Source organism: Myotis nattereri (assembly GCF_964212035.1).
Source record: "Myotis nattereri genome assembly, chromosome: 2".
NCBI classification, from domain to species: domain Eukaryota; kingdom Metazoa; phylum Chordata; class Mammalia; order Chiroptera; family Vespertilionidae; genus Myotis; species Myotis nattereri.
Genome location: NC_138076.1, coordinates 203850528 through 203980947, shown reverse-complemented (window position 1 = coordinate 203980947; position 130420 = coordinate 203850528). Strand labels below are relative to the sequence as shown.

Genomic DNA, 130420 nt, shown 5'->3' with positions numbered 1-130420 from the left:
AAAAGTCTGCCCCCCGGAGGTGTCAGAGCTTCAAGACAGTCTTGGAAACTAGATGCAGCCCCAAAAGGCAATGTCCAGCCATTACCAGAAGAGGGCAGTGTAGTGCAGAGGACAGAGAAGGGTCTAGTAGTCCCCGAAGCTGCAGGTTCTAGTCCAGACTATTGGAATTAGCTGTGCTCTGTAAAATCAGTTTGGCCCCGTTTTTCCTGATGGCCCCTTCTAGCTCTAAGGTTCTGCTATCCTGTCAGGAGAGAATTTGAATGAATTAGCCAAGAACTCCAAATAAGCTCATGTAAAGAAGAAACCAGACTTGGCGGAGGGGGTGGGCGCGGAGGGGAATGAGGGATGGGAGTGTGTGGGCAGCTGGGAAGTTTCCTTTGTGGGGACTCAAATCTCTCTAAGTGAACCCAGCATTGGGAAAAGGCCTTAAAACATTTGTTAGGGTCACGTGCTCGGGGCGGGCAGCGTGTCAAACCACCTCAAGTAGCTTGGAATCCACCATTATAGTCTGCCCCTGCCCTTGTTGGGGTGAATGCTGAATCCCAAAGAAACAATTAAAGTTACAAACACCACACACTGGTGGTTTGCTCATCTCTGCGTTTTGTAACAGCAAAGCCCATTATTTTTTTTTCTGGGTGGAAATTCCTTCCAGAAATGGCTGGATGCAGAGTCTGTGGTGGCCTCGGGGTGCCCCTTGGCAGAGATAAAGAGTGAAGTCAGCAGGCAAAACCCTCTCTGGCTCCCCCAGCGGCACAGAGCACGGAGCCTGCCTCGGCCTTATGCTTTAGAAACCCTGTCGGAGCCCTGGGGTCCCCCAGTGACTTTGGGAAGAGTCTTTCTCCATTGGAGACCTTTGAATGGGGGCCCTGGAACTCAAGGACAACGAGATGATCTCTTAGGAGGCCACTAAGGGTCTAGCTCAGGGGTGGGCAAACTTTTTGACTCGAGGGCCACAATGGGTTCTTAAACTGGACCGGAGGGCCGGAACAAAAGCATGGATGGAGTGTTTGTGTGAACTAATATAAATTCAAAGTAAACATCATTACATAAAAGGGTACGGTCCTTTTTTTTTTAAGTTTTATTCATTTCAAACCGGCCGGATCCAGCCCGCGGGCCGTAGTTTGCCCACGGCTGGTCTAGCTTGTCAGGAAGAGACGAATGGGTGTTTTGGGTGGTTTGGCGTATATGCATCTCCACTGGCCTCTAATGCTTCCAGATTCACGCAAAAGCCAGCCCCGGAAGGATGCACTCTGGTCAGGTGAGCCCTGCTTAGGAGCCTCCTAGCCCACTTCCCATTTTCCAGTCTGTTCCTGCACCCGTTGGCTGTGGACCGCTTCCCTCACTTTCTGTTATCACCCTTGGATTTCTTGGAATTCGTGAGGGCAAGAGAGCCTAGTGGCAGGCTCTGGATCCGGGTTGTCTGGCTGTGTGACTCAGGTGAAATGGCTTCTTACTGCCTCAGTTCCTCAGCTGTAAGTGGGGTGACTATCACAGTCCCTCACAGAGCTATTTGTGAGAATTAAAGTGCTTAGTGCATTAAAGTAGGTACCTAATAAAGATTTGTTGAAAATATACATGCATGTCTACATTATAGAGGCTAATGAAGACAGAGAAAAAGAAATCCCAGAAAAAAATACATAAAAAAAAATCACTATTTCTACTTCTGTGTCTGGCTACGGTGGAGGATGGGGAGAGGGGGACTGTATTTACACACCTGTCTGAAATCAGTAAATACGAAGCACGTAACAAGCGCTTCTTAAAGGTTTGCCGGTGTTATTGTTTTCATGCTTTAACTCATTTATTCCTCACAAGGATGGGAAGTATGTTATATTATTGGTCTCATTTTACAGCTGAGAAAATTGAGGCTCAAAGAGTTTATAGGACTTGATCAAGGTCACTCAGCTAGTCAGCGGCAGAATCAAGATTCAAACATCCCAGAGGCTGTGTTCTGGGCCATTGTGCTATCCTGCCCGAGCCTGTAGGTAAGTGTCCAATATTATTTGTCAAACGAATGACCGAACCATCCAGAATAACCCAATCTCATCTCTCCTGGCTCCTTCCAGTCCAGTCTTGAACGTGTTCATCTCTTGTCCATTCCAAAAAACAACAACAAAAAACCAAAACAAACGCCCAGCACCCACCCCACCTCATGCCTCCACCCACAGGCAAACTGCCCAAGGAGTCACCCACGTGGTCCTTTTCTTCCCTCTTCAATCCCTCAATCGGAGTGGTTTCTGCTGAAGTCACCAGAGGTTTCCAAGATCCAGCTCTTCCCGCCCTCCTCTCCCGGACCCCACAGCTGCGCTCACTACAGGTGCCCCTCTCCGCCCTTGGCGTCACCTGCCCTCACGCTTCTGGTTTTCTCCTGGCTCCCGTGGCCACGCCCTCTCGGGACCTGGGTGGGCGTCTCTTCCTCCATCAGACCTAAGGAGCCGGTCACGGGCAGTCCTCATCCTTCCTCTTCCCCGTCTCCTGGACGATGCCCTCTGTTCCCGGGCTCAGCGTGCCACCTCCACAGGCTGAGGACACCAAGGCCAGACATCTCCCGCCCCGACTTCTCTTCTGAGTTCTGGACCAGCTCCGGTTACATGCACAGTTGGCATCTCTCCCTGGATGTCTGAAGACCTCACAGCGGACTGCCCGTCACGGGAACGCCCTTTCTTCTGGTTCTCAGCCCGTCACAGACTCTCCGCCTAGAGCTTTAAGGTGCAGAGGTAATCAGGTTTTTACTGACGATGTCCAGGGGTGAGGTGTAACTGTCCCGGATGGTACTGGCCCTGGCAGCATCCACAACCGACTGATTCCACAGGAAGTTTGCTTCCCTCTTGTCTGAATATTTTCAGGGACTGTGTCTCGGGCCTTCTGATGAACCAGTGAGCTGCCGGACATCCTTCCATACCAGGGCTTTTTTTGTGTCGAGGGCAGCCAAGATCCATGAAAGGTACAAGCTTATTCAATTCATTGTGCCCCAATGAGCTCCTTATCTCCCTTCCTCCCTCCTCCCTCTTTCCATTCTTTCTTTCCTCCCACTCTCTCTCTCTCTCCCCCACTCCTCTTTTTCCTTCTTCACCCACTTTCACCAACGCACCCTTCCTGTTCTTTATTCTCACTATTTCTTGGTCTGTGTTTTCAAAGCACATGGTTTTAAAAAGGGCCCAGCTGACTGGAGGGCTCCCCTGCCAGGCAGTTTGCAACAGGTGGATCCCATTAAGTCCAGGGCTCCCCCAGCCCTGGCCCCCTGGCTCACATTTCTGCCCTGCCCACCTGCACGGCCCACTTTCTCTCTCGGCCCACCCCCAGCCTTGAGGGCTGCCTTCAGCAGGTGTGCCCCTGGCCACCCATCTGGCTGCCAAATACAACGCTCCCGGTGCCAGGCGAGGGCTCTTGCATGGGTGAATGTTTATGGGCCTGCTCCTCAGAAAAATCTGGAGTCTAGCGGTTTTAACCATGGGGAGGGATCCTGAAAACTCCCCCCCCTTTTTTTTTTCCATTTTCTCCAAAGAATTATCTTAAAAGTAATGGCAAATTACACTGTTTATGGAGAAAAAGAAAGTAAAACACATGAAACCAACAATAACAGGGTAATTACAGAGGATGAGAGCTGTAGGGGATCGCTGTTGTTTTTCTCCTTCACACTTTTCATGTCGGATGCCAAGTAGCCACGGCTATGCTGAATTCCTACCGATGGTCCCGTTTTATCTGCCAGGATAGATCTGGTTGGGGTGAATTCTTTTGGTTCTGAGTAAGGGCTGAAATCTTTTGGTTCTGAGTAAGGGTGGAAAGCATAATAAGTGTTTGTTGGAAAGATAATCCCTTGACCTTCCCCAGGCTCTGGGTGTCCTGGGGAGCTGTGATTCTGAAGCTCCGGTTCAGTTTCGGTGACATCTGGCTCTGGTCTAATGAAGGTGCAGCGACCCTTGGCCCCTGGGTAATAAAACCCTGTGTTTATGCTTCTCCCCTCTGCCAGAGCTCCAGCCACCTGCTGACCTGCCAAGTCACTCACCTTAAATGTTAGCAGTGGCCAGAGGGAGGGGCATGAAAGAAGGCAGGCAGAGAGCAGCTTTTAAAAAAATATATTTCAAAAATTTGATTTTAGGGAGGAAGGGAGAGGGAGAGAGAGAGATAGAAGCATCAATGATGGGAGAAAATCATTGATCATCTGCCTCTTGCATGCCCCCTACTGGGGATTGAGCCCCAAATCCAGGAATTTAACCATGACCTCCTGGTTCATAGGTCAATGCTCAATCACTGAGCAGCACTGGCCAGGCGAGAGCAGCTTTTAAAGAACTCACACTCAGGAGCCTTGTATTGATTGCCTGTGGCTCCTATTGCAAATGACCGCAAATATAGTGTCTTCAAACAACACACATTTATTCTCTTACAGTTCTGGAAGCCACAGTCCAAAATTGGTTTTACTAGGCTAACATCAAGGTCTTGGCAGGGCTGGTTTCTTCTGGAGGCTCTAGAGGAGAAACTGCTTCCTTGACTTTTCCAACTTTTGGAGGCTGCCCACATTCCTTGGCTCATGGCCCCTTCCTTCACCTTCAAAGCAGCAACATAGCATCTACAGATGCTCTGCTTTCTGCATTGCATTCCTGCTCTGACTCTTTTCAGGACCCCTGTGATCACATAGGACTCACCTAGATTATCCAGAATCATCTCCCCATCTACCCAGAAGTCTTTAACTTAATCACTTTTGCCAAGTTCCTTTTTACTGTGGAAGGTCCCATAGTCACAGGCTTCAGGGATTAGGATGTAGGCATCTTTGGGAGACCCTTGTTTTGTCCACCACAGGCCTCTTTGAAAAGCAGTTGCCGTAAACCATGCCGTGAGACCCAGAGGACAGAGGGGACTTGCTTTACGTTGGGAAGCCAGCCATTGGCTGAGATGGAATTTGAATCCTAGTTTAGGACCCCTGTCTTTTCATGACATCAGGATTGGAGGGTGAACTTTTGAGGGTGGCTGGGGATCCTTGTACTACAAATCTTAGCCTTCTTACAGAGGAAGTAATGAGGTGGCTGAGCCGAGATGGTATTGGAAAGATGGATAAAAAGAATTATAGAAACTATACAGCGAGCTTTGATTTGAGCAAAGACTATGGTAAGCGATCAAACACCTTCACAAAATCATTCTCCAACACTGCAGTGTGGACATTTAGTAGCTCCATTCTACAACTAAGACAACCAAGGCTAAGAGAGATTAAATAATCTGTTCAGGAAAGCAATGAAGACAAGATACAACACCAGGTCTGTGGTATCAAGGAGGACTCATAAAACACTTTGCTGGTGGGAGAAAATTTTGCTGGTTCTTCTCTTTCACCTGCAAGGCTGAATCAATTCAATATCACTCAGAGGATAGGACAGAAATATATGGAGACATTTTAGGCACAGAGAAGTTAAGTAACTTGGCTAATGCCACACAGCCAGGGAGAGGCAAGGACAAGAATAGATGTCTGGAGCAAGCCTACCTTTGGGAACTCTCTGTCAGGGTTATTTATGGTAAGAGATGGATACCAGAAGTGGCTGGGTTATCCCCAATCTTCTCCAGAGGCTGGAGAAGAACACACAGACAGCTGTCACCTGCACTGAACATGGTAGGCTAAAGTCCTACACCCTCCCCATGGCCAGCAGAGCCCTCCACGTTGACCTGGCCCCTGCCTTCTAAGCACATCTCCTGTCTTTCTCCCTGGCTTGCTAGCCCCTCCCCCCCACACTGACCTTCTTCAGTTATGCCAACACCCCAAGTTCCTTCCTGCCTCAGGGCCTTTGCACTTGTGATTGCTCATCCTAGAACCTGCTGCCTCAGTGCTTACATGTCTGACAGAGAACCTCCTGTCATTCCGACCAGTCACCTCGAATATCACCTCCTCACAGCCCTCCCTGACCACCCAATCAAAATTGTCTTCCCACCTAATCACCACTGTCTGTCATGTAACACGGTTATCTTTTTGGCATCACTGCATTTACTACTATTTGATTTTCTTACTCATTTACAGACAGTCCTCGGGTTACGTCGGACTTGATGTACGTCGTTTCGTGGTTACATCGCCATCTCCCACTTATTTATAAAAAAAAAAGTTCCGTCATTTCGACATATGTACATATGTGCTTTATGGTTTTTTTTTTATTATTTATTTGCCACAAGTAAAGGTCAGGAATTGTTACTTTTCTTCCAAATTTTTTTTTTTTACTGTTTCACTTCATTACTGCTGTGTATGTGCTCCATGTGAGTGACGTAGGTGCTTATGTAGGTGCGTTCCGACTTACGGCGAAAATCACGTTATGTCGCGCCGCAGGAACGGATCTCTGACCTACTGTACTTTGTTATTACTGGTCTCTCCCCCTAATAATCTTCACTGAGTGCAAGAGGGGTTGGTCTGATTATTTACAGCTGTGTCCCGGTGCCTGGCGCATGGTACGCCCTGGGTGAATATTTGCTGAATGAATGAATGAGAGTTGATCAGGTGAACAAAGATGAAGGGGAGGCATAGGAGGACTCTGGGTGGGGAGAACGGCATTCGCAGAGGCATAGGGCTTTGAGAGGACAAGGGGCAGTGGGGGTGTTCAGCCATATGCTGTGGCTGGAGCATCAGCGATGAGATGGAGAGTGGAGGGGATGAGTTGTCCCAATGGGCAGGGCCAGCTCACACACACACACAAGGTCTTGTCTGCCAACCCAGAGAGCTTGCCGTTTATCCTGACACAGATGGAAAACCACTGAAGGATTCTGGGCAGGGATGTGTCACTGTCAGATTCTCATGTTTTATAGACCACTTTGGTGGAGTATGAGGAATGGATCAGATCAGGGTGAGTGAGGCTGGAGGCAGCATAACAGGTAGGAGGGGGTTGCATAGTCCCGATCAGGAGGTAAGCCTGGATAATTTGTTTAGTCTGGAGAGGTTGCCAATGGATTTTGGGTGGTTCTGTAATTTATACTTCTATACATATATATGTTGTTTCTTCAGCCTCCTTGCTGTTTGCAGTGGATGTTTGTGTCTTGCCCACAGCCCCTGTCCCTCCCCATCCCATTTCAGGCCTGAGGCACCCTGGCAGGGACAAGACAGACAGCTCTGGGAGCAGCCTCAGTCAATAGCCAGTGTTGGCAGATCAACGCCGCAGGGGAACAGCTCTGAGACCTCCCAGATGTCCCCAGGGGGACTGAGCTCCTGGGTAACCACTCATGAAAGACCCTCCCTATAATGTCTTCTCCCCTTCCCTGTCTCACCCCCTCAACCCCTTCTCAGTGTTTCTGGGATTTGCTGCCAAATAAATTCCTTCCATTCAAATCTTTGTCTCGAGGTCTGCTTCTGAGGCATTTCATCCTCAAACACCTCATACACTTCTGTTTTAAGGTCTTGTAGTATGTTGCCCCTGGCTTGCTCTCCCGCCAGGTTTCCAGAAGGCTCCCTCCTGTCTCCTCAGATCTCTCATGAGATATCATCTTCATTAGCAGTCAGGATGGGCTCGATATGCTGAGGTAACAAACAAGGTCCTCATCTCAGTGGCTTCACCAACAACGATTTATTAGTCCACATGCCATATGCCCACTGGACGTTAGCTGGGCTTTGCTCATTAGAGTCCCTTGGGGCCCAGGCTGATGGACACTCCATGGCAATGAGGATTCCACCATCAGCACTGCATGATGGGGGTCATGGAGAAGTGATGCTCACTGCTTTCGCTCAGGTATCATAGGCCAGGGCAAATGAATGCTGCCCCTAATGGGGAGCGGAGAATTGCAATCTTGCCTCATGTCCAGGAGGCAGAGAGCTGGAAATATTTGGTCAACAGCTCCAGGGAGCCCCCCATCTCAGGGAAGTTGGCTGTGACATGGAACCCACAGGTGCTGGGCATGCTCTGTGTCTTGAGCTGGATGCTGCTTTCATGTCTACATGCACTCTGAGAAAATCGGTCGAGCCAAACACTTAGGATTGGCTCACGTTTCCTTATGCGCATGACACTTCACTGAAAAGTTCGAAAACCGCTCTCCTGCACTGGCTGAGCCTGTCTTACGCTTTCTCCATGGCACTTACCCCCATCTCACCGACTGCGGATCAGGCTACTTTATTTGTCTCTCCCGTTGGAATGTAAGCTCCATAAACAGAGAGGGCATTTTCAACTTCCTTTCTCATCCAGTCTTACGCTGCTGTTTGACCAGGTTCTGGCGTATAGTAGACACCCCATGTATACGTATTAGATAAATGAATATTTGCCCCCAGATGTAATATTCCAACCACATCATAACTAGAAGGCAGAGGCATGGCCCAGTTGAGATGGAGACTTACCATAAACAGCCAGTCCAGTGTTACTGGGCATACTGGCTGAATATTAGTCCCGACTGGGACGCTGAACACAGCATTTAAAAATCTCTACTCACCTGTTAGCAGTGGATTAGGCCCGAGCTGGGAACAGCCATTGCCAGGCAGATGTGTCTGTGATTAGCAGAGCGAAGGGGAACTCACACCTACTTGGCATTTAATCTTGTGCCAGGTCCTGGGCTGGGCCTTTTATAGTTAGTATTTAATTTAACTTCATGGCCTGTGTTGTTTTATTTCAAAAGAATCCCAAATTGCATACCCCAATTTTCCCCTCCTCTGGGCCTCTCCTTCCCTCTCCCTGTGCCCACTTTAGAAACGCACCTGGCAGGTAAAGGTGCTCCTGGGACCTCGGTGGGTGATTAAAACCAGGTTAGGAAAAGCGGGCCCCCTTGCCGGTCTGGTTGGGACCACCACCCCCGGCAAAACTGCCAAGCACTGCTGTCGTGAGAGCTAAATGAGTCTCTTTTTCTCTCTGTATCACACCTCATCTTTCCCTGCCGCCTGGGACACCTGGGAGGTTTTCCACTGAAGCTGCCTGGCCGGGCCAGGGGTTTGTAAATAAATGGCGTAGAACTAGTTATTCTTTCAACGCGTGATTATTGTTGTTGTTTTATTGAAGTAGTGGTGGAGAATATGAAGTCTGCTCTTTATGAATGTTGGCTTGCTTCAAGACCAGACCTCTGGGTCTGGCTCGGAATGTAACTCTAGCCCGAAGCTTCACAGACGGCACACTCCATTCCTCCTTGACTTGCTCCCTGGACTGCTCAGTCTCCGGGAAGCCAGTGTAAGAACGTGGCAGGGTTTTTGGGTTCTGCTAGGCTTTGAAAAGTGCTTGTTGGTGGTGATGGCCCCAGAAAAGAGTCAGGACTTCAGAATCAAGAGTTGTGACCACTCTTACCTGAGAGGCTCATTTGATGTCTGTATTCCTGCCCCACCACCACAGGGCACCAGAAACATATTCAGTCATTCGATTCATTAACAAATATTAATAGGCATCTTCTCATGCACCAGGCGCAGGACCTGGAGTAGGAGGATGGAAAAAATAGACATGATATGTGTATCCATCATTCATTCAGGGATTATTTACTGAGCGCACACGAGGGTGAGAAGAGGTATAAAGAGCCGTAGGCATGATCTCTGCCTTAGAACCCAGTCAGACAGACATAGGTTCAAATCCCAGGTCTGCCTTCTAGTAGCTGGGTATTCTTGGGCAAGTTGACCCAACTCTCTGTGTTCTAGTTTCCATGTCTGTAAAATAAAAGTAATAGTAGTGCCTATATCATGGGGCTGTTGCTATTAAATACCTAAATGTTAGATCTTTGGACTAGTATCTAGTAGGTGTTCAGTGAATGTTAGCTAATAACAATAATTAATAATAATAATAATTCTATTCTTAAGCCAGTCAGAAAGACAAACAGGCCAAATTTTGCAATGTGATAAAATATATAATGAATAAAGGGTTATGGAAATATAGAGCACAATAAATTATTTTGATGGAACAACAAAAGGCTTATATGAAAGGGATTTTCGGGAGTGGAGTGAGGGGTAGGAGGAACTGGGGAAGGAAAACCAGCGAAGGGAACAACATGAGCAGACACTGATGTTTGGGAACTCAAGATGTGTGAAGAAGACCACAAGCCTTGGTAAGGAGAACCAGCAGGTAAGGCTAGACCAACTTCCTGGAGCCAGACAGCCCTGAGTTTGAATCCTGGTTTGACCACTTCCCACCTCAATGTCTTCTGTTAAGTTGTTGAACCTCATTTGGTCCCTGCAAAAAGGTCATTATTTTGCCGATGTCATAGAACCCATGTTTTCCAAGCCGTTCCAAACTGTCCTAAAGCCTGTCTCTCTACTCTTTCCTCCTTGCTCAGAGTTATTTCCGACTGTTTCTGAAGAGCCCCCCACCCACATCCAGCCTGTGTTCACAGCGTCCTTCCAGCTGCCCGGAGGTGTTGCCATGGCCTCCTCTTCTCTCTGGCTCTTGCTGAGCTGTCTGCTTCTGTTTGTGCTGCTGTATCAATGCCACTTTGGACTCTCAAGGTTTTACCGTTATTTCAGTAAAACAGCCATTTTGACTACTGTCAATGCAGACCCCTTTGTTTCTGGGGCTCAGGCATGAGTCATAGACAGTTTGGAAATAGAATCTCATGATCAGAATTATCTTTCTTTCCATAACACCGGCCCATTGCTTCGCTCTCTCTCCCAGTGTTCTGTGTGTGCATGTGTGTGTGGTGTGCGTGCGCGCGCGCGCGCGCGTGTGTGTGTGTGTACACAGTTTTGAAAAGCCTATAAATCCCTTATTAGTGTCAAAGTCATAGGTGCAGCCAATATGAGTGAGGTTTGCTGCCTACACTCTAAATAAAAGAAATGCTATATTTCAGTTACAGGTTAGTAAAAATCAAGATGTAACTTCCCCCCCTCCAAACTTATAGACTCCCTGAATTCTATCTATAGGTACTTTGGGATATGTGGATCCTACACATGTCAGATATATCTTACGTTGCATCATAAACCACCTCAAAACTTAGTGGCTTAAAGCAACATTTTATTATATCTCACACATTTATACACAGGAATCCAGGCAGGGCTCTGCAGGGCGATTCTGATGCTCTACTTGGTATTAACTAGAATCACCTGGTGGCATTTGTCTGCTGGGTGGTCTGATCTGGAGGCTCCAAGAGACCAAAGAAGAAGTTGTGAGTCTTCTTCAAAGGCTAGACCCAGAATTATCATAGTGTCACTTTCACTGTATTCTATTTGTCAAAAACAGTCACAGGCCAGCCCGGATTCAGGGGAGGTGAAATAGAGCCTACCTTTCAATGTGTGGAGTGTCGAAGACTTTATGTCCTCTTTAATTGGCCATCTTTAATCGGTCATCTTTAATGTTAAAAATCTTACTCCCTTAAGGTGGCTTGTTTCCTAGGGGGCTCCCTGGTCCCTCATATAAGTAGCCTTCGCTCAGGCTCGCCCCATCGATCTGCTGGACAAGCCACACGTCAAAATATTAGGATGAAAAAGACTTAAATGCTTAATCTGCCACACACTTACAGGACTGTGCAAAGATCAGATGTGATCACACATGTCAAGTATCCAGTATACTGACTCCTGCTCAGATAAAGTCAAATCTGTTCTCATTCTCTTTCTGTTTTTTGGTGTTTTTTTTTTTTGCAAAAACAATGGCAGATGCTCTCAGAATTCAGAGAAGAAAGGACTCATTTTACGTGGGACATCAGGAAAGCTTTTGAGGGGCTTGGCAATAAGAATTAATGTTTACTTGGTGTCTTCGTTATGCCAGGCCCTGTACTTTGTGCCTTAGAGGCACATCTCATTTGATTGAGTCTTCTCTCACGCGTAGGAAGCAGGTATTGTTGTTTCCTCATTTTTCAGAGGAGGAAACTGAGGCTCAGAGACATTAAGTAATTTGTCTAAGATCACACAGCAATGAGTGATAAGATGTGAACCCAGGCACTGTGATTCCAGAGTCCATGCATTTAGCCGTTATATCAGTTATCTATTGCTATGTCACAGATTACCCCAACACGTATGGTCTTAAAACAACAACGAGTGTTTATTATCTCACACGGTTTCCATGAGTAAGGAATTCTGTAGCTGCTTACCTTGGGTGCTTGGGATCTTTCATCTCATGAGGTTAAGGTCAAAGTGTCAGCTGGGGCTACAGCCAGCTGAAAGCTGTCTTGAAGCTGGAGGATCCAGTTCTCAGTGGCTCATGCACATGGCTGACAAGCCAGCAAGAGGCCTCAGCTCCCTACCACGTGTACCTCTCCCAAAGGCTGCTTGAGCATCCTCACAACATGGCGGCTGGCTTTCTACTGAGTTCATGTTCAAAGAGAGAGCAAGGTGGAAATTGCAGTTTTTATATTTCAATGGCCTAGCCTCAGAAGTCAGACAGCATTATTTCCACAACATTCTTTGAGTAACATGGGCCAGGCCTATTCAGTGTGAAAGTAGACTGCACAAAGGTATGAATACCAGCAGGTGAGGATTAGTGGGGGCTCTCTTGTAGGCTGGCTGCTACAATGTACTATTTAGATGTAGAGGTACTCAATACAGTATTTCAAGTCTCTGGAATGGTATTGAAGGAAGTGATAGATTTTTGAGTTGGATCTAGAAGGCTGGGCTGTGTATTAATAATTAGAAAAGATAGGGAGGTGTCGGCCAATCATTTCTCTCTGCTTCTTCACCCCTAATCACTATCAGCATTGCTAACTGACATGATCACTGTCGTCCATCATCAGCATCGTTGTCGTCAGCATCATCATTCTAGAGATGTCTTAGACCCCTTCATAGGAGTTTGCAATCTATGATTTTATTTTATTATTTTTTTAAAATATGTTTTTATTGATTTCAGAGAGGAAAGGAGAGGGAGAGAGAGAAAGATAGAAATATCAATGATGAGAGAGAATCATTGATTGGCTGCCTCCTGCAGGCCCCACACTGGGGATCGAGCCTGCAACCCGGTCATATGCCCTGACTGGGAATTGAACCATGTCCTCCTGGTTCATAGGTTGACGCTCAACCACTGAGCCATGCCAGCTGGACTACAGTCTATGCTTTTAAAGATAGGAACAGAAGTATATAGAGGCCACTCGTGGATAAAGTTAAATATATACTATACATTGCAAAGCAGTGGCTGTTTGGAAGGATTGGGATGGGTGAGTTGTGAGTGACAGCAAAAGCTACTCATTTGCCCTCTGGAAAGCCAGTGTCTACTGATGCCTAGAGAAGGAGGGACTTGGTACCTCACCTGAGAGCTGTGAGGGAAAAGATCTTAGTAACTAAAGTGGGCTGGCCCCAGGCACCCTTGCTATATGTTTCCTTGGCTCTCTGGATTTGTAATTTCTCCTGTAACAGGATGTTATATTTGACTTTTGCTGTTTTGGCAAGGTACCCAAGGGTTGAGAACATCTGTGTAATACATGCTAAGAGATTGTGAAATCGGTTTTTATTTAAAAAATTCTTAGCTCATCACCCACATGGAGGACATACAATGGGGCGTGAGAACCCATTGAGATTGGAGAGCGAGTAGTCAGAGTGGGGGGAGGGAGAGCATGCTTCTCTCCCCTTCCTCTAAGCCAAATGAGGAGGACTTCTGAGAATCATCTGGAAAAACCCCTGGCACTGAAGGGCCTTAGTGACTGGTGCACAACTCATGCCTGAAGGGTCTAACGAGAGAGGCCTCCTGGAGCTGCCCTGATGAGAAAGGGAGGAATAAGGTTTATGCCGGGGTGAACAGTCCTCCCAGTAGCAGTGGGACCTGGATTTGGTTCTAGGAAGGGAAAACCAGACTTGAGTCAGTTTGAGAGGGGTCCCCATCCCTTATGAGGTACAAGGTGATCCCAACAGACAGTGTCTGAATAGGATACATTCAGAGGAGCCTAAATACTAGTAAGCCCAGTGAGCTGGAGAGAAGGGCAAGAACTAGCAAAGGAGATCACGCTATCCCCTTCTCCATGGAAGCTCCTGAGTCTGAGCGAGTCCCAAGCCGAGGGTGGGGAAGAGCTTTCTAACTGGATGAGGGATTGCAGCTTTGCCATTGGGCCAAATGGGACTTTCCAAAAGACCTGAAACACAAGGCTATTCTTTAACACTCACGAGTGGCCAGAATACCTATAGGATCCATCTAAGACACCTAAGATTATCAGGGAGTAGGAAGATGGAACAGGTTTGAAGGGGTAGTGATAAGAAAATAAAATTGCTTTCTGCTGATTCCAGTTCATTCAGGAAGCTGGAGATATATATATATATATATATATATATATATATATATATATATATATATATATCTTTATTGATTTCAGAGAGGAAGGGAGAGGGAGAGAGAGAGAAACATCAATGATGAGAATCATTGATTGATCGGCTGCCTCCTGCACGCCCCCTATTGGGGATTGAGCCCACAATACAACCTGGGCATGTGCCCTTGGCTGGAATCGAACTTGGGACCCTTAAGTCTGCAGGCCAATGCTCTATCCACTGAACCAAACCAGTTAGGGCTGGTTATATATTTTTAAGTTGTTCTTTTCTGCTGCACTGTAGGCTCTCTGAGGGCCAGGGCTCGTGACAGTCTTGATCACCACGGGGTTGCTAGCACCAAGGACAGTGTGTAGCTCATAGTAGGTGCTCAGCCAAACTTTGTTTAATTGCACTGAGTTCAGTTAAAGGGTTTGGGTGAGAGTTGGGTGAGCCAAATGACAAGTCTAGTGATTTCGTGGGAGAGAAAGAAACCACCTTCCCCCCATGTGAAGAATGAGTGATATCATGGCAAGAGCATCATATTACAAGCTCTGAGTTCTGGTCTTGGCTCGGCTCCCAGCAGGCTGGTTACGTGGGGCATGTCACTGGGACTCTCTGGGCTTCGGTTTTCTGGTCTGGAAAACAAAGAGGTCAGTTGGATTGGAAGTGGATTCCAAACAAGGTTGAATGTGAGAATCCTGTGGGTGCTCTGTCAAAGTGGCTCTTTAGTCAATTATCGATCGCCTTTCTGATTGGGGTGTGGTGCCTAGAATAAGGCCCCAGATTCTGTAGGGTTTCTAAGATAATTCTGTTGTACAAGTCAGTCTAGAAACTATTGGTTAAGATAAATTTTTAAGGTCTGGTTCAAGCTGTAAAATCACTTTCCTTATCTGAAAAATGGGAATAATCTTAGTACCTGCCCCGTAGGTTGGTGTGAGGAGTAGATGCAATCATACATGCAAAGGGCTGAGAGCAGTTTCTGGCACACGCTACCTACTCAGTAAATAATATCTCATAAATTCTAAGAGTAGACATTTTCCAGGAGAGTAGAATTGTCAACTCTAAAATTGGTTTAAAACCCACAAATATAATGCCAAATCTTTTCTTGTTTTCATTTCATTTTCTTACACTCTCCTAGCCTGGGCCATGCCCTTTCTCCCTCTCATGTGTTTGCAATTATTTTCTCTTTAAAATGTTTTCTTACCCCATTCCACCCACATCCCACGCTTGCAGTTGTATTTCCCTCACACTGAAATCATGGACATTTTTCACGAATTTTCTAGTTCTCAGGCAATCGTCCACAAGTTCCTCCACCCTAGTGTCCCTGCAATGAAATGTCTTAGAAAGTCCCTGGCATGCAAGGCAGGCTTTCTGTAAGTGGTGGAGCAAGTTGAACAAGGACTTGGGGCAGTGGATAATTTAGCTTCATGGTCAAGGCCTGATGGACAGATGGGTTGCTATTGTCCTGGTGAATGTTGATCTTGGTCATGCTCAGCTTCCCGGCTGGTTTTCATTGCATCCTGACTTGGCCAAAGCCAAACAGTTTGTGCTGGGCCAGTAATTGTGAGATCCGCAGCAGATCCAGTGTTATTGTATGTCTATTTTTAGATGCTGTGTCCTCGGGCCACAGAGAATGGGGGTTCTGTGGCATTTCGCTGCCTCTCTCGGGCCTTGCTGTCAGGGAGCTGACCTCATTTTCCACTCACCATCAGTAATTGACTGCAGAGCCATCTCTGGACTCCTCCAGAACCACCTCAGACTTTCTCCCCGCACCCTCCCATCACTGAGCTGCAAGTACACTGCCTGGCTTCTTGGGCGGAAATTGATTCTGGCCTAAGGCACTGCTCCAATTCATTTTTCTATAGCTGCAAAGGATAGGCCAAGGCCAGTATATCCTAAATCCCTGCAGGTCTCTGTTTTTGATGAGCTGTTAAGTAAGGGAATGATTAGAATTGGAGAGAGTGGGGCTGGGTAGGCTTGTTCTAAGGCTTTTCAAACCCAGTACAAGGCAAATGGTAGAACATGTGGCTCTCATGCTCTCTGTTCTCAATCGACCCCTTTACTTACCAACCACTATTGTAGACTTAGCAAATTGCACTGTTAGTTGCATGTGAACTTGTCTACATTTGCTAGTAGTTTATAAACGACTGTGGCCCAGGCCATACAGACATTATTTGTTGAGTGAATTTTGAATAAGCTACACGAGGACAGGGTCTTGTGCACCATTTAGTTCCAGTTTCACACAGGACTTGCAGGAGGTAGGTGCTTTACCGTATTTGTGAAAGAATGGATTTCAACATCAATGGCTTTGGGGTCTGGCAGAGATGGTGTCAGATGCTGGCTTCGTAATCAGATGACCAAAATCGACCCCTTTCCTTTCTGAGTCTCACATTCCTCATCTGCATAAGGGAGATAATAGTATCTATAACACAGAGCTTGTTTTGAGGGTTGGATGAGTTAACATACTAGTTAATAAAGAAACTTAGCAAAGAGAGACCCCCAGAGAGCTGATGGTGACGTTGGCCAGCCAGGGTATAGAATCCATTCATTTCCCTTAATTAGTAACCATTGGTAGTGGCCTAGTCTACCTTCTCTTTCTGAATCAGTAACTTAGAGGTCCAGGTAAGGAGACGAGAATGTTCCTACTTGGTTGCAATATTCAGCTTGGGGTCCATGGACCCTCCCCTGACTCCACTGGGGGAGTCTCTGTAGGAAGTGGTCCTAGGACTGGAGGCAGGGCACTGGGTCCCGTAGAATCCCAGGAGACTGGGGGATTGAGTCCAAACCCAAATGCTCAGATCTGGAAGGTCAGTCCTAGTTCCACTGATGTGCGTGGGTTTTTCAGACTGTGACTTCTCCAAAAATTTTTAGTGACTATAACCAGTTTATATACTTAGTGCCCAAAATATGTCATATAGAGCATTGCTCCTCAAAAGTCTAGGTAGCAGATCGTGTGAGTTATTTTTTGTAGTCTCAGGAGTGCTAGAAAAAGGGGTAGAGAAGGGAGAGAAACATGTCACTTGAGAAACATTTAAAAAAAATTCCCAGTTACCCAGGAAAATTCATGTAATAAATGAATACATATGAAATCTATCAGTATCTGACACCTTCTGGATATTGAATAACCATTACTTTTTGTTCTCTTTTGCAGGATTAAAAGCTGGTAAAAATCAGAATAAAAGGAAGAAGCCTCAAATCCCCAATTTCAAATCTAAGTCTGTATGTTCAAAAATGTTGCAGAATCATAATTTCTTGTGCTTGTTTCCAAGGCGCTGGCCGATCACCCCAAATCAACTTTCTGTTGTCACTGGATGCCTGGGAGAAACAAGCTCAAATAATGATTCTGGAGAGTTCTCTCTTTTGCTCTACCATCCAGCTCTCTGTGCTGGGAAACGCACCATGTGAGCCAATGGGAGAGGACAGAGGACCCTGAGCAACCTCTCTTTGCTTGTCTAAGTGGATCTGTAGGGGAGCAGCCGGGGTGCAGGGAAGAGCTCTGGAAGGGGAACCAGGAGACCTGGGTCCTCACCCTTTGTCTGCCACTGTGACCCATGTGACTGTGAGCAACTTACTTCATTAACCAGGGCCTCAGTTTCCCCATCTGTAAAATGAGGCACTTGAACCAAATCATTTCCAAAGTCTTGGCTGTGGACCCTATTATTGTTCCAACTAGTCACTCCCTCTCTCATAAGAGGACTCTACATCCCTGCCCGTTGCCACACAGCTCTCCGTGCTTCCTTTGGCTTGACTTGCTTTGGCCAATGGAATGTGGGCAAATGTGACAGAGCCACCACTGAGCAGAAGCTTTGAGAGTCATCATGTGGTTCTGCCGGTGGTCTTAATCCAGCATCTAGAAGGGTTCAGAAATCTGGAGAAGGCGCTGTGCATAAATTAAATAAGAGTCCAGAGACGAAACATAATTTTGAAAGGCATTATGGGGAGTCAGAGGAGCTCAGCTAAAGGAACTAAGTTCTCCTTGTCTCAGGAGCCCTTGCTTTTTATTAACATAGTTTGTCCTAAGGCAAGGTGGAGACATACACATCAAAGGGTAGGGTTTGTATACACAGTCCATTGCCAGATTGGGGAATTGCCTATGGCTGTTCAGGTGTTTGGCCAGTAGGAGGCAATAGCATGTAGATTAAGATGCCCTCAGCTGTCTGGCAGCAAGCAATCATTTAATGCATCTTTTTCAGGTTTGGGGAAATGCCCTCAGCCATCTCTAGATGATTCAGCCCTGATGACATGCTGGAATTGGCTTCCAGCAGGTTCAGTTACCATTTTTTGTTTTGTTTTGTTTTTTGTTACTTTTGGCCATGAGACTATGATAGGAGCTGCCCCCTCCTCCAACCTGGATACTGGAATGGGGAGGACATTTAGAATGAAGCCACGGAGCCAGAGTTAGCAATGAGAACGAAAGGAAGGAACTCCAAACCCCAAGTCCAAATCCGTTGCAGCCAATAAACAATGTGAGTGAGAAGTGGTGGGCCCTTGGCAGTTTGGGGCTGTCTGTTAGTGCAGCCTTGCCTGGGGAAAGTGGACAAGCACAGTCTCCAACTTGGACGTTCTGGGTCTCCCTTTCTCCCCCTCAGGACCCCCTTGGTCATTCCTCTCCCAGCAGATGGCATGCCTGTTCTAAAACCAGCTCTTTTGTTGAGGCCAACTCAACAGGCACAAAAGGTTATTAGTTTATTTAACGGAAAAGTCCAGGATAGATTTGGCCCAGGTTTACCCAGAGGTGCAGTATTATCATCAGGACTCCATCTCTCTCCATCTCTTGACTCTGCTTTCCCATTTTTGGCTTTGTTCTTAGGCTTTGCATGCTAGCAAGATAGCGACCTTAGCTTCTTTCTTTAGGGTTAAACCCTAAAAAAATAAGACCCCTTTTCACCAATAGTATTTACACAGATCCCAAGATTCACTCTGATTGGACCAACTTGGAAGAGGACCCACCCCTGAAACAATCCCTATGAAGGCACAAGGATGGAATTATTGTGATAGGCTTACCTCTAAACCAATCATTACGGGTTGGAGAAGTCTGTGCTCTGATTGGCCAAGTCTGGGTCACATGTCCTTCCCCCTACCTCTAAGAGTTATAGGTAGGTGGTTTGAAATCTGAGCTATTGTTGCCAGGAGAAAGAAGATAGATGTTGAAAGGGAAATCAGCAAATGAACATTATATAGATCCTGTCACTTGCATGACATTAAAAAAAAGAAACTTTCAAAGAAACAAATCCCAGGAACAAATCTCAACTGTTTGATCTGGCCCGTGTTTACTTTGCTGACCTCATCTGCTTCCCTACCTCCAGGAAATCCTTCTCTCTTGGCCAGCTTCACCCCCTTAAGAGAGGTGCCTTGAAAGAAAAATAAAGACATGTCAAAATAGGGCTAGGAATATTGAGGTATCTATAATAATGAAAGCGTAATATGCAAATCGACCAAACAGCAGAACAGTAGCCCTTTGGATAACCTTCCGGACGAAGCCACAGCTGCGAGGGCTGAGGCAGCAGGGGCTGCGAAGGCCTACTCTTGCAGGAATTCGTGCACTGGGCCTCTAGTATTTTAAATGTTTTGGTTAAGTAACACTTTCAACACATGCATCAAAAACTCAATGGCAATACCATCTCCTTTGATGATTAGGGCCAGAAGCCTGAATTTGGAGCCCTCTGCAGCCTCACCAAACAGTTACAGTGTCTGAAGAGCATGTGCTTTTCCAAGTGGTGTTCCCTAGACCAATATGCCTTTCCCCTGCCCCTGTCCTTTGCCCGCTTTAATTCATGCCTTTTAAAGTCAAACAATCAGTCCTTCAAACCACCGTGCCCGCATCCCCTAGTCTTGGGGTCATTAATCTTTGTATGCCTTGGACCCCATGGAAAAAAATAACTTAGTGACATGGTAATATAATGTACTTCTTTATTAAAGCATTAAATAACAATATACAGCAGCAAGTCTCATAACTACCATGGTTTTGATGTAATGATGTCCATACATGTTCTTTCAAGGTTTCTGTCACAAAAAGAAATGTGATATGAGAATATCTGTGAGTACCGTTGGTGGCAAAGTCATAGGTACTGCTAATACCATTGTGGTTTGTTGCCTCCACTCATAATAGAAAGACATGCTTCATTTTAGTTAGAGGTTAATAAAAATCAAGATACATTTTTTTTCTTGTCCATGTTCAAGGAGATGTTGATCTACAGAATGCAGGATGGAAACTCTGTCATAGTTAGATTTAGATGCCCTTGACTTAAGATCAGGAAGCATTTTGTGTGTCTCTGTATTGTGTGACTCTTACCTGCTCTCAAAGCTGGACTGAGATGTACGGTCTCCATAAGTCAATCCATAGCCTGCCCTTCCATCAGCTACTTGGGGTGAGGTGATGGGGGAAGATGGGAAGGAGGTTGGACTTCTGCTGGCAGCCTGCAGCCTCAGCTCCAATCTCCAGCTCGATCATGTCAGCACAAACTGACACGCTTCACCCAGTAAAATTCCCACCCATCTTAGAGAGCAATCTGGTGTTTCTAAATCGATGTTTCCTCGGCTTGACCCTTGGAGGAAGTGCTAGAAGCTTCTTTCTTCAGAGGTGGTTTCCACTTCTCCAGTATTCATAAAATCTTCCCTAAAGAACTCAGTGCCCACCTTTTCTTTCTGATTCGGGGACTGGATGGGGACGGAGGGGCTTAATAAGATGCTAAAGCCAGTCAGATTTTTCTTTATTCTCTTTGCTACAAATGTTTGACCACCTAGAACAAGTGCTTAGCTGGGTCTGTTCCTAAATCTGGTGGAACAGTAGTCACCGCCTGGTTAACTGAGGACAGGGCCCAGGGCTCTGTATCCCAGTTCCTACAATACTTTAGATATTCAATATTTTTGGAAGAAGAACTTCTATGAAAAAACAATAGTTAATGAAGATTAAGCTCTCAAGAATGAGAACCTAAAATACCCGATTCTTGCTCAGGCCTAAGTCTTTCATTCAAGCGTTTTTATTCATCAAACCCATCTTTCCTCTTTATATCTTCTCTTTCTTCCACCCAATACCATGGCATAATAAAATGGTTTTGTTTTATAATCTGGCACCAGGGGATGACAAGAACCACAGACCTCCCAAATGAACACCTGCTCCCTATATTCTGTGGGGGAAAGAATTGGCGGACGCTGTGGAGGGGCTGAGAATACATTCATTTAACAACCCCTGAGCGAAGAGAATAGTGGTTTTTATATATTTTCTTTTTACTACCAACAGGTTACCAAATAAAAAGGCTGTGCAGCTTGTGCTTTTATCATGGGGCCCTTTCTCAGGCCCTGAGGGCCTCTAGCCATTTGTGTGTGTGGCAATTTGGTTCAGATTTAATTTGTCGACTCTTTTGATGTCTCACTTTTGTTGTTGGCAATCTATTGAGTTCTTCCTGGAGCCACCTGGCTCGCCAGGTGATGTGGCTTTAGTTACAAACTTTGGTTTATTGAGGTTTGGGGATCTGCAGATTATGGGGTAGACCAGAAGTTCTAGCAGGTGGCTGGTTTGTCCCTCACAATATTTAAAAATTTGGAAATAAAAAGCTAGGAGATTTTATATGAAAAAAAAACCCCTCAATTTCCAGACTCTTTTGGAAGATTGGAAGGCCCGGTAATATTGGGTCCACTGTCCCAATTTCCAGTGCCTGGCTGGTGTGGAGGGTGGCGGCCACCACCTTCAGATGGCTGTGATTCCCCATTGCCCACAGACACGTTCCGCCCTCTCCGTTTAAAACCTTTCAGGCTTCTCATTGCTTTTAAGACACAGACCAACATTCTTTCCACGACCACAAGGCCCGCACAGCCTGCCTCTCCCATCTAGTTCCAGGAATAGTAACAGCAGACACACGACAGAGCTGAACCTGTGCCAGGCTCTTTCAGTCCTCAGGCCAGCTCTGGGAGAGAGGTCCTATCATTATCCTCACGTTACAGGTGAGGAAAATGAGGCACAGAGAAGTCAAGTAACTGGTCCAATAACACACAGCTAGCAAGCGTTGGGGCTGGGATTCAAATCCCCTTGCTCTTAACCACTCCCTCTCCTTGCGTTCCAGTCGCCTGGGTCCCTCCCACCACAGGCCTTCCAGTGTGCTTTCCTGCCCTTCCCCAACTGGGTTTCTCTCCACCACGGACTGGGTTTTCCCTCATCCTTCAGTTCCAGCTCAAATGCCACTTCCTCAGGGAAGCCTCTTAGTGTCTGGACCTCCAGAGCTCATAGTTCTGGTTCCTTTTCTCTGAAGCAATCCTCCAATAGAAGATTCCGTGATGATGGAAATGGCCTATGTTTGTGCTGAGCAGCAAGGTAGCCACAGGCCACATTGGTTGTTAGGCACTTGGCTCATGTGATTGAAGAACTAAATGACCCATTTTGTTGGATTTTAGTAAATTAAAAGTTGAATTAAAATAGCCTCGTGTGGCCAGTGGCTACCGTATTGGATGGCACACTTTATAGCATTTGTCTCACGTTGGAATGAGGCCCCCTCGCTCCTGCTGATTTGATCTCTGTGTCTCAGTCATAGACCATGAGCCCCAAGAGGGCAGACATGGCGTCTTCCCACTGTATCCCTGACCGTGAGTCAGTGCCTGCCATATCCCAGATACTGGCCGAATGGACAAACTTTATAACTTCTGTCTCCATCAGAAGAGAGACAGGAATGTGCTAGAGACCGGGAGTCTGAAACCCCAGGGCAGGGCTGACATTGTAACCGTGTGGACATTGGGGGCAGAGCTGCATTTGAGCCCAGGCTCCAACTTACCAAGCTCTGTGAGCCTCAGAGAAGTGGACATGGTAACAATTTCTATCTCAGAGGACTGTTCTGAGAAATAGAAGAATAATAGTGGATAATAATAATAAGGATTTATTGTGAGTTTACCATGTCTTCTAAGAGTTTTCCATGTATTATTTCATTCGACCCTCTCAGTGAGCTGAGGCATGGAGGGGCTCGGTGACATGGGGACATGCTGGGTGGCACAGTGGTGTGGTCATATTTGAGCTCACCTGTTTCCCTTCTCATTGTGTGGAGAGTGCGGCTCATGGCACAAATCCTAGCATGTTTAACTATTGCCCTCACTCCTAACTTTGCTCGCTCTTCCCCCTGTGTCAGGTCCTGCCGGGGTCCAGATGCAGCAATAAAACCCTGTTGTGTGAGCCCTTTTTGGAGGCGGCTCTGTGTAGCCAGGGCTTTTGTGGGGATTAATAGATATTACTTGATAAAAGTTTCTGTGACCAGATAAGTTTAGGAAATGCTTAGTTAAGCAAGGGACACAGATTTCTTTCTGCAGGACTTCTCAGTGCCTTTAGTTGATTTCTAATCCAACTTCATCTCCAGTCATGTTTCTTAGGATTACCAATTCTGATTTTTTTTTAAAGAATAGTTTATTGATTTTTAGAGAGAGAAGAGGGGAGAGGAGAGAAATAGCCATGTGAGAGTGTTACGTCATTTGGCTGCCTCCTGCATGCTTCCCACCAGGGATCGAGCCTGCAACCTGGGCATGTGCCCTGACCGGGACTCGAACCAGCAACCTTTTGGTGCATGGAACAACACACAACCAACTGAGCCACACCGACCAGGGCCCAATTCTGACTTATTTAAAAAGGGAAAACTACTTTTCTATTTGTTTTTTCATAACTATGTCCCCTTTGTGTCCTTCAAGTCTTAAAGTATCTGGAATCTTTTGTGGTACTTCGAATGTTAACTAGCCGAGTATCCTGAGCCACATGATATGTGTGTCACACAAGGTGTCCTGCGGGATAAATCCAGCATTTATGGATTGAATGCTTACTATATGCTGGTGACTCTCAGAGAGCTCAGGTATTCAAGGCTACCAAGGTAGTGAGGGCTCTTTTTGGGCTTAACACCCAATTTCAGGCTGACTCCCAAATCCACACCTTGAAGTGGTGGGATGCGCATGAGCTTTAAGGATGTTAGAAAAGGACAAGTAACCAAGCAGAGAAATGAGCAGCAACTTGGGCAATAAAATGAAAATCAAGGGCCACAGGCTTACCTCTGGCTGGAGTGCCAGGGCTGGGGAGATAACTGAATAAATGAAGAGCAGGGTTACATTTTTTAAAACTTGACAAGCCAATAAAATGACAGTCTTCATCTAGATGAGAGGATGGAAAACGGGGGTAATTGGAAGAAACGGGCTATTTCTGCCTCCTTTGGCTGAGCCCCGGCAGGCCTTACATGTGTTCCGTTTGGATCCATTGTGATTTTCCTAGTTCTAGTCTTTGTATCCCCCCCCTCCCCCCCCCCCCCCAATTTCTGAAAAAGGACTTTGAAGCCAGTTTCTGAGAAATGACTTTTTCTTTTATATGGGGTTGCTTATTGTCATTTGCAGCAATTCCTTGAATATTAGAAATAAGATCTTTAGGGGACAAAAAAGCTGCCTCTCTCTCATTTGGGACTAACGATTCTTTTGCATAAAAGAATGACATGGAACTTGGGAGCACCAAGCGTAAAGAGGGAAAAGTGGAAAGTGGGCTTGAAGTCAAAGCATTTGGGTTCCAGTTTTAGTAGAATTAGGACCAGAGGCAGCACCCAGCTGGGTGACCTTGGGCAAGTTTCTTAACTTCTCTGCATATCAATTTCCCCATTTGTCAAATGAGGGATTTGAACCAGGTCGTCTCTCAGATGTCTTCTGACTAATATTTCATAACTGTGAGCCTATTGTGTGGGCACAGGGTAAATAAATGTACAATAAAAAATAGGAGATCAGGCTTGGGGTGCTGGTCTTGGGAAGCATTGAGGGGGGTCTTTGGGCAGGCTAGATCTCCTTCATGATATCAACCTTGAGGATTAGAGGGGCTCCCCCAAACCCTGGGTCCTATGCCATAGCTGGCAAAGTGGTTATAGGAAGGTTTTCATCTCAGCCTGGCCACTTGGCTAGCTCAGGGGCCTGGCCAAATGACATTACCATACTTTAAAAAGTGTCCCGAGTTTGTAATACACTCTTGGTTCTGGAAATCTCTGGTATCAATCAACTCACAGGTGTTTTCCACCTCTAAAATGGTTTCAAAGCAGTTATTTTCTTGACCTGTAAAACTGAAATAATATAATGTACAGACTCACAACAAGGGTTCAGTGACATCATATGCGAATAGTGCCTGAACATAGAAAACAGTAAGTAGGTGCTCAATAAATGCCTGTCTGCTGACTCCGTGTGTGGTATTGTGGCTGCCCGCTCCTGTCTAATCCTAGGCCCTTTCTGCACCCCCTGTCCCTAAAACAGCCTTCTCCCTTGCAGATGTCCTTGTCCACCCTGCTTTCTCCTTTGAGCCTTTGTTCCAGAGTAGCTGTCCCTTTCCCTGCCACCTGCCTGATGGGCTGGCCATTTGACAGAGTTTGTTTTCCAGTTTTCCCTGCATATTCCTGTTCCATGTCCCCCTTTCCTGAGGCTGTAATTCTGAAAGTCAAGGTTTCTTTTAAATACAACAAAGTGTTTCCTTTTTTAAAGAATTTTAAGTGATCCATACTTATAACTACAAATCTGAAAAAGAGGGGAAGGAAAAAATTAAACTCATAGTAATCTAAAACTAACAGCCAAATTACAGTAGTGTAAGCTCTTGGGTCATATTTTCTTTAAAAAAATTTTTTTTAATTGATTTCAGAGAGGAAGGGAGTGGGAAAGAGAGATAGAATCATCAATCATGAGAATCATTGATTGGCCGCCTCCAGCACGCCCCCTAGTGGGGATCAAGCCAGCAACTCAGGCATGTGCCCTGACTGGGAATCGAACCGTGACCTCCTGATTCATAGATAGACGCTCAACCATGGAGCCACACCAATGGGGCAGGTCATATTTTCTTGCATTCTTTTTGTTCAGATGTAATGTACTTGAACATAATTGCAATCCTATAATATATATAATTGTGCCCTTGGAATTTTCCTATAACATTATATATAGCAAACACTTAAGATATTATCACAAACTCTTCTTAAGTGTACTTAGTGAAGGGCATTTAATACCCCATCAAGTCAGGTAGCCCATCATTTCTTTAACTATTACCTTTTGTTCATCTGAAATATGTTAGTTGAGGGCCCTGGCTGGGTCAGGCGTTATGTGAACCATTGGACACTTAAGTAAGCTCTGTCCATTTTTCTAATAGAGTACATAGTCCCAGGTCAAATAATTTTCTATATAACAACATTTTTTCCCAAGTTTGAGATTATCTTCTTAGGCTAGGTTCCCAGAAGTTGGAGGCAGTTGACAATGGTTAGTGGAAAAACCATAGGTCTCTGAGTTAGACAACCAGCTCCACCATTCTGTAGTGGGAAGACCCTGGACAAGTCACACTCCCTCTCACCTTTGCTGTCTTATCTCTAAATGTAGGTTCAGAAGCCTCCTTCCAGAGCAGTGGCTGGCAAACTCATTAGTCAACAGAGCCAAATATCAACAGTACAACGATTGAAATTTCTTTTGAGAGCCAAATTTTTTAAACTTAAACTATATAGGTAGGTACATTGTTATTAACTTAATTAGGGTACTCCTAAGCTGGCCTTTGCTAAAATCATCCTCAATTTGATTGAGGTATGTTCGCTGAGGTCGACGGACCCCTTCCAACTCTCCCATCCACACTCAACTCATTGCTAGCACCTCCCCCCCCCGCCCCCCCCCCCCCCGCCCCGTGCTGCGTATCCCACGGCCTGCCTGCGCTGCGTCTTCTGTCGCCCGACCGACACCCCCCACTTCTTCTAATGCCACTTCTTCAAAATAGACTTGCCCAGGCCGAAAAACGACTTCTGTGCAATGGGCCACGAAGTTTCAATCGCACTGTACATGTGCGCCCGCACGTGGTATTTTGTGGAAGAGCCACACTCAAGGGGCCAAAGAGCCGCATGTGGCTCGCGAGCCTTGGTTTGCTGACCACTGTCCCAGGGTTTTGGTAAGGCTTCCGTGGTAAGTGCTGGAATGAGGCCTGGCACATAGCCGTGAACAGCCACCACCACAACAATGTATATTATTGCATCTGAGTGTATGAACACTTCGGACAGTCTAGAGCAGCGGTTCTCAACCTGTGGGTCACGACCCCTTTGCAGGTCGAACGACCCTTTCACAGGGGTCGCCTAAGACCATCCTGCATATCAGATATTTACATTACGATTCATAACAGTAGCGACATTACAGTGATGAAGTAGCAACGAAAATAATTTTATGGTTGGGGGTCACCACAGCATGAAGAACTGTATTAAAGGGTTGAGGCATTAGGAAGGTTGAGAAGCACTGGTCTACAGGCTTTTTCTTGATCATAGGTCGATGCATGTCTTGATTACCCTTCTCAGCTTCCATCTCATTTTAGCTCCCTGAGGGTCTCAGAAAGCCTCAACTAGCCTCTTCTCTCTCTTCATTTACCCAGGAACCTCTCCAGGAGGCCACAGGGAAAGGAGTGGGCCGGGAGGTATAAAGAGAGCCAATGATCCGCCCTCCTAAACTGCCTCCCGACTGGCTTTGGTCCCCAATATCTTCATCATGAGGGGGACTTCTCTGGCCTGGACAGGAGCTCTGGACTTGTTATCGGAGGGTGCAGTTTGAAATCTGTCTCTGCCCTGCAAGACCCTGGCATGGAACCTTTCTGACTCCAGGCTCCTCCACCTGGTGGAGCCAGTATGCCCTTCCCTGCAAAGCTGAGATCATTTAAAGGGGCATGTGCCTGATCGGTGTGGTGCCGGAAGCCAATTCCAGCATGGCAGCAGGGCCTAATCTGGGAATGGCTGATGGCATTTCCCCAAATCTGAATAGGATACATTAAATGGATTGCTGCCAGACAGCTCAGGGCATCTTAATCTACATGTTATTGCCTCCTACTGGCCAAACACCTGGACAGCCATAGGCTAATTCCCCCATTCTGACAATGGACTCTGTATCAAACCCTGACCCTTTGAAGTGTATATCTCTGCCTGCCTCAGGACAATTTGTGTTAATAAAAAGCATGGGGTCCTGAGACAAGGAGATCTTAGTTTCCTTTAAACTAGGCTCCTCTGATCTCCAAATGCCTTTCATAATTATATTTCGTCACTGGACTCCTATTTAATCTATGCACAGCCTTCTTCAGATTCCAGAACCTTCCTAATGCTGGAACAAGAACCCCAACAGTGTGGCTCAGAGGTTGAGCATCCACCTATGAACCAGGAGTGCATGGTTCAATTCCCAGTCAGGGCACATGCTCAGGTTGCAGGCTCAACTCCCAGTGACAGGAGGGCATGCAGGAGGCAGCCGATCAATGATTCTCTCTCATCATTGATACTTCTATCTCTCTCTCCCTCTCCATTCTTCTTTGAAATAAGTACAAATATATTAAAACAAACAAACAACCAAAGGGGCATATGATGGCCCCAGCCTACATGGTGTCAGTTGAAATTGATGAAGTTTGGCAGTGGGGCCCCTTCACCTTATACTTTCTCCTCTGCTCAGGCACACAGCCCTCCACGAGGTTCAGCTGATTTTCTCCTATGGAACTCGTCCCCAGTGTTGCCAGATCTAATGATTTTTGAAAGATAAGCCACCTCATCTGGATTTAAAAAACACAAAGTAATCTCCCAAGTTTTAAATGTTAGCAAACTCTCACTTTTCCTTTCAGACTTTTTCCAGCCATCACCTTTTCTGGGGAGTTGTCCCTGCTCTCCCCCTCCTCCCCCCCAATCTCTTTGGTGCCCCCCACACCTCACCTTCTGCTTTTCCCTATCATCGCACCTCATCACTTTGCATAACCTCTCATGGCTGCTTACCTGTTCATCTCTCCCACTTGCCCCTCAGTTATTTGAGGGTGGTCACCTGGCCCAAGGCATGTACCTCACACAGGGCCCGGTACATAAGGGTGCTCAACAGACATCTGGAACGAATGGATAAATCACTGACTGATGAGCTAAAGCAGGAAGACGTTATGTTATGATGCAGAACTTGCAAACTCAAGGACCAGACTGTTGAAAAAGAGCATCCCTCAAGCTGGCCGTATTTGAGATAACAGGTGCCAGACTGCTTGTAATGCGAACATCTAGTTTCTGCCCCTACGCCCGGCAAAACACCGCTGGGGCTGGTACGCTGCCACCCTTGCATATCCCGAAATGGGGATGGATCACACCCTTACTCTGGAAAATAGCTATGCTCATGTGTAAACACAAGAAAAAGAAACAGGATGTCAATGACATCAATTGTTAGGATAGCAGGATATGGGGAAGTTCTTTCCATTCAACATTTTATTATGGTTATAATGAATAATTTGCTCAATTGGAAATCATTTTGATAGTGCAAAATGCAGAAAGGTACAAAGAATACCATAACAAACATCCCTGTACCCACCAGTTTGAATTGCTGCTAACATTTTATCTTATGTCCCTCAAATATCTTTATATGAATGGAAATTTAAAATTACAGATAAAGTTGAAATTCTCTTTTTCATTCTTACTCAGTCCATTTCCCCCTACCACCTTCTTCTCTCCATGTTACCCACCTCACACGCTACAGGCACTGGTGTCCTGTGTTGAGTGGGGTTCCTTCCCATCTTTCTTTTACACTTGGCAATGTTTTTTGAGCATAAAAATGAGAAAACAAAACAAAATTATCTTTCTATATACAATCCCTATTTTTTAGATATCAAAATGAGAGGCCTAACATCTCAGTTGGGGGACTAGAATATTTAAGCAGGCAACATTAGGAAGAGAGTACATCTAAGACAGTGGTTCTCAACCTTCCTAATGCCATGGCCCTTTAATACAGTTCCTCATGTTGTGGTGACCCCCAATTTCATTGTTACAAATTGAACATAATTAAAGCATAGTGATTAATCACAAAAACAATATGTAATTATATATGTGTTTTCCGATGGTCTTAGGCAACCCCTGTGAAAGGGTCGTTCGAGCCCCAAAGGGGTGGAGACTCACAGGTTGAGAACCGCCGATCTAAGACCAAGATGCTGCTTTAACAGGGCCGTGTTATATGTTCAATAGGATCAGATGTGTCCAGTGCAACCAGAGAAATGACACTGTATCTAAAGTTTACAGAATGGTGGATACTTAAAATATACAACCTCATTTAAGCTTTCCAGAAGTATATGAGGAAAATATTTTGTCCCCATTTTACAGATGAGGGAACTGAGCTCTATAAAGGTGATGAGATATCCCAGGCTATTCAGATAAGAGTTATGGCTGGATTTGAACCCAGGTCTGTCTGACTTCAATGCTCATGCAGATGAGAGACAGCTGAGTGACAGCAGCTGCAAATGGATTGAGGCCTAACGGCCAGGGTTCTTGTCCTCATGAATAGGGCTTCTACTGAACGTTCTGTTTTGTTGGTTTGTTTTTTTTCACTAACTCATAATTTTTCTGAAAATTTCTCTCCTAAGGGCAACATTTTTCCATCACCAAAGGTGATTTGTTTTGGAAAAGTTTGAGTAAAAACAGCTCTATATTTCTTGCTTTCCAGAGAATGGAAAAACACGTGCTGTTCAGTTGTGTTTTTAATAGCTCCTTTAAGACGCAACACACAGGCACGCTCATAAATTATTTCTTATTTGTTCATCATTTCAAATGCCATCCACTGTTTTTTAAAAATAGTTGGGAACGTGAGTTAAGAAATTGAGTAATTTTTTTTATTTTTGTATTTTTTTATCTTATATATTTTATTTATTTATTTTTTAAAAATCTTTATTGTTGAAAGTATTACATAGGTTCTATTCCCTCCCCCACCCCCCCCGGAAATTGAGTAACTTTTAAAAACATATTTACTTTCCTTATAAAGCTTATACCCTCTGCTTTAGAGAAGTGAATGTGCCTGTGGTCTCTCAACTTGGAGGTATTTAACATTTTCCAAGGACCAGCAGACTTCCAGGTGCTTTTTGAGCATTCAAGGAAACTCGGTCCCTTTCTATGGGATTTTCACCTGAAAAATCTCATAAGATGAACAAAGATATATAAATGAATAATGGCTAGTATTTGGACAGTGTTTTACAATTAAAAGGTGTGTCCACATAGAGAATTTTATCGATGACCCTGGAGGGTAGGGGAAGAGACATTGTTATTCCCATTTTACAGAATAGGCAAGTGGAGGCACTCAAGCAATTCAGTGACTGGACTAAGTGGCTGGTGAACGGCAGAACTACCCCTCCCTCTAAGGCAGTGGTTCTCAACCTTCCTAATGCCGCGACCCTTTAATACAGTTCCTCATGTTGTGGTGACCCCCAACCATAAAATTATTTTTGTTGCTACTTCATAACTGTAATTTTGCTGCTGTTATGAATCATAATGTAAATATCTGATATGCAGGATGTATTTTCATTGTTACAAATTGGACATAATTAAAGCATAGTGATTAATCACAAAAACAATATGTAATTATATATGCGTTTTCCGATGGTCTTAGGCGACCCCTGTGAAAGGGTCGTTCCACCCCCAAAGGGGTCGCGGCCCACAGGTTGGTGACCCACAGGTTGAGAACCAATGCTCTAAGGCCTTCTGGCTCCTGGGTCCATGCTCATTCCTCAGGGAGACAGATTCTGACTCTGAGTTCTGACTCTGGGGCTTACCAGATGTGTGCCCTTGATGAGACACTCAACTTCTCCAAACTTCATATCTTCATCTGTCAAAGGAGGAACCGGGATACATACGACTGAGGGACAGGAGAGGAATCAGTGAGCTGAAGAGACACCTGAAAGAGCAATGTCTTAGATCAGGCTCACTGAGTAATTTCAGGAAAAACCAGGATGCAATGGAAGGATCCTGAGGTTTCCTTTAATTTTTTTACATTGGCTCTTTTAATTTTACTTACAAATTTTTTCAATTACAGTTTACAATCAATGTTATTTTGTATAATTTCAGGAGTACAGCATAGTGGTTAGATAATTATATACTTTATAAAGTGATCTCCCTGATATTTCTAGTACCTAATTGACATCATACACAGTTATTATAATACTAGAGGCCCATTGCACGAATTCGTGCACAGGTGGGGTCCCTTGGACTGACCGGTGATTGGGGCTGATTGGGCTGTCTTGCCCCATCTGGGGGGAGGGACCATGGGAGGTTGGCTGGCCAGGGGAGGTTGGCTGTGGAAGCACACTGACCCCCAAGGGGCAGCTCCTGCATTGAGCGTCTGCCCCCTGCTGGTCAGTGCACATCATAGTGACTGGTCGGTCTGCCATTTAGTCAATTTGCATATTAGCCTTTTATTATATAGGACTCCCTATGCTATACTGTACATGCCCATGACTTCTCACCTCTCCTTCCCACTCTGCCTGTCTATTTCTTCTTTCCTTCCTTCTGCAGACTTCTATGCTTCTCTGGATATAGGACATAATGGCCACCTCAGCTCTTACCTGTCAACTGTGTTCAAGCACCAACAGAGAAGAAACAGAACTTCTGAGTATTAATTACACCTTTTATTTACTTATTTTTTTAAAGAAATCATTTATTTATTTATTTATTTTTATTTTTTTTTATTTTTGTTGTTAATCCTCACCCAAGGATATTTTCCCATTGATTTTTAGGGAGCATGGAAGAGAGAAGGAAAGATAGAAAGAAACGCTGATCTGAGAGAAACACATCAATTGGTTGTCTCCTGCATGTGCCCAGACCAGGGCCCAGGCTGGGGAGGAGCCTGCAACCAAAGTAAGTGCCCTTGACCGGAATCAAACCCGGGACCCTTTGGTCTGCAGGCTGATGCTCTATCCACTGAGCCAAACCGGCTAGGGCTAACGACCCACTTCAGAAAGAGTTCAGAAGTCCAAGTTCCTTCTGAGGGCTGTGGGGAGGGTCTCCCATGCCTGTCTCCTCCCTTCTGGTGGCTTGCTGGCAATCTGTGGCATTCCTTGGCTTGCAGTGTCACCCATTCTATGCCTTCATGGCATTCTCTGTGTGCGTTTCCAGGCCAAATTTGTCCTTTGCATAAGGCCACCAATCACATTGGATTAGGGTCCCACCCTACTCCAGTATGACCTCATCTAAATATAACTAATTATATCTGCGACTATCATCCTATTTTCAAATAAGGTCACATTCTGAGGTACTGGGGGTTAGAACTTCCACCTGTGAATTTGCGGGGAAGACACAATTCAACCCCTGACAGCCTGATAGTGGATGCTGAGCTGTCCCGCTCAGATTACTTTTCAGGACCAAAGGATTTCTGCCCACAGCCCTCAGCCAAAGGCCCTTGCTGAGAATTGCTCTCAGTTGAAGAGAGTTTTCTAGTCCAAGGTCACACCCTTTCCCGGGGGCAGCCAATATCCAATGACCAGTCTCTCCGGGTGTGTATAAGGCCTCCCCTCAACTTGGACAACTCTGAAAGGCCAGGACAGCTTCAGGGCTCCCTTAGGGGATGGCTGAGGCGTTGTCTGTGACCACATCACAGCCCAACTCCTCCCTGTGCTCAATCCAGCAGGGACCCACCCTTTTCCATAGGTGTGGACTCTGCAAGCTAACCTCCATCTCAGAGTCTGCCTTCTGGGAGGCCCAACCTGCAATTCACCCTAAAGAACCCAGAGCAGAGAGGAGTCCTGTGACCCCGATCCCAAGGAGCTTCCCTCTCAGCCCTGGACCCTTTACCCCCGGAGGTGATATGAGGAAGAAATAGACTGCCCTTCATTCAAGGTACTACTATTTGTGGCCTCTCTCATTACAGCAGGACCTGTATCCCAAGCCCCCGGGGAGGCTCAGAGCGGTGGTTTGCACTGAGCAGGTGATGATGCGCGATGAGCTCAGGTGGTCCTTCTGGCCTGGAGTTCCGAGGACTCCCAGACACTGTGAACGCAGCGTAGTGGGTAGTGGCCGCCAAGCGTGTGCATCACTAGGGAAACTAACAAACACTTGTTTGGGGTTCCATCCAAGACGTCTAACCTCACTGTAGCGGTTGTGATGGTTTTGACGGCTGTGAGGCAGCTGGCTGGGCAGGATCTGCAGATGGTGTTTGCGACGCCCTGGTCTGGGGGTGCGGGACCTCGCTGAACTCTGCTTAGGGGATTTAGTTCCAGTCCCGAATGTCTCTCTTCCCACCACTGCTGTTTAACAGGGCTAAGTTATTTGAACGCTCCTTGCTCCTCCTACTTCAGAAAGTTGCACAGGGCCAAATTGAGCCCAGATGAAGGGCTTTGAAAGGTCAGCGGCACTGTCTAAATACGCGAGGTGCGATTATCATGATTGGTATTGACATTAAAAGGCTGTTTTGGTCACAGGTTGTGCGAAGCGATGCTTGACAGATGGTATTCCCATAATGCTCCCAGCGGCCTTGTTACTGGGGGATTTTCCAGTGAATGCAGTTCTCTTTCAAAGTTTTGTTTTGAAACCCGAGAGCCAGTGAGGAACCTTCCTTAATCCTGGATGCTGGCTGAGCAACTTGACCAGCTGAGCCTGGGGCAGGCCTTTTATCTAGACCTGGACCTTTCCTTGACCTGGAAAGAAAAGCTCTTTCAGTCCCGAAGACAGCCGGCCACGGCTGACCAAACGTGAGCTCCAGGCCTATTGCAGTTCCCAGAAGTCTCTGGACACGGAGTTGAGCCAGGCTCTCTGCCTTTGTCTTGATATGCATTCTTTGGGGGAGGGTATGTGTGTGTGTGAGGGAGTGGGAGAAGGGGAGGGGGAGGAAGAGGGAAAGGGGAGGGGATCATAGCTTACTGGAGCTGGAGGGAACCTTAGAGCCATCTAATCCAGTCTCTTCATATGGCCAGTCAGGACACAAGGCTCAGAGAGGTTTAGCATCTTGCCTAACATCACACAGTAAATTAGGAGACAGCTGGGTGCAGAGCACAGGATTTTTTAAACTTCTAGGCCAGGGGCTGTTCTTCCTCCCCGCCTCCCCTCCTCTCCCCCCAATAGAGGCTGTTGACTGAAGCTATCTCACAGACCAAGCACAGCTGGGAAGGGGGTGGAAGGATTGGACGCATTTGCTTGGACCCAATTTCACTTCTGAATAACTGGTTCCTCCCTCTGGTGTTGCTAGATCCTTGTTAGACTACTAGCCGCTGCTCCAAAGCAGCCAAGGGCACTGACCCCGCTAACCCTGGTTGACCCTCCTTTGAAAGGCAGTAGCAAGTTGATTGTGGTCTGATGGAAGGGCCACACCACACCCTCTGCTTCTCAACAGACTTGAGCCAACCACTGCTGGAATCCCTCCATTCAAGGCCCTCTTGGGGTTGCCTCTCTATGATCCCTCCATTTGAGATGTAAATACCCTGGGAGCGGACACACTTTTCCATCTGACCTGCTATTGTTGCCCGAGCGTGGCTGGGTCTCAGAGCAGGTCCTGAGAGAGAACTGGACCGAGCCCATGTGGAGTGGGGTGGGTGGCGGGGAGAGTGTAGAGTAAGGCCTGGGTCGTGGGAAACACTTCTTTCTCATGCACAACTGCAGTGAGGGCTGGTGGGCGCTGTGGGCCCAGCCCCTGCCTGGGTGAGGGGCATTTGACCTTCTTGCCTGATTATCTTGACCTGATCCTAACTTCATATAGGCCGTCTGGGAAGTCCAGGCTGTCCTCAGACGTGGCTCCTCCCACATGGGGGGGGGGGGTAGTGCTTCACACCTGAGAACAGAGGCTACTGGGGGACTAGCTGACACTTTTGGCCATTTGTGGGGCATGGAAGGACCTGTCTGATGTGCAGGGCCTCAAGGTGGCCTTGGTGAGAGAGCTGCAGGCAGGCTCAGTGCTCAGTGATGGCCAGGGAGGGCTTGGGCAGGGGCCTATGTGAAGGCTGGGGAGGCTCCTCTCTCCCTGCTATGATCTCAGGGGAAAGGAGAGGAACCTTCCTGCCTCTAAATATATCCTCTCCCACACATCCCTATTGGCTCTGCCTTCTCGCCAAGGGATCACCATTTCTTTGGGGGGCGGGGAGAACATTACAAAAACAAAGTCATAGAAAATATAGAAACACATAAAGAAAAGAACAAAACAATCACCTATAATCCTATTGCCCAGAGAAACTCACTGTGGGCATTGTGGTTTGTGCTCTCCCAGTATTTGGTGTGTGTGTGTGTGTGCGTGTGTGCATGTGTGTATATATTGTATATATGTATACATGTGCATGTGTACATATGCACAAGCACACACATGTGCATGTGTGCACATATACAAGCATCTGCATGTATATGCACGTACACGTTTACATGTGCATATACAAGTGTACATGTATGTGCATGTATATAAGCATGTGCATATGTATATACAATGTACACACTTGTATCTATGTACGCACATTTATGTATATGTGTGCATGCAGGCGTATATGTGTGTGCATGTGCATAGCATATATTTGTATGTGTATATGTGTATTTGTGTGTGTGTGGGTGTGTATGTGTGTGTGTGTGTAGGGTCCAACAAAAACAGCGCTGTTCCCATCTGATGTCTGAACCTCTTGAGAGAGTTTGCAGAGCCGGCAGGGAAGATCTAAAGGAAGAGAAGGGAGCATTACAGAGTGTGGCAGGGTTAAGGAACAAACATGCGATGGTGTGGCACTAAGGCTAGCTAGCTAGCGATGGTGTGGCACTAGGACCTACCTCCCTAAGGATGCCAGGGAGGCGGAGGTCTTCAATTTGGAGAAACTGTACCCATGGAGGGGGCCACAGGGCAGGGCCCATGACCAGGGAAGGGTGGGTCAGAAACTGCCAGTAGTAGGACACTTCTCACCTCCTGACCCTGGCTGCTGCCACCATTGCAAGCCAAAGGTCAAGGGGGCCCTGGTGTGGCCCAGAGGGGTCAGCCGCCCTGAGCCAGAGAAAGAAGAGAATGCATTGATGTTGCGGGTAGGGAAAGGGCAAACAGACAACGGAAACTTCTTTCCCTGGGGAGGAGCGAGTGAGGAGCCGGAGAGAGGCTGATTTTGATGGTGGCACTACTCCACAAGGAAGCAAAATCAGGCAGGATGGAGAAAAAGCCCCTCTCCTGCCTTCCCCCATCTAGTAGCTTATCTATGTATTATCTATGTATCATCTATATCTATCATCTATGTATCTATCTATCATCTATCTATCATCTTTCTATCTACTAGTATCTATCACATATCCCTGTCTCTAACTTCTCCCAGGAGAAAATCGGAGGCAGTATGTAGTAGCAGCAAAGTCAGGCTCTGGAACGGACTCTTTGAGTTGGACTGCTGGCTGGACCACTTAACAGAGGTGGGAGTTATTTCACCTCTGGGAGGAATCAGTTTTTCATCTCTCAGTGGAACCCAAGGTGGTTGGAAGATTAGATGAGTGAATACCTATGTGTAAAGTGTTTCGAACAGTCCCTGGCACATAGTAGTTGCTCAGTTACTTTATAGCTCTGCCAACAGCTCATTGCTGTAGGAACTGGGGAATAGTTGGCTAACACTTTCTGGTCACCAGGTCATGGGGGTGGGGCTGGCTTGCCCTCCCCCTTCTCTGATCTGTTCACCTCAGGTTAGAGTGAGTTTTCGCAGTCAGGGCCCCAGGGGTGACCTTCCAGAAGATCTTTCTGGCACCTTTCTTCTACTTCATGCCTTTGCAAATGAAAATCCTCCTGGGGAGGGAGCCATTCTCACTGAGGTGCTAAGAATTTATCAGATTTTGGCAGGCAGGGAAGAGACATTTAGTGGCTCAGACCTGAAAGGAGAGAAGAGAAAAGGGAAGGAAGAAAGAGGAGAAGCCAAGTGTTGCAAAAGGCACCAATGGAATGTGTGAGACACCAAGACCAGCTCCTCCCCACCCCCACAGGTATGCACTCCTGGCTGTCTTCCCTCAGGTCTCTGCCTCCTGAAATGCCATGAGGCCAGTGAGGTCAGCCAGGCTGGCCTCAGACACCTCTGGGCCCTTCCTAGGTTGCAAGTCATGAGAGGAGCCTCAGTTTCCTCACCTGTAAAATGGGAATAAGAATCTCTCCATTCAGGGGATTAAATGCAATACAATAATGTATCTGTGGAGCTTGCTAGAGTGCCTGGCACAAAACATTAAAGCAGCATATGGTCACGAAAACAAACCCAAGGGACCTGAATAGATGTTCCTCCAAAGAAAACCTATAAGTGGCCAATAAACACATGTGAAGATGATTAACATCACTGATCACTAGGAAAATGCGAATCAAAACCTCAATATCACCACAGACCCATTAGGATGGCTATTATTAAACAAAAAAACACACCAGAAAATAATAAGTGTTAGTGAGAATGTGGAGAAAATGGATCCCTTGTGCATTGCTAATGGGAATGTAAAATGGTGCAGCCACTGTGGAAAACAGAATGACAGTTCCTAAAAAATTTAAACATAAAAATTAGCATGTGATCTAGCAATTCCATTTCTGGGTACAGACCGAAAAGAAATGAAAAGCAGAAACATGAAGAGAAATTTGCACACTCATGCTCACAGTAGCATTACTCACGGTAGCCAAAAGGCGGAAGCAGCCAGGTACCCACCGATGGGTGATGGATCAGCACAATGTGGTACATACACATCATAGGACATTATTAAGTCCTACAGAGGAGTGCTATTCTGACAAAAGCTATAATAGGGATGAACCTTGAAGACATTATGCAAATGAAATAAGCCAGTCAAAATCATAAAAGTAGAATGGAGGTTGGCAGGGGGGCTTTGGAGAGTGGGGGGTTAGTGTTTAATGGATACAGAGTTTCAGTTGGAGAAGATGGAAAATTTCTGGAGTTTGGTTGCAGAACAATGCGAGGGCACTTTAATGCCCATTGAACTGAACACTTAAAAATGATTCAAATGGTACATGTTATATTCTGTATATTCAGTCACACAAACGTAACAAAACAAAATGCAACCAAGGAAGCTATTATTGACCATATTATTATTTATCAAAATACTATTGTGTTTATTTTCTTAATACTCTTTTTTGCTCAAGCCCAGGCTCTCAATACATGAAGGCGTCAAACAAAACAAACCAAAAATCACTAACTGGAGAAACAAAACCCATGCTAGTCATAGGATCTCCTCATCTCTGTCTTCCTTTTCCATTTCCTTCTCCCTCTGGAAGGCAGGTCCTGTATCTTCTCACCATTTTATTTCCAGGACCCAGCACAGTGCCAGCTTACTAGATTCCCCGCCCCCCCCCCCCCCCCACGACTAAATGACAAAGGCTATTCCTAGGAAAAGCTTGTCTCTGACCTCCTACTCACTCTCCTAGAAATGCATCTTGAGGCTTTGATTTGGGTTATATTAACTCAGCAGAGCAATTAAGAAGCTAATTGAAAAGACAGCTCCTCTCTCCCAGGGGCATTGGAGCCATCGTCCTTTATTGAGATAGAGCCCATTAGGCGAAAATTGAAAATTGAAAATCGAAAATGGACAGCTTTGGGGCCGAGGAGCCAGGACCTGGTGAGAGAGCAGCAGGTTCTCACCCCTTCCTAGAAATGCTGAGTCCTTCTTCACTAACCAGAAAAACAGACCAGTGTCCTCTCCGAGATCCAAGTCACCTCCAAAGGGACTGATTTCATTTCCTTTGAGTTACATAAGAGGCTTTCCTGGCACTTTGTTTTGTTCATCGAACATTCCTTTGAAATGTTCTAATTCTGGGATACACAATAGTCACTTCTCGATAGAGCAAGATTTATGTCAGGGTTTGAGGGTTGGTGTGTTAAAGCCCTTGGGGACTGGGGTGAAGGACCTGCTTGCCCGTTTGGCTGATTTTCAGAGTCTTTGGAACCACCGTGGTTCTTTCTCACTTTGCAGACCAGCTGACTTGTCTTGGGAGTGAGAGCCAAAAGGAAGAGGTGCAGCTTCTGTCTTTGGCCTAATTGACCAGGGCAGCAGGTGGGCTGGTTGTTGCCGACCTTCATCCTTAAGAGGGTCTGTGCACAGTCACTGCAACTCTCACCAGCTCTCACTGCCATCCCGTGCACACCAGGACTGCCAATCGTATGAGTTAGCTTTCGCTGTGTGACAAAGGACTCCAGAAATCGGTGGATTAAAATAACAGCCATTTTGTTGTTGTTGTTGATCCTCACCCGAGGATATCTTTCCATTGATTTTTAGAGAGAGTAGAGGGGAAGAGACAGAGAGAGAGAAACACCAATGCCACATTGATTGGTTGCCTGCACAGGGATCAAGCCTGAAACCAAGGTACGGGCCCTAGACTGGAATCAAACCCAGGACCCTTCAGTCAGAGGGCTGACGCTTTATCCACTGAGTCAAACTGGATATGGCAACAACAATCATTTATTTAGCTCTTAAGACTCAGTGTAACTGGCTATTTCTCTTCTCTGAGCTAGGTGGGACTTTGGCTGTTGGGTTCATACATTTGTAGTCAGCTGCTAGGGGAGAGAGAGAGAGAAAGAGAGAGGGAGGGAGAGAGAAGAAGAGAAGAATTGAACAATTTTAAGAATATACTTTATTGATTTTTTTAAAGAGAGGAAGGGAGAGGGATAGAGAGTTAGAAACATCAATGAAAGAGAAACATCAATCAGCTGCCTCCTGCTCACTCCCTACTGGGTATGTGCCTGCAACCAAGGTACATGCCCTTGACCAGAATTAAACCTGGGACCCTTGAGACCGCAGGCCAATGCTCTATCCACTGAGCCAAACCAGTTAGGGCTGAACAAGGTCTTTTGAGGTCCAGGCTTGGAACTGGTCAGACATCACTTCCATTGCATTTTATTGGCCAAGCAAGTCATAAAGCCAGCCCAGATTCAAGGAGTGAGGTAGCTGATTCAGGAGGGGTAAGACTCACATTGCTCATCTGTAAATTGGACAAAATAATGCAATAGCATGACTCTTCTAGACATTATCAGACAGCTTTTGCACTTGTCAGTTCATTCATTCACTTACTAAGTCACCATTAGCAAGTGATTCTTAGCTGTTCTGACCTGAGGGATAAAGGGCTACCAAAATGCCAAAGGAGAAATTGCTGCCCCAACAGTAAAAAATAACAAGATCCCCTTTTAATTGAGCCCTTGTATGTGTCGGACACAGGCTACCTTAATATAACCCGCACCAAATTATATTTGTTAGGTATTGTTTCCATTTTGTAGATGCAGAAACTGAGGCCCAGAGAAATTTAGCAATTTGCACAAATGTTACATAGCTAGCAATGGATGGGGTGGGGATTTGACCCAGAACAGGCTTCAGAGCTTCCCTTCTCAATACCCATGGCCTCACCTATATTGGACTTCCTCTGTGCTTTATTCCATTCAGCTTTGGCTGGGCTTGTTCTGGGCAGATGCAGCCGATGCTAAGGAACCGCAAAGTCAAATAGAGACCTGAGACAGCAGGTAGGCCCATGACCCAAGCAATATGGTGAGAGCTCCTGGGAGATTTTAGGTAAAAGAATTGGGGGCCTAAACTCCGTGGATAATGGCTGTGTCTTGCTGTGGCCGCAGGTGGGCAGCGTGGGCTGACCGTTGTCTCCGCCTCAGCAGCAGATCCTTGTCTCTCTTCAGGGACTGCCTGGGTGACTGTCCCGGGCCATTCTTTGTCAGTGTAGGGATCTTGTCCCTCTGGCCGGAACCCACTCATCACCTGTGGTCTGCCAGATGGTAACCTGAGAAGGCCAGAGGTGAGAAGCAGAGAGCAAGGCTGGGAGGGGATGGCTGGCTGGAAATACCCCAAGAACACATTAATTTCCCTAACTGTCCTTCTGGCATAACGAAGGCGCCCAGAATCCAACCCGCTGCCCTGTGAGAGGACATGGGAGTGGCTGCTCTTTCTGAAAGAGCAGGAGGCCAAGCCGAAGCCAGGCTGGGGTTCTTTGTCCTGTTGTTTTTCTGGCTCTTTGTTTTGGCTCGAAGGACTCTTCTAATCTGGAGGCTGAAAACCCTATGCATTCCATTGTGAAAAGGGGACCCTATAACTAACAACGTCCAAAGATTTTATAAGTGGCGTTCACATACATAACATTATTATTATTATTATTATTATTATTATTATTATTTTAAAGTCTATTTTTATTGATTTCAGAGAGGAAGGGAGAGGGAGAGAGAGAGAAACATCAATGACGAGAAAGAATCATTGATCATCTGCCTCCTGCACATCCCCTACTGGGGATGGAGCCTGCAAACCAGGCATATGCCTTGACCGGATCGGGAATCCAACCGTGACCTCCTGGTTCATGGGTCAATGCTCAACCACTGAGACACACTGGCCAGGCACATACATACCCTTTTAAAAATTTATTTTGACAATATCCCTATGATGAAGGGTATTATTTCCATTTTATAGATGGGAAAACCAAAGCCCAGATAGACTGTATGATGGGGGTGGGGGACTGTGCAGTATGAGGGGTTGGGAGATCAGGACCCTAACATCCATTTTCCCCTCTATAAAAAGGGAAGGGTTGGGATGGGAGTGGGGCTGGGGGACTGAGTGACAAAGATGAAGGGATTGAGAAGGACAGATTGCTACAGAATAGTTCAGGGATGTAAAATACAGCATAGGGGATATAGTCAATGACACTTCGATAACGATGTATGGTGCCAGGTGGGCCCTGGAAATGTGTCTAACCACAATGCTGCACACCGGAAACTAATATAAAATAATAGTGATGCCAAAACCGGTTTGGCTCAGTGGATAGAGCGTCAGCCTGCAGACTGAAAGGTCCCAGGTTCGATTCCAGTCAAGGGCATGTACCTGGGTTGCGGGCATATCCCCAGTAGGAGATGTGCAGGAGGCAGCTGATCGATGTTTCTCTTTCATCGATGTTTCTAACTCTCTATCTCTCTCCCTTCCTCTCTGTAAAAAATCAATAAAATATATTTTTAAAAAATAAAAAAAATAATAGTGAATGTAAACTGTAATTGAAATAAAAAAAATTTTTTTAAGGTAAGGATTGGCCAGTTGTAACCCTGATAGTCAATACATTTCTGCCAAATTGCTTCTTGATAAACAGATTTGGCTGCTTGCCTTCTGCCTGTCCACACCTCCTCAATCTCCCCTAAATTTCTCCACCCCACCTCCGCTTTGCCAAGTTCCTTTTCCTGGTATTTTGTGCCTTGGCTCGCCCTGAAGCGAGCTGGACTTCTCTGGACTGTTTCCTGGCGTCTTTAGCGGGCAGACACTCAGCCGCTTGGTGGCGCTGTGGGAAGATGTTTGTTCTCATCAAGACACCTGGAAGTTTCTCCCGGAGAATTCTGCTTTAAAGGCAGTGACACCAGAAATGGTGCTGGGGTGGGGGAGACACGGGGGACGCAGTGTGCTTCATACCTGTGCGTGTGTTTCCAGCATTTGTCCACATCCTGTTAATATGGGCAGTTGGGCCTCTGAGTTAGTTCAGCGGTTCCGGGAATCCCGAGTGAGGTGCTGGTATTGGAGGGGCCAGGGAAAGACAGATCTGGCCAGGCATCCCATTCATCCAACTTCCTGGGAGTTTCTGTCCTGCTGGGAGAGTCAGTCTCTCTCCTCCCCAGGTATAACACACAGATTTTTTTTTTTTTTGAGGCATTAGGTAGACAGTCAAATGGCCTTTATCTTTCAGAGAGCTGACTTCCTGTGACTTTTAAAGGGCAGCTGTTTGTGAGATGTGGTGTCGCTTTGATATAAGCTCTGGTGTAGCTGAAAAACCCGAGTTTGAGTCCTGGCTCCCTACTTGTGAGCTACAGGACCTCAGGTAAGGCACCCAGTCTCTTAGCACATCAAGCGAAAAGTGGGGAACACACAAGTATCTAATCTCAAGTGAGATATCAGCGAGAATTAAAAGGGACTACTCCTGTGAAAGTGTTTTGTAAACTGTCGAGCATGATACCCATGGAAGGTGCTGGAAACTGCCACAGTCCTTGCACAATAGCTGCTTCTCACAGATGCTCGGGTGACACTGGTGGGAGGAATGAATGAACAGGTGGATGCAGAGGTCGGTAAAGTGAAGGGCAGATTGAAAATGTGCCTGTTCAATGAAGGGTTTCAAAGGGTAAGGCTGGAGAGGGAGCAGGAGAAGCAGGCCCTGGAGAGGAATGCGGGGCACGTGCCTCATCTGCCAGGAAGGCAGCTCACTGTCCCGCACCAGCTGGCTGCCTGGGCAGCCTGGCTCCGTTTGTGCCCAGCTGCCAGGCCCCGGGCCGCTCAAGGCCCATGTGACTGTTCCAGAGGAGGCGGGCCAAGAGCTTCTGCCGTCAGGGACAGGCTGCTCAGGGACAGGCTGGTGACGCGCCTGGAATGCTCACCCTCTCGTGCCTGCTTTCAGAGCCCAAATCCCTGGTGACAGTAAACATTGGGGAGGAGGGGCCCGTATCCCATGGTTAGAGATACAAATAAAAGCAGGACAGGTAAATATAGGCAATTATGTAGGAAATTTAGATCTCAAGACTAGTTTTCCCTGACCTAGCTTTCTTGTTTGGGACAGTATAACAAGGGAAATTGTATTTGCTTTGTATGGTTACTTGTATGGTACCGAGGACTCAGGAGTGAATGATATAGATATTGTTTATGTGTTATAGACCTGATAGATTAAATCAAATAGTATTATTATTTAGAAAGTAATAATAGCAGCTACCAGTGTGTCAGTGCTCACCACATGCCTGAGGAGGTACTACGCTAAACACTTCTTAGCCATTATCTTATTTAGTGCTAGAAGGTAAGCATTAACCCTGTAGGGTCATATCATGCAACTCTATAAGGTAAGTATGGTACCCATTTTATAGATGAAGAAACTGAGGCCTAATCTTTAATTACTTACTGGGGTTTTAGAGTTAGTAGATAAAAGAGCTGGAACTCAAACTGTTCATTCACCCATTTATTCATTCACGAGTAATTATCGAGAATCTATTATATACCAGGTACTGAGGACTCATGAGTGAATGATATAGATAAAAACCTCTGCTTTGTCCAGACAAATACAACAAATTAGTAGATTATATAATATATTACATGCTGGTGAATGCTACAGTAAAGAATAAGGCAGGAAGCCCAGCCAGTGTGGCTCAGTGGTTGAGCGTCGACCCATGAACCAGGAGGTCATGGTTTGATTCAGGGCACATGCCTGGGCTGCAGGCTCAGTCCCCAGTGTGGGGTGTGCAGGAGGCAGCCGATCAATGATTCTCTCTCATCATTGATGTTTCTATCTCTCTCCCTCTCCCTTTCCCTTTCTCTCTCTGAAATCAATAAAAACATATATATATATATATTTTTTTTTAAAGAAAAGAATAAGGCAGGGTAAGGGGGTTAGGAGCACCAGCAGCGAGAACAGGGAGGAGAAGGAGGGCTGCTACGTTAAACCGGATGGCCAGGAAAGACCCGCTGACAAGGTAACTTCTGCACAGAGAGCTGATGGTGCTGGGCTGCTGAGCTGCCTGGGTTAGAGAGTAGAACTTTGCTGCATTTGAACTTTTCCCAGTGGGGCAAATTGGAGAATTAGGAGGACAAGGAGAATTTCTAGGGATTCACCTTTCCCTTTAGTTTATTCTCTCTTTCCTGGACTATGCAAATCCTGAGTAAGAAATAAGAAAGCAAACTAAGGAGGAAGTAAAGGTAGTAAAACTCATGCTTTGAGCATTACATGCAGGGAAAGGGGAGTGAGCATTACTTAGTAAGAGAAAGTCACATTTGCTGGGTGCCTGTGTGCCAGCCCCTAAGCCCAATGCTTTTCATCCATCCATTCATCCATCCACCCTCCATCATCCATCCATCCACCCTCCATCATCCATCCATCCATCCATCCATCCATCCACTTAATGTTTATATGGCACCCATTACAAACCAGATCTATACTTTCCTTAGAGAAAAGAATAAGATCTAGACCTGTACTATTGGATACAGTAGTCACTATTGAGCACTTAAAATGTGACGGGTATTAAAATTTTAATTTTATGCAGTTAACTAAAATTTAAATTAAGAAACCGTGGAGCAATGCAAAATATTTTTCTTTAACTACAACTTTACTGTTTTACTAGGGTTACATTTAAGTTTAACCAGGAAAATCTTAACTCTGGATTGAGATTTATTTTAAGGATAAAATACACAACAGATGTTGAAAACTACAAAAGAAGAATGTAAAATATCTCTTCAATTGATTTTTATATGGATTAATATTTATTGCATATTGAAATGGTAATATTTTGGATATACTAGGTTAAACAAAATACATTATTAAAATTAATTTATGTTTTATTCTTGTTCTAATGTGGCTGCTAGAAAAGTTAAAGTGATATGTGTAGCTCACATTATATTTTTATGGGACAGCTTTGTTCTAGACATGACCATTCTGGAGCTCTCGAGCAACGGGGAGGAGCTGGGCACATGGTGGAATAATTGTAATACCATGAGGCAAGTGCTATAATAGACCCAGGAACTGGGTGCGCCGGGGACAGAGAACTGAGCCTTCAGCTCTGAGATTAGAGGAGAGGTGACATCTTAAGCTAGGTCTCCACAATGAGTAGGAGTTTGTCATCTGGAGGACAGGAAGTGGGGCATACCAGGCATAGGGCACAGTGCGTGCAAAGGCTGAGAGGCATGAAACAGTGAGAAGTGACCCTGGAACGCAGGGTCTTGGTGGGAGGAGGTGGTATGGACATGAGTCAGGAGTACTGTCAGGGTCCCACCACACAGGGAAAGGGCCATGGGCATTACTCAGCAAGAGAAAGTCACATTCGTTGGGCACCTGTGTGCCAGCCACTATGCCTGATACTTTCTCCTACATTAGCTCGTTCATTGTTGAGCTCCACACATACTTGTTGCGTGCCTACTATGTGCTAGGCATTGTTTTGGGTGCTGAATATGCAGCGGAGAACAAGACAAAGTCCCTGTCCTCCTGGAGCTGACAAGTAGGTCAGGACAAGTAGGAGAGAACAGACCTAGGTCTAAGGTCCAGTGATTTGGGCAAAGTCACCCAGCTGGTGAAGGGTCTGGGCAGGCCTCAAATCGGGTCTTTCTAATGCTAAAGTCAATGCTCTCATCACCCTGTCAAGCTGTGTCAGGCTAAGGGGTTGGGACTTTATCCTAAAGGCCACGGAAAATCAGCAGAATCTTGGAGGCAGGAGACACAGGGTGGGATGTGTGTTTCAGGAACAAACTATGGTGACTGCATGAAGAAAGGAAGGCACTGAGGAGACGGACCAAAGTGCTGTGGTTCTTGCTTTATAGTTCCTGTAGGTGTCTCTCTGTAGCATTTGTCACAGCCCCTCCTCCAGCCCCCAAATCACATCCCTCTCTCCCCAAGTCAATTTTCAATACAGTGGCTAGAGGGAGACTTCAAACTCAAGTCTGATTACGTCACTGCTCTAATCAGAATTGGCCAGTGGCTCCTGCCTGACTCAAAATAAAACCCAAAGTTCTTACACCATTGCACATAGCCCTGCAGGATTTGGTCTTTCGTTAACTCTGCCTTCCACTCCTGCTACTCTTATTTCACGCCACTCTTTTATTATGAGCTCCTCACTGTTTCAGGAACATGCCAAGGACATTCCTGCCTCAGGGCCTTTGCACTTACTGTGTCCGGTGCCTGGTAGGCTCTTTCCCAGGTTTCCATTCTGTCCCCCGGATATCCAGATTGTACACTCCCTTGCTTCCTTGTGGACCTCTGCACAAGTGTCACCTTGTCATCAGAAAGTCTTCTCTTTCCCCATCATCATTCCCTACCTCTTTAACCCTAACTTGGTCTTCCTACCAGCCCTTACCATTATCTAATATTTAAAGATATATTTTTATTGATTTCAGAGAGGAAGGGATAGGGAGAACGAGATTGAAACATCGATGAGAGAGAATCATTGATCAGCTTCCTCCTGCATGCCCCACACTGAGGATTGAACCTGCAACCTGGGCATGTGCCCTGGTTCATAGGTGGATGTTCAACCACTGAGCCGTGCCAGCCTGACATTTAATACATGTATTTGTCCAGCTGTAAATTGTCTACCCTTACACCTAATGAAGCCAGAGACTTCGTTCTTGTTCACTTGTGTCCCCGGTACCTGGGTTCATGATGGGCCCATGGTAAAGCTGAGTGCTTTATGGTTGAATGCATCTGCCCATTCGGGTAGCAAATGTAGAGCTGATCTCTCTATATGTCCCCAGCCGGCCCAGAACCCCTCATTTAACCTCAGTGGAACCCTGAAGGCTCTCCCATTGTCGCCCATCAGAGGTATTTCCCCCACCTACTCCAGCACATTCCTGCATGTGACACATTTGCTTTCTGGTGGCTGCTCTTCCCAGGGTAGCACAGTGTTGCTTTCTGCTTCTGGAATGCTTTCCCTGTTGGCGGGGAATTTCTCACATTTCAGTTTCTGTTCTCTATAGTAGAACCTTCCAACGAATCCTGCTGGTTTTTTCCCCTCAGGAAGAAGCTATCTTATTTTTCAGTGTAAAGTTCAGGACAGAGAAAACAAAGCCAATGGAACTGTTGCCAACTGTCCTCTTGCCCCATCCTCTGCACTCGGGCACAGAGGAGGGAGAAAAATAAGGAATGTGCGAGAAACGTAAAACCGAAATCTGCAAAAGGGCCCAAATGGTCAGCACAGCAGTCATCGTAACTCATCTCACCTGATGACGTCATTCCACAGAGAGGCAGAGACTCCTGCCTGAGGTGGCACCACTGCGTGCAGCAGGGGTAGACGCCCTGGCCTTGTCCCCATACGATGGTGGCTACTCAAACTGGTGCTCTCCCCAAACAGGAGCCTTCTGCTCTCTTCATCACCACGTGGATGAGAAAAACGAAAAGTAAGATCTCAGTCTGGATTGTTTCAGTTGAATCCTTGTAACATCCGCTGGGTTCTATTAATAATTCTGTTTCCTGATGTCATCTGTCCACTCCCATGAAGAGGCCTCCTCTTGTATCCTTTTAAACACAAAATATAATACCCGTGGGAAGGTGGCAAATAATATTAATGGCAACATACATCTCATGCTGTTTTTAGTACTTTTTTTTTTTTTTTGGCATTAACTCAATTGGTCCTCAACAAAAACCCTTTGAGCCAGGTATTATTAATGTCCCCATTTTAAAGATGAGGAAAAAAAGAGGAAGTTGTCCAAGGTTGTTCAGCTTAAAAGTGGGCATGTCAGGGTTTGAATTCAGTGGTTTTGATTCTGGATTCTATGCTCTTAACCACCATTCTTACTGCTTCTTTAGTCACCTAGCAGGGGAAGAAAACATAGCTTTCTATTTTTTTAAAAAATATTTTTTTATTGATTTCAGAGGAAGTGAGAGGGAGAGAGACGTGAAACATCAATGATGAGAGAGAATCATTGATCAACTGCCTCCTGCACGCCCCACACAGGGGATCAAGCCTGCAACCCGGCATGTGCCCTAACCTCCTGGTTCGTAGGTTGACACTCAACCACTGAGCCACACTGGCTGGGCAACATAGCTTTCTGTTCTGATTTGTGAGTAAATTTTAGTTTTTATTTTAGGTATCTATTTCACATTTAAATAGACTTGGTGCTCCCAAGAAATCTGGTGGCCAGAGGTCAGTTGACTGCTGTAAATTATGTTTAATACCCACAGACTGGAAGCTTCATGAAGATGAGACCATTCCTGTATTGTCCAGGACATCCTCAGCCCCAGATGCTTGGCATGCGGTAAGAAAATAAGATATATAGTCGAATGAGTAAATTTATTGCTTATTGTCTTATGACCACTCTATACTCCTCTTTGGTTTCTGATACATGTAACTGAGGGGAAAAAATTAAAGGAAAAACTGGCTCCATATACTCTGCTTTCTCCTTCCATCGTACTGTAAGTAGACAGGAAATAAAGAAGTGGGATTTTTGGTTTCACCTATTCAGATGGTTGTTATAATCTTCAATTTTGGTTTTTTACATGTAAATATGACTTAGTATAAGCTGTATGTATTAGTGAGGGCAATACTTGCTGCTAAAACAAAAACACCCTCTAATTTCTGGGGCTTAACAGAATACAAGTTTATTTCCTACTCATGTACCAGTTCAATGTCCTGACCAGAGGGTAGCTTCATTCCTCAAGGTGATGCAGGGACCCAGGCTCCTTTTCTCTAGTGAGTCCACCATCTCCTGGAGCCTCGGAATCCTTTGCTTCCAGCAAGGTAAAGTGGGGAAGGCACACCCCATTTTTAAACATCCTGGCCTCACCATTATGTAATGACCATTATTTTTGCTCATATTCCATTAGAGAGAACTAGTCATGTGACCATGCTTGGCTGCAAGGGAAGCTGGGAAATATAGCCCCAGCTGAGCAGCAGTTCATCAGCTCCCCTATAAAAGGAGAAGCATAAATTTTTGGCGGGCAGCTAGCCATCTCTGCCACAGTGAAGAATGAGCATCTTCTTAGATTGCTCTTTAATGCAAGACGTCTACCAGATAACATACTGAAGTTGGAAACGTCACAATCTTCGGTAACTTTCCAAAACCTCATCTAGAAAACTGGAAGACTAGTGTCAACCAAAGCACAGCTATTCACTGATGTGAGCTGGGATGTCAGGCAGCTTGGAATAGGGGCCTGGGCAAAATCTTAGAGTCAGAGACTTGGGTTCAAACCCGGATTCAGGTAGTTACCAGCTGTCCGATCACAAGCAACTTAACTTCTTTGAGACTCAGTGCTCTCAACAGCCAAATGGGGATCGTAACAGCCAAATGGCAGCTTTACGGTGATTAGAAGTAATACATATAAAGGTCCATTTTCTGAACAAAGATTTCTCAAGAAAGCACACATACCTTCTTTCAAGTGGTTTGGAAAGAAAGTGTAATAAAAAACAAGCAATGAGCCTTATGAAATCTAAGTTATAGGACCGTGTGGATGTAATGCTTCCAACTACAGATGTTACAACTGTCCTGTATCCGGGATGATCCCAGAAATCAGCCTATACAAGCAGTAGGATTAAATTGCTTGGAATTGTCTGAATTCTAGTAGGAGCTGCAGAAGATGAAAAATAAGTATATTAATAGCCATGATTTATTGAATGTATATATTATATCCCTTAATCCCTACACCAACCCCATGGGACATATTATTGTTACCACCGACAATATCACCTATGTTATTAGCATCCCCATTTTGCAGATGAGAGAACCGAGGCATAGAGAGGGCAAAGAGTTGCCCAAGATTGTCAATTGCTAGTGGTGGGACAGGGATTTGAACCCAGGCAGTCTGACTCCAGAATGCAAGCTCTGCCTAAATCCAGGAGGGGGGGCAGGGGAGGTCTTGTTGGAGGAAAAGCTTTATCTATGGAAAACACGGAATACAATGCGTGATAACATTGTGCTGAAGTGTGGTTCCAATTATAAATGCTATAGGAATTCAGTCTGGAGAGGAACTCCCAGTGCTTGGGTAGGACTGTGTGCCAGGCATTGTACCGGGCGTTTCCATCCTTCCCATTTAAGGAAAGGTAGCACAGCACATGTGGAAGAGGAAGAGTATAAGGTTTGGGACTGGACAGGTAGGGTTGAAATCCAGGTGCTGCTATTTACAACCTGTGTAATCTCAGGCAAATGACTTAAGTTTTCTGATATGGTTTCCTCAATGGAAAATATGGATTACAACAACCACCCTAAAGGGTTACTGTCATGAAATGGTACCAGCCTATGGTAGGAGCTAGTCACTCAACAAATACCAATGACGTCCCAGGCACTTGTGAGCACACTATCAGCCAGAATAAGTTGGGTTATGCTGCTGTAACACCCCTCCAGCCCCCGAAATCTCGCTCACACTTACTTTTCCAGTGCAGGTTACCTGGGACCGCTTGGCCATCTTTACAGAGACCCAGGCTGGCTGGGGGAGGCTCTATCTCGGTACCTCCATGGTTGTCAGGATAGGATCGCCAAGACTGTACTTTCAGAATGGTCAAGACATGAGGATTTGCCCATTGGAGCTGAAAAGTTTCTACATGAAAACAGTGCTCTCATTCCATTGCCCTAAAAGCAGGGCATATGGCCCACGGCTCATTTCAAGAGGTTGGGGTCGTGGATTCCTACCACATCCCCAGGAAGGGAAAGAACCAGAAAAGAGCTGGTCAACAGTCTTAATTACCACTACAGACGTAGTCTGTTTACCTGTAAAACAGATGGGTAATCCGTATTTTAAGAAGAGGAAAGTGAAGCCTTGAGAGGTTAAGTCATTTGACCAAGGTCACCCGTCCTATTCCCCGGGGAGCCTGGCCCAACCCTTCACGGTACTCACGCTGACGCTTTATTCTACATGCACAACTGTCTACAGACTTTGTCTCAAAGCAGAATACAGTTTCAGGATGGGGACGAGGAGGCACTGCAAGGGCGGAGGACAGAATAGGGATTAAGTAAACATGGCCTTTGTGCTTGTCTTATGCAATAACTAGTGTGCGCCTGGGGAAGGCAGGAAGGGGCAGAGGGGTCATGTGGAGCCTGGCTAGAAGAGAAGTGTGGACAGATAATGCCAAGCCCTGGACGGGGCAGAGGGGCAGGCCTGGCGGATGGGAAGACTGCCTCGTTTGTAGGCCATTACTCTGGCAGCAGCGAGGGGGCTCGCGGAGAGGTCATGCTATTGCAGGAGTCCAAGCTAAGGCCATAGGGGTAGACGGGTGTGAGGACAGCAGGAATGCAGGAAGGATGAACCCGAGAGCTGCCAGGAAGGTCGAGCCCCGGCTCACTGGTGAAAAAAGTACAGAACCACCCGGCGCTCTGCAGATCGCACCAGACATACCTCACCCTTCCCATCCCCATCTGGTGCACTGCACCATTTTTAAACATGTCCCTAAACATTTCTCTCTTGCCGGCTTCCTTATTTTTCTTTGCCTCTTAAAGAAGGGGGCTGGGGGAGGTTGCGGCGGAGGCCTTCCCTGCCTGACTCCCAGCTTGGGGTGTAAAGTCGCTGTTACCACCTCCAGGATCTGGTCCTTCCAGTTTAAGGATAAATTCCAAGGCCGAAAGGGGCCAAGAGGCCTGCAAGTGGCCTCCCGCCCAGCAGGCCCCGGGCCCTGCTCCATCCGAGGTGCCGGGCTTGCCCACCTCCGAAGAGAGGCCTCGGAGGCCTCGGCGGGAAGGGTGGGCGCCCAGCTCCGCACAGACGCCTCGAGCACCCCGTCTCTTCCACGTCCCCACCTCTCCTCCTCTCCCGGGCCTGGATGGCGACGGAGGACCCGCAGGCCGGCGGCAGGCCCCAGGTTCCGCCTCCGAGTCTCCCTTCCTCCGTCCTTCGGGGCGGGCCCCCGGGTCAAAGCGCTCTTTTTGGGGTTCCCAGGGTCGCGCACGGCCCCCGGCGGGCAGCCATCCCCCAGGCCCGCGGGGCGGGAGGGGTGCGCATGCGGCGGGAGCGGGCCGTGACTCACCGCCTGCAACCCAACACCCGCCGGCTCCCCTCCCCCAGCCTCTCCCCCAGCTCCGGCTGGGCGGCCGCCGCGACACCTAAAAGAATGAAGGGGCGCCCGGGCCCGCGGCGCCCCCGGCCGGATCGCGAGCGGGTCCCGGCGGCCCCCGGCGCGGAGCGCTCTCGGTGGCTCGGGCCCTGGGCTCGGCGAGCAGCCGCCGCCGCCGGGGCGCGAGCCAGAAGGGAGGCCCGGAGGCCGGAGCAGGAGGCGGCGGCGGCGGTGGAGGGCCCGGGCCCGCGGTAGCTGCGGCGAGCGATCCGGGGCGGGGGCGCCCGGGCTGGGAACCCCCCCGGCCCCCGGCCCGGCCGAGCGAGGACAAAGCCCCCGGCCCCGGCTGCGGCCTGCGCCGCGCGGCACAAAGGGCGAGTGGCGACAGGCTCCCATCCCCCTCCGGCGGGGGCGGCCCGGCCGGGGGGCGGCGGGGAGGTGGGGAAGCCCCGGCCGCCCCGCCCCTCGCCCCCCTCCCCCGGGACCCGCCAGCGCGCCGCCCCGCCCCCGCCCGTCTGCCCGTCCTCCCGGGGAGGGCTCGGGGGGCGCGGCGCCCACATAACACTCCCCTCCTGCGCTCGGAGCCACCCCCTCTCCCCTCCCTCCTGCAAACACCACCGCCTCTCCTGCCGCCGCCGCCACCTCGCCCGCCGCTCCTCAGTGCGCGCGGCCGGTGGGCGGTGCGCGGACCGTGCGCGCCGGGGGCGCCAGATGTGCAGTCCCCGCCGCCGCCAGTGACCCAGCCGCAGCCCCAGTTGGATCCGGCCGCCTCCTCCATGCTGCGGGGGCGACGTTGAGCGCGCACCCCGACTTCCCTCGGCGGGGACCCCGACACCCCGAGTGCCGTGTGCCGGGTCCTGCCCTGTCCATCCCACTCGTCCCGAGTTTGGCCATGGAGGGGGCCGCTGCGCCCGCGGCCCGGGACGGCCCCGACTTGGGGCCGGGGGCGCCGGGTTCTCCCCCGGAGGCGGTGGCGGGGGCGACCGCAGCCCCCGCAGCGGCGGCCCCGGAGCCCAGGAAGCCGCACGGGGTGAAGCGGCATCACCACAAGCACAACTTGAAGCACCGCTACGAGCTGCAGGAGACGCTGGGCAAAGGCACCTACGGCAAAGTCAAGAGGGCCACCGAGAGGTTCTCGGGCCGAGTGGTGAGTGCGGGAAGCCCCGGGGGGCGCGGGCCCGACGCACTGGGGACCGAGGGCGCCAGGGGCGGGGGTCTCGGGTGCTGCGTCTCTCTGGTCTGAGAGGGGGCTTTCCGGGAACCCCTAGACAGCTCCACTCTGCCCCCAGCTCCCCGGGACTCAGGCGTGTTTCTCTCCTGAAACACTTGTTACATCCTGTCTGCGCATATTTTGGGGGGTTTTTATCCCAGCAGCAAAGTAGTGTTTATGATTCGCAAACACTTTGCAAGGTTGGGACCGTCGGGGTCTCCCTCTAGGGCGCGCGTTCAGACCGTGCCCTGGAAAGCCTTATTGCTCCAACTCCAAACCAGGTCCAAGCTCTCAGCTCAGAGCTGGTCCTCCAAATCCCGTGTCCTGCAGATGAATGCGACCCCCCTGCCCCCCACCCTCCCACTCATCCTCCCTACCACCTGGATGCTGCTGTCGCTGCAAGGGAGGGCGCACTCCTGCCTGTTTTTCAGAGAGAAGGTTAGGGAGCAAAAAGTAAAGGCTGCTGCAGGCGTGAGGGCTGTGACAGTTTGGCCTGGCTTCTGGGAGGACTGAGTTGCCCAGGGCATGAGTAGCCACACAGATGCTGAATTGCAGCCGACTCAATTACACTTCAGGTCCTGGCTGCAAGGGCTACCAAATTGCTTTAGGAGTCTGGCCCAGCCGCCCCCCTCTCTGTGACAGCTGAAACCCCGCCAGCATCCGGGCATCATTTGCACAGCCCCAAAGAGCTCCTCGAGTGCCTTGGGGTCTCTAGATGGTCGCCAACTTGGTTTGTTGTCATTTTCCTTTCTGCAGAACAGGCCCCAGTAATCCACACTGCTTGTGGCTAGAGGATTGGGTTCAAAGTGACTGACGGCTGCAGAAGGATTTTGTGTGGTGTGTGGCAGAAAATTAACAGGGTACTTTGATTTGAAGCATATCTGATGCATTTTCATCAATTTAGCGCCAGACTAATTTTGAGACTCCTTGTGTGCACATTTTGGGGTGTTTCATGACCCAGGGTTGGTTATAAACTTAACAAGTGAGGGGGGGGGCGGAGACAGGGGGAAAGCAAAATGAATCGTTGAATGAATTGGTAGGTTGATGTTGGTATTTTTCTTTTGCATAAGTGCAGAGATTGTTCTGTGAAAAGGGGGGCACCAATCAGAAAGTTCAGCCCCTCCCCTCCTTCTCAAATATTTGGATTCCTGGATAACTCCCTCATTCTAAGCGTCACTGTTTGGGTTGATATAACTTTATCCTATAGCTTAAAAAAAAAAGTCTGTTGTAGGTTAATTGGAAATTTGAGACATTGTACATTATGTATTTTAGGCTGTCTCCAATGTAAAAATTCTATAGCAAGCAAAAGTAGTGGAGAATTCACTCTGGGCAGGTGCCATTTCTGAAGGCTGAAAATATTTAAAGAGGACATGGTTGTAACGATGCCCTTTGGGGAACACCTTTCCAGGTTTGTGGAAGAAGAGGCTGAGAAACGTGCGCTTCATTCATGCTTTTCTTCTGAGGTGATATTCCCCAGGCTGGATGTTGAATAAGCAAAAACTAAGCTTAGCTCCTTGCCCGTGCTGTCTTAATAGCTGTTGAAGAATCGCGCTGGGAAGTTGGAAAGTGGGATAATGAAAAACAGACGCGGTTGGAGCTGCAGGTTGAGGATGTGGGCTTGTGAGGGGTTGAGTGGTAAGGGTGTGTCTGGGGGGATCTATGAGGGGACACAGAAGCCTGAATTCTGGGGAGCTGCTGCAAACTGAGAGAATGAAACTTGGTGTTATGGCAGATACCTTTCTGAGTTTTACTGGAGCTTCCTGCCGGGCATTCCTCTCACTGTCGGATCCACAGAGTAAGTCAGAGTGGAAGGGACTGCATCAGTAGAGGGGAGCCTGCCCTTTTCTTTCTGTGGGTGTCTCCCTGTCTTTGCAGAAACTCTGAGCATTCCGTCGGGATTTAATTGAATGCCCACTAGGGGGCGCCCTGAGAACGGAAGAGGCTCATTTCTCAGCCGCAAGACTTCAGCCCTGGATGTTATTGTCCAGCCCTAGTTCAGTTTCCCATTGTGCTGTTTATTTCAGCCCCATCTCTTGTTTTACTCAAAAATTAATGCAGAGATTTTGAATCTGGTAGCAGATCCAGCCCCAGAAACCGACAATCTCCAAACTGCTTTCAACTGGATAGATGCGCTTACAATGTCAGCAAAATCATCTGGTGAAAACCTCGCATTAAAGGGGTGGGAAAACTAGTGGGTGAGGTGGGGTGAATGGGAGGCCTCCTTGGCCTTGAGTCCTCCCCCTGCTGAGCACACTGCTCACAGGCGGTGTAAGGACTTAACTGAGAAGCAGGAATTGTCAGGTGGAAAATTCCCTGTGCCTGGCTGAACAGAAAATAAAACAAACATAAAAAAAATTTGGTCAATGAGTTGTTCTTGCCATACAGCGCTTGGTGACTCAGAATCTGTCAAGAGCAGCAAGACATTTTCATTTAAACTGGCAGTTTTCTTCTGGTTCCAAGGATGCACTACACGGCGACAATTTACTTGTAAGATACCATTGAGGTGACTTGACAAGCGCTGTCTCCGTGCTGCCTTTTCACTCTTCAGGGAGAATTCCGCAGTGATTTATTTTCATTTGTAGCCTCGCCTTCTAGAGCACTTCTCGTGAGGTGTGGTGGTTTTAAGCGACTTTGCCAATGCGAGTGGCTGGAGTCCGGTGTTGGGTGTCAGGCTGCATGAGATGCTGTGCAATCAGTACTCCTGAGACAGAGAAGTGTTTAAAAACAAGAATGTTGTGGCTTTTAATTGCATATCTGGAGGGCCTTCCGAATCAAACAAAACACCACACAGCATCATCTTCTGTGAAAGGCAGTTCCAAAAAATGTTGCAGAATCAGGAAATTGGATCAGCTAGTCCAGCCCTCCGCATGGTCCAGGCATCTTCCGGCATCTTCCCCTCTTCAATCCCAAATGTGGTCTTGAGGCCACTGCCTGAGCCTGTCCACAAGACAGGGACTTCCAGAAATTAACAAGCCCAACAACGAGGTACTCTTGCAGAAGGGCTAAGAGCCCTGGCTGACATTCAAATCCTGACCCATTCCTTGCTAGCCTTGTGACCTTGTGCAAGCTATGCAGTGGTTTGAAACCTGTTTTCTCATCTGTAAAATGGGCAAATAATGGTACTAAGTTCACGGGCTTATTGTGAGAATTGAGTAAAATTATCTATAGAAAGCCTCAAATGGGGAAATATTAGTAAGCCCATTTCAGTTGCCTCTTTTAGCAAGTTCTCCCCTTCCCCCTCATTTTACTTGGACTTCCATTTAGATTTTAAGACCATCAGAAAGGCATGATGCTCTGGACAGCCTTGTATCATTCAGAGAGAAAGAGAGAGAAGAAATAATCAACCTTTCAGGTTAATTAGGGAATGCTAGGGAAGTGTGCCCATAGGAAGCCAAGGCAGCCATATTCCAGTAGGCTCTGGAAGTGTTTCTGAAGCCTTGCATTTAGGCTTTGTTTATTGCAGAATTCTTGTTTTGCTACAATTTTGGCCACGCTGTCGAGTGAGCCCCTGTGTCGAAACACGGCATGCATTTTCTTTGAGCCAAACTCCCTAGACCTTCAGGCAGCACAAAATATTGACAAAACATACCAAAACCAAGAACAACATTTTGGGGATAGGTGTCATGTGATCACCTCACTGCCAAGAGCCAAATTCAACTTTCCCTGGGCACCAGGTTATCTCTGGTACGTGGTGTTGTATAAGCAGGAGGAAAGGTTTGTGGGAGGGGTCTGGCATGGGAGTGGCAGGACTGGTGGGCAGACTGTGCCCCCAGGTCCTAGAGCTCTAGTTAGAGTGATGGGCCATCCTCACTTGGCAAAGCTACTGATTTGACCCAAAATGGGTGTTTTCAGCATGGGCCCTGCTATTCATAGCCTGGTGCTGGAATATTTGCAGATCAAGGGAGTGAATTAGCAGGCTGGCCTACTGAGCCAGGGCAGGGCGTGTGTGGCTGTCATATGCACATGTCGGAGGTGCCATGTTGCAGCTAAGACCCGACTCCAGTTTCAGGGATCAAGGGACCTCGGCAAACATGTGGTCCAAACTTCTTATCCTGGAGGTGGGAAAAGTAGGGCACAGAAGCGTTAGGTGACTTTTCTGAGGTTGCACAGCTCCTAAATGACTGGGCTGGGTCTAAGAAACCTGATTCTTGGTTTGGTATTTTTCCATCACTCATTTCATAAATCTTTCCTTGAGCAAGACATGATCCTCACTCTTAAAGAGCTTATAATCTGGTAGCAAAGATGAAGTGTACTTACAAATACTGAACTAATTCAGCTCAGTTCAACAAAGATTTATTACCATCTGCCATATGCTTCTTGCCATGTTAAATGCTGGGACATAGACAAAGAACTTACCGTCTGGAGGGAGAGATAGAATTAAGCAGTGGATAGGCCATGGGTTCCTCTTCTATGCAGGACTTGATGATTTCAGGTGATTTTCAAGTCAGAATGTAGTTCGTTGAAGCTTAGTTCAATGACTTTGATCCTGGAGAGGAGCGCCCCTTCCCAGTATTAGCCCTGCTGTTATTATTACTACCAGCTGATATCTTGGGGAGCCTGGGGTGTGTCTACTTTACAGACATTTTCTCTGAGCCTCTCGTCAGTGCTAAGGGGCATGTGCTCTAGTTAGACCCATTTAATAGATAGGGACAGTGAGGCTTTAGGGAGATTTGGTAACTTGCCCAGGGTTTATACAGTTAGACAGTGTCAAATACATCGATCTGTTTTGAAACCTGTTGCTTTTATTCTTTTTTATTTATTTATTTTTTTAAAATATATTTTATTGATTTTTTACAGAGAGGAAGGGAGAGAGATAGAGAGTTAGAAACATCGATGAGAGAGAAACATCGATCAGCTGCCTCCTGCACATCTCCCACTGGGGATGTGCCCGCAACCCAGGTACATGCCCTTGACCGGAATCGAACCTGGGACCCTTCAGTCCGCAAGCCGACGCTCTATCCACTGAGCCAAACCGGTTTTGGCTGAAACCTGTTGCTTTTAAAGAAATGGAGAACCTTCCTTATGTAGTCCAGCTGGTCACTTCTGGATTTGGGCGTGGTTGCTCCGCTTCTGGTGCCAGAAGACCAGCCATGGGGTGATTATTTTCCTGGGGGGTTTCTCGCTGTTGTTCAGCAGGGCATCTAGAGAAGAGGCCATGGAATATTGTACGATTAGGGACAACAAGTGCTGTTGAAGATGACCTTTGATTTGAGTTTCAGAAGACTGAAATATGGGGGGAGGGGCGGTTTTAGCTAGGGGGCAGAGTCTAGTGTGAGCTGGGACCCAGAGGGAGGCAAGATGGGTAAAATAGGATGGGGGTAATACTAATATATAATAACAACAGCTAATACTTCTTGAGTGATTATAACATGCCAGGCACATATAAACTGATTTAATCCTCCTAATAATTCTGTAGTGACCTCATTTTCCAGATGAAGAAACTGAGTCACAGAGAGGTTCACTAGCCTGCCAAGGTCACAGGTCGTGTGAATGCAGAGACCTTGGCCATCTCCCCTCCTCTAGGGGGCTGGGCCAGGTTCTGATCACAGTGGGGCCCTGAACCCTTCTGACTGGTGGGCTGGCTCGGAGCAGGGAGGCCGGCCCGGAGGTTTTCGCAAGAGTTAAGGTATGAGAAGATAAGAATCGGACTGCGTTGGGAGAGAAAGATATGTCTGCTGGCAAACTATCTGCTCACTGAGCCACAAGTATGTTTTAATGAATCAGGTCAAAGAGCTCTCTACCTGGACACACACTGAGTTTTTTGTTGCCTAAGAATCCTCAGATTCTAGAAGCCCTAGGGGGCCTCGGGAGGTCAGCCCGTTCGCTTCTTTGCTTGGAGACTGAAATGCACACACACCACGCACAGGTCTTCATGGCATCATTTCCTCCTGGGAAGCATCAGCAGATAAGGGTTGAGTCAGGTATCTGGTCTGTTTTGTTGGTAAGCCCTGTCTGACTGTCTTGAACTCACTGTGCATCATGCCAAGCACATAGTAGGTCTTCAACAAAGGCTTATAGAATGGAACAGAAAGGAATACATTGAGCCGGGGGAATATTTTAGGAGGTGTAGAGGTTGGAGGTCATCATCTCTGACCTCACGGAGCTTTTTGATGTGTTGGGGAGAAAAGACAATGGCTGGAAATGAATGGCCGATTACGTAGCAAAGTTTGCAAAGCCAGGCAGACCCTCCCCTGCACAAATTCCCTTTCTGTTACATGTGTTCATGCACTCGTTGGGGGGGGGTGGGGGGGGGAAGAGAGAGAGAGAGAGAGAGAGAGAGAGAGAGAGCGAGCTGTCTATCCAGGGCTTGTCAGCTTCCTGGCCTCGGCTTCCTGTCCTCAGTGGCTCCGGAGTCAGACAGCCTAAGTCTCATTTGTCTTTCCCACATGAAAGTCCCGGAGCATCTGTAAGTTATGATTTGCGAAGTATCTGCTTTAAAGCAGAATGCGTTTATCATCACGCTGGCCCAGACAACACTGTGCAGTGCAGGAATGAGAAGATCCCAGGCCCCAGAACAGGAGGGGCCAGGCCAGATGACCCACCCATGAGCGGTGTCTGGCTGTATTGATAAAATTCTCTGGAAATGGCCCAGAAGCAGCCAGATGTTGACTTCACGGCGAAGCTCTTCAGTAAACTTTCAACTGCATGTTAAACCCGGGCTGGGCAAGTTCCACTCCTAGGTCTGCCCAGGAGAAGTGCAAACACATGTCCACACAGAAACTTGCACATAAATGTTCACAGCAGCATTATTCCTAAGAGCCCCAAAGTAGAAGCAACCCAGATAGTCACCGGCTGATGGATGGATCAAACAGGGGATGTTCATTTTATTTATGAACATTATTTATGATCAATTCCATTCTTTTATTTATGGAGGACCTCTGGAATAGTATTCAGGAATAAAATGAAGCGTGGATACATAGGTGAACTTGAAAACATGATGCTAAGTGAAAGAAGCCAGTCACAAAAGATCATGTGTAATGTATGGTTCTGTTTCTCTGAAGTATCTGAAGTAGTCAGATCCATGGAGACAGAAAATGGATTAGTGGTTGCCTAGGGCTGGGAGTGGCTGCTAATGGGCATGGGGTTTCTTTTGGGGAATGAAAGTGTTGGAAAGTTGGTCGTGATGAGGATTGCACCACTCTGAATATACTAAAAGCTATGACATACACGTTTTAAATGGGTGAATTGATGGTATGTGAATTAGATCTCAATGCATCTGTTATAAAGAACAACTGTAGTTCGGGGAGGAGATTGGGGCGTGGGATTGGGGGGTAGAGGCTCCTATGAGGCCCGCAAGACTCCAACCTGCGGGTCCAGGGAGCGCGCATGTGCATTTTGTGTTAAGTGGGAAGCGTCGTCCTGTGTGCCATGGTCAAGGGAGAGTGCTCCGTCGTGTGACCGTGGGCTCCTCCCCAATCTCCTTTAAACCTGTTTTCCAGCTGCTCCTAATAGGTCTTATTTTATGGAGTGTTGAGAGGATTCAGGTGCTGTGGCTCCAAGCTCTGTGCTAAGTAGTAGGCGGGCAATCAGATCATATGTTATGTACGATAGTCTCAAAGGCACATCTGTATGAAGTAGAAACAGGCCTTTCTCTGGGTGGATGAGTGGAAACGCTCCTTTCCTGACTACCTGAAGCTGCCCCAGACGGGTGGCTGCGTGAGAACAGTGTGGGCTGGGTGCCTGTCACTTGCCCCTCCAAGTGGCTTTCATCATGGTTCTGATCAGCTACTGTGCGTCACTCCTCTGTGGCCGAAGATTCCCCGTGATGAAGACTCAACATGCTTTGGGGGCTGACACACCTTTTCCTGTCACTCTAGCAATAAACCCGATGCATTTAACGAGCACTTACTAAAGGGCCCAGGACTGTGGGATATTTCAGGGAATGTGACGAGCCTTGCCGACAAGATACCGAGAAGTTAGTTGGGATGTGAAAGGAACACATCTGGAATCATCTGAGAGCAATGCAAGGTAGTATATCAATGAGGGGCGGAGGAAGAAGTCACGGCTGTGGAATCAGGCAGACTCGAGTTCAGATTCCTCCCCGCTACCGGGAAGCTGGACGATCTGGGCAAGCTGCCCGTTCCCTCAGAGCTTCTGCATTCTCATTTAGAAAAAGGCGGCTACCAAGTGGGATTCATGAGAAATGGGGTTTGGAGCCTGGTGCACAATAGGCTCTTGAAAACTAGAGCCAGCATTGTTATTTTGATGAGAAGTACTAGCATTGAGTACCTGGTGACCTTCTCATCTTAGATGGTCACCTTCTAAAAACCCTCTCCTGATCGCAAGGGGACTAAACTCTGAATTTTCTATGTCCTTTGAGGTTCCTTCCTGGGTATCTGAACCCTCACATCCTTATTCCTCTGTCTTGGACCCGTATCCATTCCCTTCAGAGCACGTAAACCGTATGGTTTTGGTGATTTGTGTGTATACATGCTGACCTTGTTGCCCATTAGAAGGTAAACTGCATCCTGGTCGGTAGCCTGGTGCCAGGCGTATAATAGGTGCTCAGTAAATATAAATGAATGAATGAATGAATAAATGAACAAGTGGATGAAGAGTACACCAGCAATTCTGAGACAGGGGAGTTCTGTGAATGTGGCAGGCAGTGGAGTGGGGAAGGCACGATGGGACCTTCCTCCTCATTTCCTGGGTCACCCCTCTCCTCATCACTGTGAGGACATCTGTGGACAGCCCAGCATTGCCAGGTGCCTCTTGACTGCACTGTGGTCCCGGAGAGGCAGAGCGAACCTGTTCCTCACCCTTGCAGGCTGCTCCCCAAAGCGCTGCTTTCTTGGGTTGCTTTCATACTTCCCGAGACTCCAGCCTCCCATCTGAGACACCCCGGCAATCAGCTCTGCAGAGTAGGCAGGCTTTAGATGCAAAGTGCATTTGCGAGGCTTTCAAAACATTGTATCCCGGTTGTAAATCAAGTACTTAAAGAACTGTAAACTGGCTGGAGTGCAGAGGTAATGTATGTCTGCAAGAAACACCATGGCGATTTGCCCTTTAAACTGGAGAAAAGAATTCCACTTGTTTACTTTCATTAGAGATATTCAGAGGCAGACCGAGGTTTCTAGTGGGAAGGTGCTAAGAGGCCTCTGTGGTAGGTTCCCCTCCTTCCCTGGAAGGGGTGGGGACTGGTGGTGTTCAAGTGGCTTTGGGGTGTGCAGCTTGAATCTCTTTCTCCCCAGGGCAGTTTCACAGTAAAAAATGGGGGCTGCTTCTCTTGAGTATTTTCCAATGACCATTCCCTCCCCATCCCTTCCAGCTGATTCAAAAGCCACAAAGGCATCCATCAATCAGATCTCTGCAGATTAGAAGGTTTCCTCCCCTCGCTGTTATTTCCCCTGTGACTCACCCCAAGGACACTCAGATCCCAGTCTTGTACAGTTGTGGTGGAAGGGAAGTGGACCATTCAACCTAAAAGGGTGCATGGCCGTGACCTGGACCCAGGCTGCCTGGGTTTGAGAGTCTCCCTCAAACCTCCTGTGTAACCTTGAGATGGTGAGCTTGACTCAGTTTCCTCATCTGTGAAATGGGAATGCTGGGAGGAGAAATGAGTTGTATGTCCAGTTCTCCGAAAAGTGTGTGGTCGCAGTGACTGTTCTCTCTATGTGTTCTTCTTGGGAGGCAGGACAGGGTCTCAGCCGTCTGTACCTTGAAAGCCCTGGGCACAGTGCATCGCACATAGCAGGTGCCCCGGTGTTGAACCCCCTTTCTTCACCTTTAAATTGCGGGGCTGGGACAAAATGTTCCCCAGAGCCCCTGCCAGGTCCTAGGAAGAGAATCCTGTGTTCACTGAAAGGAATTGGGGAGATGTAGACTTCATTTCCGGGGGGCCTGGTTTTTGGCAGAAGGACTCTGTGTACGGGGAGGGGGCGTATGTTCAGCTCCCAAACCTTTTTGAGATGGTTTGGTGCAGGCTCTGTCAGGTGTGAGGCAAGTCTCCCACGGGGAGTGTCAGCCTGTGCTGGGGAGGACTTCTCACCCTCCCTGTTCTCTGGCCCTTTAGGGTCCCTTTCAGCTCTAGGCAGGCACTGCTTTTAAAAAAATATATTTTTATTGATTTCAGAGAGGAAGGAAGAGGGAGAGAGAGATAGAAGCATCAATGATGAGAGAATCATTGACTTGCTGTCTCCTGCATGCCCCGTACTGGGGATTGAGCCTGCAACCCAGGCATGTACCCTGCCTGGGAATCAAGCTGTGACCTCCTGGTTCATGGGTCGATGCTCAACCACTGAGCAACACTGTCCGGGCAGTCCCTACTTTTTAAGCATGTCTGTGAGGTGGGTTCTGAACTAGGCTCTTTGTGAATTAGAAAATTCTCGCTTTCAAAGAACCTATCCATTTTCTCATCTGCCCAGGGGGGTGATAATAGCGGAGCCTGCCTCATGTGTTGTCCTCAGGATGCAGGGAGGGTGCTGGGAACAGTGCCTGATGTGTAGCAGGTCTCGATACATGCTAACTGTTATTATTTGGGGATCAGAGGGGGGCCGGCTCACATTCTGCTGGGTTGCTTGGAAGGCTCTTTGCTCATTCCTTGGAAGCTTAGAATTTCAGAGGCTTTGCTTTTGGTCCCGATGAAGCCAGAGCCCTGGCTGCCTCTGCTCTCAGTTGTGCCTTTGGGTCTCCCCGGAGACACCACTTTTCTCCCCGTGGCTTTAGCAGTGAGGGGGGGGGGCATTCAGCATCCATTCAGCTTGGGTCCTTCATCCTGGTGACTGGGGGGCTGGAGGCAAGACCCGGAGGATGAGGGAAAGACTAAGGAGGGGCCCTGTCCCCCAGGCAAGAGATGTTTTTGGCAGCCTCAGTAAAAAGGAAGAATTGACTCCCTAACATGTTTTGATGTCTGTTGCAACCCAGCCTGTGAGAGAGATGCTATTGCCATCCCCGCTTGACCACAGCGGGTCTGAGGATGGCAGGAATGAAGCCCACGTCTGCCTGAGTTCTCAGCGGTGTCCCTAAGCAGCTTCCTAAGGAGGAGTAGAACTATCTTTGTCATTTTTTCTTGTGGCAGGTGTTCCTTCTGTTTCTCCCAGGCAGCACATTTAAAAATATGTATGTCTTCAGGTATTTGTTGAGCTCCTCCTCAGTGCCAGGGACTGTGTAGGCATGGGGTGGGGTGGGGGACAATAAGGGACAAGATATGACCTCTGCCCCAAAGGAGCTCATCACCGCTTGGTTGTAGAAGGTGTACCTACCGGTCATTTCTAGATCCCCACCTTGTGGTCCACACTTACCCTTCCTTGCTAGTCTATTCAAGGAAACCGATTCCCTTGGGTTAGGTTTTTTTTTTTATTTTTAATCTCTCAGAATTCCTTCCTTTGCTTCAAGCACATCCATTATACAGCCTTGATTTTCACAGAATCAATTAAAAAAGATGCCAACAAACTTGGAGAAGCTCTTTGCAGTCCATCGCATAATTGTGGTGAGTGGTTCTGGGTAGATTGCAAAGTGAACTCTTCTCTAAGCCGCGGAAGCAGTGGGAGGGAAGAAGCTGACAGTCTGTCCATCTGCTGAGCGCAGAGCCCAGCATGGGTGTGGATGGAAAGGCAGGGCCAGGGCAGTGATGCTCTCACGCCAGGGAGAAGTCCCCTTTGCCTCTTCCTCAAGGTTAATTGATAACTTTTCTGGGGCAGAGTCAAATGGAATGCTCAAGGAGGGACCCAGTGTGTGGGCGTGGAAGCAGCTGGTAGCAGGAATCCTGGAGAGGGGAGGAATTAAGTGGAAATCTCTACTAATCGTATCCACCTTGAATGTGTAGGAAGGTCCAGAGCGAGTGTGTGTGTGTGTGTGTGTGTGTGTGTGTTCCTTTCCCTAACAGCCCTAATAGCAAGAAAGATTTAGTGAGTGATGAGTGTGTGCCAGGCACTGTTCTAAGTACTTTACATGCCTTCTATCCTCTGAGCCTGTGTTATTAGTGCATTCATTTTGCAGACGAGGAAGGAGAGACTTAAAGAGATCAAGTGACTCGCCCAAAGTAGCAGAGCGGGATTTAGGGCTGGGCTGTCGAACATTAGGATCATGGTTGTAACCACCGGGCCACAGGGCCTCTCATGGGTATGGAGCCCTGTGAGCCTCTGCTTTGGTTCGTTGAACCCAGACATAGAGCTCAGAGAAAGTTGTCTCCAGGCTGTGAGACAGTAATTTGAGGAACTTGGTTCCATAATCTTGATTTTTCCGTGTCTTACTCATGTTTCTCCTCCTAGTGTTAGTTCAGTGCCTGGCACACGAGAAGAATGCAATAAAAATTTGTTGAATGGCTGTGGCGTGTCCTGAGTCTGGGGATGTCGTCAGGAGACTTGGGAGCCGGTCCCAGCATTGCCACATCTTCAGCTGCGTGACCTTGGGCAAGAGATGTCCCTTCTGTGACTTCAACCAGCTTATCTGCGAGAGGAGTGCTCTGGGCCTGAGTTTTGTTTTAGGATTCATTATTCAGTCAACAAATATTTGTTGAATGCCTGCTATGTGTCCAACACGATTCTGCTCTGGGCGACGGGGAGAGAGCGACAATGACAATGAGACAGATTCCTGCTCTCTCACTCAGAGCTTACATTCCAGCCTCTTTCAGATTGTGCCTTTGGTGAACTTCATGTCTCATCCCCAAATTGCTTCAAAGCGGAGGGCGCCGAATCCCCTCGTTTGCTTTTCTTCACTGGAAGGCGTGTCCCACCAGGGCAGGATGTCCATCGGTTCTACTGACTGATACATCCCAAGTGCCTAGCACAGTGCCTGGCAAGTAAATATTGGTGATATGTGGCAGGCACGCCTGAATGAATGATTGCAGTGCCTCTCTTGCTAACAGAATCTCAGATATAAAAATTCTGCGCTTAAAGCGCAAGAAGAACATTATGGCTCCAAAGTGCCATTTTCCAGGAAAAACACTTTTTTTAACTTTTTTTTTTAAGGCAAGATGCAGCTGAGAGTGGGAAGGTTTGTTACCTCTCTAGCTGAGGGATTAGCAAATCGGACAGGATTCCTCGATTATTTTCATCTGGCGATGCCTTTTGCAAACCAGAGAAAAAAACAAAAACTCGTCCTTTCCCCTCCACCCCCTTTGCTTTGAGCCAGAAAAAGCACTTGCTTCTTAAAATACAGCTCATGAAGGGAAAAATTATAACAAATATTTTGCATTTCTCTGGTGGCGGCACAGTCTGAATTCCTCTCAGCCCCACAACGAGTTCTAATTTTATGAAATGTTTGGATTAGCCCCCAATTTTCCGGTGGAATTTGGGAGGCTTGTGTTTGTACTCAAGCTGGAAGTGAAGAAATCTCATAAAATCCGTGCAGTGTCTCGGGCCCAGTGGGACGTTCTAGCCAAGGACAAAATGACCATCAACGGAATGACAGGGAAGAGAGAGAGAGAGAGCTCTCTGACAGCTGTGGGCAGGCCTTTCAGACGGTGGTGTGTTCTTGAACCACAGTCTCTGGGGCTTGGCTGGGCTGCATACCACTTCCAACTGATCATGGGCTATAAAAATTCCAGCCCAAGCACAGTACCTTGTACCTGACCTTGTTTCTTCAGATCCCGGAGCCTGAGAACATTAGGGCATCTGGTAATTGGGTGAGAGGCGTTTGATAACACATGGTGCTCTGTTCCCGCACTCCCCGCATGCCGTCCCTGGCACGTATTGCCTTGTGTTATAATTTCCAGTTTACTTATCTGTCTCTGCCTCTAACCCTGCACTGTCTTCGATGGACACACGTGGCTGTTAAAATGAAAATTAACTACAATTAAATAAAATGAAAATTTCAGTGCCTTGGTCATCCTAGCCACTTTTTAAGTGCTTAATAACCCTTTGTGGCTAGTGGTTACCATTGGACAGAGCAGAAAACGTAATTCCTGTCATCATGGAAAGTTATGAAGGGCAGACCTGCTCTGGATGCTGGGTGTAATCATTGCTGTGACACACTCTGCCCCTTGTTTTGCTTGATCAGCTCCATACGTAGCCCTTGTCACCATCTGTAAATGATCTCTAAGCAACCTCATGCGTCATCTTTTCTGTGCCTTCAGTGTCTAGGACAGTGCCTGGTATGTAGTGAGCGCCCAGTAAAGACGTTTAGAATGAATGAATGAAGCTGTCTGATTCAGCATTGCTTGGCATGTGCCTCGCACACAGTGGGCCTTCAGAAAATTGAACGAATTCTTCTGGAGTTGAGCACAAATTATGTGTCCGGCTCTGGAGATACAATGATGAGCAAACAGACACGATTCTCTAGTAAAGGAGCTTTTCCAATCCAATTGTTCTTAAATTTTTGGCGACGTGTGAATCTCCTGGGTGTGCCTGTTAAAATGCACCCTCCTCAGCACCCACCCCAGAGAATCTGATCCAGCAGGTCTGGGGTGGGACTCAGGGTGACCTGAGACCCTGAAATGCTTTAACCAGGCAACCCAAGTGAGTGTGAGGAGTTGGTCCATAGTCTGTACTTGGAGAAATATAGCAGTGGGAAGCTAGTTGTTGTATTCATCTGGGGATATACCACCACCCCGTTTTCTTTAGCCCACCCCTTCACTTGTGATAATCAGAAGACCCTGCATCCTTACATTGGATCTGAAGCTTGAGGTCTCTTTGCTATTATCCTTCCATGGAGTAATAATAATAATAACACAAATAAACAGTTGCATGCAGTAATAGTGCCAGGCGAGAATCCAAGCACGTTAAATCATTGACCTAACTTCATCCTCAAGGTACTCTTAAAAGGTACGTACCATTATTATCCCCATTTTACAGTGGATAAACTGAGGCCCAGAAATTTAAGTCATTTGCCCATGAAGTGCTACTCACGGTCGCTGGGCTTTGATTAGCTGCCTTCCAAATGCCAAATGGGCCTTTATCTCCTTTTCTGCAAGTTGCTCAGAATCTAAGCGCAAGTATATTTCTGAATTGCCTGTTTAGGGGGTTAACACATTTGGTCATTATGAGCTCTGTTGATCTACAAATGCTCATCACTGACCTCAAGAAGCATAATTCATTCATTCCGCGAACATTCCCTTGGTCCTACTGTGCACCAGGCCTGTGCGGTTCTTAGATCTGGCCTAAAAGGGGGACAGAGGCATACGCAGGGACCTCCTGAGAAAGGGTCACACCCAAGATGGGTCTACCATCTAGACAGGAAAAGCAAAGCAGACCTTAAAAACTAGGAGTTCCTTCATTTTGCTGCTTGTGACTCAGTTTTTACAGTTTTGCTATAGAATGTGCCTGTTTCACCCAGTAGGGGTTCGTTGTGGGTGTATTTTGTGTATGTGGAGGGGGGTCCAACGCAAGGAAGGATGTGTCTGCCTTCCACCCTTTTTTAACCCCTTAGCAAGGCAGGAAACCCCGTAGAGTGGGGCATGCCCAGCACTCCTGACCCACTTGGAAGAACCTGGACAGAGGAGAGTGAAAGGGAGAGGAGTGAATGTCTATGGAACACAGTGTGTCTTCTGCAAGACACTGAACGAGGCAGTACACATGCGTCCCCTCGTTTCACCGCAACTCTGTGACATGTAGTGACTCTCATCCCCACTTTGCAGTTAAGGAAGTTGATGCTCAGAAAGAGTAACCGATCTGCTCCAGTAATCACAGTAGGTCAAAACTCAGGTCCTTCTGGGGCTCCTCCCGCTATCCCACTGGTTCTCAGTCGCAGCTGAACTTTAAAAAAGCTCTCTGGGGATGGGGCGCAAGCATTGGGGGTTTTAAACTGTCCCCTAGGTTGCTGTAATGCACTGCTGGAGTTGAGAGCCTCTGGCTGAAGCACGCTGACTGTGGAGGTCCAAGGATCCGTACTCCTGAAGGTGTCCCCATCCATGTCTGGTCACGCTGGGGCCTGGCCCATAGGAAGGTGGATCCCCGCCCCCACTCTTGCCCCCAGTATGCGTTCTTCAGTGGGGACGGGTGTGTCGGAAGCCATCCCGCGGGGCCTGGGCCGGGACCTTCGGCTCTGTTGCATCAGAGGCTGCCCATAAATCGGCAGCCGGCTTGTTTTCTTATTAGGCCCCAGCTGTCGCGACCTTTGTGTGTCTGTTTATTTCAGGGAAATAATTCCATCCTGCAAACTTGATTCCCTAGGGGCTACAGAAGTACATTCGGAGGGATTTCTTCTAGTGGGGTGACCTGAAGTGTCCTCTTAAAAGAGGCTACAGCTGTCCCCTTCCTCCCAACCCCTGTCTCACTTTGCCCTCTGACATCGCCCCCTCAGGCTCATATTTTGAGGCTCTCACTGTAGTGTTCTTACTTACACACACCTCTGCATACGGTTTATTTGTTAATAATAGTTATTCAGAAAGCAGTTTTGGAGACTCTGCTGTATGATGGGCACACTCCTGGGCATTTTCTATATGTTATCTCATTGCATGTTGCCTTTTCATGGCAGTCAGGAGAGTAAGCACAAGTCTGAACTCTGGGGATGATCCTTAGAATGGAGGAAGTTACAGTCGGGCCACAATTTACTGGCCTTGTTGGAGAAGGAGATGCCCCATGGACTGTCGAGGCCGCCATATTGGAGCCGTTGGTTTGGCTGGGATGGCGGTGGGAGGTTGGCTGATTGGACCGAAGGGTCTGGGAAAGGCAGAGAGGAGCCCAGGAACCAGTACTGTTCAACCTGCATGAGCCTCGGTCGAGGAAATGGAGAATACTGGTTAATACGACTCCTGGTTAAGTGGAGAGATTATGTAATAATACAGAGCTCTAAATATATTTTTCCAGGTAACTGAAGCTCACTAAAAAGATTGTATCCATTTATTATGGAAATCTTTCTAGGTACATGCACACTTTCTTGCTCCTTAAAACAAAGTACCTTGAAGGGAGGTTATCCTTGTCTTGATGTCTTTGGGGAACTTCTAAATAGTCCTCAGTACTGTGTTTTGGAATTCTCATGTCTGCTATTTATAGTTTGCCTATCTTCTCCCTCATCAACTTTCATTTCTTTTTGTGACCTTTTTAAACAGTGAAATTCTTCTTTTTCCCTACAGCAAAAAGAATGCATGCTCAATACTGAAAACTCATAGGACAGTGGTTCTCAACCTTCCTAATGCCGCGACCCTTTAATACAGTTCCTCATGTTGTGGTGACCCCCAACCATACAGTTATTTTCGTTGCTACTTCATAACTGTGATTTTGCTACTGTTATGAATCATAATGTAAATATCTGATATGCAGGATGTACTTTCATTGTTACAAATTGAACATAATTAAAGCATAGTGATTAATCACAAAAACAATATGTAATTATATATGTGTTTTCCAATGGTCTTAGGCGACCCCTGTGAAAGGGTCGTTCGACCCCCAAAGGGGTCGCGTCCCACAGGTTGAGAACCATTGTCATAGGACAAGATTAAAGGTGAAGTTAGTTGTCCTGTCTTGATTCTGTCAGTGAGGTTGTCTCTAGCGACTTTCTAGTTCTATTTCCACACTTGCCCACAGATCGGCCGTGACGAAGCTTGTTAGAACTGTTAGTAGGAAAACTACGGTTGATCATCTGTGGGGACTCAGTGCATGAATTTGATGACATTTCTTGGCTTTTCTAAGGTTTTGTTGCTCTTATGTGTATAGTGTTCACAGCTGAACAGTCCCTGACAAGGAGCCTATTGAAGTATTTTCTTCTAATGTAATAGGCTGAGCCACTGTGGGGGAGTTGGGCTGGCCAGGGTCACCCAGTTAGTATGTGGCCAAGCTGGATCCCTTGACTGGAGTTCCAATGCGTTTCTCATTTCACCATCTCTTCTTTTTTAATTGCATTTGTTGGGGTTACATTGTTTAATAAAATTATGTAGGTTTCAAGTGTACAATTCTATAGTCCATCATCTGTATGTTGTATTGTGCATTCACCATCCAGAGTTTGGTTTCCTTCCCTCACCATTTATCCTTCGTTTACCCTCTTCTACCTCCTTCCACTCCTCTTTCCCTCTGGCATCCACCATACTGTTGTCTGTATCTATGAGATTTTTGAAAAAATCCCTTCACCTTTCTCACCCAGCTCCCACTCCTCCCTCCCCTCTTAACAGCTGTCAGCCTGTTCTTTGTATCTATGATTTTTTTTCTATTTTGTTTATTTTGTTCATTAGATTTCACATATAAGTGAAATCATATGGTATTTGTTTTTCTCTGACTGGCTTATTTCACTTCGCATAAGGCCTCTAGGTCCATACTTGCTGTTGCGAAATGTAGGATTTTCTTCTTTTTTATAGCTGAGTACTATTCCATTGTGTAAATGTACCACAGCTTTTTTATCCACTCGTCTACTGATGGGCACTTCCAAATCTTTTGCCACCTCTTACCTGTGTTCTCGATTGTGGGTGAAGAGATAAGGGGCTTTGGAATAAAGGAACTGTTGCTGTGTTTGGATAACTAACTTCAGGAGAAACCTCCCTTTACCTCAATCATCTACATTGCTCAAGTGACAGATTTTTTTAACTCCTTTTTCTGAGGGAGTAGAGAGAGCATGTCGCCTCCTCTTCAGCATGTCAGACCACTCTCTGTTTGAACATCAGTCTTAGATTAACAAGGAAATGGATTCAGAAACACACTTGAAAGCAACATGCATTGCTCTCCGTACATAGCTTACATTTTATGACCTGCTTAAAAGATGCAGGCAGCATAAATCTTGGGGAGGTTTGTCTTATTTACTTGTTTGTCTTTTCTGCAGATGGGATGCTTGCATCAGAGCCGGGCTGGCTTCAGATGTCTGCTCCAGGATATTTTAGCTGAACTGTATGAGTCCATTAAACAAATGTAAGAGTTTTTGGGAAAGAAGGGCTGTGTCTCAAACCAAATGTTTTACATGGAGAACATCTGGGGAATATTGGTATCTGTGTGTACAGTACATCAGAAAGCCGCTTGGCGGGGTTCAGCTGGGATGTTTCTGGCCTGTGGTTGCTGGATTTGACAGTTTTGTTGTAAGAGAACGGTTCTTATGAAGTGTTGCCATAAAGACAATGCTGGATCCAGGAAGGGGTGTCCTTGTTTCGCCGCACTCCCAAGTTGTTCTGATTAGCTCCCTGGCCAGGTCGCCCACAACATTTGAACAGTTCGAAATCTGAGTTAGTTTTCCCCAAGGCTTAAGCTCCAGTAAAAGGAAGCATCGCAACGCCAGGACTCAGAATATTTCTTCTTTACCCCACGTTTCCGTCGATTTGACGAAATGTGGAAACAGCTGTGGTTCAGCGGAAGCAGCATTGGCTACAGAATCCAAGTACCTGGGTTGAAACTTGGGTGTTGACTTTATGACCTGTGGGGACTTGGGGAGTTCTTTCCCTCAGTTACTGTTTCCCTCCTGCCTGTGTCATGGGGTGGGGGAGTAAAATTAAGTGGGGTGGCCATGTGTACATAGGAGTTGGTCATTTACCCCATGGTATTGCACAAGTACAGGGGTTTGTGGTCTTACCCACAAGTACAGGAGCAGTGTGGAAGCGTGGACCAGAGTGGAATCTGGGATATCATGTGGGTAGGTTGTCTGACTTCAGCAACTTGTAGACACTGGGCCAGGTTGGTACTAGTGGGTGGATGGGTGAGAAAGGAATCATCCTTATGAAAATTAAGACTTGCTATTTATCATGTTTGATTCAACTCAACTCAATAAACATTTATTGGATGTCTGCTATGGTGCCAGACTCTTTCCTAGATATTGGGGACACAGGGGTGAACAAAGCAGTTAGGGCTGCTGTTCTGCATTCTCTGCTTGCTATGCCTGGTATTGACCATGGATGGCCCTCCCTTTTGTTAGTTTACATGTTGACTGGGTTTTAGGTAGAATGGATAATGACTAGTATATTAGTCTGCTCATACTCCTAGCAGAATAACACAGACTGAGTGGCTTAAATAACAGAAAGTTATTTTTTTTTTACAATTCTGGAGATTAGAGGCCCACTATCAAGATGCCAGAAGGATTGGTTTCTGGTGAGGCCTCTCTCCATGGCTTGTAGACAGCCACCTTCTTGCTGTGTCCTCACATGTCCTTTCCTTGGTGTGCATATGCTCCTGGTGACTTTTTCTGCTCTTAAAAGGACACCGACCCTTTTAGATCAGGACCCTACTCTATGACCTCATTTAACCTTAATTACCTCCCTAAAGGTCCTATCTCTAAGGATTAGGGTTTCAATAAATGTGTGTGTGCACGTGTGTGTATGTATACACACACACACACAATTCAGTCAATAACAACTGGTAAATATTTTATTGGTGTGAACATTATTTGGGAGAAAATATGTCTAGACTTCCTACACCTTTCTGCAAGATGGGGTCTAAGTGATCCTTACTGAACCCCCAGTCAGCATATCCTACAGACCAAACTGGGAAAAGAAAGACAAGAACTAAGGAAGCCCCGTGGAACTAGGTAGGAGAAAGTACTAGCAGATGTTCTCTTCTAACATTGCTGGGATGAATGCCCCAGCTGCTTTCAAACCATTGAAAATTCAATTCTGGGGAAAGAGCTTCTCCTTAGTCAAACTCTAGGATCATGGATCCACCCATTGGCATGACTTATCTTGACTGACAGTTTCTTTAAAACTGCATCCAATGGGGTAGGGCTGGTCCCCTGAGTAAAGCCAGGGAGTGTCTACTAGTAGAAGGGTGAATGGTTACTGGACAGGGAGGAGCCCCCGTGTCCACTGCCCTTTCCAGTTGGATTGTAAGCAACGTAAAGGATAGGTCTGGGTCATATTTTACAGCATCTGGGTGAATGCCTTATTCAGAGTAGAGTTCCCAAAATTGCTTGCTTGGAGAATTGACTCATTATTGCATCACTTTAGGAACACACCTCCCAGACCCTGCTGTCTGATTCTGCCAACTGCATTGGCTGGCCTCACAGAGAGCAGCAAGGAACACCAGTGGGTGTGCTTTTGAAGATGGAAGTGGTTTAAATTTTAGCTTAAAAAAAAAAAAGACTTAGGGTGGGGATAAGGCCATGTGGCTTTGGTGGGGCCTTCATCTCCAGAGACTGATGGAGCTCATTTTCATCAGACACTGGCCATGTGCCAGGATGGTGCGGTGCTTTGTCAGTGGTTCAGAGGTTAAGAATATAGTTTTTGGGTTTTTTGTTTTGTTTGTTTGTTTGTTTGTTTTTTTTTTTTTTGCAGGACTCAGCTTTCCTACTTACTAGTTGTGTGCCCCAGGGCACGTTACTTAACCTCCCCCAGACTCAGTTTACATTCATTAAGAAAGCATAAACAATGCTGTTTCTGTAAGAATTTAATGAATGAGAGGTTGAGGGATTCAACGGGATGGTGCCCAGTGCCTGGCCTAATCGAAGGGCTTGACAGGTGGTGATTATGATTGATTTTAGCTATTGTTGTGAATTATCTCCCAGCCTGGCTCCATTTTAAAGACCAGCAAGTTCAGGCTAAGTGATTTCAGGACAAGGACGGATTGGATTCAATGTTTGAGCGATTAGTAAGTAAAAGAAGACTCAGTGACAGGTGCATGTGGAAGAAGATGTCCTGCTATGGTTTTATGGCTTTTTAAGGGTCCTTTCCCCTATCTTTATTTGCATATAACTTATGTGAGCTTAAGGTGTACAAGGTGATGATTTGATATGTATGTATGTATGTGGCAAAATGATGATCACAATAAGGTTAGTTAATACCTCCATCCCCTCACATAACGTATCACTTTTCTAATTTGTATGTGTGTTGTGTGATAACATTTAAGATCTACTCTCTTAAAACTTTCCAGTATATAATACAGTGTTGTTAACTATACTCACCATGCTGTATATTAGATCCCAGGAATTTATTCATCTTATAGCTGAAAGTTTGTACCCTTTGACCAACATCCCCCCATTATGCTCGGCCCCCCATCCCCACAAGCTCCTGGCAATGACTCATCTACTCTCTCTGTCTGTGAGTTTGGGTCTTTTATATTCCACATGTAAGTGAAATCATACAGTATCTGTCTTTTTCTGTCTGACTTCACTTAGCATAATATGAAGAGTCCTTTTTAAATAGTTGGGGTTCATTTCAGCAACAGCTTTTTGGCGTTTATTATACACCAGGCACCTGCTAGGCACTTTAGTTGTACGGTCTCTGTGCCACTGAAACCCACCAGTAAGGGTGAGCGAGGTTGTGAAAAGCGACCTGCTCGAACTTTATGGGATTCGTTGCAGGGGATGGATGGATGTGGAGGAGACGGTCAGCTGAAGAAGTTAGTTATTGAGGACAGGGATCCTGGCAGAGATCCTGAAATGCCTTCCTGGAACTGAGCATGCTCCTTGGGGGTCGGGCTGTCATCGCCTGGGGGGCTGAGCTTTTGTAGCCGGAGGTGCTGCCATGACAAGCATCCTGGGCAGGTTTGCAGAGGTAATTAGCGGGCTGATAAGCATCCAGATGGATTTGGCAGTGGGGCTGTGGAGCAGGAACCAGCCTGTTAACTCTCGGGGTGGATGGACAAGGAGAGCTTCCCTTGGAAGGCAAAAAGCTTCTTCTTGTGAGGGGATGATGAATGAGGGCCCCGGGGGGACAGGCTGCAGCCGGGCTATTGTTCCTTCCTTGTCTGATATGTCTTTGCTCACTCTAATGGTCATAAATCAATTTTTCGACTAAGAGGGAGTCTGTCGGGATAAAAATAACTTCTGAAGAATCTTCTCTTTCACTTAGCTATAAAATTACCCATGGTTAAAGTATAAAATAAAATTTAAAGCCACCCCCTCCCTTTTTTTTTTTGCATGTCTTATGTATTTTTTCATTGTAAGAAATTAAAAACTTCTTCTTTGTACTCCTCACCTGGATGAGCTAAATTCAGTGGACTCATTTCTTTTTCCTTTGGAAAACTAATTTTGTTTCTTAGGTCTTTTGTGTTCCTTGTTCATTGCTCCCGAGGTCAGTGATTCTGTAGCCGCCCGAGGTTAATATTTAAAAGCAGTGTTTTCAGTGAATTAAGAAATAATGGGGTGAAAACCTCCCAAGTATGCCTATCCATGTGTGATATCCAATCAGCCTTAAGAAACTGGAACAATGATTGGGCTGAATTGGACTGAAAACGGTGTCCCCGGAGTGTCTGAGTTAGGTGGAGCCGAAATAATGCATCGTGCTGTGAAACGGGTCATCCCTGGCCAGCATCCTTAGGAGTGTTTGTCACTCCTTATCTCGGTGCATTAATAATGCAGCTCTTCTGGGGACTTCGCCGTGCAAGAGCCCGCCTCCCAGGTCCATGTTGAACCTTTCTGTGGCAGTTCCTGCACTGCTGCTGGCCGTGGCTGGGAATTTAGGATTCCTTGCCCAGAGTAATAATCCAGGACCGGAGTGAGACTCAGGACTCTTGCTGCTGTTAGCATGGGAGCCTGTGCTTTAGCCTCACTGGGGCTCAGTTTCCTCATCTGTAAAATGAGGGGAGGGGAGGCGGCAGAGAGCATTCCGAGGTCCTTGCAACTCTGACATCTGCTGATCATGCTGATGATCATGGTGCTCATTGTGCCTCTGCTATAGTGACTCCTGGCCTCTGCCCTCCATCATATGCACAAGCCGATTTGATTCCTGCATATACCAATTTGTGGGTACCCTTGTCCTCCTCATTGCAGACGAGGAAGCTGAGCCTGTGACATGCTTTCCTGAGGACCCCTCTGTGCAGGGGGCCAAGTGGCTGTGCTTGATGACAAGGCACAGGCGCTGATGCCTGGTTTCCTAGCATTTCTGGCTGGAGCTCTGCTGGGCTTGGAGGCTGATATATAAAAGTTGCACGACTCTACGCTTATCCAAGCCGTGTTATAAACAGAGTCAGAGTGATCGGACGCTACCAGTTGAGGCTGTCCAACTTGTGAATAGCCTCAGCCCTCGAGCCCCGCCCAGCCTCTGCGTCCCCCGGGCAGTCGCAACTTGAAAGAAGAGCAGTGGCCTGTGTGAATTCGAGTGGCTGTTGCACTTGGCTTTTGCTGACACGGGAGTCCATAAACAGCTGCTTGGCCACTGGAGTCCCAGCTACACAGACTGCATTTTCAGGCCTTCTGTGACCCCAGTTGCTGGTGTAGCATCTCTTGTGCTGCTGGAGGCCTTTTCACACAGGCGGCCATGGGGGTGTTTATTAGAGCAGAGCCCCGAGAGACGTCCAGGAGATCCTGGTAAGAGAAGGCTCCTCCCGGCAGCCAGCAGGCAGGACGTCAGGCTCCGGGGCTCACTTTCTCTCTCCTCCTCTGGACACATCTATTTTGACCAGGCGTGGGAGCCCCCGGTTGTATGCTGAGCATGAAGTCACCTCTCAGCAGCCAGCTTCCTGCCCTTACAGTGGCCACAGGCCCGCCTCGGGCGAGGACGAGAGAAAGCAGCCTTCCTTGTGCCAGGGGTAAATTAATTGGGGTCACTGAGTCCCCCCAGGAAGCAGCTTGTTTGTAATCCCCTCTCTATTGATGGGCAGCTCATCAATTTTCACTAGTCACCTAATGTTTAGTATTTAAGGTACAGAATAATAAGGGCCATCCTGGCCACATTCACTCTGGTTTAAGATGGCATTTCTTAAACTTCAGAATGCAGCAGAATCACCAGGGAAGCACATAAAAAAAATGCTGACAGGAGCTGACCCCACCCTGAAAATTCAGTAGATCCGGATGGGCCATGGAATCTGCATTTTGACCATTTTCCTCTTTGCCCCCCAGCCAGGGGGTCTGGTGCAGGGGGTGTGCTCACCACCCTTTTGCACACTGTTTCCTCTGAGACTCTAACTGCACTCCAAGCTGGTTTGTTGCTTGCTTTTGGCATTGCTACTGGTGTTAACTTTCCCTTGGCCTTCTTTTCGCTGCTCGGTCAGCCATGGCCACTATCTCGTGTTTACAAACCCCAGCGCCGGCCATGCAGGGAGTGTAAATCCGCCTGAGATTGCTTAGTCATTAATTCGACTTCCCTGGTGGCATCACCACGTGCAATGATGACAGTCTCAGCTCAGTCTTTGAAGGGAGGGCGATGGAGATCAAGGTCTGACTGTACATGTAGAAAAAAGACCCCAGGCCTCTCTGAGGTGCTCCCAAGCAGGCCCTGGCACCGTCAAATAAAAATCTGATTTGCTGCTTAAGTTCTGAAAATAGAACACGTTTTTCATAGCAGGAGAAAAAGCAGTATCATCCCAGGAAACAGCATCCCTGATGGGGAGTTTTGGGAAATAGAGGATTGAGAACCGAGTTACAGAGGGTTATATTTTTAGAGCCTCCTACAAGATTAAAGGGCTGGTGGTGGCGAATGGCGGGATGCCATTCTTTGAAGGAGAAGCTCTTTTTCACACACGCCGTGCTCCCTGGCATCAGGGTGCCTCTCCTCAGAGCCTGTTGATACAACTCTTGGCTTCCAGTCTGCTTCTGTCTGAGAAAACATCCATGTAACGACATGAATCAGCAGGCCCGAGAGGAAGAGGCCTGTGGGTCCCACGGCGGAGCTGGCTTGGGTCCCTGTGGGGCCGGTTGCATCATTGCAACTTGCTGGAGTGTGTTCCTGAGTTGGCCAGGCTGCTCACGAAGAGCTGGAGGTCATTTAATTAATTAGGGGCTTTGGCTGCAAGATGGTCTCCTGGGTGGCATCTTTGGGGTGATGGTTGACTTTCTGAGTGAAAGCTAATGGGTGATCCTGTGGAGCTTGGGACCCGTGTGGCCTGGTGGAGCTCTGCCTTGCCGGAACTCTGAGCATCCACCAGACAGGAGCGGGAGCATGCAATGGCCTCCAGCTTGGCTGCCTGGAGGCCACTTGCGTTGGGCCCCTGTTAAGAAAAGGTCCTTGAGCTGCCTCTGACTCAATGCCCTGCAGCTCCCTGGGGAAGGTGGAACATGGAACGTGGAACATGGAACGTGGCTGGTGGAATGTGGCTGGGCGTGAGATCACGCCTTGTGAATGGAGGGGAAGCTGCCAGCTCCTGCTGCCAGATAACTATAGCCTTGTTTTCACTAACTGATGCTAATGCCGTGTTCATGGCGTGTGTCTTTCCTGCTCCTCATTCCCTAGTCCCACATTTTAGCACCTGACATGGGACCCTGTAAAACTTCATCTGCTTGGAGGGGGCCCATCACACTGAGCTTGGGAGAATAGTATGAGAGGTTCTATCAGCTACCACATTTGCTGTCCATCCTGACTTATCCACAGCCTCAAGGATCAGCAGCCTCTGAGCTCAGTCTGCCTGGGTTGGAGTTGTAGCTCTGCTTTTCAAAAGCTGGGTGAGTTCGGGCAATACTATGTCCTCTAAGCCTCAGTTTCTTCCCCTCTAAAATCGGGGTACAGTAAGGATGAAATGAGCTAAGGCCCACTGGCACATGGTCACATGTAATGTCAGTCACTGTTATTATGAAGAATGTTGTCACTGATTTTAAAATATTGGTCTGTCAGGGCCAAAGGCAGAGCGTTAAGATCTTGCTACGCAAAGTGGGTCCTTGCACCTGCATCACTGGCATCACAAGGGAGCTTGCCCGCGATGCAGACTCCCAGGCCCCCCCCTTAGATCTTTGGATTCATTTTCTGCATTTTAATTAACAGTATGCCCATGACCCCTGTAGGAGAGGCACTGTTCTAGAGCACTCCCTGCAGGCTGACATATGGCAGTGATTCTCTTGGCTACAGCCTCAAATACACACAACCTGCCCGGAACGTCCCCACTCCCCAAAGCAGGCTAGGAAGACAGCTGGCTGGCTGCCTGCTGTGTGCAGGCATGCAGGCTGGATATGAATTTTCACCTGCTCTTCCTGCAGTATAACTGTGGGGAGAAGCTGTGTGGGGGAAACGGGGAGGTCTGTGGGCTCATCACCCCTAAAACATGGTCCAGGACGCTGTATCTGATAGGCTTCGTTCATTGTCACCGTGATTCAGTGAGCACCTACTGTGTCCCGGCACTTATATTATTTTTATTCCTTACAACAGCCTCAGGAACAGGAAGTACAACTTGTTAACTCCATTTTACAGATCAGGAAACTGAGGCCTGCAAGGTTCAGGCTTGCCTGCGGTCAGCCAGCCAGTACAAGCCTAAGCTTTCACCATACTTCTCTGCTTCCCCGTAGCCTTGCTGAAATCACCGGGCTCTCTTCATGTACAGCAGCCACGGTGGCAGGCGGCAGAGCAGGTGGTTTTGGGTGGTTATTCACAAAAAGGCAAACCAACCTCTGCAGAAGAGGAGGCTGAGCCCATTACATTTAACAAGGGGTGGCAATTGGCTGGGCCCAGTGTGCCTCTTAAACAGGCAGGCACCACAGGCAGCATTGGCCGGTCCCTGGCCAGACCTGCGGCTGCAGACGGTTTAAACATTAAACTAGGGGTGGCCTTCTTTAAAAGCAGACCATTTTATAAGGCGCACGGTGCCGTCTAGACGAGGGGACATTTATGAAAGTTGCTGTGCTGCGCGTTGGGCTCAGACACCTGACTTCCTGGCTCTAGTCATTTCGAAGGCGGAGTGAAACCTGACTCGTGCAAGAACAAATTGGATTTTTTTTTTCTTTTTGGAGGGTGTATGCTTTCAGACATTTGGTAATCTCTTCCTGCTGGCCCCTTTACTTATCAGTCTTTCTTTGTCGATGTGAGGATGGAGGAAAACTGGAAAGGGGCTTTTTTCTATAATGCTGGCCTTTCTGTGCATGTCTTCGGTAGCTTTTGGTCCTGAGGGAAATTATGTAATTATCTGTGCAATGTTTCCGTCTTGTCCTTGCCCCCCCTCCCCTCCACCGTGAGGGCCAGAGCAAAGTCGCGTTGGCTGCCTCTCGCGTTGTCTCAGCACTGTGCTTGGTACCTGGTTGGCGCTCAAAGAAATACGTGGATAAACAAATCCAGGAAAGCTGAGTCAGCTTTTTTATTCTAAGGAGGAAGAGTTTATTCCCTTGTTCACCTGGGTGGACAACCACAAGAAGGAGATGGGGAAGACGGTCCTAGGTTCAAGTTGTTCATTTCCTGTTTGGTCTCAGACTCGGGTGCCATGATGATCTTGAGGGCCCCGGCCCCTCTGAGCTTCCTGACATTTCAGATGAGGGTACAATTTAAAGACCCAGGAGAGAGAGGTTCCAGCCCTTTGTGTCCTTTGGGAACAAATGTGGTTTCCATTCCCAAGGCCTTCACTCATGGCCCCATGAGGAATCAGGTGGAATTCAAGTTTGCTTGGTGGGTGAAAGGAAGAAAGGCCCTATTTCTGGGACATTCTTCTCTGGGATAAACATGGTTGACATTATTAAATACCTACCCTGCCTGGACCTGGCACATTCTAAGCGCCCGACGTGTAATCCTCACAGGGAGGAACCTATGAAGCTGGTACTGTTATTTCTGTACTTTATAGATGAGGAAACTAAAGCCCAGAGAGGTTATGTAACCTGCCCAAGGTCACACAGCCAGCGAGGGATTTTAGCTAGTACTCAAAGCCATGTCACTAGCCATTATGCAATACTGCTTCACTGTGCACCTGGCTCGGTTTCTCCTTCAACTTTATGAAGCAGGCACTATATTCCATTGCAGAAGCTTCATTTACTAGTATAGATCTCCTCCTCCTCCTTTTTAAACAACTTTTTGAAAATGTGACAGTCATTCTTAGCTCTCGGGTTCCTAACAGAAATAGGCCTTGAGCTGAATTTGGCCCACAGGCTGAATGAATATGCAGCAAACAATGAAGCAAGATAATTTCAGATAATGTGAAATGCCCCCAAAGAGATAACATGGGGAAAGGTGTAGAGGAGGCGGCCAGGTGGCCTTATCAACCAGTGGGGTCAGAGGGCGTCATCCCTAGGGGGGTTGCGTGAAGCTGAAGCTGGAGTGATGAGAAGGATGCGATGATCTGAGGGGTATAAAGCTCTTAGCACAGTGTCTGTGCCATATATGAATGCCTACTGTTATTACTATTGTTATCGTTTTTGTGGTTTGCCATTAACTGTGACCTTGGGTAGTCATCTCACTGCTCTTGGGAGCTGAACTGAAAGCCTTCCCTCTGGCCCTGGCAGTTGCACAGTTCTGAGTGACTTCTAGCATCTGTCTCCTCCTGACTTCCACCATCCCTTTGAAATAGGGGATAGAATGACCCCTCTTTCACATTTTCAACAGAAGATTCATTGTGGGAAGAGGGAAGCTTTTGTGGAGGGACAGCCACCATGCTTATTGACACTGTGGAACGAACCCTTTGCGTGACCTCAATGCCGAGTGGGGTTTTATTAGCATGTGGACACTCCCCTTTCACACTGGGCTGGAAGCACACCCTGGCAAATTCGCTGCGGGTCCCTCGTGGGACCCTCGAGGCCTCTTGTGGCCTCTGGCTCCTGTTTGGGGGGCGGGGGGTTTGAAAAGTGGGCTTATTTTCTTACCCCCAGAATGTCACTACCCTCCCCGACCCTGGATGCTGAAAGAATGTATTCCTATTGTCATTGGACAATAGGGCCTCCTCAAGGGCAAGTTCAGCCTGCTGCATGATCAAAGGGGTGGTTTCTCCCCTCCTCCCATCTTAGTTCATGGAGGAATGTAGCAGTGGGTCCAACAGCCACCCACATCCTCCAGGCCTGTGTGTGCTCACTGTCTGCTTCCTCTAAGAACCAGCTCTCAGGATCGCTGGCCCTGCTCAGATGAAATAAAGCCTTCCAGTCATATCCTTACATTTGACGTAAGCACACGGAGGCTTTTCTTGCTGCATACTGAATGGGGCTGTCGTGAAGACCCGGGGCAGCTCTGAGCCTGGCACCCTGATGAAAAGGGGCCTTGTAGCCGGAAGCTTAATCTTGTCTGTGCAGCCGCCTTTTATCCGGCAGGGTGTCTCGTGTTCCCTATCTGTTTCCTTCATTCCTCGATTGCCCCTGTAGGTAGGATGTCCAAGAAATCCCAAGTCATCTTCCCGTCGTGCCTGTCTTGGTGGTGTTTTTTGGCAGTGTTACTGAATTTACCAGGTGACCAAAAAATACACAGGAGTACTTGGAGATACAGGAAAAACCCATTTATTTTCAGATGTTTTGCATGTACTAGTACAGTGACTTAGGGGGACTGTTTCTCTCCAAACCCTGAGCAAACCAATATGGAGGAAGCTCTCCCTTGGTACCCTTTGGTTTCTTTGACTCCCAAATATGGATGGGACTTCCGGACCTTTCACCAAAGCCCCCTGTGTTGGGATGGGGGCCTTGAGACCACACCGAAAGGCCTGGCCTGGCGCCAGCACTGATAACTCCATCTGGGGGTTGTGTATTGTTCATGGTATATGGCCTCTGTAAAATGGGAGTACTTAGGTAAACAGGTCTTGCAAGACCAGATTGTGGAGAAAGGGGCAGTGACTTAATTATACGCTATCAAGAATGTACATTAGGGTTACTGGCACAGATTCAGATTGCTGGCTGCCCCCAAATGTCTTATTTTCCCCATCAGCAGGAGTCTCCCTTCTTTTTCGCTCCAATTCCACTATCACTTCTCTTGTCTGAGCACTCATCACCTAATAGCATCAACCCTTGCCTCCCCGTCTCCCCCCTCCCTCCTCCTCTCCTCTCCTTCCCATTCTGTCTGCCTGCCTGCCCACACTGTTTTCTCAGGCCAGCCACGTGGCAGACATGGTGTTAAGCACCGAGATAAAACAGTGAGTAATATCTCCACTAGTGGAGAGTCAATTAATGACACAAATACTGATTTAACTACAATGGGGCAAGGGTCTGCAAAAGAGAAGTACAGAGAGCTGCTAGCCCATTTAACCGGTTTTGGGAAGATCAGTAAATAGCAAAAACAATAATAAAAATAGCTTCCCAGTTCTTGTCGAGTTACTAGGAAACTGTGGGACAGGTACGTTAAGGCACAGACGCACCAGGAAGGAGGTGACTCAGCAGGCTTTCAGAACCCGCAGCAAATTGGTTGGCAAGCTTCTTCGTCACCATGGATACCTCCCCCACCTAAGTAGCTTGTGTCCCCCTGAGAGCCAAGGAAAACTAAATTACCAACCAACTTGTTCATGAGCAAAGATGAATCCATTGGCAAACATGTTTTTCCTTATTAGATTCTCATGTCATTTAATGCCTTTTTATTGATGAATTTATTTTGAGTAACTGCTCTGCATCTTGGCCCTGGCACTTCTCAAAGGTTTGGATTTGCAGGCGACATTGGTACAGAACGTTGGGAATCCACTGGGGCTGGGTAGGGAGTCTAGCTGTCACTCCCTTGGTTTTATGCTGATTTTCCCCCAGGCTGAGTCTTTTGGTTACATGATGTGCTATTGATGGTGACTTGGGCAAGAGGAAGGATGGAGGAAGGATTTAGCTTCTCAGCAAGTGCATAAACAAAGCACAACTTGGCGTCTTAAAACCCAAGGTTGGAGCAGAAGTGGCCTCCAGATAGGACATGCAGTAAAGCTTTTTGTAGCCAGAGCGGAGGCAGCTGCCAGAGGAGCTGAGTGATACTAATTTCACGGATCCACGTTTAATCATCGATGCCCTGTAAACCGAGCTCTCCGTTTTCCTCTTTTCAAAGGATCACCATTCCTAGAGTAAATGAATCTGGCCACGTGAAGCTGCCTCTGCTTTATGAAAAAAAAAATGACCATCCCAAACCCCAGGCTGTTAAAACCTGATGTTTTCTGTTGTCCAGAGAAGGGTGTTTCTGCTATAAATGAAAGACATGTCAGGGGGTATTCGAAGCTTTGTTTTGTTATTGTCAATTCTGCCAACAAGTAACATCTGTATTTATTTTCCAAACTCCCCCAAATGGCTGATTTGCATCTGTTTAGTTCTCTGAGTAACATTTCATTTCCTGACTTTACAGGTTGCTATAAAATCCATTCGTAAGGACAAAATTAAGGATGAACAAGACATGGTTCACATCAGACGAGAGATTGAGATTATGTCATCCCTCAACCATCCTCATATCATCAGTATTTATGAAGGTCAGTGATTTTTTTTTTTTTCATCCTCGTATCAGTTACCATTCCTCATACCATGGGACCTGCCAAGATTTTTAGGTAATTGCCCTTCTGGGCAGGAGCCAAGTATTTTTCCTCAGGATGCAAAAATAGCCGGGTGTTATCTCTTATTTAGTTACCTTGAATGCAACCAGACACACGTAGCACAACTCATTTTTGGTTATAAAATACCTCTGGCGGGTGCCTTCTTCCGGCTTCCCAGTGCCTTTGGTGGTTGCTAAGCAACCCACCCTATTGAATGCTGGTATGTGAGATAGCCTTGGTTTCTGAAAAATGGAAGTTTGTTGGGTGACCAAGTAAAGGTGGATAAATTGTCAACGTCATTCCCCAAAATTGATGCTCAGGGCAGGGTGTCATGAGTTACTCCAATTTAGGCTCTTTGAGTTAGGAAGTACCTTTGAGAAGATCCAATTAATGTTGAGAAAGAAGAGGGATCTGCTGGTGCAAATAGAGTCCAAGTGGTAGCTGGTGTTTACAGAAAGGCAGGGTGGGGCAAAGCTTATAAAACTGCTCTTGCTTCAACCTCCTTGCTCCCTCGTGGGAAGAAACGGAGAGTATAAATTTCCCAAATCTTCATTTTTAAAATATCCTGGAAAAATATTACACAAGCAATATGTGTTTATTGCAGAAATGATCAAAATATTAATGTTAAAATTAAAAAATACTTTCTGTTCTAACTCCCAGTTTGATAAAAAGCTCGCTATCCATGTTATATTTTTATCTACTTCTCTATATCTGTATGTGTCTTCACCCAAAGTGAGATCATACAGCTTATACTGTTTGTTAGCTTGATTGTTTTTCAGTTTTTATGTTATGCATCTCTTCCTATGTCAATAAATGTTCTCGCCCTAACTGGTTTGGCTCAGTGGATAGAACATCAGCCTGCGGACTAAAGGGTCCCAGGTTCGATTTCGGTCAAGGGCATGCACCTTGGTTGCAGGCATATCCCCAGTGGGGGGTATGCAGGAGGCAGCTGATCGATGTTTCTCTCTCATCGATGTTTCTAACTCTCTATCCCTCTCCCTTCCTCTCTGTAAAAAAAATCAATAAACTATATTAAAAAAATTTCCTACAAAGACATTTTAAAATGCTTTATAGTATTCCATTTATGGAAATGCCATCGTTTATTGAATTGTTGGCTTGTAGGGGACATTCTACTCCCTGTGTTGTCACATCATCTTCCCTCTGTGTGTCGGTGTCTAAATTTCCCCTTTTTATAAGGACACCAGTCACATTGGATTAACGTCCACCCTAATGACCTCATTTAACCTCAGTTATTTCTTTAAAGACCCCATATCCATATAGGGCAGCGATGGCGAACCTTTTGAGCTCGGCGTGTCAGCATTTTGAAAAACCCTAACTTAACTCTGGTGCCGTGTCACATATAGAAATTTTTTGATATTTGCAACCATAGTAAAACAAAGACTCATATTTTTGATATTTATTTTATATATTTAAATGCCATTTAACAAAGAAAAATCAACCAAAAAATGAGTTCGCGTGTGTCACCTCTGACACGCGTGTCATAGGTTCGCCATCACTGATATAGGGTGACATTCTGAGGCATTGGGAGTTAGAACTGCACTATGTAAATTTCAGAGGGCCCAGATTTAGCTCATAACACGAGTCATGGTTAGTTGGTGATCCTAGCACAGGAGTCTTCTGACCCCATTTGGTTTTTCCCCTCTGCCAGACCTCAGCCCTACGTTTTTGACCTCATGTCTTGTTTTGCTGGCTCTGTGGCTGAACTCCCTGCCTCAGGCATCCCCCTCAACCTGGCCTTTGCTGTCCTTTTCAACGCTGGGACATGGCAGGAACAGTGGGTGGCAGCAATGGTGGTGGGACCCGAGTCTGTGAGTTGATGGGCTGGTCTCTCAGCCTTTCACAGAGAGAAAGGAAACCTCTCTGGAAGCTGATTGGTTGACAGGGCAGTCAAGAGCCTTAGCTGAGTGCAGAGATGCATTAATTTGCATAATGAAAAACCAATGCCCAGGCATCGAAGTGGCTGTTTGGACAACAGTCAAGTGAATAGAAGCTGTTAAGGAACTTTGTAATTTCTTTTTCAACAAGGACCTTTATGCTTAAACACACACACACACACACACACACACTCACACTTACACTCATACACATACACACGTGTAGCATCAGCAGCAATAACAATAGCAACATGACAAAGCAATGGTGTAGCTCCCTTTATGTTTAGGAACTTGGGGATTTCATGAGGGAAGGCACCATCTTGGCTGTATTATCTGGTGATATTGAAATACTAGTTCCAGAGAAAAAGTAATTCATTCATAAAAAATATCAAGTAAGTGCTTAATATGTACCAGGCTCTGTTCTAGTGAACAAGATAAGCTCAGGCCCCATAGAGCTGACATTCAGTGAGTAGGCAAGTGAATAGATTAAGTGGCTTTTGAACTGAGACCTGAATGAGCAGGGAGTAAGTCTTTGGAAGAGTTTGGCATTCCAGGCAAAGGGAGCAGCATGTGTGGATGCTCAGAGGAGGGCAGGAGTTTGTGTTGGTAGAAGTGATAGAGGGCCTGTGAGGCTGTGAGGCTGAGATGGTGAGTGAGTACGATGGTGGCAGGAGAGAGGAGGTTGGAGAGGGCCAGATCTTGGTCACATTGGCAAAAGGAGGGAGTGTGGATTTTACACCAGGAATGAGGGCAAGCCATTGATTTTGATGAGGGAAATAGCATTTTTCAATTTGTACTTTAAAATAATACTAATAAAACTAGGAGTTGTTAAGTGTTTACCCTGTCCTAGTACATGTATTATCGAGTTTAATCCTTCCACCCATGACATACGAACTGTTAACATCTCTAACTTCATGGGGAGGAAAATGTAGTTTTTCCCAAGCTTACATCACCTAATAGATGGTGGGTCTGAAAGTACAACCCAGTCTCAGGGACATTCCAAAGCTGGTGCTCATAAAACTAACCAGGTCATTTGGTAGTCTGCAGCGACCCCCATTGGGGGGGCCTTGTCTAGACCCTGTGATGAGGGGAATTTCTGGCCCTCACAGAGATGGCTGTCTTAAATACAAGAGAGCATTAAATCCCAGCGTTGTGAGTATTTTAGAAGATATTGCTGCACAGCAGTCCATGGAAATGTAAGTTATTTATATATTATTCATAATACCCGCAAGCTCATAAAATCTGCGACCTCGCTGAATCAGCGCTGCTGTTGACCAAATCTCAAAAATAATCCCTGCAAACGTTTCTCTCTCAAACCAGCCCCTGGGGTTGCTCCCCTGTGGACCCACGGAGGAAGGTGATTAACCCACAAATCTGTCAACTGCCAACAGGAACCATGACTGGCTTCTGATGCCCAGTCCAATGAAAGGATGGAAATACACCTGCCAGTGTGGGATAGGAAGGGTAACCTAATCTAGAGAGAGAAAAGGAAGAAATCTCTGGCACCATCGCTCTCTGGACCCCTGTTTCCAGTCCGAGGAATTCCGTTCTCTCAGTAGGGAGGTAATTGACAAAATGGAAAGAGCAGCTGAAAAGGAAGTGCCCGCCAGAGCTTTCAACTTGGTTGCCTAGGATGGGAGAGATAAAAACAGTTTTTGCCTGAGGTTCTGATTTCAGGATCTGAGTTCAAACATCAAAGGCCCGGGGTCCCCCTCCCCGCAACCCCGCCCCTGTTTCCCTTTTGAAAGCCTAGGAGACCCAGTCTGCACAACCAAGAGAATGAACATCTTGTACTTTAGGGAACCTTAGCGCCCCATCTGGTAACAGGCCCCGTGGGTAAAGAGGAAAAGGCGAGGGAGTGGGGGCGATTGGGCCTTGCCTTCCCTTTTATGCCCTGGATTTTTTTTTTGTTCCTGGAAATCTCTCTTCCTGGCCCTGCACGTTTGGACTCTTTTTGGCCCCTGGCGTGGTGATCTGCTTTCATCGCGGCTCCTGTCTTAGGAAGGGCGATCCTGGCTTTCTGGGACGAAGGAGGAGGCCCATGTGGCATTGGTCAGCTGTAATCTGTCGCCTTTGGAAGAGTTTCTCAACTGTAAAATAACAAAACAAAATAGACAAACAAGCATGCCGTCTTTGATAAGCACGTGAGCCTCACGTCCTTGCCCTCTGAACCTCACACCTGCTGTCTGCAAGAAGATGGCAGAAGAGTCTGGGTTGTAGAAAATTCTCCAAATTCTTACCACGAGGACACTTTGGATGAGTTTACGATCAGTTGAACGTGCCTCTCATCTTCTTCCTAGAAGTACGCATTACAATTCCCTTCTTCGAGTTGCCTGTGCCTCCTGAGGTTCTGCTGGTTTTTCTGGCAGGGGATATTGTTTTTGGCCTTTGGTGAACATCACTGCCCAGAACAGCCAGCCAGAGATGAAGAGGAGAAGACAAGAGATAGGGTCTGTGGACAAGCCCACAGCTTTTTAGGATCTGTGCTGTTTGCTGCAGGCTTGTAGAAGGGCATTCCGCCTCCCGCCTCTCGCCTTCTCCTTCCCCTACTCTTGTGGCCAGGGGCAGCGGCGCTGATGTCTCACAGGACCCAGCAGAGGTCCTGGAGTCAGAAACTGCTGTTCTCAGAGGGTGGTCCAGGACCAGCTGCGTCAGCATCACCTGGTCCCACCCAGCCATACTGAATCCAAAACCTTAGGGGTGGGGCCCAGTGTTCCCACACACTCCTAAGTGTGAGAAGCACTCGCTGTATTGGAGAAACCCCTGCTCAGGAGGTCAGAAACCAAAGCAGGGCTGTATTGCTACCATTAGGTATTTGGAAATACCTACAGAGCAAGCCATTTACATTTTTTCTCTTAGGCTCAAGTATTCATTCTAATTTAGGTTTCTCAGGCAGCAAGCAAATCCTGATTTAGGCCCTTTAAAAGGCATGGGTCAGCTGAACTAATCTAACAAGGTCTGTTCTCGTTCACTCATTCACCTATTTAGTCATTTATTCCTTCGGTCATTCATTTCTTTTTACAAAAATGTATTGAACAGTTATGTTCCAGGTACTGTTCTACGAGGGTGAGTATCTTTATTGTCCAAATAGGCTTAGATTTGAATGAGCCAATTGCTCTACCAGTTTTTACTATGTGATCTTAGGCCAGTGACTTAACCTCTCTGAGGCTCAGTTATCTTTTCTGTTAGATGCGGCCAATAGCTAGAATCTGAATAGATAAGGTTGTGAAGAATGACTCCAATAATATGTAAAATAGTTAAGCACAGTGCTGGGTACATGCTCAATAAATGATATTGATTCTTCCCAATGTGATTGGTCTTTAGGGCTGTGAGAGGTCCTTTCTGGCTAGAGTAGAAACTCCTCTTGGGAGGTGCTGGAAGAGAAGGTTGACCAGATAGCCTAGATCAGTGATTCTGGATGCTGGATAACACATTAGAATCTCATGGGGGTATTTGTAAAAAATGCTGATGCCTCTGTGTTTAGATTTAGATTTAATTGACCAGGCTGAGAAATATGGACTTAGTCCTGCAACTAAGGGGAAATGAGAGCCCTGCTCTGTGAACTCGTCTTGGTCAGATCATTTGTCATCAGTGAATTCCAGAGAAGAACGTGTGTCTGGCAGCAGTGTGTCTAGTGAGCAGTGAGTGATACCTTTGGGCTTGGGTTTACTTCCTTAGCCATTTGGTTGCTGCCCTCATCAGGGACTCAGAGCCCCATGAAACAGTTTGTTGAACTTGGCAACGTAGTGTATTATGCTTGTGTTTACTCTTTTGAACCCATGGCGAATTGCTGAGCCTTTAAACACACGGCCTTTGCTGCCAGATCCACAAGTTCCACACGAAGTCTCTGCAGACTGGATGCAAAGGAAGGACTCGCCCCTGTTCATAACACAGCACCAGAGAGCTGTCTTCACTGTTAATCATGTGAACCAGCTCTTCAGCTGCAAGTCTGTCCAGCCACGTTTCTAATGAGTTTCCTATTAAGTTAGCTATTTGACCTTCAAGTGTATTATTTTCATTGTTTTCTTTTGATTACACCCAAGCCATTTTTCTGAAGGCTGGAGATTAGAAGTAAAACAACTGCAAATGAACGCTACTCCCTGGTTGTCCTGCCTCACCCTCTTGGGTTTCCTGGAATTCAGTATTTTCTAGTGCCTCAAATAATGCCTCTCGTACTTGAGGCTAATTTTTAAGGAGAAAACTGGAACCGTGTTGTCATTTAATGTGGGGTCTTTGGGAATTAACTGGGATGGCTCTGTTAATTTGCCCCTGGTAGTCATAGGCTGCATTTAGGGAGGCCCATAGGGTATAGAAGAGGTCCCACTGGCCACCGTGATTTCTGACAGGAGGTTCCTCTAGTCGGTATGGACTGAGATTGAGATCCACGCTTTGGCACCCCACTGGGGACTGAGGAATGGATCCTAGTTAAGGGATCGGGCTTGCTTCCACCTCAGGCTTTGTTGTCTTTGAGTGTTAGTTTTCTGTCTCCTCCATTCAGTCTCCTGCCTTCCCCATCCTTCAGCGCCACATGTATAATGTCAGATGCGGCTTCTGCGAATACATAGCCTTAATAATTTTGGATTTAATCCAGGCATATCTTCATTTGTTCTTTCTTAAACTAATACTTGCCGCTTAGTAATACCAGGCTAACCCTTATGCTTATTGTGAGCTATGATAATATTTACAATAAGGATAGTCTTCATTTCAACAGGTGAAGAAGCTGAGGCACAGAAAGGTCAAGTAACTTGCTAAGGTCACTCAGCTGGTAAATGGCAGAACCTAGTTTTGAACCCAGGTAGCCTGGCTCTGGGAGTCAGGGTCTTAACTACTGCACTACCTTGTCCAATGCGGGAGACTGGGATTTAGAGTGGACAAGATGAGCCGTACATGGTGGGTCAAGCAGTGCTAGAAGCAGAGGTGTGATAACCATAGGCCTGGCTTCATTGCCCAAATTAGGGGAGCATGCTTTTTTTCAGATGTTCACTGTATCAAGTAAAAGAGCCTTAGCTTCAGTCTGGGATGATTCTGAGATGTTCTGATCAATTGTCACTGCTCTCTCAGATTCAGGATTGTGTGTGAGAGTGTGTGTGTGTGTGTGTGTGTGTGTGTGTGTGTGTGTGTATGTGACAAAAAGGCTGAGACAGAGCAATAGAAAAATGATCAGGGAGACTGTGGGCATGGCTGACGAGTATGTGATGATGGCTGACAGAGCTCATCCCCTCAAAGCCCTGCTGGTTTCCATGGAAACACCACCAGGGATGGTTGTGGAAGGAGGGGAGTCCAATGGCTGGTCCAAAGTGGTGCATTTGATCTCCTCTTCCATGCAACTCCCCTCTATTTCCTGGCCATGCCCGTCCTCCTAGGATTTGATATTGGGCCCTCAAATAGCACTGTTAATCTTAGCAGGAGTGATTGGTTCTTGGTAAGCTTCTGCATCTCTGTCTTCTGCAGGTCACTTGCATACTTTCTTACCATTTCTTCTTCCTTCTATGGAGTCTACTGCTGGCAGTGGATGGCCTGGTTGGCTATGGTTCTTGGACATGCCAGCCAACATCTAGAAAGAGTTTGGGTTTAAGTGAACTGAAGAGCTTTTCATTGTCCAAACCAGGAAACACATTGACTCAACTCTGACCAGTTCATTGACAATGGGGAGCTGCCAGTCCAGTTTAATTTTCTCACTCTCACTGCCTTGGGCTTTTGGACTTAAGGGATCAGAAGACCATTCTGTGAAGCCATGAGCCCATGAGGTGTTTGAAATTTAGTTCTGGAGAGGAAACTCTTGAAGAGTGAATCTTGTATTGACTAACTGATGTAATTAGGTTGCAGACAGTTCTCGCAAAGGAAAGATGTCTCCATTTCTAAAATGGAAAATAAGCAATTTTCTGTGAGGATTCTACTGACCTTTAAGAAAAGAGCATCCCCGAGAAATGGAACAGTACTTCTGTCTGAGGTTTTAAGAAAGTAATAAAAATGCTGCCATGTGGGGAGGCAACGCCATGGAAGGAATGGCAGTTTCCTGGAACTAATTTGGGATATGAAGTTGACAGAAGGCAAAGGCAGGAAAAGAATTCAGACTGGTCCACTCTAGGCCCTTGGCCTTTTTTTGCTTAAAACCAACAAACTAATCTTCCTTTCTTAAGGTTACATGTCAAGCAGAAAGATATCCTCCAGTTTTTCGAACCTGCTCATCACAGAGTATCCTGTAAATCGATTCCCACCCTCTCCCTTCCCAAGCCCTTCATCTTCCTAAATGGCCTCCTGAATTTGGCTCTAAAATGGCTGGTGGATGGTTAAAATCCCAAGATCTCCTCACGCATCAGCATCTCTCCCAGGCCAGAGCATTGTTTTGATAATACGCATATTCTCAAGTTATACAGTTGTGTTATTAACCCCGAGGGCAGCAGGAGGGAATGGTTAGGAGTTGGGTAATTAGCGTGGTTGTGAAAGCCAGACAAATCAGGAGGCAGAACTGGGCTGTCAAACTGAACATCTGATGAAATTCAGAATTAATTTGGAGAAGTCGCTGTTGCCATAGCGACCAATCCCCATTCTTCTTTGAAATGGAAAATAAACAGAAAACAAGCAAAACAATTCAAGTTGGTGTCTGGGAAGAAGGCCCTTCTGTGGGACAGTAGAAGAGAACGAAGAGAGTTTGGATATTTTAGGATAAGCTGAAACAATGGTTAACACACTCTCCTGCAAACAAAGCCCAAGTCCTTTGTCATGGGTCAGTTCCACGCCTGCTTTCTCTAGGAATCTTTTCAGGCCCATTCAAGTTACCTCACCCATCTTTCTGATCATCTGGGTACTTAAAGCCTATATGGTATAGGTGAGACCTTGATTTATTTGTGAAGTACTAGTTTTATTCAACCAGATAGCAACTCTGGAGAACAAAGACCGTGTCTTATGCTATGATTGCATTCTTTTAAACACATAACAAAATGCTCAGAAACATGTTTCAGGTAGGCTGATAAAAGAGCATTTTTAGAAGAGACAGTGATGTTGATTCTCTTTTATGAAAGAGAATCTTTACTGAGTATTAGGTAAGGAGAGTCCAATAATTGGCTCTTGGTGTATAAAAATGCAACTGATATCTGAATATTAATATTCTGTCCTGCTACATTATTGAGTATTATGTAAGATGGTGTGGAGTTGTGGCAAGAACATAAGCTTTTGAGTCACACAGATTTGGGATCAGATCCAGTAAGGATCTGCCCAACAGAAATGCATAGAGATGAGCGTTAAAAGTCATGCATGAGAATGCTCGCAGCAGCACTGCTCATATTGACCCCCACCTTTCCAATGCAAATGTCTGTATCAACTGTAGAATGGATAACTAAACCATGATGCATTCACAACATGGAGAACTCTACAAGCATGGGTGTGAACAGTCTTTGACTACATGGAATAGCATGGATTATTCTTACAAATATAATGTTGAGCTAATGAAGCCAGACAAAAAAGAATATGTACTGCATGATTTCATTTTTAGAAAACTTGAAATGCCAAACTAATCTGTGCTATTAGCTTATATTTATGATATTCATGATATTGGTGGAGATATGTGTATACACACAAGCACACACACTTGGGGAGATGGGTAGTGACAGAAAGAGGCCCTGGGGGGTGTTTGCAGGGTGCTGGCCACATTGTTTCTTGATCTCAATGCTGATTTCCTATTTATGAAGTAGGAATAATATTAATACCTATCTCATAGGAGTGTTAGTATTAAATGTGAGAATCCAGGGCATGAGGTAATGGTTCAATAAATGTGAACTATTGTTATTCTGAATAAGCCTTCCGGGGAAGGAGCGATAGCTGTCTGGGGAGGCTCTGGAGAGAAGAGAGCCCTGGACTATTTCATAGGTCCAGGATCCTGGATGCTACCCTGTCCTTTGTTCCACGTTTTTATCATTCTTGGCGATGTCTGGTCACTTGTGTCTGACTCCTCCTACCCAGAGCTCCCTGGGGCCTTCAAGGCCTCTGTGTTACATTCAAGGCCTGCTTCTTCTTTCTCTTCTCTCTCTTTTTAAAAAAATTACCTTTATTGATTTCAGAGAGGGAGGGAGAGGGAGATAGAGAGAAGCATCAATGATAGGAGAGAATCACTGATCAGCTGCCTTCTTGCAGGCCCCCCTGCTCTCCTGCCCGCCCCCTCCCCCAGCACCCCATCGAGCCTGCAATCCAGACATATATCCTGACCCGGAATTGAACAGTAATCTCCTAGTTCATAGGTCAATGCTCAACCACAGCCACGCCTCTTGTCTTAATCCCTGGCACCCTGGTAGTTCTGCTCCTATTTCTACCCTCTTTCACGTTTCCTTCTCCAGGGCCAGCCTTTCCTCTCCTTCTTAACCTTGTAAAGACTTCCTTTAGTATCCTCAATGCCGTCCACAGAGTGGGTGCTTCATAAAAATTTGTCGTTGTGCTGACACACAGATCTTCAGCACGTGGACGTGGGCCCAGCGCTGTGGGCTGACTCCAGCCGAGCTAGGTTTCCGTTCAGGGCTTTGATTTTCCCGGTGGGCCTGGCCTGTCAGGGGCCATAGTTTTCCTTACCACTCTGGAGCCACTGGGCTTCTGGGTAAAACTGGCCAAGAGACACAGGCTTTCATTTTTCAGAAAGGAAACCCTTCCCAACTGGTGGAAAATAAGCTTTTGCTTAGTGACTAATAACATAAACACAGACAAGATTTCTGGGCTTATAAATAACCAGCTGTAAAAGTGCCCAAGGGAAGCAGCCCTTTTTGCCATAAGAATGGCCAAGAGCGGTCCTGTCACCTCACTGATAGTGACCTGACTGTGGGCATGGAGCCTTGGGCCGTGGGTGCGGAAGCCGGTCATTCTTTAGAACAGATTCCCAAGGCCTCGCTCTCATACATTATAAATCCCGGGCTGTTCTGGAAAAATAATAGTTGATCTATAAGGTTCTTTTTGCTTGAAAATACTCTGGTTCTGCAGCAGCCACAGCATGTTTTAAAGAGCTACGTTGGCGGGGGGAGAGAGAGGCAAGTCTTAGGGTTTTGTTTTGCCAGAAGCTGCCTAAGAGGCAGATGAAGTAATTACGAGAAGAGCTTCCATTTACTGAGCACTGGCCAAGGCACTGTACGGAGGATGCTGGGCCCGGCAGCTCACTGAATCCCACGTGACTGGGATCGTTAACCTGGCTTGACCGTTGAGGAAGCCGAGGGTCAGAGGGTTTAGTGCATGTGAGTAACAGTACAGTGAATAATAGTGCAGAGCATGGAGTGTGTAGTCAGACCACGGGCTCAGGCCTGCCTTGGCCTCGTCTGAGCTCTGTGGCCATGGCATTACTAACCTCTCTACACCCAAGCTTTATCATCTGTTGAATGGGGGATACTCATAGGACCAAAGCCATAGGGCAGAATTCATGCAGAATGCTATTAGTCCAGTGCCTGCACATAGTAAACCTTCAGTAAGTGCTGCCTTTGTTAGGAAGGGCTCAGGAAGCTTCACGTATGGACACCGCATTGCCTTCTTGAAGAAGCATTGATGCTTCCAGTCTAGAACGGTTGTTTGCCTTTAGCTAATCTAGAGTTCCAGTGAGGGCCATGACCATGAGACTCCAGCTCTTTCCTGTGGGAGGGCTGAGGGTGGGGTTCCAGAGCCAGGCCTGGCCACTTGGACATTTTTCTCACCTGGCTGCAACCCCCAGCTCCACCTGCAACAGTGAGGAGCCGATTTTATCAGTTGGGTATCATCTCATTCATCCAGTGTTTTCCACATTGGCTCCTGGTGAGTTCCTGGGGATTATAATAGGAATATTGAAATGACCAAAGCAACCTGCAAAGCTCTTGAGTTAAAGAAACCATATTCTCCAAGGGGCCATCCAGTCTTAACATTTTCCAAATTATGTTACCTCAGTTTGACCATGGAACCCCATTTGCCTCAGAATAGCTTTCAGGGCTAGTGCTCCATGGAACATGCATTTGGAACTGTTCCCCACCCCCTCCAAATGCAGCCAGCAGCCGGGCAAGAGTGAACGATGGGAAATCAGGGAGGATGGGGATTTGGAGCAAGGGGTGGCCGGCGATGTGGAACAGGTGGACAGGATTGGGATATACTTTAGAGGTAGGATCAGCAGGACTTAGTGATGCAATCTGCTTAGTAAAATATTTGGCATATTGAAGTGTGTTGAACTGAACTGCATTTATGTCTCCTTGATACCTTGTCAGCCAGTTGGGAAAGGAAGAAGCCAGTGGCTGAAACCACCCTTTGGTTTGCAGGGGGCACTGACCCACACCTTCTGATAGACACTGAAGGGACCGCTGGCTTTGACCTTCAGTCTTTGGCATCAGACTTTCTGGGGTGTGAGGCTCCTTGTTTCTTTCCCTGTCAAGTACTTTCCTTCTCCTTCCTCCTCCCACCCCTTGTAAAATGAGGAAACGCTCTGCCCGAGTTTGGGAATATCACCCTCTCATTGTTGGAGCCCGAGCCATGCATCCTGAGGCAGCTTTTCCTCTTTCCAAAGTTTATTGTTAATGAAAAGTGCAAACCAGGCTGAAATCCCTGGCAGGAGCCGGAGCCGCAGGGTACACCGAGGCCAGCAGACGCAGGAGCAGCCAATTTTATCTGGCTGTTCTCACTCTCCTCCTCCTCTCTGCCCTCCTCCTTCCCCCTTAGTTTTATCAGGGAGGTTTGGCTGGACTTGAAGGAGCCAAAAAGGACCGGAGGGGGTCTGAGTTCCTAGCGGCAGTGACAAGGTGTGGGAGGACAGGGGACCCAGGCCTGGGCACATTCCAGTTTAATTCAGTCCTCCGTGTGTGTGCACGCTCGTGTGTGTGTGTGTGTGTGTGTATGTGTGTGTGTGTGTGTGTGTGTGTAGTAGTAGGCCCTGGGGGTCCAATAATATTGATACGAATTGTAATAGCTAACATTGAGTGCATGCCGTAAGGACAGGCCTTGTTCTAAGCATTTAGCATACCACTTATCAACAAACTCTCCCAGCAGTTCTAAGAAGTACATCCTAATATTATGCACATTTTATAGCTGACTAAACTGAGGCACAGAGAGGGCAAGCAGCTTCCCCAGAGTCACACAGCAAGTAAGAGACAGATCCAGGAATCCTACTTGCCAGTGTCTGGTTTCAAAACTGTAGTTTTTGTCTCAAAGTTCAGGCAGGCAGAGGAACTGGATATATAAACTAGCAAATAAATTCATGTAGTTTGAAAGTCCTATGATGCAAGTGCAGTAAAAAGCAGAAGGAAGGCATAGTGGAAGCCATATTTGAGTTCATTCTCAACTGATGAGTTAGAAGAGCATGGAAGTGGGAAACAGTTGTGTGTGTGTGTGTGTGTGAGAGAGAGAGGGGGGGGAGAGAGAGAGAGAGAGAGAGAGAGAGAGAGAGAGAGAGAGAGAGAGAGAGAAGGAAACAGAAACAGCAAGGAGTCCTGCATTGGTGGGCATTGGGCATGTAGTGCCTTACTGGGATTGGTAGAAGCTGGTGAGATGGAGGAAGGTAGTCGGGGTCCTTCAGGGAGGGTCTTGGGTAGCCTAAAAAGGAGTGTTTTTATTTTATTTTTTATAAAATATGTCCTGGGAGTGAAGGTTTTAAAAAACAATTATTATTTTGTCTTTGCTCAAAGGGCATTTTATGTGAAATCCAAAATATGAAACAGCAGCAGAGTCCCTTTGGTTGAGGCAGTGCTGAGGACCAGAGCCTGTCCTTCGAGGCCTCCCCAAGCCCAGCGCTCAGGCATCTGCCTGGAACTCCAGGACCTCTGACGAGCAGAGTTTTGAACATGTCGCTGTTTGAGAATATCAGGGTTGGGAGAGAAGCACTTAGTGATATGTAATTATTTACTACTAGAGGCCCAGGGCACGAAATTCTTGCAAGAACAGGCCTTCCTTCCCCCAGCTGCTGGCACTGGCTTCCCTCTGGCACCTGGGACTGGGGCTTCCCTCACAGCCCTGGCATCGTCCAGAAGGTCATCTGGAAGGATGTCTGGTCTAATTAGCATATTAAGCTTTTATTATTATAGATGATTGTCCAGAATGCACTTATGAAGGTTTAATAAATATTAATTGAGCTCCTAGGCCAACTAGCACACCGGGTGCTTGGGATACATTAGTGAATGAACTGGAACCACCCTCATTTACAGTCTAACGGAGGAGACAAAATAAACAAATACAGAGAATTGTTGTATGATAAGGCTAAGGGTCCACAGGATCATATAGGACCTGGTGAGCCACATTTGAAACTTTGGGTTTTATTTTGAGTGAGATGAAAAGTCTGGAAGGTTTTAAGCAAAGAGATGACAAGATCATCACCGACTTTGGGTCAGAGGAGCTTGGTAGGTCCTGGTAGCTAGTCCATATAAAATAGTTTGTCCAGTAACAATAGTGATGATATCGCCCACTTGGCTGGAAAACTCGCCCAACTCCTCGTGATGTTGAACGGCCCAAATTGTGTCCTTCCCGGTAGCTGTTTGCCCCGCCCCTCACTCAGTGACATCTCTGTTTAAGTGAGATTGCTGGATTAACAGGGTGTTTGTCTATTGCTGCTCCCCCCACAGTGTTTGAGAACAAAGATAAGATTGTGATCATCATGGAATACGCCAGCAAAGGGGAGCTGTATGATTTCATCAGCGAGCGGAGACGTCTCAGCGAGAGGGAGACCAGACACTTCTTCCGGCAGATCGTCTCGGCCGTTCACTATTGTCACAAGGTACCGGCCGGCCAGAGCTTTGGCCACAGATGGTGTCTATGGCATCACGTGTTTGTTTGTTTTCACATTATAAGGGTAATGTCTGTTCATTACAGTACTTATGGAGAATTTACAAAGTGAAAAGAAGAAAATTACCACCATCCATAATCCCAGAATCCAGCAATAACTCATTGTTGACATTTTTGTTTCTTTCTAATCTCCTTCCTCCTACTTTTAACATTTGTTTTTTATTTGAATTTTTTATTTAGAATGATTTTAGATTTACAGCAGAGTTTCCCAATAGCGCAGAGAGTTGCCATATACCCCTGACTCAGCTAACCCTATGGTAACATCTTACCATAATAATTACTGCAGTATGAATGTACCAACATTCTTATGCTGCCATTAACACAACTTCAGGTTTTATTGGGATTTCACCAGTTTTTCCACCAATGGCCTTTCTCTGTTCCAGGAGTAATGCATTGCCTAATTTTTACAAAGTTTGTGTCATATTTTTTCACTCAGTATTTTAATCTAAACATTTTCCTATGTTACTAAAAAGTCTCTGTAATTATTGTGATTGTTGGACATGTAGGCTGATGCCAGTTTCTGGTTATTACAAATAGTGATCAACGTTTTTAGACGGTGACCTTTTCCTCTCATTTGAATAATTTGCTTAAGAGAAATTTTAGAAGTGGAATTCCTGCACCACAGGTTCTGAACCTTTCTCTGCTCTTGGTCCCTTTTGTTGCGTTGATTGCTTTCAAAGGGGTGACACATAGATGTTCATGTACATCCTGTCGCAATACACCCGATTGGATGTGCTCATCATACAGCCACGGGTTACCAGCTGTGGGCAAACTATGGATCCGGCCTGTTTGAAATGAATAAAACAAAACAAAAAAAGACCGTACCCTTTTATGTAATGATGTTTACTTTGAATTTATACTAGTTCACACGAACACTCCATCCATGCTTTTGTTCCGGCCCTCTGGTCCAGTTTAAGAACCCATTGTGGCCCTCGAGTCAAAAAGTTTGCCCACCCCTGGGTTAGCCACTGTTGGCCTCTGGAGAAGGAAATGGAGTCCCCAGATAATTCCAAGCCACAGTCCAGCCATTAATGTTATTAATCATCTTATTTACACCCTCCCCCCGCCCCCCCCCCCGCCCCGAACTATCATACCTTGAACACTCATTCACTTTGAGGACAGCAGTGACTTGAACCCAACATGGCATACCAAATAGTCAGTTTCTTCACACAAATGACTGTAGTACAGGGTCCCCTGGTTTGCCAAGTATTCTGGTTCGTCAGTAGTGGCTCTGGGAGTGATTAGAAAATGATTATTCAGATCTAAAACCCGTAACCCAAGGTCCTGATTATTCAGATCATACAACAGTGTGTATTTTATCACCAGGCATCATCAAAAAGCATTGCAGATGGTACTTTTATTACTGGAAGTTTCAGCATACTAAGGGACTTTATTAGACTCATTCCATTGTAAAAAAGAGGAATGTAGCAGTGTAAACCGAACGACTCCCAATATTGAAAGCAAAGCAGAATCAGGTACCTTGTATTTCATATCTTTCATCGAGGAGCCTGATTTTGTGCATTTTTTTTGAATTCAAAACACAACCTTGAAGGTTTGGATTAGAAAAAGTCTCAGAAAAATATATGTCCTTTTCTTCTCTCTGGTCAGTACTTTTGGAGATGTTAGGGACTGGCAAAAGGAAAGGAGAATAATAAAGAACCAATTGGAAAAAGGGGGATTCTGAACTAAGAAAATCTTGACTGAAAGACAGAATTTCTAGGCAGTTCATTCGCTTAAAAGAGCAGCTTGGCTTGTAAATGTCCTTTATGCCGAATAATGTTAACAGTTCTCTCCCTGCTAATTTTCTGCCCAGCCCGGAATAGTTGGTTCTTTCCCTTCCACTCCTCTTCCCATGCCCACCATGAAAAGATCATTGGGTTTTAAAAGAGAAGCGAGCACACCCGTTGTTCCTGCTGTAGATACAGGCCAACAGCCTATTGGCTGATGACTCTTTTCACCTGTTGGTGGGCTGGCTGCTTGTCACTGCAGCTCAGCTCCCAGCCTTCCTAGAGCTTACCTGAATGGGTAGGTCATCCAGGGTGGCAGCGACCTGCCGACCTGCTGTGGTCAACCCAGTGGCGACAGTCTCACCAGCCTCCCCCACCTTCACCCTTTACCTGCATTGAGTCCCACCGAGCAGAAGGGGACTTTGAAAATCTTCCCTCCCAGTTGCTGAGGAAACACCCATGGTAGCAACTTGGTTATCCTCAGAACAGATTGAACCAGGCTTCTTTCCAGCATTGAGGAGGCAGGCAGTCAGGCAGGCAGGCAGACAGACAGACAGACAGGCAAGGTCTGGGAGCCCTGCATTCTGAGTCCCCAGCAGAGAAATCTGCTTCTTCCCTGGGAATCACATCACAGACAGACATGGTTTGCCGCCGCCTGGGACTGTGTTGCTTTCACACAGTGGAATGACATTCCGACAAAGGATCCCCCTGCTGTTTTACAGGCTCTGGGGGAGAACGGATTCCAGTCATTTTTCCCTTAACCACACAGCAAGTGACTAATGCTCTGCTGTCGCGGTCTCTGGCGGGAGCTGCATGACAGCGAGAGCAGCCCTGAAGGATGGAGGCGAAGACCACCGGGCTGGTGCATCTTTCATCTGTCAGATGCTTCCCTTTGCTCTGCCTCCGCCTTCCTCTCTCTCTCTCCCTCTCTTTCTCTCATCCCATCCGCTCCCATTCAATTCCCCGCCTGTCTTCTCATTTCAGAACGGTGTGGTCCACCGGGACTTGAAGCTGGAAAATATACTGCTCGATGACAACTGCAATATTAAGGTAAACCTCTTGCCTTGATGATTGATATGCAGGGCCTGGGGGTGGCATCCGGTGGGGGTTTAAGCTGCTCCAAACGACGGCTTAGAAATAAGGTGGCCACTTCCTTCCCCGGCAGGCGGGTGGGGAGCGTCACTGGGCTTGAGTCCTCAGTTCAAACTCCGTAAGCCATTTACCCATGTTCAGCTACATGCCAGACATTCTTCTTCATGCTGGGATAATTAGGTGACTAAAATACAGTCTCTGTCTTCAGCAAGTTCATGGTCCACAATCATTACAATCATTGCCATAAAAATACTTAGTACAATAACATGTACGTTACGTATTTCAAATCATCTTTGCCTGATATCATTTAAATCCGATCTTTACAAGAACCTTAGGAGATAGGTCCTCTTGTTTGCATCATTTCCTAGCTAGGGACACTGCGGCACAGAGAGGTTAAGTAACTTACCCAAGGTCACACAGTGGTAGGTAGTGGATTTGGGATTTGAACCCACGTCTTTCTGGCTCATGAGCCCTCACTCTAGCCACTATGCTTGGTTTGCCTGCAGGGCCCCAAGTTACCTTAGAGCTGGGACACTTTCCCTGCCACTTGCTGTCACTCCCCTCCCTCCCACCCTTGAGACCTGCCTGGGACTGGGAAGCTGATGGAAAGGGAGGTGGTGTTCGCTGTTGGGAAGGAGCACCCCGTCTAGTGATGGAGTTTACTTTTACGGAGAGTATTATTGCTGGCTGCTGCTGGAGCTGGAGAAAGTGCTCCTGGCCAATAGGGTTCAAGTGCCTCCTGCAGAGCACTCGGGACGTCCCTTTGATCCCATCGGCAAAATAAGCAAATACGGTTTCAAAATAAACGGAGCTCACCGCGTGGGTTTCATTATGAAATGGCCTCAGTCCTCCTGGCACCGGGGGATCCCTCTAATTAGCCGCCGGTGACGTTAGTGCCTCCTCCCTGGCCCCAGGACCAAGCCTGGGAATGACCTTGCATCGCCCTCTTTTGTTGTTGTTGTTGCTCTAAGTTGAGGGGGTGCATCACGGGGGACTCTTTCCTTGCTTGGAAGGATGGAGTTGCTTTGGCATCTGACCATCGTTAGTCATCATCATCCTTCGAGAGGCTCCTGGAAGCCACGTCCGGTGACATCTTGCTTTTGCGAGTGGTTGACTGTGGTCACATAGTTCTGTGTAGTCCTTAGACTGAGGAGAAAAGAGTTGGTCAGAGCAGCTTTCTCTAGGAACAGGAAGTGAAATCTTCAGTTCTGGCCGAGTAGCTGGAGAATTCGAGCAGGAGGCTAGATGCACAGTTAGGACACTCCATCCTGTGTGGCTTACTAGTTCCTTGACATTGGGCAATGCACTTCACCCTGTTAACTAGAAAATGGGGTAACAGCAATGCCACAGGCTTGTTTGGAGGAGTAAATGAGATAGTTTGCGTTTAGCTTTATACACTGCTGAGCACTGTGTAGTGAGTCAAGGTAAGAGCAGTGGCTTTGGAGGTGGCTCGCCTGGGTTTTGAATGGCAGCCCTGCCTGTTACTAATGGCAGTATTTTGGATAAATGACTTGCCTGCCTAAATCTCAGTTTCCTCATTTGTCCAGTAGGGTTGCCAGTCCATCTCTGATGATTGTTGTGGATTTGTTCACCCTTTCACTGAGTGTTTCCAGAGCAGTTACTGTGTGCCATGCCCTGTTCCCATTCCGGGGGAGGCAATGACAAACATGAGGATTTTAGACAACATATAGTCAAAGCACTTAGCACTTAATGCTTCATGTCCGAGGTGCCTACTTAAATGGGTGGTCCCTGGGGAGGAAACTGGACAGGACACCAGTTGCTTTGAAGGTACCTGTTGGTCAGGCCATGGCTAGAGAATTGGCTTCTGGTTTGAGGGACACATTCTAAGGGTTTGTGTCATCCACCCTGTTAACTTCCTCTGCAGATTCTTCCTCCCACCTGCCCCCAGAGCTCTCCAAACTAAATGTAGTCTTACAAGGCCTGGAATGTGAGCCTCTCACTTGGGGGTTGGGTTCTGTAGTACAATGTGACCTCTTGCTCCCATGATGTAGTCCCAGAAGTGATAAGGCACATAGCTTCCTAGGGAGTCATAGACTTGCCCAGAGGAAAAGAATGGTTAGAATTCTGAATGCAGCTGAGCTGGGAACAATAGGCAGGAGCCCAGGAGAATAGCTCATTGGCATAAGCAATAGTGCCATGGTGTTGGGCCTCCCAGTTCCCAGGACCAAGTCCTTCAATCTAGGATCCCTGTCCATTAGGTGGGGAAATTGCAGACATAGCACATTATAGAAATTAAGGTTTGGGTCATATCTTTTTCTTTAGGATTCTTTTTTTTAAAATATGTTTTTATTGATTTCAGAGATGAAGGGAGAGAGAGATAAAGACATCAATGATGAGAGAGAATCATTGACTTGCTGCCTCCTGCACACCCCCGTTCCTTACTAGGGATCGAGCTGGCAACCCAGGCATGTACCCTGACCAGGAATCCAACCGTGACCTCCTGGTTCATAGGTTGATGCTCAACCACTGAGCCACATCAGCTGGGCTAGGATTCTTAATCCTTAAGATTTTTTTGTTTCTGGCATTTACTAAGGAAACACACACACACACACACACACACACACCTCCTGAACAGAAACTAAACCCTCCCATTCTCTGACACGAATCCTTCCTTCTGCTTAGTCAAGGAATGCTGCTAGGATCTGAGACTCCTAAAGCTTGAAAGAACCTTGAGGGTCATTTCCAAACCCTTTGTTTTAATGATTATGGTCCAAAAAGTCCAACTGATGTGCCCAGGGTCAGACACAATGTAGATGAAATTAGTGTGTCTTTGTTTCCCTGGAGTGTGGCACGGTGCTTGTCACACAGTAGGTGCTCTTAAGCTGTTTGATTGGAGTGAAGGGATGACAGCCAGGATTAGAATTCAAATGTTTGACTTCCAGACAAATTCTCTTTTCATCATCTCACACCCACTTCCAAGGTTTTTAAAAATGTGTTTCAGCTGGTGTTGATTTGTCTTCCGGCTGGATATGCTCAGCTCTTCCCAAGTCAGCATTTTGCTGAAAACATATTTATGAAAGGGCACTTGTGATAAAGGCAGCAGGCACAGACACATGGCTGCAAGCTGGGCTCCCAAGTTCAAGAGAGCCCATGTCATCTGTATCTGGACAAGGGGACCATTGACACTGATGGCCAATGGATTATGAGCAGCGAGATGCCTCTGGGAGCCCCCTCATGTGTCTCTCTAAATGTGGGTGCATTCCCCCAATTCCAAAGGTAGAGGGCTGTTGCTCAGGAAGCCTGTAAAAATGCTACTGGTTTAAACTTGTCACATGTCGCTGCAGTTTCGGTGGGAGCCATGCAACTGTTCCTCGTCCCTTCCCTGCCTGATGTTGATTGGCAAAGAGCACATCTGGCATTGGGAATTACTTATCTGGCCAGTGCGAGAGGGTGTGGCTTCTAGAAATATTCACACAGTCGGTCAGCAGAAAGAATGAGAGCAATGTGCTTCTTTGGGTTGCATTCCGTACTCCGAGGAGAAGCATGTCTACCAAAATAGACACCCAGGATAGCATTAATTTGCAATTAATAAAAAAAAAAATAACGGGCCAGATTTCACATCCCATTCTCTGGGAGAATGGAACGCCGACAATTCCCATGGGAGGCTCCTGTAAAAACACACACAAAAAAACGCCTTACAATGAGAAGAGGTCCAGGCACCAGGGTCAGCTGACCTCCTCAAAGAGGGCTGAGAATGTAGTGAGCTCCCAGGACTCAGAGTAGAGGGGCGGAGGGGAAATGGCCTGTTGCCCCTGATGACAATGGAAACTCAGCTGCTGGGGCTAAGAAAAGAAGCTTTGAATGGCTAGGGCTCAGGCGAGATAGCAGCCTCGGAGGCTTAAGAAGAGCAAGGGGAGGCAGCTCAGCATCTGCGCCTCTGGGCTTTGAGTATATGAATGTGAGCGTGTGCATTCATGCGTTAATTGGTCCATTCATTTGTTCGCCTATCCATTTGTGTGGGTGTATACATATATATTCATGTGTGCTTGCATTCACTCATCCATTCCTGCACTTATTCATTCAGCAGATCCAATGGACAATATTTACTCAACCACAAATGTTTACTAAATTCCTACTGGGTACCTGGCCCTGGGCTGGCTGCTGGGAATTTACTAGTGAGCCCGATGGCTGGGTTCCTGTGTTCTTGGAGCTCAGAATCTAGCAGGTAAACCATCGGTCATGTCGAGTCATGAGAAGGATACAGAGGTGAACGAGGACGATAGGTACCTGCCCTAATGGACTTAGAATTTTAGTTTGGGACAGAAGCAATAAACAGAAATATGTAATGAAACTGTCCGGCAGTGAAGAAAATTCATTCAGGGTTAACTTAGAGAATGGCAGGTACTATTTTAGGGAGGGTGGTCAGAGAAGGCCCTTGCATAGGACTCGAACTCCTTAAATCTACCAAGCTTTCTCTGGATTCCTGTTCTTTGCACACATGGTTCCCTCCGCCTAGGATGCTCATCCCACTGCCCTTTGCCTATCTGTCCGTTGAGTCTCAGCTTGAACGCCTCTTCTCCCAGGAAGCCTTTTTTTAAAAAAATTTTATTGATTTTTCACAGAGAGGAGGGGAGAGGGATAGAGAGTTAGAAACATCATTGAGAGAGAAATATCGATCAGCTGCCTCCTACACACCCCACTGAGGATGTGCCTGCAACCAAGGTACATGCCCTTGACCGGAATCGAACCTGGGACCCTTGAGTCCGCAGGCCGATGCTCTATCCACTGAGCCAAACCGGTGAGGGCCAGGAAGCCTTTTCTGATTCCTGTTCCTTGGCAGGACCAGGTGGCCCTGCTATTGGCCTCAGGGTGCCTTGTGTGATATGCTGGGGGAGTGCTGAGCAGGAAGTGGTGGGTCTGTTAGCTGGAGGGACCAGAAAGCCTTTGATTCAACTGGGTTTTTGAAGGACAGGTAGGAGCTCAACAGAAGGGAATGTGATGGTCTTTTAAGGTGAAGGAGCAGCAAGTGCAAGAACAGGACATGAAGGATAGAAAAAAAAGCAACTTTTATCGAGTCCTTGCTAGAACCAGAGCCCAGAGCCAGACCTTCCACGTGCCTTCTTTCATTCAGACATTAGAATATCTCCACTGGGATGGGTCTGATTACTCCCAGTTTACAGATGAGGAGGTCCCCCCAGCTAAGGAGCCATGGGACTGGCTACAGCTAAGGGTCTTTGACCTTAAAGACCAGCCACTGGATAAATTCTAACCTTCACTGCTCCCACCCAGATTTGCCCCACATCCAAGAGAGCATCCTGGAGACACTTTTTGGCCCTTGCTTCAGGCCGCCTCCCCTGTCTGCAGCAGCTTGTGTCCAGCTGTCCCGGGGAGAGACTCTCCAGGCACAGGGAGGCCTGAGTCACTGGAGCCGTGAGCTGGGGCGGGTTGCTCAGTAGCATCCCGGGAGGCTGCTGCTTGGAGGCGCCCTGGGTGAAGAGCTTCCCCAGATCTCGTGGAATCAGTCATTTCCAGTCTCTCTCTTGAGGCGGTGTGGGCGTGGATCTTTTGAAGATGAAAGCCGACCCCGTTCTCTTCTGCTCACTTCCACTCCTTGCCTCCACTTCCTGACAACTCGGGAGGGAGGCTGTCATGGGGAAAGCCACGGCCGTGAACTCCTCGGCCGGAAAGGAGCTATGGAGTGTGGCTTCCCTGATGGGCTTTCTGTCTTCCTGAAGAGTTCCACAGAAAGCGGTTTCCTTCTCAGCCACCTGAGAGCAATCACTCTTCTTTATGTGGAGCTTTAAGCCAAAGCAGCTCTTCCTCCGCGTCTCAGGCCAGCCATGGCTCCGCCCTCGGCCGCAGTTTCCTCATCTACAAAATGGGGTAGTGATGACACCCTCTCGTCGTAGTTGTTGTGACGATTTAATACGTTCATATAGGTAGTGCTCACGGAGCGGTGATTGGCCTGTAGCGATGCTGCTATTGTTGTTATTATTTATTCTTGTTATTATCTCATTTACCCTGATTTTGGTTTTCACAACATCACGTGGTTGGTGCGGTTGCTTTCCATTTTCCAGCCCAGGAAACAGAGACTCCAGAGAGGTTGAAGTAGTAATTGCTCACATTTACTGCAGGCCATGTGAGGCATGGTTTCCATCTATCATTCATTTGATATTACAACAGTCCTGTAAAATAGGTTACATTATCATCATCCCCTATTGCAGTGGTTCTCAACCTTCTGGCCCTTTAAATACAGTTCCTCATGTTGTGACCCCCAACCATAAATTTATTTTTGTTGCTACTTCATAACTGTAATGTTGCTACTGTTATGAATCCTAATGTAAATATCTGATATGCAGGATGGTCTTAGGAGACCCCTGTGAAAGGGTCGTTCGACCGCCAAAGGGGTCGCGACCCACAGGTTGAGAACCGCTGCCCTGTTGTATAGAAGAAGAAACCCAGGTTCAGAGTGGCTAATGTTTGGGAATTCCCCTGGAGATCTTGCTAAGATGCAACCTGACTCAGTAGGCCCGGGGTGGGTGGGGCCTGCAATTCTGTAACCGACCTGCTCCCAGCCAGTGCCCATGCTACTGGTCCTCAGACCTCAGTGGAGGAGGGAGGTGCTGACCAACGTGCCTAAGGTTCCAGCTGGGAAGAGCTGAGGCCGGGATTTGAACTCAAACACTTAAGCTCTCCATCCCTTACTCTTCCCCTCATGCAGCGCGGTCTCTCATGCTTATTTCTGAAATGAATGATGGCAGTTTCGTTGGCTGTTTGGTGGACAGCGGCGTCGTGGCTTTCGGTCCTGTGTCTTGCCTGGCAAACAGTGTTAAGAAAACCAGATCATCAGCATTATCGTAACAGCTGTAATGAAGAGAGTTGTGGGAACCAGGGTTATTTCAGGGCTTTACATGTGGGTTCTCTGATCCTCACAACACCTTTATGCGGTGGGGCCTGTTATCATTCCCATTTTGCAGATGAGGAAATTGAGGAACTTGGCAGGCCCCACTGAGCACCTAGTAGTGCTAAGCCCAAGGTTAGCCCCAGGTTCTCCTGGCTTCTAAACCTCTGATCTGCTCAGTCCACTGCATTTCCTCTTAGACACTGCAAATGACCATCAGACCATGGCTTACATTGTCATTGTCATCAGCATCCTTTCCCAGCAGTTAATCACCAGCAAGCTGATACTTCCTTTTTCATCAAGTGAGCTAACAGTGATTATTCATGTGATCTGAGGTTAATCCTTTTTTTTTAAAATTTTTAAATCTGCTTTTTTTCCCCTTTTAATCTTTATTATTGACAGTATTACCTGTGCCCCCTCTTCCCCCCCATTGACCTCTTCTAGCCCGCCCCCTTCCCCCACCCCAGGCCTTCGCCACCAGATTGTCTGTGTCCACGGGTTACGCTTATATGCATACAAGTTCTTTGGTTGATCTCTTCCCATCCACCCACCTGATCCTTTTTTTAAATGGTAAAATATATGTAACATAAAGTTTACCATTTTCAGGTGTAGGGCACAGTGGCATTAAGTATGTTCACATGGTCGTGCAACCATCACCACCGCCCTGTCTCTAGAACTTTTCTGTCTTCCCCAACTGAAACTCTGTATCCAGTGGGAAAAAAAAATTCCCAATCTCCCCCCACCCCCACCCCACACACCCACCCAGCCCCTGGAAACCATCATTTCACTTTCTGCCTCTACAAAGTTGACTACTCTGAGCCACATGTAAGTGGAATCCCATACTATTTATCCTTAGGCGTCTGGCTTGTTTCACTGAGCACGGCGTCTTCTAGGTCCGTCCATGCTGTAGTGAGGTGAATTCTTCTGAAATGTGAACAGTCCTTTCCTAGTTTATCTTTCTGACTCTGACTTCCATCCGGCAGGGCACACGTCTAGAAAGACTCGATAACAAAAACTCCAAACGTTAAAGACACGAGTGTTGACTTCCTCGCTTCCTGTTCAGAGTCCAGGCTGAACTGAACCCAGGGTGGGGACAGAGGGTGGTTCTGAACCAGCACGGGCCAGGGGAACAGTCCACAACCAGGAGAGAAGGGCAAAGCAGTTACCTTTCTCCAGAGGTGACCAGTGGGTCAGCAAAATACAACTTTAACAGGGGGCCCAGATGCTTCCTTGGCGGAGTCACCCTCGATACACAACTGATGCTCTGATGCAGAGAATGCACACAGATTGGGAAGAGCCTGACGCTCGTGGGGTTGTCTCTCGTGTCTTCAGCAAGCTTTGAAGTCCTCTGACCTCCACTTGCTTCACTTACAGAACCAGGGGTAGGATTAGCTCATCCCTTAAGGCTCTTTCAGGTTGAAACCATTTCGGAGATTGGGTTATTTTTGTTTTATTATGTTCAAAAATCGTTATTCCCCATGTTTGTAGCTTTTCCAAAATTTCTTAAAAAAATACTTTTTATTGATTTTTTTAGAGAGAGAGGAAGGGAGAGAAATAGAGAGATAGAAACATCTATGAGAGAGAAACATCATCGATTGGCTGCCTCCAGCATGTCCCCTCGTGGGGATTGAGCCGACAACCAGGGCATGTGCCCTGACCGGTGACCTCTTGATTCCTGGGTCCATGCCAAACTGAGCTGCACCAGCTGGGCCCAGATTTCTTTTCTTTCACTCTCTTCTTGGATTTTGACTTTCCCTAGTATCTCCTGTTGCTATTTTACTTAATATATTTAGTTCATTTCACTTTTAAAAATTATACTTATTTGAAATAGAAGCCTTATGTAATTCTCTTAAATGGAAATGGAATATCCTTTTGAGTATCATGAAGTTACTAAAGTTATCAACATGGATTTAAAGGTGGGAAGCAAATATTTATTGAGCTTCAACTCTGCACCAATTTCTGTTCTAAGTGTTTTACATACATTACGGTATTTAATTTTCGCCATGACCCTGTGGGGGTAGACGCTGTTCCTACCTCCATTTTACAGATGAGAAAACGGAGGCTTTGAGAAGTTTCATAACCAGTGGCCACGTGATGTAGGCTCCACAGGGTATGCGGTCTAGAGCCACAGCCCAAGTTTAAGTGGCTTAAGGTTTGAGAACGATGTGTGTGTGTGTGTGTGTGTGTGTGTGTGTGTGTGTATTAGTATTGCTTTTCCCCGTTAAAGTGCCAAGAACATGGACTAATCTAGATCTCTATTCATCTTCTGTCAGCAGCCCTGACAGCTTTACTGGGAGAGGCTGATAAGCATCCGTCTGTGAGGATGGGAGTGGGTACAACATAAACACACTCTCGGAGGGCTGAAAAGAAAGCAAGGATGCCCAGGCTTGGAGAACTCCAGTGTGAGTGTGTGCACGTGGGGTTTTGCACACGGAGCTGGCGGGTGCCTCTCACACGTGTGTGTATCTGGAAGCTCACAGGTGCCCCGGGTGCCTCTGACATTGTGGGGTGGGAAGGAATGTATTGTCCGCAGGATGCGCACCGGCTGGGACAGTTAGTTCTGCCTTAGTGGTCGGAGAGGACGCAGTCTGCGACTCCTCGGTATGTCCCAGGGCTGCAGCCATGTCATTCCTCTTCTGGTTGACAGGGCACACTTCATAGAGCTTCCAGCCAACTTCCTGTAAGCAAGCCAGGCAGGGGCCTTGATAAGAAAGTGGAATTCAGGGCAATTAAGTGCAATCTGAACCCCGAGAATGCGTTTTCTAAGGGTGGTTTTTCACCAGCTACTTGCAGTGACATTCCATTCATTCAGGGCTGACTTCTGTAAAATAGGCTTATTTGGGGGGGCTGCATTCAAAACAGGGCCCTAGCGGGTTTGCGGTCAGGCTGGGCATGTGAATCACTCAGGCTGTTTTTAAGCCTCCGGTGGAAGTCAGCTTGGGGAGCAGCAGAAGCCCGCGGTGGCTCAGGCTGTAAGGCTGCGTGAAAGGCTGAGAGTGGAGTGAAATTTGCAGTTACCGGGGGCAGGAAGGCTCATGGTTGGAAACTTTACAGATATGGGTTTACATAGGTGCTTACTAGTTAGTTCACCTGAAATGAATAGCCTCATCTCCCTAAACCTCATTTTTCTCATCTGTTAAATGTTTGTTTGTTTTTTTTTTAATGTGGTAAAATATCCATAAAACAAAATTCACCATCTTAACTATTTTTAGATGTACAGTTCAGTGCCATGAAGTACATTCACATTCTTGTGTAAATGGGGTTTTGGGTAGGATTAGATTAGAGAGCGTAAAATGCTCAGAAGAGTGGCTGATACTTAGAAGTTGTTCAGTAAGTGGCAACTAAGTTTATCATTATTCCTTTGTATTATCTGCTAATTATCTTGTGGTTTTCAAAATATACTGCTTATTCTAGTGAGAAGTGTTTCTTGGGTGCGAGCAGGTGCTAAGCAGTGGGTGATACACAGATGAGGGGAAGATATGGAACCTCCCACCTGCCTCAGGGGACTTAAGTCTAACAGGCAAGGTGAATTCTTTTATATATATATATATATATATATATATATATATATATATATATACACACACACACACACACACATATACACACATATACACACATATATGCACATATGTATATATGAACATTATATGTATATTTGTGATACATATGTGGAAAATATATATATGGAAGAGTGCTGCCATAAATAGCAATAAATAAAACATTTAAACTCAAGGAACAGAGAATGGCTTCAAGGGCTGTGCGGTTAAAGAGCAGCAAGCTTAGGTAAAACATTTGCTTAGGACTATAAAGCACTTTTGCAGTCATGGCCTTATCTAGATGGATTTTTTTCATTCTCACAATAATGTGAGCTGGAACAGGATAGGGATCATGGATTCCCATTTTCTGGCGCGCAAACTGAGGCTCAGAGTAGCTAATGGACCTGCTCCATGTCACACAGATGGCTGAAATATGATTAAAAACTCATTTAACAAAACCCAGAGCCCTGAGTCCATTTCCTCTAGGGCAGTGGTTCTCAACCTTCTGGCCCTTTAAATACAGTTCCTCATGTTGTGACTCAACCATAAAATTATTTTCGTTGGTACTTCATAACTGTCATGTGGCTACTGTTATGAATCATAATGTAAATATCTGATATGTAGGATGGTCTTAGGCAACCCCTGTGAAAGGGTCGTTCGACCGCCAAAGGGTTGCGACCCACAGGTTGAGAACCACTGCTCTAGGGCCACCAGGTAGGCAAACTGCAGTTCTGATAGCGTGGGGGCGGATAAGGAGGTGGTGGTGTCAGGTGCACAGGTAAGGCTTTTCCAAAGTGCGATGTGCACACGGCTGTGGTGCAGTGTGATTAGGTAGGCCACAGATGAACACTTTTCAAACTAATACCAGGTGGCTATGCACTTCGGTGTTCATCAGAAACATCAAGCCTGTGATTTTGTGGATTTCTCAGGCAAATCTAAATGGAAGTGAAGATAGAACGTCCAGCCCTAGCCAGTTTGCTCAGTGGATAGAGCGTTGGCCTGTGGACTGAAAAGTCCCGGGTTTGATTTCGGTCAAGGGCACATGCCTGGGTTGCGGGTTCGATCCCCAGTAGGGGGCGTGCAGGAGGCAGCCAATCAATGATTCTCTCTCATCATTGATATTTCTATCTCTCGCTCCTTCTTCCTTCCTCTCTGAAATCAATAAAAAAATATTTTTTTAAAAAAGGGCGTCCATGTAAGGAGTAATTTTAAGGAACAGAGCAGGTGTGTGCAGATGTGGCAGAACGTGTGCTGGATGCCAAGGACCGCCGCCGGGAGTCACGGGCCCAGTCGTGTTGACTGGTCCTTTTATGAAGACCCAGGGCTACAGAGAAAAGGGTGGCTCCGCCGGCAGACCCCCCAGGTGCCCTCAGCTGCTCTAGTGCTGGGTGGTGCGAGTTGATCCAATGCAGACACTGACTGCGACGCTAACAAGCCCCCTGGATCTTCCTTTCTTTGTAGATTGCTGACTTTGGGCTTTCCAACCTGTACCAGAAGGACAAGTTCTTGCAAACGTTTTGTGGGAGCCCACTCTATGCGTCTCCTGAAATTGTCAATGGGAGGCCTTACCGAGGGCCAGAGGTGAGCAGGCTGCCTGATGTGTATGGCGGGGCGAGTGGGGGCGGGGGGTCTTGGGGGGAGGAAAGGCCAGAGGGCAAAGAGCTTAATCCAGAAAATACTTTAAAAAATACCCCAACGAAATAAGCAAAGCAAACTTTTCCTTATATGATTATAAAAGCCATAACACACACCCACCTGGGAGAAAAATAGAAAAATCCAGAAAAGCCTAAAAGAGAAAATAAAGTTACCTGCAATCTACCCATTAAAGATAACCAGTTAATATTTTTGTGGCTTTTTAAAAGACCCTTTTCCAGTGTCAATCTCTGCATTTCAAAAATTGAGTCGTGGCTTGTGTGGCTCAGTTGGTTGGGCATCGTCCTGAGCATCTAAAAGTTTTCAGTCAGGGCAAGTGCCTGGGTTTCCGGTTCAATCCCTGGTAGGGAGCCTGCAGGAGGCAACTGATCAATGCTCCACTCTCATACACATATTTCTCTCTGTCTCCCTCTCTCTTCCCTCTCTAAAAATCAATAAAAAAAATCTTAAAAAATAATTGAGGTCCTTGTATATGTATATATGTATGTGTGTGTGTGTGTGTGTATTTTATTAACATTATGACATTTTCTGAATTTGTTATTAAAAACATAGTTTTTAATGACAACACAAAGTTTTATTGTACAACTAAACATACTATAATTTAAACACTCCCCAAGATTTAGACAGATTACTTTCAGTTTTTCCTCATTAGAACAAAACAAGAAAACAAACAAACATCAAACCGAAAACTCCTTAGCTCTGGGAATGACTACCTTTTCGCAAATAAGTTTAACAGCCTGTATTTTTTGATTAAGGAAATACATTTTAATTGTATCTTTGAACTCATGAGCAATGCACGGCTCTACATGCCTAAGGCTTTTTGGGGCCGTGTGTTAGGTGGAAATGTTATTTTAAAAGCGGGTGGCTATTTTTTGTGAGTGGCTATTTTTCTTAAAAAAAAAAAAAAGATGGTTCTCTTTACAGAGAGATTTCATCCACTCAGTATTCTTTAAATAGCAGCTGTTCGCTGGGTTGAAATGTTTCCTTCCAAATATTTATCTGTTTGAGAGTGTTTGGGGCAGGGCTGGAGGCGGGAGAGAAGGATGCCAGCAGCCTCTGCCAGCGACAGTGCAGGGAAAGTCTTTCTGAAGCAAGAATGTAAGGGAGGAGCACAGGATTCCATTTACGAAACTCGACACTGTAAAGTTATCATAGACAATGAACGCCTCTTTGATCTTGGAGGATCTCTTTCCGAGGTTACAAGCTGGCAGCCTGTGAACCGGCCAGCAAGCGTGCTTTATTTGGCCACATTTGTTTTTCTAAAAGAGAAAAAAAAAATATTGAACACACATTTAATAACTGGGAGATTTCACATAGAAGTCTGGTTTCTGACTTCTCTTGAAAAAAACCAAAGGATCGAGCAGTGCGGGGTCTGTGTGTCGCCTTGAGGCGGCAATTAGCCAGGGGGGCTGCCTGCTTGAGATGGATGAATGGACTGTACGGTTTGTCTCTGCCCCCAGCACTCCACGTTGGTTCCCCAATTCTCTCTTGCTCCGTTCATGTTTGTGCCTGCCTGGCTCCTGTAAGCATTTGGGTTTGCCGCCCGATCCATTTGAAGGAAGGTACAGGAAGGAATGGATTCCTGGGTGAGAAGTCAAGAGCCCTGCGTCCCAGGCTTAACCTCCGTCACTGGGGAGAGGCCTCTCAAGAGAAACCATGGAGGTCTTTGTACCTCAGTATTCTCATCTGTCAAGTGGGGGGTGGGTGAAAGTCATCCATCCCTAGTTCACAAAGTTAGAGTGAGGATCAAAGAAGACGGGGACTGCAGGGGCTTGGTTTGAAGTGGAAATGCCCAGCTGCACTGCGTATCAGTTGTCTGGCTGCCATGGGAACCTGTCTGCCAGGTGCTAAACTCAGCTCTGGGGTCGCTGGGGGTGGCTGCTCCCACGCTGTGATGCTAAAGGTCTGGAAGGCATCCGGAATCGGCTTCCCAGCTCCTATATGTCCTGTCTCTCTGCTCCAGGTGGACAGCTGGGCCCTGGGCGTGTTGCTTTACACCCTGGTTTATGGAACAATGCCCTTCGATGGTTTCGATCACAAAAACCTCATTCGGCAGATCAGCAGCGGAGAGTACCGGGAGCCCACGCAGCCCTCAGGTGCGTGCTCGGGAGGGTCAGGGGTGGAGTGGGAGCTGCCCGAGCTCACGCTTTCTGCTTCTGTTTTAGCGTCTGGACGGAGTCTCCTGCTTTTCCTCTTTATTCCCTCCAGCTCTTTGCTTTCTGGCAGAGCTGGCTTGTGAGGCCGCTTTCCCGAATGAGAACTTCAGAACAAGCCTTCTGCACGGCCGGAAGGCTCGGAGGAGTCCCGTTCACTCGCTGTGTGGACTTGGGCAGACCCCTCACCCTGTTTGGATTCCAAATTAAAAATTTGGAAGAGGTGTTTTTGGTGTCTTCTGGTCCAGGTAGACATACAGACCACCCTGACGAGACTGTCATGAGCGTGGCAACGGCCCCTTTTCACCACTGTGCCCCCAGGGACACTGTTTCATGATCTGTGGCTGCATCAGGGCTCTGTCCCATCCCCCAAGCTACCATGTCACCGTACCGATCACCTGGGATGGCTAGAGCTCTGCTGGCCTTGCTGGAAGGGGTTTCTCCTGCAGCTGTAACCGATGGCAGCGGGGCTGACTTGGGGACACTCCTTGTGGACTCTCTGTCCATGAGGTGCCTCCCCAGGCCTCTCAGTCTGGGAGGGAGCCTGCCCTTCTTACGTGGCAGCTCTGGGCTCTAAGAGAGAGGAAGAAGCAGCTGCCAGGCTTTCTTAATGTCTGTGTTGGAAGCCAGATAAAGTCCCTTCTGCCGTCTCCCATTGGGCAAAGCCACCGAGGCCACAGGCTCTGCCTCTTGATGGGAGAGTGCCCTGCGTGTGGGGAAAGGGTGTGCCCAGGGGGCCATTTTTATACAGTTAACACAGGCACTTCATATATGTATACATATATGTTCACACACGGACACCCATAGGCGATTCTCTTTATTCAGGTAGTGATGTTCTGTAACGTTGCTGTGAGCACTGGTTAGTGCACCCGTGGGCAAACTACGGCCCGCGGGCCAGATCCGGCCCGTTTGAAATGAATAAAACTAAAAAAAAAAAAAAAAAAAAAGACCGTACCCTTTTATGTAATGATGTTTACTTTGAATTTATATTAGTTCACACAAACACTCCATCCATGCTTTTGTTCCGGCCCTCCGGTCCAGTTTAAGAACCCATTGTGGCCCTCGAGTCAAAAAGTTTGCCCACCCCTGGGTTAGTGAGTTCTGGAATGTTGCTCCTCAGCGAGACACAGGGCTCGATTCCTGTGAGCCTCTGAAGTCCCCGTGCTTTTGTCACTGAACAGTGGGTAGGTAACCTTGTTTTCAACAAACCTTATATGTTTCTGTGTAAAGATACCTCGCTTAAAATATACTGTTGATTCCTTATCATCAAAGTCATGGCCAACAGCCCTGTGACCCATGCCTGAACAAGCTTACCTGACACACATCACAGCCTTCTTGCCCTTAGGATCACTAGATAGCACTACACCTGGGGCAGTTTAAACAGCCGAATCCATAGAAGGTGCAAAAATGTGAAAAACGTGGACTAAATAGGCTGAAAAGGACCCTGGGTGAGTCATGAGCGCAGACACAACAAGCAGAGTGCCGTCCCCTTGTTGGACCTCAGCTGGGAACACACATGCGTGTCGGGCAGCTCGGGGTGTTGCCTCTCTGCTGTGCTCAAGGCCAGGAAAGCACCCTGAGCGCTGATGTTCAGGTCACACATACATGTTAGTGAGTAGGTGAGTGTACAAGTACAGAATCTGTGAATAATGAGGATTGACTACTGCACATGTGTAGATAGAGAGGGTCATATCTCTATTTTTTGTCAATAAGCCAACCTGGTTGGGAATTTTTCTTTTCTTTTTTCTGAGAAATTTCAGGGTGATCTCTATGGCGGTCTTGCCAGCTAACGGGTTCCTGGCACATTACAGGAGTTCAGGAAATAATTGTGGAATGACCGAATGAACATCGTCCTGTCACTTTTCAGGGGTGGGGCCCCCCCGGCCCCCTTGCCAGGCCCTTGCCAGCTACTCATTAGCCCACATAAGTGGCCGGGGGAGGTGGCGCCTCCCGGGATGTAATTCAGCCCCCATCAGGGAAGCACAGTTGATCTTTGAAGTCAGTGTGAAAGCTGTGAGAGGCAGCTGGTTCCTGTGCCTCCTCGACATCCCTTTGGGGCTTCCCCTTACCTCTCTGGCAGCAGAAATTTGCAAATGGAGTTTGTCAGACAGGCGGTGAGCTGACAGCAGACAGATCAGCTCTCTGATCTGACAGCTCAGCACACTGTGGCTTATGTCAGAGGGAAAGGAGCTGAGCTCATGGGGTGTGGGCCTCAGAACCGGGCCAAGGCCGGCCGTGGGCATGGCTCTGCACTTGGCCCCTTCACTGCCCAGGTGTGCCAGGTCTGAGCTCCTCTCCATCCTTCTCCGTCTTTCCCTCTCTGATGAGGAGCCTTTTTCTCGCCATTTCGGCCCCAAATTTCTTTGTCATCGCTACACACTTTCCCGATGACCCTGAGCACTGCATGCTTATGCAAGCCTCCGTCCGGAGGACTAAAGAGCGCCACCGTAATCTACAGCTGTGTTCCCTTTCGGTGGAGTGACATTCACCGGAGGAGTAGTGGGGCGCTGCTGGGGTTGGGTCTGGATTCTTTGCAGGGTACCCGGCCTTGCCCATTTTATAAAGACTGGAGTTGATAGGAAGCCCAGTAGTTCATGACACCCCTTCGCTCACATGCAAACACGTGCCAGGCTGTGATGGCGAACTGGCCCGTGGGTCTAAGTTTTGATGAGGCTTTTGAGGTACAGTCCGGAAGACTTTGACTAGCACGGGGCTCCGACGGGAGTTTTCGGAAAGGGAGCGTGTCTCCTTAGCCATTCCTGGAGTGTCGTCCCTGTCACAAAGCTGGGGGCTCCCATTAAGGCTTCTTCCTTCTTGCCCCATAGATGCTCGAGGACTCATCCGGTGGATGCTGATGGTGAACCCCGATCGCCGGGCCACCATCGAGGACATCGCCAACCACTGGTGGGTGAACTGGGGCTACAAGAGCAGCGTCTGTGACTGCGATGCCCTCCCCAACTCCGAGTCGCCGCTCCTGGCCCGGATTATCGACTGGCACCACCGGTCCACGGGGCTGCAGGCCGAGGCAGAAGCCAAAATGAAGAACCTGACGAAGCCGGGGGCCTCGGAGGTCATGCTGGAGCGGCAGCGGTCGCTGAAGAAGTCCAAGAAAGAGAACGACTTTGCCCAGTCCGGCCAGGACTCGGTGCCCGAGAGTCCATCCAAACTGAGCTCCAAGAGACCCAAAGGGATCCTGAAGAAGCGAAGCAACAGCGAGCATCGCTCTCACAGCACCGGCTTCATCGAAGGCGTCGTCAGTCCTGCCTTACCCCCTGCTTTCAAGATGGAGCAGGACCTGTGCCGGACTGGCGTGCCCCTCCCCAGCTCCCCCGAGGCAGAGGTGCCAGGTAAACTCAGCCCCAAGCAGGTGGCCACCATGCCCAAGAAAGGCATCTTGAAAAAGACGCAGCAGAGGGAATCGGGTTACTACTCCTCCCCGGAGCGCAGCGAGTCCTCGGAGCTCTTGGACAGCAACGATGGGATGGGCAGCAGCATCCCGACCCCCAGCCCCCCGGACACAGCCAGGGTGACTGTCCACAGCCTGTCCTGCCGCAGGAAGGGCATCTTGAAACACAGCAGCAAGTACTCTGCAGGCACCATGGACCCGGCCCTCGCCAGCCCCGAAATGCCCACACTGGAATCCTTGCTGGAGCCCAGCGTCTCCTCCGAGGGCCTCTCCCGGAGCTACAGCCGGCCTTCCAGCATCATCAGCGATGACAGTGTCCTGTCCAGCGACTCCTTTGACTTGCTGGATTTGCAGGAGAATCGCCCCGCCCGCCAGCGCATCCGCAGCTGTGTCTCGGCGGAAAACTTCCTCCAGATCCAGGACTTTGAGGGGCTCCAGAACCGGCCCCGGCCTCAGTACCCGAAGCGGTACCGGAACCGGCTGGGAGACAGCAGCTTCTCCCTCCTCACGGACATGGATGACGTGACTCAGGTCTACAAGAAAGCGCTGGAGATCTGCAACAAACTCAACTAGCTCCCCCGGGGTGCAGGGGCGGGTTGGGGGTGGGTACGAGGGAGGAAGGGAAGCAATGACTTGTGCTAACCAGCTGGTTACCTCTTTGCTGGCCACGATGATAGACTGAAAAAGGATTGGTGCCATCTCACTTGGCCAAGGTTGCAACCTTGAGCCAGCACCTAAAAGGGAAAAGTGGGCTCTCTGCCAGTCCTGTCAGCTGCCATCCAGAATTTGGGTCCTAATTGGCATCGGCTTTATGGTACCTCCTAGAGGCCAAGCTATCAGGGGAGGTGGCATTGGCCAGCACTTAGAGGGTGGGAGGAAGCCTATGGAAGAGGGAGTGTTTCCCTAGAAGTCATCCAAGTGCTTCTTGGAGGAGGCATGAGAGACTGGAGATGTCTGCTTTGGGTGAGCTCAGAGCTTGCTCCTTCTCTCACATTAGCAAGCTTGGTCTGGTCTGATTGCTTGGGGTTGGCAAGTAGAGTTCGGCAACTTGAGTTTGAATTGGTGGTTGATTGATAGTGGCTGCTGGCTGTGCTGGTGTGAGTAGCCCAGGCACGTGGGAAGGAGTTCTGTGATCAACTAGTCATGGCTGCCATGGGTATGGTAAGAGGGGCCGTAGCACTCATGCCATGTAGTTGCCATCCTTGACCTGGTTAAGCCCTGGGAATTAGGTTAAGGCATCCTGTGGGATCTATGTTATCTCTGAATGCTACTGGGGTGGCACTTGTCCATTTGCTACTCTGTCTTGAATGGAAGATAGGGCCTTGGTCAGAGAAAGGATGCTCTGAACTCGGCTGAGGACTTAGAGCCTATGGTGATTTTTTGGCTTCTTCTCTGATGTCTGCCTTGCTCTTCAGCACAACTTCCCAAGGGTGGACGGGAAAACGATGGTGGTGTCAGAGGTGGAAACTGGTGTATAACAGAGCCTGGGACCCTCTGTGTTTTTTGCACAGATGAATGGAAACTGACCCGCACCAACCAGGGGACAACTTGTCAGTTTCTTTAACATCTCAGTATTAACTGGAATGCTGCCTCTTGGGTTCATTCTCATCTGCATGAATGCTCTCACTTGGATGTGATACTGTCCATAGTCTCCAAGGGAGTAACTGGCTCACCCATTGACCCTGTCTAGTAACAGCAGACGGTTTCCCCATCCACCACGTGTGGGATCCTCAGAAGTAGGCGAGTTTGCTTGTAGGGAGTTAGTGTGTAGGTAGGATATTTGGACGAGGAAAGGAAAGTCAGGCGGAAGGTGTTTCCCCCCCAACTCTAGGTATTCTGTGTCATGGGTTTGAACTCCTAGGCTTTGGGGGGAAAGAATGTTCATCCATTCACATGAATAAGGTGTTGAAAGAGCAGAGTGGGCTGGGAGGAAGCATATGGAAGAGGAGACATTTCCCGGGAAGCCATCCGGATGGTTCTGGAGGAGGCAGAGAAGAGGTGTGATAGGACTCTTACCTTGAAAAGACACCCAGATTGCAGGTGACAAGACTGTCACTCCCACAATGGGACATCTTCAGGTACTGGGTTTGAAATGAATGGTCTTATTTGTGAATTTGGGATGACTTCAGATTCTACTGGCCTGGGGAAATGGAAACCCTTGTTTCAAGTTGGCCGACTTCCGGTAGCCACCTAGAGAAACAAGGAGGACTAGTTTTTGGAAGCATTTTTGGGAAAACCAACAAGCAATAGCTCATGGGGAGATGAGAAAGAATTCACCGTAAGGCACGAAGAACATTTAATGAGAACAAAGCCACCCTTTCCCTGAGGAGATGGCGGCATTTCTCCCCTTTGCCACCAGCTCTGGGGTTTTGTCTTGTGTGTTCCTTCAGGTCCAGCTGAGTCATGTATTGTGGGAAGCGTCTCAGTTTCCTTGCATTCAATTCCACCTCCTTCCTGAGCTCCCATAAAGGTTCAAAGGGAAAAAGAAAATCCTGTAGGTGGCAAAGGGTGTGTGGGCGCATGGAGGGCATTCGGCAGCCTCTGAGCTCCCTACTCTTTATCTCGTTTTCCACAACCTTTTAGGAGCTCCCTGGTCTGCCACACTGCTGGTCCCCATGCATGGCAGCTGGCCTTGTGGGTAGCTGTCGGTATGACTTAGGTATAACACCTACCTACTGGTTGATGTGTGTGTGTTTTTTCCTTTTGCCAAGTGATTACCTCGGTTTAGTATTTTCCAACCTTCTAATCTTTAAATAAAAATGACACTATTCAGAAAAACTATTCTCCTTCCCCAGCCCCTCAAAGAGAAACACACACGTATGTTCTCTGTTGTCAGTAAACCCAGACTGGATTGTGGCAAAGACAGTCCTCCACCCCGAGGCCGAGATTCTAGGTTGAGTCCTGGTGTGCTGCTAACTAGCTGGTGGCCTTGGGCACCTGCAGAGTTTTGGGGACTACGTTTCTCTTTCTGTGAGAGCTGGAGGGGTGGGTTAGCTGGTCTCTCAGGCCCTGCCTAGTTCTGCTAAATCCTCTGATTCTAGATGTGATGTTGACTCTGCTTTTCAAGGAAAACCCTGGAAGAGAAGGAAAAGCTCAGAAAAGCCACTTCCCTGCTTCCTGAGTAAGTCCTACCACCCCTACCTGCCAGTCCCCAGCCAAGCAGGTCGTGCTTGATTCGTTTCCACGGAATCACAAGTGAGAGACACTTTTATGACCCGGTGGACCAGGCAGGAGGTTGGATGTCAGCTCTCCTGGTCCTTCCCTTGCCTCTTGGGCCTTTCAGTGTCTTCGTTTACACATCTGCCAAAGGAATAGAATGATCCTTCTTTTTACAGGTAAATTTCAAAGGCATGATCAGTTTTCAGGAAGTACTTCAAGACCCCAGGCGAGATGAAATGGCTAAGAACTCACTGAATTTCCATCCCTGCTGCTGCTTCAGATGACAGGGAGCACTTTCCAGGGTGGGATTCAGGCGAGGCTTGCCCAGGCCTGCTGTCTTGAGTACAAATGTGAATGATCGACTGACTGCTTATTGCCAAACTGGAAATGTTCTGTAGGGATTAACTGGCATGGTATCATTCCTAGAAGAAAAAAGAGAGAGAGAGAGAGAAACTTGACTGCACATTTTTTTAAAAAAAATCCAAGTTGTGACTTTTATTTAATTTCTATTTTTTTTTTTTTTGGTAATAAAAAGTTGACTTTTTTATTTGAATTTGTCTTTTCTTATTTATTGGTCTGAAAGGCATTTCAAAGGTATTATAATAATATATTGGTGTAATTTAATTGGTGCAACATGCGCTATGGCTCCAGTCAAAATTGGTTTTCACTCATTTGATTGGTTTGAGCCCAGAATAGCCTACAGGGGGAAAAGAAAAAGAAAAAAAGCAAAAAAAAATTTAAAAAAAAGCTGGATAACCACCCAAAGTGTTTGTATTTTCGTTGGAAACTGATTTCTGTTTTGTTTTTTGTTTCTGTTTTTATTTTTAAATTAAATAAATTGCAATGAACTGAACTGGGACTTTGCTTCTTTATTTGCTTGTTTTTCGTTTAGTTAACTAAGTGATAGAATGGGTATAACTAACAGAAACCCACTCAAGCTTAAGCACAAATGGGGGATTTATTCGAAGTTCTCAGAAGGCGGGGAGCAGTTGGCAGTGCAGCTAGGAGCAGGAACTGAAGACCTGGGAGCTTAGAGAAGGACAGGTTCTCTTGTCTGCTCCTCTTTGCATATCAGCTTTATTCTTCCATTTTTGTAGCCTGGCTTTCCCCTCCCTGATTTTCTGGCCCGTCCTGGCTTATCAGATAACTTTTACATTTACACGTTCTCAGTTCTGGTTTCCAAAGGAGACTACTGACCCGATTCCTTCAACCTGGACTAGAGACAACATCAGAGGTTAACAGCCACGCTCCGGGCCCAGCCTCAGCTTCCTCTGCCTGCCCCCGTCCTGGGCACCTCCTTCTACTCTAAGGGAAGACACATCCCTACTCCGATTGCTCAGAGTCCAGGTCCATGGACCATGTTTCCCCGTGGTGCAGGCCACTGCTCTGCCTGTAAAAAAGTGGCACGCACTGAGTTCCATTGTGCCATTGTTCCTTCTGCGCACAGACCCTTCAGGAAGCTCTTGGGAAGAGGGATGAAGAATGCCGGAGGTTGAGGAGTTCCTGGAACCCAGTCACAATATCAAATGACATCATGCCCTGCCCTAGGATCAAACCTTGAGAGTCATGCTCTGTACTGAAGAGCAGTGTTAGAGGGGATCCATGCAAGGAAAGTCTGACTTTCCAAAGAAATGGCAACTTTCACTGGATATTCAAGTTTCCTTGAATGTAAAACTCAACATGAATGAGAAACCATAGTCCTTTCTTTACAGGGCACTATTCACTGACTTTGGACATTTTAAAGGCAATCTGCCTGGCTTGGAAGCTCTTAATTCTTGCTGTGGTCCCTGCCCTTGTTAGCAAATGGGCCTGCCAGTCATTTCCGGGGTAAGGGACTAAGAGGAAGTCTGCTTAAAAATGAGTCCCTTTGGAAAGACATAGTTCTGCAGCCAGATAGAATAGCATGTGCATGGCCTAGGGGTTGGACCCAGTGTAACTTAGTGAGGAATATAGGGGTGGCTGGAGTGGCACAGATGACATGCTGTCAACGGATAGGTTGGTGAGGTTACTGGGGAGTGGTCACCTTTAGGGGGAAAATTGAGAACTAATATTCATTGAGCTTCTACATGATGCTCACATTAGTCAATGGATGTGGCAGAAACTCAACTCAGACCATGTTAAGTAATAAGAAAAACTTACTACTTCATGTACAGCTGCATCCAGGGGTTCAAGTGATGTCATTGGCCTTTTCACTCACTCTCACTAAATGTGGATTTTGTTCTTAGGCAGGCTTTCTCTGCATGGCAGCAAGGTAGCTCCTGGAAGTAATAGGGTTACAGGTCCTGTTAGTGTGTGATCCTGGAGTCAGAGAGAGAATCTTAATATCCCAATATTTATGTGCCAGGGAAGATTGTGATTGGCTTTGCTGGGATCATGTGTTTCCCTCTGGCCTGGTCACAGAGTCCAGGTGGAGAGATGCCCTGATTGGCCAGCCTGAATCCTGTGCCCACCCCTGTGGTATACTTGAATGACAGCTCCTTCAGAATTGCACAATGGGGGAGGGCAGCTCTCTCTGTAGAAGGGATGCAGAGCCAACAAAAAAAGTTACACCTTTTGGGCTGCATCTACAAAATAGCATTAAATCATCCCTAACTTTCAGAGTTATTGTGGAAATTAAATATAATATAAAGTATCTAATACAGGGCCTGACACATAGAAGATTTTAAATTTTTACAGCTAGCATCAGGAAGACACAATATAATGCTATAGAGAGGAAATATATTTGTAAAATCATCTATAATATGAGAAAACCCAGCTGAAACTTGTTTAAACACTGTAATGGCTTTATTAACTCATATATTTGGAATTCTAGAGAAAGGGTGGATTTCATGATCACTTGGGTATGGTGGAAGAAACAGATAATAAACAAGTTAATAGCCCCCTTGCCCCCCAAATTACAGATTGTAATAAGTGCTATGAAGGAAATGGATAGGGTGCAAAGATAAAGAATTAAGGGGGGAGGGTTACCTCTTATAGAAAGAGTATTCTGGGAAGGCATCTCTGAAGAGGTGACTTTTGGGCAGAGGTCTGAAGATAAAGAACCAGCTATATGAAGAGTGAGCATTTCAGACAGCAGGAACAGCATGTGCAAAGGCCCTTGGGTCTTTAAAACAGAGATTTACAGGGTTAATTTTTGGTCCATTGGCATAGGACAACCATGGTCCAGGGAGTGTGGTTGTTTTGCTAAACAGATGTGGCGTGTTCTCATGTGGACTGGCTGTAATCATTTAATACTTGGTGTACCCTTAATTGCCAATGGCTGCTTCCTTTGACAGGTGGTCCCCAGACGAGAGACATGCCATGACGTGCATATTAAATGAGAATATGTTTCCACTGCCGAAATTCACTGCCAATTTATTGAAATTTATGGCGAGGATGTTTTTAAGCCACAGAAGCATGCAGACTTTGGGACATGGAAGTGGAGGAGTGGTGACGCTCTATAAAGATCAGAAAATTCAGACGAAGGCTTCCAAGTCATAAAACCTGCCCCACGCTATCACAACTGTCGGGTTCTGGTAGGGAGTTGTGTGGAAAATTAGCAATCAAATTTAAAAGTTTTTAAATTGTGACAATCTTTTTCTACTGATGAAGAATTGACACTGCCCATTTCTACCTGACTGGGAATAGCCACTGTTTTTTTTTTTCCTCTGGTTCCTCACTTACTCCCTGCGCTAGTTTTCATTTGGGACTTTGTCTAGATAGACCATGTTATGCCAAAGTAACAAATAAGCCCTGAAATGACTCGATCTGATAAACGGTTATTTCTTACTCTCACCGAGTTCAATGCAGTTTGGGCAGCTCTCTGCATCGTGTGGTCTCCATGCAGACCCTTGGGGATCTGAACTTCTTCCATCCAGTGGTTCTGCCATTAGAGGGTCCTTCATTTCCAGCTGTGCAGCTGGGGAGAGAAAGCACAAGTCAAGAGCTTTTAAGAATCAGGCCTGGATGTGAGGTACATCATTCGGGCCCACAGCCCATCAGCCAGAACTCAGTCACCTGACCCCAAGCTAACTTCCTGGATAGTCTTCAAGTCTGTAGTACTGAAAAGTGGAAAATAAAATAGAACCAGATGGACACATAACAGTGTCTCTGTCACAACGGATGCCTGCTTCCCATGGGAAGGTCCCAGCACAAGTAAAAATAATGATTGCTAATTTTAACTGCGTTCTTATTGAACTGCAGGCAGTGTGTCTACCCTTTACACACATCATCTCTTTTAATGCTCCTCGTGTGCCCTTTTCTACAGATGAGAAAACGGAGGGTTGGGAATGTACAGTGACTTGCCCAAGTTGCCCACCTGTTAAATGTGGAGTTAGATTCAAATACAGGCCCGGCTGGCTGGCTTTTGAGCCCCAGTTCTTAATTGCTCTGTTGTGCTCCTGAGATGGTCCTTCTTCAAGTTGGGCTCCTTGAGCATCAGCCCCATCCTGTTACCATCCCTGTTCATGTAAATGGAATTTTCCTGCAGGAGCTAAACAGACACCATCAGGAATGAAGACACCGGCCCAAGTCAATGCTCTCTCTAAACAAGTATGGAAAGAGCAACTGTCCCCCAGAACCCCAGTGGTTTTACGTTCTAAGATCCAGGCTCCGCAGATGGAATTAATGGAGATGATTCAGGGCTCATAGTTCCTCTAGAGTGGAATGGGATGGAGGAGTGAGTCTTCATTCTGAGCACCTGCTATGGTTCAGAACTCACTAGAGGGATAGTAGACCTTGAGTGGCTGGGTTCCTTCTGTCCAAAGCTGTGTATTCACACTCAGCCCCCAACAGGGCTCCACATGGTATTTCCTGTGCTGTTGGGCCTCAGGGGACCCTGCTTCTAGAGGGCTAATTGCTCAAAGCCACTGCTTGGAGCCATATGGAAACACAGGATGCCAAGGCGGGCTGCATGACCTGCCTGGGGTCAGGCATTGCAACAGCAACTTCAGTCACACAGAAAGGAGAGTATTGCCACGTCTTCAAAGCCCAGAGCAGGGTGATGGCACGGGCATGGTCCCAAACTAAACTTCCAGAGGAACATTTCACAGTCAAGAAAGACGGAGGATGGGGAACAGTTCATTCTGGAGGCAGCTGGAGAAAAGCGGCTCCCAAAATATAGCTCTTCTGAGAAAGTTCTGCAAATTGGAATTTGTGAATCACTGAAGCTGAAAAACATCAGACTCAGCAGTGCCTAGGGCATTCCAGAAGCTTCAGCCATCAGGCTTTGGAGCCCAGACAAAAGGATGTGTGCAAAGCCGAAAGCCAGATGCAGACCTCAGAACCAGGCCTGCTGGTCAGCTCCAAAGTGGCCATGGCTGTGGGTTTAGTCCCTAGGAAGTACAGATGGTCCCTGGCAGTAGTTGATGCTTAGACTGGTTTCTCATGAACACATCTATCTGGGCAACATGAAGATTTAAAGAGACAAGCAGGGTGTGTGTGTGGGGGGGGGGGGGGACGGGGGGGCGGTTATGGAAAAATTGCCTCCCCTTTTAGAGAAACAACTCCTAATCGCATGCTCAGGCCCATTGGGGATCCAGGATAGTGCGACAATGTTGTCCTTGTTGAGGAAAGGATTCCGAAGTGAAGGAATAGATGAAAAGAGACCAGTCATCCTCCAGGGTTCCAGTGCAGTTGCACATTGGCGCTTTGACTGGTGTTGTACCTGAAGTCTTTCCTGCCCTTGCATCTTCCATTCTGGTCGATCTACTCAGGATTCTGCCACGATAGCCAATGTCAACCACATTGCTCCTGGCCGGTGTTCTGACCCTCGGTGCTTTGCTCTTTCCTCCACCTGTTGAACTATGTTGGCCTTCTCCTGCCCTTAGAATCTTGCTTACCTTTGCTTTTATCTTCACACCCATTCCTTAAGTGTGAGCCCTGCTGTGACATCCCAGCATGGACCCCTGGATCAGCCTTCACCCTTTACCTGCACTAGGTGACCTTGCTGTCGGACCCAGTGCCTGATAAATAATTGGGAATCTTCCTTTTAAGCCAAAGAAAGTCAGGAGTCGTTGTC

The 130420-nt window shown here is 47.1% G+C and overlaps 1 protein-coding gene across 1 annotated transcript; it reads left to right on the top strand.

Moving 5' to 3' along the window:
* The first annotated feature begins 53956 nt into the window (after window positions 1-53956).
* NUAK1 (NUAK family kinase 1) lies at window positions 53957-125275 on the top strand. The gene is made up of 7 exons (XM_081082722.1): window positions 53957-54318; window positions 86000-86120; window positions 100612-100763; window positions 103543-103608; window positions 115513-115632; window positions 117668-117800; window positions 120683-125275. Exons 1-7 carry the CDS (start codon window positions 54064-54066, stop codon window positions 121834-121836), a joined length of 2001 nt encoding a protein of 666 aa, XP_080938848.1. The 5' UTR covers window positions 53957-54063; the 3' UTR covers window positions 121837-125275.
* The last annotated feature ends 5145 nt before the right edge of the window (window positions 125276-130420 follow it).

What these genes read in the sequence shown, in the direction of transcription:
- NUAK1 (XM_081082722.1), top strand. Translation starts at nt 54,064, where the DNA reads ATGGAGGGGGCCGCTGCGCCCGCGGCCCGGGACGGCCCCGACTTGGGG. An exon ending in AGAGGTTCTCGGGCCGAGTG is followed by an intron (nt 54,319 to 85,999) that starts GTGAGTGCGGGA and finishes CTGACTTTACAG; the next exon opens with GTTGCTATAAAATCCATTCG. An exon ending in GGAGCCCACGCAGCCCTCAG is followed by an intron (nt 117,801 to 120,682) that starts GTGCGTGCTCGG and finishes CTTGCCCCATAG; the next exon opens with ATGCTCGAGGACTCATCCGG.